Genomic DNA, 118,572 nt, shown 5'->3' with positions numbered 1-118,572 from the left:
TTTGTTAAAAAGTTATGATAGTAGTAATTTGTAGCCATGTTTTTGTGTTTAATGTGTTGTAACTTAATAAAATGTTTCATTTAGTTTAATATAAAAACCTCCCGAGAACTGATGGTCTGATTCCTGAATTTAAAGCTGCATCTCAAACATACCACTTAAAAATATAGGTTATGACAGTTGTTTAAAGTTTCCCTCTGGGATTTTTAAATAACTCAGCTTTATCAACTGCTGTGTCATAACAGGATGTACAACGCAGAAAACGGCTGTTAAGCCCGACTCTTCCATGCCAGTGTTTATGCTCCACTCAAGCCTCCTTCCATTTTTCCTCATCTAAATCTACCATTGTAACCCTTTATTCCCTTCTCCCACATATGCTTGTTTAGCTTGCCCTTAAATGCATCTATGCTATTCGCTGCAACTACTTCCTGTGGCAGTGAGTTCCACACTCTCACCCTCTCTGGGTGAAGTTTCTCCTGAATTCCCTATTAGATTGCTTAGTGACTATCTTATATTGATGGCCTCTAGTTAGTCTCTTCCCCACAACAGGAAACATTCTTTCTATATACACTCTATCAAAACCTTTCATAATTTTAAAGATCTCCCTTAGGTCACACCTCAGCCTTCTTTTGCCAAGAGAAAAGAGACCCAGCCTATCAATCTTTTCCTGTTAAGTATTTCCACACTTTTCTGGTATCATTCTTGCAAATCTTCTCTGTACCCTTTCCAGTGTCTCAATATCCTTTATATAATATAGTGACCAGAACTGTACTCCAGTTGTGGTCTAACCAAGGTTTAGCATTAATTCCATACTTTTCAATCTATACGATTTTATGTTTGAACTGGAAATGTTTACAATGGGAATGATGACTGCATTTATGGACTTTCTTCACATAAAGGGTAGTTGTAATCCAGAAATCTCTCCCCCAAAATGCTGTTGAGACTGTGGAGTGGTCAATTGAAAACTGAGATTAATAGATTTTTGCATTAAAGATTATGGACCCAAAGTGGGTAGATGGAGTTAACCATGATCTGGCTGTTGGACGAACAGGGGGCTGAATGATCTACTCATGGTGTTATTATGCAGTATTTCTCTCTTTTGATTTAATACCCAGCATATAATGTCCACAAAATGGGAAACAATGGAATAATTTTCTCACTCTATAGTGAGGAAGTCATCAGACACGAATAAGTCTTTGCCATGAAGAAATTTTCTATGACACCCCACTTTACATGCAAGCTATGTCATACCCCAAAACACAGACTAGGCTGTGGTGTGATCCACATTTAAATATCTAGATAATTAACAACATAATAAAATAACTCCAGTTAGACCTGGTTCTCCTTTAAAATTAATACTTATTTTAAGGATGTAATCAGAGTAAAATACATTCTTAACAGCTATTGCCAAAAATTTACACTAACAAGTCCTCTATAGCTTCATCCTAAATGAAACACTGAATGCTGCCCCACCATCTCTCAGGAGGTCAGGATGATGAGGCTGACCTCTCCGTCTCATTCCCCTCCATTACTTTCCCGATCCCTAGCACAAATAATGACTGCTACGTTATTAGAACTGGTACAGCTGCTGCTAAGTAACCCTGCGATTCCACACTGACGAGGCTATTTTGTATGCCCTAAAAAGCAATCTTTTAAGTACTTTGAGTGCTTCTTTTACTTACTTCTGTTGAAAACACTGCTTTGCACTCTAGACTGATTTCTCAATGGGGATGCCATTATTATATTGATGTTTGGGGGAGGAAATAACATGGAAGATACTAGGTTGAAGGCTCTTAAAGTCAGGGATCACTAAAGATGCACCTAGACATTTACTCACCAAGGTCTGCAGATCAAGAAGTTCTTAGTGTGGCACCCTACAGCACAAGGAGGAGAGAGAGTAGAACAGCAGAGCCAGCAGCCAGCACCATAGCAAGGAGGGCACACTTGTTTTTTTTAATTCATTCGTGGGATGTGGGTATCACTGGCGAGGCTAGGATTTATTGCCCATCCTTAATTGCCCTTGAGAAGGTGGTGGTAAGCTGTCTTCTTGACTGTTGCAGTCCACGTGGTGTACAGTGCTGTCAGGTAAGGAGTTCCAGGATTTTGACCCAGCCACAGTGAAGGAACGGCGATATAATTCCACGTGAAGATGGTGGGTGACTTGGAGGGGAACTTCCAGGTGGTGGTGTTCCCAAGTGTCTGCCGCCCTGGTTCTTCTAGATGGTAGTGGTTGTGGGTTTGGAAGGTGCTGTCAAAGGAGGCTTGGCGAGTTCCTGCAGTGCATCTCGTAGTTGGTACACACTGCTGCCACTGTGTGTCAGCGGTGGAGGGAGTGAATGTTTGTGGATGTGGTGCCAATCAAGCAGGCTGCTTTGTCCTGGATGGTGTCAAGCTTCTTGAGTGTTGTTGGAGCCGCACTCATTCAGGCAAGTGGAGAGTATTCCATCACACTCCTGACTTGTGCCTTGTAGATGGTGGACAGGCTTTGGAGAGTCAAGAGGTGAGTTACTCATCGCAGGATTCCCAGCCTCTGACCTGCTCTTTTAGCCACAGTATTTATATGGCTAGTCTAGTTCAGTTTCTGGTCAGTGGTAACCCCCAGGATGTTGATAATGGGGGCTTCAGCGATGGTAATGCCATTGAATGTCAAGGGGTGATGGTTAGCTCCTCTTCTGTTGGAAATGGTCATTGCCTGGCACTTGTGTGGCATGAATATTACTTGCCACATCAGCCCAAGCCTGGATATTGTCCAGGTCTTGTTGCATTTCGACATGAACTGCTTCAGTACCTGAGGAGTCGTGAATGGTGCTGAACATCCTGCAATCATCAGCGAACATCCCCACTTCTGACCTAATGATGGAAGGAAGGTCATTCATGAAGTAGCTGAAGATAGTTGAGCCTAGGACACTACCCTGAGGAACTCTTGCAGTGATGTCTTGGAACTGAGATGTTTGACTTCCAACAACCCTTTGTGCTAGGTATGACTCCAACCAGTGGAGAGTTTTCCCCCTGATTCCCATTGACTCCAGTTTTGCTAGGGCTCCTTGATGCCACACTCGGTCAAATGCTGCCTTGATATCAAGGGTAGTCACTGTCACCTCACCTCTGAAGTTCAGCTCTTTTGTTGATGTTTGAACCAAGGTTGTAATGAGATCAGAAGCTGAGTGACCCTGGCGGAACCCAAACTGAGCATCAGTGAGTAGGTTGTTGCTAAGCAAGTGCTGCTGACAACACTGTTGATCGAGAATAGACTGATGAGGCGGTAATTGACCAGGTTGGATTTGTCCTGCTTTTTGTGTACAGGACGTACCTGGGCAATTTTACACATTATCAGGTAGATGCTAGTGTTGTAGCTGTACAGGAACAGCTTGGCTAGGGGTGTGTCTAGTTCTGGAGCACAAGTCTGCAGTACTATTGCTGGTATATTGTCAGGTCCCATAGCCTTTGCACTATCCAGTGTCTTCAGCTATTTCTTGATATCACATGGAGTGAATTGAACTGGCTGAAGACTGGCATTTGTGATGCTGGAGACTTCCGGAGGAGGCCGAGATGGATCATCCACTCGGCACTTCTGGCTGAAGATTGTAGCAAATGCTTCAGCCTTATCTTTTGCACTGATGTACTGGGCTCCCCCATCATTGAGAATGGGGATATTTATGGAGCCTTCTTCTCCAGTGAGTTGTTTAATTGTCCACTACTATTCACAACTGGATGTGGCAGGACTGCAGAGCTTAGATCTGATCTGTTGGTTGTGGAATTGCTTAACTCTGTCTATCACTTGTTGCTTATGCTATTTAGTACGCAAGTACCTTCACCAGGTTGACATCTTGTGTTTAGGTACACCTGGTGCCGTTCCTGGCATGCCCTCCTGCACTCTTCATTGAACCAGGCTTGGTCCCCTGGCTTGATGGTAATGGTGGAGTGGGGTATATGTCAGGCCTTGAGGTTACAGATTGTGGTTGAGTACAATTCTGCTGTTGCTGATAGCCCACAGCACCTCATGGTTGCCAAGTCTTGAGCTGCTAGATCTGTTTGAAATCTATCCTATTTAGCATGGCGGTAGTGCCACACAACACGATAGAGGGTATCCGCAATGTGAAGGTGGAACTTTGTCTCCATAAGTATTGTGTAGTGGCATCCTAATGGTACTGTCATGGACAGATGCATCTATGGCAGGCAGCTTGGTGAGGATGAGGTCAAGCATGTTTTTCCCTCTTGTTGGTTCCCTCACCATAAGACCATAAGATGTAGGAGCAGAAGTAGGCCATTTGGCCCATCGAGTCTGCTCCGCCATTCAATGAGATCATGGCTGATCTGATAATCCTCATCTCCACTTTCCTGCTTTTCCCCCCTAACCCTTGATTCCCTTACTGATTAAAAATCTGTCTATCTCAGCCTTGAATATACTTAACAACCCAGCCTCTACACCCCTCTGCAGTAAAGAATTCCACAGATTGACTACCCTCTGAGAGAAGAAATTCCTCCTCATCACTGTGGGCACCCCCTTACTCTGAGATTATGCCCTCTGGTCCTAGACTCTACAAGGAGTAACAAACTCTCAGCATCTACCTTGTCAAGCCCCCTAAGAATCTTATATGTTTCAATAAGGTCGCCTCTCATTCTTCGAAACTCCAATGAGTACAGGCCCAACAGACTCAACCTCTCCTCATAAGAAAATCCCTTCATCTCCAGGATCAACCTAGTGAATCTTCTCTGGACTGCCTCCAATGCCAATCTTTCCTTAGATAAGGGGACCAAAACTGTTCACAGTATTCTAGGTGTGGCCTAACTAGTGCCTTGTATAGTTTTAGCAAGACATCCCAATGTTTATACTCCATTCCCTTTGGAATAAAGGCCAACATTCCATTGCCTTCCATATTATCTGCTGACCTTCCCTATTACCTCACCACCTGCCAAAGGCCCAGTCTAGCAGCTATGTCCTTTTAGGACGTGGCCAGCTTGGTCTGTAGTGGTGCTACTGAGCCACTCTTGGTGACGGACATCAAAGCCCCTCCCACCCAGAGTACATTCTGTGCCCTTGCCATCCTCAGTAGTGTTCAACGTGGAGGGGTACTGATTCAGCAGCTGCGGGGGTGATGGTATGTGGTAATCAGCAGCAGGTTTCCTTGCCCATGTTTGGCCTGATGCCATGAAACTTCATGGGGTCCAGAGTTGATGTTGAGGACTCCCAGGGCAACTCTCTCCTGACTATATACCACTGTGCCACCACCTTTGCTGGGTCTGTCCTGTCAGTGGGACATAACATACCCATTAATGGTGATGGTGGTGGTGTCTGGGATATTATGATTCCGTGTAGGCCAGACCAGGTAAGGATGGCAGATGGCAGTGAACCAGATGGGTTTTTACGACAATCGACAATGGTTTTGTGGTCAGCATTGGACTTTTAATTCCAGATATTTCTAGAATTCAAATTCCACCATCTGCTGTGGTGGGATTCAAACCCTAGTCCCCAAACCATTATCCTGGATCTCTAGCTAACTAGTCCAGTGACAATACCACTACTCCACTACCTTCCACTGGTAGCCCTGAACTTTTCATAAATATATGTTGGCTCACTAAGTAACATCCTTCACATTTCCCTTCCTCTGCAACCCAACTTGCACAAAGTTCCCTTTCTTTCCAAGAGTCTTCATAAGATAGAAGTCTTCATTTCCCATGCCAACATCCAACTTCCAACAGTGAACATAAACACAGGAATAAAGCTTTCTTTGAAAAAAAATCACCAGGGAGTGCCAGCAAAATCAATTTGCCCATTCTACCACAATTTCTTAACACTTTGCACCAGTTAGCTATTTCCTAATCTACTACTCCTACAAGGTGCTCCCTCACAGAGATGAGGTTGAACAGTGGATGGCTGGAATAGTTCCCCTGAAGCCATAGAGACTGAAGAGGCTCTTGTTTGCTATCTCAGAAAGAACAATTTATGTCAGCTTTGCACTTGCAGTATCAAGGGGTGCTGGGCCAATGTCTGAAGCACTGGTAAAAATAAACACTGAGAAGTGAAGGAGATGGAGTGCTATTCCTGCAGGGAGGGAGAAGAATCAACTGCCCTCAGCCAAAGAGCCTAGGATCACAGATCCCAGGCACAATCCTGACAATGCTGTGTATCTGAAAAGATGGGCAATCACTGAATTGGCTGGGCTCTTCCACCAAGCCACATGCTTTGATGTGAAAGACAGGAGAACTTGCTTAGCTAGCTGCATAGTGACCTCTTCACTTGAAACCAAAGCGGGCAGCTTTAAGGCATTGAAATACTTTGAGAAAACACACAAAGTTGGTGTATGATGATCCTTGCCCATTGTTTACCTGCCTTCTCTTAGCAGCTTGCCTCCAATCTCATCTTTTCCTACAGGTTATCATGTATAGCAGCTTTTACATCAAATGCCTTCTCTCCATGTGAACTCAACCCCAGTTTTCACTCTGTAGTGCTGGTTATAGGCCATAATTTCTTTTAGAGGGAGAGCAAATAATGGAGTTTTTTTTTACGCCCCTCCCCACCGCGCCAGCCTATCTGAAGATGGGGGGGAGGGGGCCCCACCACCTTTCTGCCTGCCCCCAAACTGTGCCCCATATTACAGTGGGTGCATAAGGCATCGAGCAGCCTGCCTGTCCTTAGACCTAGCAAGGTCCTTAACTGGTCAATTAATGGCCAACTAAGGGCCTCTTTCCACCTCTGCTACCATAATACGGAGGGCGGTGGAAGGCAGAAGGAAAATGTCCAACCTGCTACTTTTCTGACTTGGGGGTAAAGGCAAGAAGGGGTGGGGGGGTCACTGTGCCCTTTAAAGGGTGCAGGCTGATTCCTGTCAAAACCCCACATCTGGCACTCCCGACCTGGCCGGCTCCATTGCGGAGACAGGCATCTCCTACTCTTCCGCAATTTTCATGGAGTCGGCCAGGTTTTTAAAGAATCGTGGTTCACAGCCCTTCAGAGGAGTCTAGACCCTAGTCTGCATGAGGGGACCTTTTAAAAGCGAAGTTCAAAAGGTGGCTCCTATGCCAAGTTGCACTCCATTTCACTTGCCAAAACTATTCTAATTAATGACCGCCAAATATTCACCAAAGTCACTAGTAGATAAGTTCAGCAGGCAAAGCTTGCACTGCAAACTATTCGTCAAATACGAAAATCCCAATTCTCATGCAGTTGTAAACATGCTTCTTATAGCTAGTAAACAACTGGTCCCGTTGTTATTCAAAGCCAGTTCTTCAAAGGATTTATAAGTATTTTTAAAAATTGAATATTAAGTTTGATTAAACTTGCCTTGGTAAATGAGTAAGAATTCCTGTCTGAATTTTGTGTTTACATAATCCTTCTGAAGACTATATTATTTTCACTGAAGAATGAAATTGCACTTTTTGTTCTGCGATGTATTTTGCCACAAGTTATCCATAGGTTCTAACTTTTTGATTCTCTGTGGAATTATCTTAAACTGTTTAAATATCCAAATTAATGTCATAGAATGTGTTGTAAACTAGATACACAACAAGGCTCAATACTTTATGGAAAAACAATGTGTTCATCATGTCGGGTCAATGTAACTAAAAAAAAATACTCGTGTTCTTAAATGATACGACCAATATTCCTCAGTGGGGTTCCTCTTGGAATTGAGAGATATTTAAGATTTAACATGTGAGTTTTTTCTCCTTAGTGATTTCCTCTTCCCCATAAGTGAAACAATGTGTATTGTTATAATATAAATAAATGTATGCTGACTGTTCTCTTTTTTCAATTTTACAGATAGGGGCGATGGCAGCGTCCATGATAATGTTCTATTATATCAGAAGACCGGAAAAGACCGTATGAATATGGAGCACGAATGATATATTTGCTGTACCATTTTACTTTACAATTTATGTTTCTTTGAATTGCATTTGTTTATTATTAGGTAAAGGGTGTTTGTTGCTAATAAACTAGAAAGCTTCGCAATACCTGTCTATCAATATGCATCAAGTGCACAGGATGTCAGTGGAACAAAAATGTGATCTCTCCCAGCAATGATTCCAATTTAACTAGGTTTGTCAAATTACTGGTTTTGGACGGGACAGTCTCATTTTCTCAGTGTACTGTCTGGAATTGTGTAAACTATTATAATGCAGTGGCTTTCATTATTGAGATCACTAAGGTTTGCAATTAATCTTTATCAGTAGGAAAGCCAATCTCATATATCCGTTTCCCTGCCCTGCCCCCTTTCTGGTTTGAGCTAGAACTAAAATCTGCCTCCCTCCCGTAAGGAAAGGAATTAAAGATACAGCATAAAAAGACTGAAACATGCACTTGACAAACTGTTCATTACGGTAATTTTCTCATTTTCATTTAAAGAAATGGGGTAACTAAAAGGCATGGATTTTCCAGACGCGCCATGGGGGCTGCAGTAGACCAGCCAAAAGTCCATTGACCTACAGTGGGACCAGAAGATCCTGGCTGGATAATCCCAGCCATTATATCAGTAGTGTGCATTTTAGAGTAATTTTCAAGCCAATATAATTCCAATTGGTTTTGTAATAGAAGACAAAAAAAGCACAGAAATTCAGCTGTCCAGCACCCATTTTTCAGGTGCTGGACAACCTTCTAAATTTACAATACGGCAAACAGGAAGCATACACACATTTCCATCTGAAAGTGCACTGCCCGCCATATTAGAAAATGTGGTTGTGCTGGCATTAGGAACATACATTGGGAACATGAACATTCAAATTTATTTATTTAAATTAATAGTCCTTTACTTCTTATGGGACCGGTTCATAATTGTCAGCCACCCTAGCGTTTCACTTATCTCATGCTGAACTCACGCACAGATGGTGATAACTGGCAGAAATGCTCCTGTACGTACCTGACTGAAGATCTGGGAGGAACAATCCTATATTAAGACAACAAGAGAAGCCCTAATCACCCACTGCTGAACACATCCTCAGCTGCTCACTTCCCACTTCCTCATATACTTGAGTTTCACATCAGCCTGACATTCAGCAATGCTTCAGCTGGCTACCACTCTCTGCAGCAGAAATAAGTTCCGCAGCCCAATATCAGGAATTGTAGCCTATGCTTGAATTTCTAGGCCAAAGTCTTGTGAGAAAAGCATAAATATTCTTTAGCCTGTTGCAGATGATGACTCTTTTCCACATGTAGAGCAACACTGTATAATAATTCACACTTTCTACAATTTTTACTGGGGTTTCATGTGTGTTCGTTCAGTTCACCATTAAAAAAAATACTCTATATAATAGTCATTATGGCAATACCTTTGCCAATAAAATATTTTAGGCTGTTTTAGATTTAAAATATTCACATTCTTCTGTAAGAATAAGCCTCTCTCTCTGGCATTTTAAACATTCTGCCATCAATAAAAGGTCCCTATTTGCAAAAGTTACAGGGTGGGATGGGGTTGAGGGGGCGATGGTGGTGGAGAGAGAAATAATCAACTCTCTTTGCAAAAGTTACCACTCCAGAGAGTAATGAGTTCCACACCTCTGTACTGGGTGAGCTGGATGCCTTATGGAACCTACACCACAGCTATGCAGCTACTGCCTTCAGAGCCTAGCATTTGAGTCCAAAACCTTTTACGGAATGCAGAATGGAAATGAATGACAGCTGTGCCTTCTTAAGAAAGTTAGAAATATTGCCAATTTGTCTAGAAAGTTGCAGCTCAATGCTTTTCCCCAAACATGGCTTCTCATTTCTTAAAAGTTTGCAATAAGTTCAAATTGATACAGAGAAAGTTATTTCTACCTAAACGACTTGGAACCATCAACAGTTAACAAAGGAGTACTTTCATAGCACTGAAATGCATCTGTGGATGACTGAATAAAGTAGCAGAAAATGCAATTGTGAAAGTTAGAATATCATCATACCATGGCTCTCATGCAGCTAAGTAAACTGTGGAAAATAAAAATCTACCATCAATAATAACTTTAAAAACAGGAGCCCTTATTTTTGCTTGATGTATATACAGTAAAATTATAAACTAATTTACTTTTTGTTTAATCTATCCCAGAGTTTCATCCTGACTTTTTCTTTGATGTTAATAGTTTTATCAGGCTTTGTAGGTTTATTACAGGAAGCAAATGTTTGATGTTTGGAAAAGGCAGTGTATTGATACGCTAACACCAACCTGCTCAAAAATAGATTACGTTTTGTGGTTCCCAATTAAGAGTGCAACAGAAATGTTAAATGATAAAACAACAAAGCTTTTAAACTTAAATATTATTCAAGAAAAAACGAGAAATTCAAGTAAAGCCTTTTAGGAAGTGACAGATCTTTTTTTTAAAAGAACAAATCTTCTGATTGTATTTTTAATATTCACTTTTCTGTATTCACCTGCTATAATTTCCAAATTATATTTGACTAATAAATGATTATCTGAGTATATTTGTGGTTCCCTCATTTTTTTTCTTTTTCCAGTTAATCTTCTCTCAGGAAAGTCATCTATGTTGAGGTACAATTGTTCTGCCCTCCTCTAAATGACTGTTGTTCCAATATGAGCCTGTACAATATCAGGAGTCAGCTGTGGCTCAGTTCATAGCACCCTCGCCTTTGAATCAGAGGGTTGTGGGTTCATGTCCCACTCCCGGAAACCAAGAACTGTGATTGTACTCAAAAGAGTTGCAATCTGTGACTGTTGATAACTCGAAAAGAGTATCAGGAGTCTATGTGATTATTGCAGAAAATCACAGGTGAGCCCAATCTTGTCTTTACAGTAGGTGTTCAGGACTAAGCATTTTTCACCTCTAAGGAGGCAATTGTTCTGTTCTGTTTTGATTTCATTTACCACACCAGGGGGCCATGGTAAGGCGGCATGCCACACGTGGACATGGCTTTTCCCAGTTCTTACGAAATGTCATCAACCTGACATGTTAACTCTGTTTATCTCTCCACAAATGCTGAGTATTTCCAATCTTTTCTGTTTTTATTTATAAGCATAGCTGGAATGGGCACGGATGGCAGTGCTGTTCCTCAGTGTGCCAACACACCCTCCAACCAGCTCACTCCAATAATGCACAAGGGCCAGAAAACATACATGCCTAAGCTGTTCACACAATAGCTGCACAGGTTGCAGCTCATTTCAGGGTGCCTGCTAGAAGGCAATGACCACCACAATCCTAAGGCTAAAATGCACAAAGCACTAGCACACATGATTATCATTAAGATAGCACCGAGAGGAAGCATGAGACTTGGTCTAAAAGCATTGGATATTGTCGCTAAGGGAAAACAATGTGGTAGCAAATAATAGAAACTCATACAATTTAGTTAAAAATCTGGTAGCACTGAAACTGATGTACAGAATATTATTGCAAAGGTTTGCCAACATGTCTCATCAAGTGTCATGGAAGGGACATTTATAGTGTAATACAGTGGCTATGTTACTGGGCTCATAAACAGAGGCCTGGACTAATGATCCAGATACATGAGTTCAAATCATTCATGACAGCTGGGGAATTTAAATTCAACCAATTAAATACATTTGGAATAAAAAGCTAGCATCAGTAATTGTGAACATGCAACTACTGAATTGTCATTAAAACCGTATCTAGTTCACTAATACCATTTAGAAAATAAATCTGCCATCCTTATCCAATTTAGTTTATATGTGACTCCAGACCCACAGCAATGTGACTGATTTTTAACTGCCCTCTGAAATGGCTTAGCAAATCACTCAGTTGTATTCAAGAAGGTGGTCCACCACCGTCTTCTCCAGGGCAATCAGGAATGAGCATCAAATGCTGACATTACTGGTGACACCCACATCCCATGAATGAGATGAGAATAAGTGTGAGGCTGTAGCTTACGAAAAGGACAGAAAAAGACCTTCACACACATCAAGCCCAACTCGCTCGGTTAACATTGCAATTTTGAATACCATTCACCTGGCCCCAAGCCATGCTATTTTCAGTCAGAGAAGAAAAACGGTATCCAAATCAGGAAAACTTTTGGAAAAGTGCCTTAGACGCCAAGAGAAATCAAGCACATTCCAGGCAACACCAGTAGTCCACAACTCACTATAATGCCATCTGATTTGCAATTTAGCTGCTATAATTGGAAATGTTCCCTTTCAAAAACTCATCAAGTTCCCACTTGACTCCACATTTAACCCAATTTCAGTGGGTTTTTTTTCTAGAAGCTAATTATTTTTTGTGAAAAGAATTACTACTTATCATCCTTGAGCTCACGGAGATGGTGGCATAGTGGCAATGTCAGTAGACTGGTAATCCAGAAGCCTAGGCTAATGCTCTGGGTTCAAATCTCACCATGGTAGCTGGTGGAATTTAAATTCAATTAATAAAATCTGGAATTGAAAGCTAGTCTCAGTATTGGTAACTAGAAAACTATCATTGATTGCTACACTAGGAAATCTGCCATCCTTACCAGCTCTGGCCTACAAGTGGCTCCAGATCCACAGCTATGTGGTTGACTCTTGACTGTCCCCTTAGTTCAAGGATGACAATGCTGGCTTTGCCAGGAAATGGTTTTTTAAAAAAAAAATCTCTAGCCCTACTATCCCATTCATTTCAAATAACTCTGTCCAATCTATCATATAGTCTCCAAGTTTACATTTTCCCAAAGTAAAGAAATTCATACTTATGCAAGAAATGGGAAGGTGGAGGCAAGGCTGTTCATGTGGCTATATTTCCACGTTAAGAGAAGTGTCTAGTGTGAGAGCTTGCTGGGTGGCCACCCTTAGGCTTGTCAATGTAATTCACTGCAGGATGATAGACTGACTTAAAATGAAGACATGAGGCAACTGCCAGTGAAGTGAGCATTAACATGCAGCAGATTCTGATCTGGCTGTTCCTGCTCTTTGCAGTTTTTCCCTTAATTCACCTGATACTCGTCTTGTTACAGGACCTCCATAATAATGCCTCTTCAAAGGGCAAAGTTATGTGGTATGCAACAAACAACAATCCAATAAACCCTGGTTGGGCTATAATACAGAATCCCATAGATTTATCCAGGTACATGGAGTGCTGATTCGATGTACCAACGATCTGCTCAATGATTATACTGTCAGGATAAAAGCAAAAAACTGCGGATGCTGGAAATCCAAAACAAAAACAAAAAAACCTGGAAAAACTCAGCAGGTCTGGCAGCATCTGCAGAGAGGAACACAGTTAATGTTTCGAGTCCGTATGACTCTTCAACAAAACTAAGTAAAAATAGAAAATAGGTGAAAATATAAGCTGGTTTAAGGGAGGGTGGGACAAGCAGAGCTGGATAGAGGGCCAGTGATAGGTGGAGATAGCCAAAAGTTGTCATAGACAAAAGGGCAAAGAGGTGTTGAAGGTGGTGATATTATCTAAGGAATGTGCTAATTAAGGGTAGAAAGCAGGACAAGCAAGGTACAGATAGCCCTGGTGGGGGTGGGGTGGGGTGAAGGAATCGAAAAAGGCTAAAAGGTAGCGATAAAACAATGGATGGAAATACATTTAAAAATAATGGAAATGGGTGGGAAAAGAAAAATCTACATAAATTATTGGGAAAAAAAGTGGGGGGGAATCAGAAAGGGGGTGGGGATGGAGGAGAGAGTTCATGATCTAAAATTGTTGAACTCAATATTCAGTCCAGAAGGCTGTAAAGTGCCTAGTCGGAAGATGAGGTGCTGTTCCTCCAGTTTCCGTTGAGCTTCACTGGAACAATGCAGCAGGCCAAGGACGGACATGTGGGCATGAGAGCAGGGTGGAGTGTTGAAATGGCAAGTGACAGGGAGGTATGGGTCATGCTTGCAGACAGACCGAAGGTGCTCTGCAAAGCGGTCACCCAGTCTGCGTTTGGTCTCTCCAATGTAGAGGAAACTGCATTGGGAGCAACAAATGCAGTAGACTAAATTGAGGGAAGTGCAAGTGAAATGCTGCTTCACTCGAAAGGAGTGTTTGGGCCCTTGGACGGTGAGGAGAGGGGAAGTAAAGGGGCAGGTGTTGCACCTTCTGCGGTTGCATGGGAAGGTGCCGTGGGAGGGGGTTGAGGTGTAGGGGGTGATGGAGGAGTGGACCAGGATGTCACGGAGGGAACGATCCCTGTGGAATGCCGCCAGGGGGGGTGAAGGGAAGATGTGTTTGGTGGTGGCATCATGCTGGAGTTGGCGGAAATGGCGGAGGATGATCCTTTGAATGCAGAGGCTGGTGGGGTGATAAGTGAGGATAAGGGGGACCCTATCATGTTTCTGGGAGGGAGAGGAAGGTGTGAAGGCGGATGCGCGGGAGATGGGCCGGACACGGTTGAGGGCCCTGTCAACCACCGTGGGTGGAAAACCTCGGTTAAGGGAGAAGGAAGACATGTCAGAGGAACTGTTTTTGAAAGTGGCATCATCAGAACAGATGCGACGGAGGCGAAGGAACTGGGAGAATGGGATGGAGTCCTTACAGGAAGCGGGGTGTGAGGAGCTGTAGTCGAGGTAGCTGTGGGAGTCGGTAGGCTTGTAATGGATATTGGTGGACAGTCTATCACCAGAAATTGAGACAGAGAGGTCAAGGAAGGGAAGAGAAGTGTCAGAGATGGACCATGTGAAAATGATGGAGGGGTGGAAACTGGAAGCAAAGTTAATAAATTTTTCCAGGTCCAGACGAGAGCATAAAGCAGCACCGAAGTAATCATCGATGTACCGGAGAAAGAGTTGTGGGAGGGGGCCGGAGTAGGACTGGAACACAGAATGTTCCACATACTCCATAAAGAGACAGGCATAGCTGGGGCCCATGCGGGTACCCATAGCCACACCTTTTATTTGGAGGAAGTGAGAGGAGTTTAAGGAGAAATTGTTCAAGATTATACTGTCAGTGCTGACTTGGTGCCCCTCAGGCTTTATGATCCATGGTTTCAAAGTATAGTCTTGATTGCTGATGAGATATCATCAAATTTGCTTTTGTGGGACAAATATTTGTGAGGTGGTGGATTATTAAAGGGGAGGGGCATCCAGAAAGCTGCCCATAAAACAAGCATTGTTATTTGCAAATGAGCCTAGCTTTTGGCAGTAGGCAAGGACAAGGTCAAATGAATGTAATCTATGCTCTTCTAGACCATTCTAAAGAAAATTGCAAATGCTTCTTATGCCTCTGTCATGATAGCTTGCTTGCTGAAGCAAGCATGGCACTGATTATTTGCCTTAATGATATATGGAAAGCTGATTGACCTACCCAGAACAAAAAAAAACAGTAAAAACTGGGAATTTTTTTTATTCATTCAGGCGATGTGGGCATCACTGGCTAGTTATTTATTACCCATCTCTAAATGCCCTTGTTCAGAGGGCATTTAAGAGTCAACCACATTGCTGTGGGCCTGGAGTCACATATAGGCCAGATCAGGTAAGGATGGCAGATTTCCTTCCCTAAAGGACATTAGTGAGCGAGATGAGTTTTTAGAACAATTAACAATGGTTTTATGGTCATCATTAGACTTTTAATTCCAGATTTTTTATTGAATTCAAATTCCACCATCTGCCACAAACCCGGGTCCCCAGAGCGTTACCCTGGGGTCTCTGGATTACTAGACCAGCAACAATACCACTCCGCCATCACCTCCCCTTGTATAAGAATACAGGTCCGAACTGGTCTTGTATACCTTAAAATGGAACACCACTAAAACTGGGAAATAAGAGTACTGGTCCAAACTGTTTTTTTCCTTCTGGGTATGTTGCATATATCCCTACTGCTATTGTGAAATGATCTTGAAGCATAAAATGTGAAGGCCATTCTGACCGTACCACTCCTGTGAAGAATTCTGGCCACAGATCTGTTTACAGCATGTAACACAAATGCCTCATAGCTTTTTGTTATAAATCATAGCCTCTAGAGGAACTGCAATCCCACCAAACAGAGTTTCTTGCCTCCTCTGGTAGATTCTTATGTAACAGTATCAGTGAGAGGATGCACAGCGCTTCTGGTGTACCCTGTCCTAACTGGCATCTGTCCGTTGGATATTTTATTTTTGCTCAAATCACACAAAAATATTGGGATTCTCATGAGGAAGCCAATTTGGAAATAAACAGCAGAGCTATTGTCACAAAGGCTCCTCAAACCAAAGCGCAACAGAAAAATAGAAAACCCCCAAAAAAAAATGGAAATTTGGTCTAGAATTTGTTCGAAGGATCTTCTCACTGTGTTTCTTAAATGAACTTTCATATGCAGCTCAGTCCCTAGCCAGCCTGGACATTCATTTTATAAATAGGCAAATACTGAATTCAGTGCTATAAGGTTATGATTTTAATTTGGTTATGCATCAGTTCACAAACATGCAGGTCTTTCCTGGAGTTCTGGCTGGGCTGTGAAATTAGATGGGGCAAAAATGACTGGAGATCTACCGTAATGGATTCTTACCTTCTTGTCACACTTTCTGATCAGTAACATCCATTTTGTGCCCAAACATTGGACATTACTAATCCAAAAATTGACCCTTTTAGTGCACTGTAGCATTCATCAGCTGGTTTGACCAATACTGACTGAAGTGCAGTATTTATTTAAAAGAATCTTTTTTAAAAACTAAAATACCCCAAAAATTGGAAAAACAAACCACGAATAAATTTTTCTCGCACTACATTATTGACCCTTTTTCTGTTTCTTTTTTCCTTTTTGCATGACATTTCCATTGTTTCATTAGCAAAAGACTTCCATTCGATGTTAAATCAATTCTGTCTCAGTAATTATTCTAATTACCCTCAATCCTATTCCCAACCAGATATTCATCCAACTCTTTTAATTAACAAGGTCAACCACTTTGTTTAATGTGTATATCTACTAATAGGTGGTGGTGGGGGCAGGGAAATTTAATCTAATCTTGAATCTTACTTGACACTTATTAATTTTATAATACAAAGATTTGCTAAAAATCCAATAAAGTTATTTTAATAGTCATTTGGTAGTACAGAACTTGAGTACCGCTGAAAAAAGACTTTTTTGTCAAAGCTTTTCATCTTGCACTCATCAGGAAATATCACAAGAATACCAGATGTAAAGGGAACATCAATTTATACTGTATGAGAAGAGAGTGCTGATTAGTTGGCATGTGGATTCTGATTGGTAGAGGTGTTACCATGGAAAATGCACCAGTTAATGCCGACTGACAGTTAACTGCGAAGCATTGTTTGAAATTTAATCCAGGCAGCTTGACTCTGATTGGTCAAGGCATTGCCCTGAGGAATGAACCACCTAATGGCTGTCACTTATTTTGTTTAGCTGAAACAGGCGCAATGTGTGCACATGTTCTTTCTGTTTGCAAAGAATAGGGCCCTGCGTATTAATATATGTAGCTTTCAGTACACACTAATGTGCCACACTGCAAACCCGACTGACAATCTTAAATTGGTTGTCAGCGTAATTCTTAGCACACTGGGGATTATTTAGCAAATGCTGTCCAATCGCAGAACCACATCTAATGTTGGGCACTGTGTTTTGAGTTTTGCAAGCACGGGCTGGTTGGATATGGTCTGTACCTTGTCCATTGTGAACAGCGGAAGGGACACGCTGTTTGATACGATTCACCAGGCTTTGGAACGTACAGCCTACATACCTAGCATCACACTGGCACTGAAATTCATATACCACATTACTCATTTGTGTGATAGGCAGAACGCCATTTTGGCAGCATCCTGTTAGTGGCAAATATCATTTGTTTTGCTACTGCACAGTACCTGTGTACTTCACATGTTGCTCAATTTTTTTTTGATGAGTGGAAGACAAGAAGCTTCAATCTTTTTTATTTATTCGCTCGTGGGATGTGGGCATTGCTGGCTAGGCCGGCCCTTTATTGTCCATCCCTGATTGCCCTTGTTCAGAGGGCATTTTTAGGAGTCAACCACATTGCTGTGGGTCTGGAGTCACATGTAGGCCAGACCAGGTAAGGACAGTTAAGGATTTAAAAAAGTCTTGGATTTTCAAAGTTATTTTACCTCCATCCATTCATCACAGCTTTTGAAAAATCTATGATTCCTCTCAATCTCCATTTCCAAAATGAAATATGTTCATTTTATAAGTTGCTCCAGGTCCCAAAAAAATCCTATCATACTTCTCTCAACCCTCCAATGAACAAATGTAAAAGGTAGTGGCCATGTCTGGGGCAGCAAACCCAATTAATTCATTAGAATCATAGAAACTTACAGCACAGACAGAGGTCATTTGACCCAACTTGACTTTGCTATCCCAGTGAAAGAGCAGCCATGCTTAATCCCACATCCCTGCACATTCCTCATCTTCAAGTGCCTGTCCAACTCCCTTAAATTAGCTGCCACTGCTTTTTCGGTTAGACTGTTCCAAATCCTGACAAATCTGATTGAAAAAAACATTCTCCTCGTCCCTCCTCTAGATCTTTTTCCAATGATTTTGAATCTATAAATTTTATCGACCCAGGGGGGAACATTATTGTACCTGTTTACTCCGTGAAAACCTCTCATCATCTTTATCCTCTCTTAGGTCACCTCTTAACCTTCTCCCAAGGAGGACAGACCCCATTTTTACAACTGCAGTAACGAACAATTGGGTTTTTAATAACAAACTATTCTTCCCCTGCTGATTATCTGCAAAATTACAAGAACGATTGCATGAATTTAATGTCACAATTTGGCGAAGATGGGATTGTAAAGTCAACACTTCTAGATTGTGAATCTGTCACCATTACACCACTTGCCCCATTATATAACCCTCCAAGCCAGAGATCTCATGAAATTCATTTTCCTTTACGTTGACAGGATTGCTTGCATTGCAAATTCACCTTCTGGAAGGTTTTTTTCTAAAAAAAAACTGTTTATGAGTGTACAGCTAATATAGAGTCAGAATTGAGTGGATTTTTACTCTGGGCAGCCTGGAAGAAGATTGACGTGCACCCCTCCCCCCCCGCCTCCGATGAACAAAGCAAACGGACAAAAAAAATAATAAAACACGCTGGTAATAAGGTTGGTAAAATCTTCAGACCTTTTTTGGAAGCGTGTGGTGCAATTAACAGAGAGGAAGGAGGGTTTTTCACCCCGGCCTTTCCTAGCTTCGTCGCGCTTTGTCTCCAAGTGTCAAGAGGCGGACAACATGGCCTCCCGCGCGCGGCTTGACCGTTGGGCCTCGAGCTTTCAATTCAAACCGGCTCCGGGTTCGGTTCCAGTAACTCCAACACCAAGGAGCAAGCTCAACCTTGTAAGTCTTTATAATTCAATCCAAAAAAAATAATAATAATAACCTTAACTTTTCCCATATCTACCGTACGTTTTGCATTTTGATCAATTTGTGAAGGGTAGAAACCAACTCCTTTTCTTTATGGTTTATTGCACATGTCACCCTGTCCAGCATGTGTTTTGCACTTTTAACACGTTTCCATCCTCTATCCTGACAAGATTTCCAAACTGGACACACTTTTGCTGCAAGATAAGGTAATATTGAAAATGGGAGTTTATTATGTAGGATCGTATCCGCATCAAATTGGGATGAATTGTCCCTTTTTTTAATCCAATATTTTTGCAATAAGCAAAATCTGGAGGTCTTGTGGCGCAGTGGATAATGGCCCTGCCTCTGAGACAGTAGTTCCGAGTTCAAGTCCCACTCCAGGACTTGATGGCCAAGGAAGGTGCATTCTTAACACAACCCAGGTTGGGTATCAACTTGTATATCGCCAATGGCAGGCGGTGAGAGCAGGAGAGATTTCTGGTCAGCTGTATAATGGAAAGAAATTGGAGCCTCCACCATCACTATCCGTAGCTCCAAGACTACAACGTGCATGTAAAAGTGTATGTTGCCACAGCAACTCAAAATCCTTTGTCGGGGAGGTGGTGTGAGTGAGGGGAGTAAAGTTGGCTGGTTGGCCAGTGTAGATCAAATTGGTGCCAACAGCACGGGGTTTGATCCCTGTTCTGGCTGGGGCAAGTTTGGGACCTGCCTCCTTGCCTTAACTGTGGTGGAGGTTGTGATGCTGTGGGTTGGACCTGCCTTTGGGCAGAGAACTCAAGAGAAGAAGATATAAAATTTACTGAAAACTATCAAAAATGGACCACGAGATACCAGAAATACACTACAGGGCAATAAAGCAAAAGAATTGCCCTTAATGAAACATTTAACAATTAGAGCAGTACTTTTTTTTGTTCAAAGTACTTCATTTTATGGAAGAAAAATTGGAGAAAAATAGATTTATTTTGAAGTATAACCTTTTCTTTTATTGACCCAATGCCAAGATGGATGCCATCAATCTTAACTGTTCCAGTTACTGATGGGGAAAAGTTATCCCATAACAGAGCCATTGATTGAAATCAGGGTGATGATTTCAACTGCTTTGGGAACTGACCAATAGGCATCCATGGCCCAGCAGGAAATATCTTGGGGCATAATTTGCTGTAGCATGGTATCTAACAGCACTAGCCGTGAGCTAGACTTTCCCTTGTGCGTGTAGGTTTTTTAATTTTTTTGGTGCGGCAAAGTTGCTGTAAGTGCGAACTGATAACATCGGTGGTGAGAGCATCTGAGACCTCAGTGAACAACGGGGTATCTCCCTAACCAAAGAGGTTGAAGGATTGTGAAATTAACAGCTCAAGGGCTGAGGGGGAACTGTAATATAGAGTGGATGAATTCAATGCCAAATCAGATACAGAAAGAGAAATAAAGAATGGGAAAGGAAAAGGATTGAGAGAGAGAAAAAGTGACAGAAAGGGAAAGTAAGAAGAGGTTTTAGATTTGACATTTTTAAAATCTTCAGCAATTAAAATCAAATGAGACTACACCCTTATATTAGCTAATTTTCAGTGCCAGAGAAGTTGAGTGGTAATAATTAACACAACGCATTGTTAAAAGGTTACATAGACTGGATTGGACAAGACTTAATTTTCTGTGGTGAGTTTAGTTCATATCGACGATGCAAGTAGAAATGGTTTATTCCCCAACCATGTCTGTAGGTTGACGTCTAAATGGCATTCTATCTGCAAATACTTCCATGGAGCCTGTCCACCTGAACTTGCTTTAAAGATCCAAATTCCTGAAGAATGCTACAGGTCCAAGTGTATTGGACTGTAACTTTTCAATTAAATTAAGCCTATAATAGTTCTGTTGTCAAGCCCATTCAATGCTCAGGCAGCAACTTTTGGATTAGTCCCATTGATGCATAAATAAAGGCTAGCATTATTAGCCTCAGACTAGTTTGACAGGAAAATCTGAGCTGTTAGGCCCTTCAGCTATGCCCTGGAGGTGAGGAAATTCAGCGTGGCTGAAGGTGAAGCATTTTGGATCACTGACAATGCACTGAGCACTATATCTTTAAAGATTCTTAATTTAAACCTGGGGTAGGTGATTACAGTAGTAGATATAGTAGCATTAGTGTGTTCCAGTTCTTGTCTAGGATATCTTATGTTAAAGGTGGCCTTCAATAATTCATACTGTGCAGGAGAAGCTCACCATATAAATAAAGTTACATAAAGTACAGCTTCAAAATCAGATTACCCTCACAAACACAGTCGACTAAAATTGTATCCAAAGTTAGCCTAGTCGGAAAAACCTCAGAACAGTCTTTAATGAAAAAAAATTGGCTATTTTAGGAGAAGTGTGAATCCAAACAAGAAGAGGCAAAAATCAAACTGTTTATTATCCAAAAGATAGAAGAAGGATTTTAAACCTAAAATGGCAGTAATGAAAGTGAGGGAGGATTATCATAATGATTCCCAATAGGAGATCAGGTGGAAATATTTGCAGATAGAATGCAATTTAGGACATCAACCTACAGATACGGTTGAAGAATAAACCATCTCTGTTGAAACCCAGAGATGCTGCAGGAATGCAGCAGTTCAGTAGAACAATGATCTGTGTTGTAACAACTGGGAGCCTCCATTCAACAGGGCACTGGAATGTCTTAAATTAGATATAAGAGCATTTGTGGCTTCCAATAGATCATGACAAGTGATAATCAACAAACCGACAAGCACTAGGAATATTTGAAATAGGTAAAATAGGGCCTGAACTTCCTTGCAGTGGCAATCAGCACAGATTGCTACTCTGTGCCCCGTTTTTACCTGATTTTTTTATTACCCAGCTTGTCTCGCCCGACCTTCCAACTTAGGCCGGGCAAGATCCAGGCAGTGGAATGCGCCCCCGGGGTCTAGCGCCAAAGTGCAGCAGTGTTGAAGTAAAGGAGGTCATGCCTTTTTAATGGCACTGGCTGAAGAAGGCAAACCAGGCAAGTTTAAAGGTCCATTGAAATTGTCCATTGACAGGCCAGGGAGAAGGTAAGTGTCTAAGGTAAGTCGATAGGGTTTGAGGGGGTGAGGGTGATCAGGGGGATATTGGAGTTCAGGGAGCCAGAGATTGGGGTGTCAGGCCTCGGGGAGAGGTAGTCAGGCCTTGAGGGGGTGGGGGGGGGGGGGGGGCGTCGTGTTGGGCCTCGGTGGTGGAGGTGGCCCGTCAGAATGGGGAGGAGTTCTGTGTGGGTGGGGTATCCCATGGGGGAGGGGGGTGGGGGGGAGACTCCTGGGGGATGGGGGAGTCTCATGGGGTGTGGTAGTCAGAGAATGGAGGGAATCCCCTGGGGAGTCAGGGAGTTGGGGGAGTTCTGTAGGGGAGGTGTATATGGGGGATAGGGGAGACCCTTGGGGTGTTGGGAGGATGGGGGAGTTTCTTGGGGAGTGAGGGTAGTCGTGGGTGTGGGGGGAGTCCTATAGTGGGGTTAGTCTGGGTCTGTACAATAGTTATCCAGAAGTAGGAAGTGGTTTTAATCCTTCTAACTTTTTCTGGGTAACTATTGATGTAACCCAGTCGGAACCATCCAAAGTTTGCGATTTAAATTGCATTTTGGATGGTTCCAAGTGCAGGGCAATTGCCTAGGGGAAGTTTGCATTTCTGGGCAATTGCCTTGCCATCCTTACCTGGGAACCTCTGAGGGGGATTCTCCAGCACATCTTTTATGTACCCCACCCCCCCCCCACACACACACCCCCACACTCCCTGGACGCTGGAGAGCTTGGAAGTTAAAGTACAATGAATGCATCAAGAGAATTTGAAATAGACAAGGAAGCCTTGACAACGTTCCGAACTACAAAGCACCAGTCCTTCTCGATAGGAAGGTTGGAAATTGAGCACACCCATCTCATCACAGACGATCTTAAATGAGAAGTGAGAAAGTTGATGCAGCAGGCAATGTTTTTGTAATTGTACTATCTGCATTAATCACAATATTATTTGTATTATACATCTAAATAAAAACAGAAATTTCACACAAATAACTACGTTATCACTGGTGACAGTTTATTTGTGAATAGATAACGGTTATTAATCCAATTTCAGAACATGCTCATTGTACCATAAACTCTTTTACACAAAGATAAAATGTATTGGTTCCACTAAATTTCTTTTGAATACTTTCTCTTTAGATGGTGTAACTCAAATAATGGAAAGCCGAATAATGGAGCCACATGTCCAGAGTGTTTTCTTCTGTATAAAATTCCTAATGGTTGGGATTAATGCCATCATAACCGTAAGCACTTTCAAATATCTGTACCAGTGTATTGTAAATTACTTTTGCATTAAAATGCCCTCCAGCTGAAAACCAGGCTCTGCTGCAAGTTAAGAGACTGTCCTTTCATTTTGGCACCTCGGGTCAGATCGGCCTTATGATGTTGAGATTTCTCTGTCAATTCCACCCATTCCTGCCCACAACATGCTCCAGTTTATGACCAAAGAACCACAGTATTTCTATTTATCTGTGTGACTTCAGACCAGCCTGGCAGCCATATGATGAACTAGCCAAAAGCATTTCTTGTGTTTTAGAATATTTCCTTCAATTTTATTTGACCTGAGGGTCAGGTACATGCCAGTGGTACTTGGAGGATGTTACGGATACTGAACATACAGAAGACCCTGCCAGCTATGGAATTTCACTTTGATTAATTCCCTACAAAATCTATGGCCAGGATTTTACGGTCCCTCCCGCCCGGCAGGATATTACAGTCCTGCCGGACTGAATGGGGATTTAAATGGCTTGCCACATCCGCTGGGGGCAGATGCTGCGGCAGGGTCATAAAATCCTGGCCTATGTTCTGATGCATGAAAGTTATGTGTGATGTGAAGAAATTGGGTAAAAAAAAATCCTTTCTTTCACGGTTGTATTCTCAACCAGTAGTCACATCCCCTACCTCAGGCACTTCCCCAACTCCTGCCTCGATGTTAACCTGTGGGATTACTCCTGGGGTTTTCCCAATATCTAATATTGGTGCAACCAGTCTCTAATTGGAGGGAAATGTCCAGCCAGGTAGAAAATATTTACACAACTTTTTATGTGTTACATAGTTGAGGGAAAGGACTTTATTTCAAACTCTGGGTGATTAATGATGATTAAAAAGTAACATTTTTACATACTATATCACTATCTGCATGTTACTTGGATATATATTTTAAATTCTAACAAGTTTCATGATAGTTTCTTGAATACAGTGCAACTTGTGAAAGATTCTAACTTGAACATTTGTATACCCCTTATTAAATTGACAGTCTAGTTTTTAAATTAAAATGGCATTTTGCTTGTTCCATTTTGAAGGTAATAAATTAGCAGATTTGATATGAAATTAAATCTCACAAGTAGGGAATGGGGCAGGCGACCTGGTTGTCTCAATTGGTAATCACAGGTCGCAGGCAAGCCAGACTAATGGCATGGGATGAGAATGCCTGTTGGCTTTGAGGGTCCTGCCTGAAAATTTGGGCAGTCTTTGCCCAGTTCTTTGTGGGCAGAGATCTACAAATCTACCTTCAATTGAATTAGCAATCTCACTCAAAGGCCACAAGGAGAGCTGATGCAATAAACACAGATGTCACACAGGTACAGCTCACATGGCTATTTTGAGGCTTGGGCTATTGTCTACTGTTGGGGTCAATAAAGAGAGCTTCAGTCTTCCTCAATTTACTTTCTGCTGAACCTAGTGGTACTTGTTGTCAGCACTGGGTTTGTGAAACAGCAAAGCATTCCATTCTCCAACAACTTAACAAGCACCAAAAACTGTCCCCTCCAGTTAGATAGTCTACTGAAGCAATGTCTGTTTGAGAACAATGTGATGGACAGGACTGCAATATTGAAATGTTCTTTTCTAGGTTGCTGGTTTTGTGCTTCTTGGATTCGGAATATGGGTGAAGATTCATGGTGATTCTATCCTGCAAATCCTGGGATCACGTGCTGGACATTTTCTGAACGTTGGCTATTTCTGTATTGCTGCAGGATGCTTCCTTGCACTGCTAGGGTTCATAGGATGTTGTGGTGTTATCAAGGAGAGCAAGATACTTTTGATGTTGGTAGGTTTATGATATTGCTGTTAGCACAGATTTCCAAAGGATATTTGAAAACTGAACAGTTTTACAGGGCTGTATTTAATGCCGGCAACAGGAGTCTCACCCATCGGCAGGAGAGCTTCGCATCACCTCTTTTTGGGAAGGCCCACTGAATTAAGTGCCTTCAGGCAATTAAATGGCCTTTGCCTGTTGGCTTTGAGGGTCCTGCCTGAAAAATTGGGCAGTCTTTGCCCAGTTCTTTGTGGGCAGAGATCTACAAATCTACCTTCAATTGAATTAGCAATCTCACTCAGGAAGGCCACAAGGAGAGCTGGTGCAATAAAAGCAGATATCAAACAGGTACAGCTCACATGGCTGTACATTTTCCTGGATCAAGGACCCTGGAGGCAGAAATCCTACGCTCACCCCTCCCCGCCCCCCAAGAGCTGCTGGCCAATCAGAGGCAGACAGCTGTCCATTACAGGCAGCATCAGTGGGAGCAGTCCACCCAGGCGGAGGCCTTGGATGCTGAGGGACCCAGGCCACAGGTGAGTAAGATCAGGACGGGAGTCATGAGGTGGGGGTCAAGGGAGAGGGAGAAGGAGGTATGGGGGGATTGGCAGCAAGGGCAGGGGATGGCTCTCAGTGGGCCTCCCTCTCCTTCCCACCCCCATACCTTCCCAATGCTGGGTCCCTCAATCACTGAGTGTTTTTGAATTAGGAAGCCCACAAGCCCACAGGATTTGCTTTTTGGGCTTCCCAGATGGCAAATCCCCTGTCATCGCTGATTAGATACCAGCAGCAGTGGGATGAGGCCTTTGAGTGGACGTTAATTGCCCACTTAAGGGCCTCAATTAGAATCGGGGCAGGAAGGCCATCCACAAGCTTCCCTACCCCAGACTTAATCCAGGCAGAGGTGGGAACGTGGTCTGGTCCCCACCCAGCACCCTCCTGCCTGATTAAATGCCCCTGTTTCCAGGAGGGCATTAAATTCTGTCCTTTGTCTAGGCCATTCTGAAGGCATGTGATCCCATACAAAATAGTCCCCTGGAGACTATGTAATAGAGATAACCTTTTTTAAGTGGAATTGTGGCACATTGCATGACACATCCCTGCACCTCTGAGATGTGGGTGTAAGTCTATTAAAAAAAATCTTACAAAACTGTAATTATGTGTAAACAATTTAACGGTGGTGGGATTATTATTTCAATTGTTTCATTATTTTGTCAAAATCATCACTTCATATTTAACCTGTTAACTGCTGTGTCTTGTTACAATATGCTGCCTGGTTTATTGCAGTGTGTCAATGCCATGGCCCAGAAACCCCACACAAATTGCTAGGAGGCTTCCTCCCTAATCTTCAACATGTTGCAGCAGCTCACCAGCAGATAGTCCAATACATCCTGCAATTCACAGAAAACATCGTTATTTAAAGCTGAGCCTCTGAAGCTTGCACAACTGGTCTCTTCAACAGATTTAAGAAGCAATTGCCCTCTGCTGAGCCATTGCCTTGGCTGGCGTTTCCACCTCACCCTGCTCAATTGTGCTAATTTTCCAGGGAACGCCTGGAAGGAAAGAGAAATCAGCTGCCTTTTCCTGTCTTGCACCACATACAGCTCCACGGCTCCAACGAGATTGAGGGTCTCTGGACAACATTATGCCGCTCGAGCAATGTGCTCTCCACTCACTACCTCTGAAAAGTGAACATCCCCTTAAAGTGACAACAGGCCTGCTACATTTCCTATCCTCCCGTTCCCAATTAAAGTACTGCAGATATATTTATTTTAAAAATACCCTAAACTTTTTATACCTAAAAAATGGATGTTTCATGCACCATGGTGACTTAATGTGTTGGGTCTCCTTGACCCCAGGCAACTCTGGTGACATCCTGCTGAGGAGGAGTTATTTGTGTTGCAGGGTGACTCCAGTCATTGCAGTGGGGACTGTGAATTCAAATCTTGTGGGAATTACTTTGAAACCTTATGATCCTGGAAAAACATGCTGTGTACATTACATCTTCCCCGGAGACTACCCATTCCATATAACAACTAACAGCATTTCAAATGTGTTTTAAAGGATACCCAATTTTAATATTGTATTTTACCAATGCCAAGTGTTTACTATGCAGATCAGTTCAGCCAGGTTGAAAAGAATTCCACAACACTATCACTGCCTTGGCACTCTTGAAAAAATAATGACATTTCCCTCTTTTACTCCTTGTTCAATAGTATGAAATACTATAAAGACTTTATTGTATAAAATGTTAGAACAATAACTTATGAAAAACTCTTTTAATTGTTTAATGCTTAAGAGTAGTGAAATTACATTACAAAATTAATATTTCTCTTTTTAACTTGCAGTTCTTCATAGTCATGGCAACGATTTTCATTGGAGAAGTAACTTGTGCAATTGTCATTTTGGTCTTTCAATCAATTGTAAATATCACTCCTTTGGTCTTATTCCTGGTAATGCAGATGCTTTCTGTATTAAAGCTGTAGATATTTCTCTGTCCTAAAAATGGTTGCTAAAGTGTTTCCTTTACTTCTGCCCTTTGTAGCATTGTTGTTCCACCACTCCTCTCATTTAAAATCCTCGGTCTCTAACACCCACCCACATACTATAAAAACTTTCTCACCAAGGCATCTTCTCTGTTAGCCTCCCTAATTCTCTGCATGGACAACTTCTTTGCCTCAGTAATTTCAACCTTTATCTCATTTCATCATGCTCTTCCTCCTGAGCTCACTGCTGTCCTATTCTACCTTAATGACTCCCTCCATATAAACTCCCCAACCCATGTACATGGCCACCCCTTGGCCTTGCTATGTCAAGCATACAAAAGTCAGGAAATATGAATACTTTCATGGACTGATCTGATAGTTTGCAAGCAATGTGCTTGCAAGTGCAATGCCAAAAATGTGTGCGCTTTTCCTTCCTCCCAAGTAGCACTACTTATTTTCCACTAAGATAAAAGCAAAAAACTACGGATGCTGGAAATCCAAAACAAAAACAAAAATACCTGGAAAAACTCAACAGGTCTTGCAGCACCTGCGGAGAGGAACACAGTTAACGTTTCGAGTCCGAATGACCCTTCAACAGAACTAATTAAAAATAGAAGAGAGGTGAAATATAAGCTGGTTTAAGGGGGTGGGGGGAGGTGGGACTAGTAGAGCTGGATAGAGGGCCAGTGATCGTTATCCCAGACCATCACTTCCTGTCCAAAGCCCTGGAACACATTTTTGCCTTGAAAATATGATGTTAAATTTGCTTATTCAAATCTATGCAAACAGGTTTTCACTTTGTTCCAAACTTTAGCAATGATCAAAGTCACAAAGGCTGTGTTGTGACTGCCCTAGTCTCTGCCTTCAACACCATTAATCATTCCATCCTCCTCCAACACCCTTCCCCTGCATCCGCTTTCAAGGCAATACTCTTTCCTGGTTCTGCATAACACATATTACGTTGTCTTCAATATTTTTTTTCTCTTCTGCCCACATGTAACTTCTGGTACAACTCATGGGTACATTCTTGATCTCCTCTACTATCCCTTGACAATATTATGCAGGAGCTGTGAGTCAGCTTCCATATGTGTGCCAATGACACACAATTTTACTTTCCTGCCAACTCCATTCATCTAAAAGCTGTTTTTAGGCTCTCCAACTTCCTTCTGTCATCAACACTTCAAGGAGCTAATATTTCTTCTAGCTTAATGTTGCTAATACCAAAGCCATCATTTTTGGCTTGGAGTAACACCTCAATTTCCCCACCTGCTGCCTCATGCTGAATCAGGAGATGCAGAACCTCGATGTACTGTTCAACACAAACTCAATGCACATGCACTGCTTTCTTCTGCATCCATGACATTATCTGCTTCCACCTCTCTCACTATCACTTCGAAAACCTTAGTCCGTGGCTTTGTCACTTAAAGATTCAACTATCCTATCGTGTTACCCTGTAACCACTGTTCACAAGTTATGACTATTCCATCCCTCTCCATTTTTCCCTTTTACTCCACCTATTCAATGTCTGTTATTTTGCTCTGTTTATGTGATGTCTTCCTGCATGTGAGAGGAGTGCTATAGAAATGTAAGTTACTGTTCATGAACAAGTTCATGTATTTTTAAAACACAAATTATGGTTATTTTTACTTCTGCCTTTCACACACTGCACCCTGCATATTGCAACAATTACACTGTATTAGTTCAACTGTGTTAAAAGTCTATAATATATTTCCCGGAGTAGGCAACCATTGCAATTGGAATTCAGTGGGAAATGGGTTACAGGTTCAGTAGCACAGCGACTGCTGGACTAGTAATCCAGGCACCTGGATTAAATATAAATTCAAATCCCACCGTCACAGCTTCAAAATTTGAATTTAGTATTTAAAAAACCTGAAAATATTAAATAAAAAAATAGAATTAATAAAAATGACCTCAAAACCCTAATGTCCTTTTGGGGTTGGAAACCTGCCGTTCTTAACGTGTCTGGCCTATATCTGACTCTAATCACACACTAATGTGGTTGACTCCTAATTGCCCTGTGAAGTGGCCTAACATCCAGTCAGTTGTGTCAGGGCAACCAAGGATGGGCAACCATACCCACACATTGAAAGTGGATCACAAGACGGGTGGGTGCTGTGGAGGGTGTGGGTAATATACAGAAAGATGCACGCTCACTGAATAGTAATATTTGTATTCTCCTTAGGTTGCAACTGTATTTCAAGAAGAGGCACTTCAATTATTAAAAAAGAAGTACACTGGATATGGTGACAAAAATTTTGCAAGTTATGGATGGGATTCTGTTATGACAACTGTAAGTTCCACACGATTCCGCATTATTCTGTACTGATGTTATGATAGAAAATCAAATAACTACCTTGGCATGCTAATCCAGAGGCAAGGAGTTCACTAGACGCTACACAACTGCAAAAGGAAAAGCTAGATGAAAAAATAAGGATGGCTAAGGTAGAAAATTATAGCTCCCAAATGGATCAGCAATTTTATCCCATGAGCCGCTGAGATTTGTGGACCATGAAGACTTGAGATCGATCACTAGTTTGTTTTGTTAGCTTATCTTATTTGAGCTGTGAGCATGCATGTGTGGAATTTGGATGGCCAGCAAACTTCCTAACCTATTTGACATCCTGTGAACTTCTTTTTTCGGAAAAATAGGTTTGATTGGCAGCTATATTTGAGTTGAAGGCTTGAGTTAGATTTGTGCTTCTCGGGGCCATAATTCTTTTCAGCCTATTTGACGGACTGTCCTGGAACTAGAACATGCCACATGTGGTTTGATATTTGACAGCCTGCATGCTGCTCTCACTGCTCACTAGTCAGTCTGAAACCATCAGGATTGTAAGGCTGATCAGAGGCTCAGTGTTAGCAAGTAGCCGTATAAAATGAGAAACTATATTTCAAGGGTTGGTTTTATGTTGGGAGTTAGTGCAGGAGAAGTATCTTTGTTGTTTTGGCATTTCAAGAAGAGGCAAGTAATTACAAAAGCCTGCAATTACAAATATCATGTTTGTACTGAGCACAGTCCTTCTTTACTTGCTTAATGGTCAATATATGTCTAGTGGCTTATAGTTTGAGCCATGGACTGATAGTGTTTATTCTTTGTTTACCAAAGTCTGCAAGATCATGTGGTGGTACATGGTACTGGGACAAGGGTTGTCTGACAGTTAGGATTCACTACTTTTATGCAAGTTTTGGGCATTTTGATGGATAGGAAACATAAGGCCCACTTACATGGATACAAAAATCTAGCTCAAAAACCCAAAAGTGCACACTATTTCAAATCCAGGTCAGATGAATTAAGAGTGTTCTCTTTCAATCTACTTTAAGTAACTTAAATGTTTAAGGCACAAAGTAATTTGTCACTAAATCGGAAGCATAGTGGCACAAAATGAAATCATGAACATTGAGGCAGTTATTTCAAAATCATATGTAACAGTAAACTCTGGTACTAATGCAAAATACTGCTGATGCTGGAAATCTGAAATACAATCAGAAAATGCTGGAAATACTCAACAGGCACTTCCAAGGAAAGGTCTCCGACCTGAAACACAGATGCCACCTGTCCTGTTTTTTCTGTTGGTTTTAACAATAAACTTTTAGATTTAAAGAAGCATTGGGAGTGAAGTGGCCTTGAACAAGTCGCCAGGCTATCTTCTGATTGAAAAAGGTACACTACATAAGGACACCAAAGAAATAAATGGAGCGTAAAGTCACAACACAAATTAAAACAAAATGTCCAGAAGAGCTCTTTTGTATGATAGTATTTGTCAAATATGCATTTATCCTCGTGTTTTTCATTGTATTAGATGGTACATTTATAACGTGTTTGAAGAGTTTTCTGAAAGAGCATTCTTTTTGTCATTTCAGTTTCACTGCTGTGGGCTAAATAATTACACAGATTTTATAGGATCATTCTATCAGGAACGAAAAGGACGCTTTTATCCTAGGAGCTGTTGTCTTGACCCTACTTCTCCTGACTGTGATGGCATAGACATATCAGATACAGTTATATATTCAAAGGTATGAATTACTGCCTATGAATTGCTGATTGGTAAGAACGCCCAGAAAGATGGGATTTCATATTCAACTTTTGCTTTGCCAACTTTTATGGAAAAAAAGCAAGGATACCAATTTTATTCTTTTTTTAAGGGCTGTTTTGCTGCTGTAGTCTCAATGGTCAGAAGGAACAGTGCTGTTATTGGTGGCGTTGCTGTTGGGATTGCTATAATAGAGGTAAGGTCTAACAATAGCAATCAAAAGATAGAGCTGGATTGTCAATAAAATGACAGGGTGTGACTTCCGTCTGCCCATGTATTCCCACCAGCACCTGATTAGATTCCTCTGAAGGAGTGGATGGTTGGTGGAGTGGAGTGTGGGGTGGTGTGTGTGGAGAACTTGAAAGTTTCACTGCAACATTCAAAAGCAATGACATCAGAAAGGAGCACCATTTCTGTGTTCTGCAATCCCGCGATTCTCAGAAACTGTAGTGGTGCGAACACTGGCAGGATTATCGTCCAGAAGACGAAGGTTCTTTAGTAACTAACCAATGCATGAAGCTTGGAAGGAGATGGCACAAGCAACCAATGCCAACTCTACCATCCCACAAACAACTATTCAGTGCCAAGCTGGAAAAGGAAGTAAAGGCACAAGTGCTCAAGCAAAGGCTGCAGTATTGCTGAAATCATGATGTACTTTCATACTATCCAGGACCACAGTGTCTGTCTCTAGTAGACACAAGAAACCCCCACCATTACCCTCATGGGTGCACCGCATCTCCTACCATTCCGCTGCTAAAGATAACATTTCCCAAAATGTTTTGACTATAACATCTCCTGAAATGTTTGACTAAGGCAGGAGTGACATAATGGAATATCTTGCTAATTGTGAAACTGAGAAAATGCCTTATGACATTTTACAGTGAGGTCCGTTCTGTTCCACATAGTGCTTTAGCAAAACTACGGAATTTAAGGGAAATCTGAAAGGTAAAAGCACACAGGGCATGAGAAGGGCAAACTAACCTAAATATGAAAGAATTTTTCTTTAGCAGTTGATCTTAATTGGTGACAATCAACAGATTACTTTGAAACGAGAAATTAATAGGGCAACAGATGGGAATCTGAAATAAAACCATACCTTATTGGTGAGAAAGGCTATGCACCCAAAAGGTTAACCTGCCATTCCCATTTCACATGCTAATAAATTCTGGAAATAAACCACAGGTCCATCATTTTCATTTTCGTTCTAAAATAGATTTGCTTCTTATGATAATGATTGCCGTTTACACTGAGATTCTTAACATTTCCTCTTCTTTATTTTCTTTCTCAAGGTGATAGCTATGGCCATTTCACTGACATTATTCATCAACCTATACCGGATTGTATAGTTTGGACTCAGAAATCTTAGGTTTCTGTTGGGCTCTGTTTGATCTGTTAAATATGTATGTAAATAAAGGATAGAAAAAATGGGTGAATAGGAACAGTTACAAGAAAATCTCCTCAAAGGATTCCAATACTATCATAAACCACTCCAGCATCAAGCTAATTGTTTAATAGGATTCCCTCACTGTCATAATCCACTCCAGCATCAGCCTCGTTGTTTAATGCAAACTGTTTTCATTGTAACTCAATCTCAACCACCCATTCTTTTATTTTTTTAATATACAAATACTTGTCTTTGTGACATTTATATGTTATTCATGATGTCATTGAGGGAGTAATTTGTGGTATCAGTTCTGCAAGATTTGAAGAATTCAGTCTGCAGCGGCTTTATTGGAAACAACACTGCTCTATAGAGTAGATTTATTTCATTTAAATGGAACCATGCCCTGCCACATGTCCCTCATCAGCCATGTCCATTGGTTAGGGATCATCATAATTTATATCAGTGACTATGCAAGCAGTAGCCTGCTTTTCATGCAGAATGCCCTCTTCTAAATCTTGGGCAGTATGAGTTAAACAAAAAGAATTCTTACATGTCATTTCTGCCCTCGGGCAGTCCAAATGTAGAAAGTCATAATTACTCAGTTGAAACAACTGTAATACTCCCATTAAGCACAAGGATGCACAGAGTGCTATGGATGGATAGTGCACTTAATTTTGAGTGTTTTTTTTTCCAACCACATTTCTCTCAGTCTGCCTGTGTGAGTTAATCCATTCTAATTCAGAATGTATTTAAGGTTTATGCAGAAGATGTATTGGATTGTTGCTGTCAAACCTTGAATATGAATATTTCAGACTAAGAGAGAAATATTATTAAGGCCGGGGCATTAACTTAATACTGTTTGATTAAGGATGGTTAGTGGTTATAACGCTATAATATGATCAATAATATGATAAGATTTTAATGATATCACAAACAACATCGACCTTTGACTAATTTTTTTGTCATCATAAATCTATGATGAAATTATAGTCTTCTACCATCTATTATCTTTATTTTAAAAATAAATACATATTCTATCGTTTTAACAAAACATTAAGTTTGATTTAATACAGAAAGTATTTTCTAATAAAATGTAATTGTTTGATTTCAATCTTAAAATACAGCCCATTATTATTTTTCTTTAATAATTTAGATTTCTCTTAAATTGGAGGTTGGTACAATGGTAAGTTGTGAGTTCACAGTTACAATTTTCTAACTTTCGCAGGATTGAATGTCTGGGACTTTGATCAAAATAGTTATTTTGCTTCTAAATGTATTTTGATCATAGTTCAAGACATTAGACCCTGAAAAGTAAGATCATATTCAAGATTGTGCTCTATCTATGCACCCATAGAATTTGAGAAAAATATAAGAAAACATCAACAATGCAGGTTTTCCTTCCTCAGTTATTTGCAGCTGTGATACAGAAAGTTTCACAAGGAAATCCTCCTTGAAAGATATAACATTCTCCAGTGTTAAACTACATTAGATATTTACCACAGGTACAGAGAGGAAGGTGATCCTCTGTCTCGTTACTAAGTGTTTTCATGCATGACCAAAGGGATAGAGAATCACAGAAAATGGACATCTGTTACAGTTGAGACTGCTTTTCTGCAGCTGTGGTTATGACACCTTTGGTCACTCACCATAAGAGGATTAGATGCAAAAACAGAAAAAAAAACATTTATCCTTCTGCATCAGCTTCCTTTATTTACTACATGGAAGATTGCCACAGGTTGTCTACACAGACTGGTAGCCATTAGTCTGTATTCTGTTCACCACTCAGTGTTAAGGTGTGTGGAAGCACTAGCTCAGTCCTCAGAATCACAGAATCTCAGGATTGTTATGGCGCGGAAGGAGGCCATTTGGCCCATCATGTCTGCACCGGCTCTCCAAATAAACATTTTGACTCAGTACCATTCTCCTGCGTTTTCCCTGTACCTTTGCACATTGTTCCTATTTAAATAATCATCTAATACCCTCCTGAATGCCTCGATTGAACCTGCCTCTACCGCACTTCCAGGCAGTGCATTCCAGGCTTGAACCACTCGCCTTGTGAAAAAGTTTTTTCCTACATCACATTTGCTTCTTTTGCAAATCACTTTAAATCTGTGCCCTCTCGTTCTTGATCCTTTTATGAACAGGAACAGTTTTTCCCAATCTATCCAGCCCCCTCATGATTTTGAACACCTCTATCAAATCTCCTCTCCTCTCCAAGGAGAACAGTCCCAAAATCTCCAATCTATCTTCATAACTGAAGTTTCTCATCCCAGCAACCATTCTTGTAAACCTCTTCTGCACTCTCTCCAATGTGTTCACATCCTTCCTATTGTGTGGCACCCAGAACTGTACACAATACTGCAGCTGAGGTCTAACTCGTATCTTATATAAACTCAGCATAACCTCCCTGCTCTTGTACTCTATGCTCCTATTAATAAAGCCCAGGATACTGTATGCTTTATTAACTGCTCCCTCCACCTGTCCTGTCACCTTCAATGATCTGTGCACATATACATCCAGGTCCCTCTGCCCCTGCACACCCTTAAGAATTGTACCCCTTATTTTGTATTGCCTCTCCATGTTCTTCCTACTAAAATGCATCACCTCACACTTCTCCGCATTGAACTTCATCTGCCACCTATCTGCCCACTCCACCAACTTGTCTATGTCCTTTTGAAGTTCTACACTGTCCTCCTCACGGTTTATAATGCTTCCAAGTTTTGTATCATCTGCAAACTTTGAAATTGTCCCCTGCACACCAAGATCTTGATCATTAATATATATCAGGAAAAGCAAGGGTCCCAATACTGACCCCTGGGGAATTCCACTACAAACCTTCCTCCCCTGAGTCTAAGGAAGACTGAAAGATTATGGCCAGTGCCCCTGCAATTTCCACTCTTACTTCCTTCAATATCCCTGAATGCATTTCATCCAATCCCTGTGCCTTGTCAATTTTAAACACCGACAGTTTATCCAACACTTCCTCCTTGTTAATTTTGAACCCTTCTAGTGACAGTTTCCTCCTCTGTCACCGTGGCCTCAGGAGTATCTGCTTCCTTGGTAAAGACGGATGCAAAGTATTCATTTAACACCTCAGCCATGCCCCCTGTCTCCAAATAAGTAATAACCAAGTGGAATTGGAACTGACAAATAATTGGCCCTTGGTAAACTGTCCTCTATTAACAGATGTCAGAGTAGATTTCCTTATGTGATGCAGGGGTTGGGCAAAGAGATTAGGGGTATCCGCCTGTACTATCGGGAAGGGACTGTACATCATGATCACTGCGTCTTCCAGTGTCAAAATTGCATTGGGGTCCAATCCACTTCATTGGATGTTGGTCTCTCTGACAAGAAAGTGGACAGTCCTGAGATCAAAATCAGCGTCACTCTTTTCTGGCAAAGCACGTAGTGCCAGAGGCTTTTTATTCAGAACATTTAAGTACAGCCTAATAATAGACCTGGTGCCAACTTCCACCTTAACCTTTTAGCTGCTCTTGGGAGAAATGAGGCCTTTACTCCAGCAGGTACCCACTTCTTCCCAATTACAGAGTGAACTTGTTTCTCTATTTCTCAGTTAATATCACCTTCACTGCAAACTTAAACTTAGGACTGGAGAAATGCAGCTATGAGGAAAGATTGGATAGGCTGGGTTTGTTCTCCTTGGAACAGAGGAGGCTGAGGGGAGATTTTATTGAGACGTACAAAATTGTGAGGGGCCTGGATAGAGCGGTGGAAAGGACCTATTTACTTCAGCAGAGAGATCAGTGACTAGGGGGCATAGATTTAAAATGATTGGTAGAAAGATTAGAGGGGAGATGAAGAAAACTCTTTTCACCCAGAAGGGTGTAGGGGTCTGGAGCTTACTGCCGGAATAGGTAGTAAAGGCAGAAACCCTCAACTCATTTAAAAGGTGTCTGGATATGAACCTCAAATACTGTAACCAGCAGGGCTATAGTCAAATGCTGGCAAGTGTGATTAGGCTGAGTGTCTCTTTCCTCGGTTGGCGCGGACACGATGGGCCAAGTGGCCTCTTTCTGTGCCGTAAACTTACTATGATTCCAAATATAAAACTAGTTAAGGAAAAAGGACAGTATTTCTGCAAATTTGCCTGTACATGGTGAAACAGGTACAGTCTGATAGGAATCTCCCCAAACTTGACCCCAGTCCTGGCTTTGTTTATTTTCTGGAAAATACGAAGAGAATTCCCTGAACCATAAACAGCAGGAGGCACATCTGGCAGAGTAGAATCACTGCATCCTCTGGCCTCCTCACAACCAGCCATGAAGAAAGGTCCGAGGAGAGCCGGGGGCAGGACTTGCCTGCTCAGGTACGGGAATGGGTAGCACTTGGAGATCTCAGTCCCGTTCTCACAGTCAGGTAGAAAAGCAAAGACTAAAGAGTGGATGGCAAAAGCGATAATTTTTACAAATACAGGAAGAACAAAACTTGAAGCTTTGGAGAGAGAATCAAAATGATAATGAACTGCAGATGCTAACCATTAAAAGTGCTCACACTGCACAATGCATATGTACCCCAGCTAACAGACTCTTGCTGCACTCTACTGACAGGTTCAGAAACTGCAACATCTGCTCCATTCATGTACATTGAACTTCATTAGCTTCAGAGACTGGTACTTATATTACCAGTACAGAGAAGGTAAGTTTCTGGAGGAGTTCTGCTTCTTATCCGCCATCATTTTAGAAGAACGGTCAAGGAAATCCTAGGGAAAACCCACAAATACCTTATTTTCCTGGTATTTCAATGGCCCTTCAGTCACTGCAATAGTCAAGGATTGGGAGAACTCCTGTAGAGATTCCTCCCCTGTAGGCATTGGCGTCAGCTAAGTTAAGGTTTCAAATGACTGGCAGCCTGCACAAACCTAACTTAGGTGCCCATTTTGCAGTGCATCACCTCTGTACATATCAGCTTGTTTGACCGCAGAGGGCTAAGCTGATCCAGTTCAACGCTCGCTGAGTGCAAACGCGTACTCACCTTCCAGCAGGTGTTTGCAGGTCAGGAGGGAGAATGCTGCTGTTCCCTGCCTAGAAACTGGAATACTGAGACCAATTGGAGAACCCTTCGTCCACCACCTTATCTGAGATCAGTTTACTCATCAGGGACCAGGATTGAAGCTGATATCTCCCTGCTCTGTGTGACTCAGTGCCACATGAGTTAATACACCCACCTGCAGTACCTACTAGGAAGCCACCAGATGGAACACGTTTTGCTTTTCTTCAAAGCTTCAACCAAGCCTCAACCAACATGTTTCCAAGCACCCTTTACAAACTGCACACCTACGTAGAAAATAATAATTTTCTGATTTAAAAAATATTGGGTGGACATAGACCTTAAAGCAATCAACAAATTGAGGTATCGGACCAGTTAGAACAACTAACCAACCAGCGAGATGCTTCGAAATTATCCCTATGCCACCAACATATGCTTGACAGAAAGATGTTTTTATTAACTCATTCAGGCGATGTGGGTGTCGCTGGCTAGGCCAGCATTTATTGCCCATTCCTAATTGCCCTTGTTCAGAGGGCATTTAAGATTGCTGTGGGTCTGGAGTCACATGTAGGCCAGACCAGGTAAGGACGGCAGATTTCCTTCCCTAAAGGACATTAGTGAACCAGGTGGGTTTTTACATCAACCGACAATGGTCAACATTAGACTTTTAATTCCAGATTTTTATTGAATTCAAATTCCACTATCTGCTGCAGCGGGATTCAAATCTGGGTCCCCAGTGCATTACCCTGGGCCTCTGGATTACGAGACCAGCTACAATACCACTACAACAAAGCCTCCCCTAACTATAGTTTCATGAATTTACAATGTGGTATATCACATGAAGCCTCCATATATGTTCATTGCCAGAAGAACATATTGGTGTATTAAAGTTTCTGGGAATCCATCTGCCTGTGCAGGGGACAAATTGGATTGATGCAATTTGAGAAATCTGAAATATAAACAGAAAATGCTGGAAGTACGCAGCAAATCTGGCAGTATCTGAGCAGCGGAAACACAGTTAATGTTTCAGGTGAATGACCCTCCATCAGAGACCATTGTTGATCTTTGAGCTATCAGTTGGATGTTGGACGTGGCATTGGGGGTTGTTTTCTTGTTATAGGAAATGTTAGCGAAAGTATTTTCGAACAAACATAAGATCATAAGAAATAGGACCAAGAGAAGGCCATTCAAGCCTGCTCCGCCATTCAGTAAGATCACGGCTGATCTGGTTGTGGCCTTAACTCCATATTCCTGTCTGTCTCCCACAACACTTGACACCCTTGTCAAAAAAAATCTGTCTAACTCAGCATTGAACATATTCGATGACCCAGACTCCACTGCTCCCTGTGGAAGAGAAATCCAAAGAATAGCGACCCTCTGAGAGAAAGGATTCCTCCTCATCTCTGCCTTAAATGGGCAACCCCTTATTTTTAAACTGTACCCCCTAGTTCTAGATTCCACCACAAGAGGAAACATCCTCTCGGCATTTACCCTCTCAAGCCCCCTCAGAATCTTATATATTTCAATCAGATCACCTCTCATTCTTCTAAACTCCAATGAGTTTTGGCCCAAACCTGCTCAGCTTTTTCTCATAAGACAACCCTTACATCCCACGATCTTATCAAATGGCAAAGCAGAGACTCAAAGGGCCGAATGGCTTACTCCTTTGAAGGCTAAGAGGGTTTCCTCAGGGATAAGTTGACTCCCAGACAACACATCCGCATTAAAAACAAAGCCCTTGTGAAAACCTGGCCCAGAGACCTAAAGCAGAATAGATCAGCACAAAAGAAATAAAGATGCAAAAGGGACTGAGGTAAAACAAAGACAGGTTTGATGTCATCCTCCAACAGACTAAGAGTAACTACCCCATCTGAGGCAAAAAGATTTTCCACTTCTGTGGCTTCCTCAGGGGTTTTCTTGGAGGCAGCACAAACACAAGTTTTCCTGCACGCCAGATATTAGGCAGATCAGAAAAAATCAAATGTTTGACAAAATTGGTTTTATTTGCTCGAAATAAACCCTATTGATGAAATTTGTACCGAGAAAGTGTGACCATGGGTAGGGATGATGCAGGGTTAGCCAGGCCTGGGCCTTCACCCTGAGAACACACCAGTTTCACACGAGTATTTTATGTATTTGCACCTGTTGAGATAATATGACAGAGATCCAACTTTAGGATCAAGAAAATGCTGGATCAGGTCATGGGTTTACCACCAGATGGTGCTAAACTCCACGTTCTAGCTCCCAATTCTGAAGAAGAGCCAAGTTCAACTGAAAAAATTAACTCTCTGTCTCCCCATACAGGTGCTGCCAGGCCTGAGTCCTTCCAGCACTTTCTGTTTTTGTTTCTGATTTCCAGCATCCGCAGTATTTTGCTATTATTCCATCTCCAGACGTTGGATACTTGGTCATCTGATCATCTCCCCTTCCCTCCGAAAGGTGCTGACTCACACTGGAATCCAACTCTAATAGAACTGGTAGTCTGCCATTAACTCAATATTTGTATATGTCAGCAGGTAACTGGAAATGTACCAAGCTTGAAACCTTTATACTTTTCACAGTGTTATACCCAAGGAGAAGCTGTACTGTTACCAATGCTCCAGGATTGGCCTGGAGTCTCCAGGAATTGAAGATCAATCTCCAGGACACTGCTGTGTGCAACCCTGGAGAAAAATCACCGGGACATTCAAAAAGATTGTTTTATTTTCTCATTTTCTTTGAACATTTCTTTTTATCAGATAAAACTATCGAACGGAAAATGCTAGAAAAACTCAGCAGGCCTGACAGCATCGGTGAAGAGAGAAACAGAGCTAAGTTATATCGGAAGAGTTATGTTGGACTCGAAATATTAACTGTTTCTCTCTTCAGAGATGCTGCCAGGGCTGATGAGTTCTTCCAGTGTTATGTTTTTATTTCAGATTTCCAACGTTCGCAGTATTTTGCTTTTATAGAAAAATATTGTAAATGGGTAAAGAAAAGGCTATTTTGGCTGGCAGTCAAGCATCATCCAATTGGGGTAATGTGTCTTTTTATTTTCCTATTGGCTTGGAAAGCAGTGCGTCACAAGGATGAATGTGCTGGCTGACTAATGGTCAGAGCTAGGGAGTAGTAGGGGGAAATCATGTGATGAAACCTCCAGGAATACATTTAATCACAGTTGGCTACCCGAATACTGTTGGAAGAACATTGTTCGGATGAGACAGTAAAATGAGGGCCCATCTGTCATGTCAGGCAGATGTAGAAGATCCCCACTGCAGTTTTGAAGAAAATTTATCTTCCAGCCACTAACATGAAGATAGATATTCTGGTCATTACCGCATTGCTGTTTGTTGGAGCTTGCTGTGCGCAAATTGGCTGCCATGTTTCCCACCTTACACCGGTGACTACACTTCTTCATTGGCTTTAAAGCACTTGGGGGTGTCCTGAGGTCCATGAAAGGTGTTACACAAATGCAGGTCCTTGTTTTTATTATATTTTCCACACTCTCACTTTCCAGCAGAAGTCAAGAGTTTGAACTTTATCTGACCTTTCCCCTTCTCTGGACCCGGACGCCAACTACAAAACACCAACCCGCTCTCAGCCAATGCATCTGTAACTCTTACATGGTATTCACACATCTGCAACAGGCCATTTAGCAAATTGTTCTGTGCTGGTGGCTCTGCTCCATTCGAGCCTCTTCCTATCCTTCTTTTCCTAACCCCACCCAACTCCAGAATCAATTTTCCCCTCCTAGTTCCTTCACTGCCTCTCAAGTACCCATTTGTTTTGTGAGGGGACGGAGACCTCACCCTGTATATTTTTTTATAAAATAAATATAGATATCCTCATGGCTATTTCTAAAATTTTAAAAACAGGACAAAGACCTTTTAAAATGGCTGAAGCTATGTCTGCCTGTCACCCTCAAACAAAAGGTGCTACCATGGCAGTATCAAAGAAAATTGCCCCTCATTATCTCTGAAGACACTAACTAACCTCCTGTACGCTGCAAAGACCAAACTCAAAGAGAGACATACAAAGGCCTTTCATAACCCAGGCTGGCCAACCAGAGTCTACTCGTCTGTTAGGACAAAGGACCCCTCAACCTTCCTTTCAATTCTTAATGGCTTGGACATTTAATAATCTTGGCGATCCAGACAAGGAATACACATCCCTTGTCAAAGACAGTGTGGAGAAGTAGGAGTCATGTGACATGGACCTCTAATTTGTGAAACCAGTAATATTACTTTGTGGAACTGAAAAGTCTCAGTCTGCTATTTACCATCCGACAAGCAATCTCACAGAAAAGGGGCTCTGCCCAGGTTTGGACACCTGGCCATCATCTACACTGCTACTACTGGGAATTCGGTACCATCGCCTACAAGACTGATTCATCTCTGCATACCAATCTCGTCGTGTGAAGTCAACACCACCAGAAAAGTGAATTATACAGCATCAGTTTTCAGTCCGCCAACCTCAGTGAAGGAATACCTCATTGGACTTTGATTCTGGACCCATACGAAACAATATTCTTTTCTCTGTGGTCTCTTCAATGTAAATCCTTCTTTTCTCTATCCCTGTTTTACCGTATGAAGGCAAAGGAGGCAGTGTTGCTACCCTCCTCTCGTGTTGTGTGTGTGCAAATAAACTAACCTTTTGAGTCCATCCTATCTCGAGTTTGCTGTGGGGTTATTAATAGAAATTGGGTCACACCAAAGCTGAGGGGTTGAGAAATACGCTACCACTTATAAAGGGGGAAGCGAACCAAAAACACTTTTCTGTTTACAGACGGATGATGAAAGGGGAAATTACTGGTTTAAATTAACACCCCTCCTGTCCGTAACATTTTGGTTAGTTATCCAGATGGCATTACTGTGGCTGTTCATCCTTCCCCTGGCCAGAAAGGACAGCTGAGTGGCAATGAGTAAGATCTCTTCGGTCCCCTTGCTGAGACCAAGCTTGATTCTGCCTAGATAAACACATCACTTAAATTCACATCCTAAGTGAATGGTGAATCACGGACTATAGAATGATTCATTACAGAAACAGTGTCACTGTTATCAGTGCTATCATCAGTGCCAATGGAAACTCTTAGATTTAATCTTGAAAGTAGGTTGAGTCACTGTTACTCCCCCACTGTTGATTTACTTTCTCTTCCTGTGCCCCCTTTCCCCCCAACACCATTGAAAACATTGATTCTTACTAAGATAAAAGCAAAAAACTGCGGATGCTGGAAATCGAAAACAAAAACAAAAATACGCGGAAAAACTCAGCAGGTCTGGCAGCATCTGTGGAAGGGAGCACAGTTAACATTTCGAGTCCGCGTGACTCTTCAACAGAACTGAGGAAAAATAGAAAAGGGGTGAAATATAAGCTGGTTTAAGGAGGGGGGTGGGGTGTTGGGACAAGAGAGCTGGATAGAGGGCCAGTGATAGGTGGAGATAACCAAAAGATGTCACAGACAAAAGGACAAAGAGGTTTTGAAGATTGTGATATTATCTAAGGAATGTGCTAATTAAGGGTAGAAAGCAGAACAAGCAAGGTACAGATAGCCCTAGTGGGGGTGGGGTGGGATGAAGGAATCGAAAAAGGCTAAAAGAGAGAAAACAATGGATGGAAATACATTTAAAAATAATGGAAATAGGTGGGAAAAGAAAAATCTTTATAAATTATTGGAAAAAACAAAAAGGATGGGGAAAAATCAGAAAGGGGGTGGGGATGGAGGAGAGAGTTCAAGATCTAAAATTGTTGAACTCAATATTCAGTCCGGAAGGCTGTAAAGTGCCTCGTCGGAAGATGAGGTGCTGTTCCTCCAGTTTGCATTGAGCTTCACTGGAACAATGCAGCAAGCCAAGGACGGACATGTGGGCATGAGAGCAGGGTGGAGTGTTGAAATGGCAAGCGACAGGGAGGTCTGGGTAATGCTTGCGGACAGAACGAAGGTGTTCTGGAAAGCGGTCACACAGCATTTCACTTGCACTTCCCTCAATTTAGTCTACTGCATTCGTTGCTTCCAATGCGGTTTCCTCTACATTGGAGAGACCAAACACAGACTGGGTGACCGCTTTGCAGAACACCTTCGTTCTGTCCGCAAGCATTACCCAGACCTCCCTGTCGCTTGCCATTTCAACACTACACCCTGCTCTTATGCCCACATGTCCGTCCTTGGCTTGCTGCATTGTTCCAGTGAAGCTCAACGCAAACTGGAGGAACAGCACCTCATCTTCCGGCTAGGCACTTTACAGCCTTCCGGACTGAATATTGAGTTCAACAATTTTAGATCATGAACTCTCTCCTCCATCCCCACCCCCTTTCTGATTTTTCCCCCTCTTTGTTTTTTCCAATAATTTATATAGATTTTTCTTTTCCCACCTATTTCCATTATTTTTAAATGTATTCCCATCCATTGTTTTATCTCTACCTTTTAGCCTTTTTCGATTCCTTCACCCCACCCCACCCCCACTAGGGCTATCTGGACCTTGCTTGTCCTGCTTTCTACCCTTAATTAGCACATTCCTTTAGATAATGTCACCACCTTCAACACCTCTTTGCCCTTTTGACTGTGACATCTTTTGGTTATCTCCACCTATCACTGGCCCTCTATCCAGCTCTCTTATCTCAATCCCCCAACTTAAACCAGCTTATATTTCACCCCTTTTCTATTTTTCCTTAGTTCTGTTGAAGAGTCATGCGGACGCGAAACGTTAACTGTGTTCCTCTCTGCAGATGCTGCCAGACCTGCTGAGTTTTTCCGGGTATTTTTGTTTTTGTTTTTGATTCTTACTAAGGTTCAGCTCTGCAGACAGCATCAGTCTTCTGTCACTTCAACCAAATCAAGTGACTCTAGGCAGAACCTGTTTTTGCCCTAAACCACCACATTCAGACGTGGGCCCAGAAATTCATGCAAGCCCATTTTTGGGGGCAGCAAGGATCGATCACAGTGTAGATGGTGAGGCCTGAGGCCCAATATTGGGGAAAAGTGGGGCCGAAGATTGGATAGCCAGCAACAACCCTCGGGTATTTGAAGAATGGGGAAATGGTGGGACAAATCAGGTTTATATAGGGTAGCAGGTACAATCATGTCTGGAAGTAGCCATGGCCTGTCTTGGAGTGGGGAGAATCCTACACAGTCACATCTTTTATTAGAAATACAAGTGAACTAGAAGGACATTTTCCTCAGAGAGTTGTTAGGCAATGGAATGCTTTACCATGTGTCACTCTAAAAGCCAAGTCAATCAGGACTTATTTATCTGAAGAATTGGGACAAAGGTGCAGTGAAAGCACAAGGGCATAGGAAAACTAGCTCCAGTGGGGAGCCACCAACAGACTGACAGGGCTGCCTTTGATCTGCCAAATATTTATTCCCTCTTCCAACATGATTAACAACAGATATTCTGGTCATGATCACATTGCTGTTTGTGGGATCTTGCTGTGCACAAATTGGCTGTCGTATTTCCTGCATTACAGCAGTGACTACATTTCAAATGTGCCATTGAACACCTTGGAGTGTCCCAAGGGCTCTCTTTCCCTTTTCCCTTCTCACTCTTACTTATTGTAGAAGTGGGGTGAAGTTTGAACAAGAGACACAAAATGGATTCTTGCGGTTTGAATATTAATCTTTATTTTGACTTAATTTTTTCCAACATTAAACATACAGGAAATGTTCAACACAAACAAGATGGCTACTTCTATGGGCTCAACAAAAAAATACATGTACATAACAAGATGGAAAAGTTGACAATCCTAGTGCCTTTTTATCTTCCATTTGTAACCTTCTTCCCCTCCTCCTCCCAAAGCTTGCACAAAAAAATTCCCAAATCATTATTTGTAGGCAACATGGAAGTATTCTTGCGGAATTTGGTTCATTGGATATATAATTTATAGCTCTCATACATATAGTACAGGTCCATGCAAAGGAAATCTGCATTAAAGGTTTAACTCGCAACTATCATGAGTTTTAGGGTTGATTCCTGCTTTTACTAAGGTCTCCTGTGCCAGACGCCTCTTACAGATAAGGCAATATAAATATGAATGAGCTACTCCCCCCCCCCAAACACTGGTAACGTTGTGTAAATCCAACAGTCCTCAATACCCCAATTTTGTCACGGGTCCCATTTCGCCAACCCGGTTTTGCGCAAGGTCCTACATCATCCAACAGACTGCCCCTGTGGTCTTCAATACCTTGACAACAATGCAGCGACAAGTAGATCACTTTGTTTCCCACCTAGGTTCTAATTGGCTAAAAACACGGTCAATCAAGAGCCCTAACCCTTCCCTGCTGCAGCCATCACCCAATTTCAGGCACTGACTACATTATTGGCACGCTGTGCTGGAACAACGAAAGGATAGTTAATATGGAGGTGACAGTGAAAGGTGTCCACCACTGGCCCCACCTCAGTAACCATCCATCATTTGGATACAGAAGAATCAACAGGTCACTTCCCTCAAACGCATTTGGTTCCGATGTGAGGATTCCTAGCAGCTGAATCCAGGACCGGAATTTGAATTTTAAAAAAAATTAACACTTGAAGAAAGGTTTGCCATTACCTCAGAAAGCTTGTGTAGTTCATGAGGCAAAATGGTCTTTGGTTGCAGAACTGTAAACCAGACAGGAAAACAGCACAGCAAGGCAACAGGATGGTTCATTCTGGAACATTCCTCACTCCAGTTCTCCAGCGTCAGGTGAAAGTGAAGAGAAATTTCACCCAGGTGTGAATTTGGACAGAAAACCCCCTGTGGCAAGGGGAGTTTATTGTTATAGTACCTGCACCTAGAGTTAATTGAATCTCATTTGGTATTAATTATTCCACTTAATTTCCCAGTTGTATCTTCCTCCAAAAGTTTCCCTCTGGGTCAGTGAAAGTATAAGACACAGATGAAACAATACCAAATCTAGGGGTCATAATATAAGATAGTTACTGATCAATTCATTAGGGATTCATCAGGAGAAACGGCTTTAACCAGAAAATGGAGTGAGGTTGCAGAACAGCCATGATCTCATTGAATGGCAGCAGAACAAGGTAAATGGCCTCCTCCAGTTCCCATGAAAGATGCCAACTTTGTGTTAACCAGCCTCCCAGGCCGCAGCCACACAAGCCTCCTTCAACAGCACCTTCCAAACCATCTAGAAGGACAAGGGCAGCAGACGCATGGTGAACACCGCCACTGCAAGTTTCCCTCCAAGCCACACCCCATCCTGGAACTATATCACCATTCCTTCACTGTTGCTGGGTCAAAGACCAGGAGTTCCCTTCCTAACAGCACTGAGTGTACCTACACCAGATGGGTTGCAGCGGTTCAAGATGCTGGCTCACCACCACCTTCTCGAGCACAATTAGCGATGGGCAACAAATGCCGACCTAGCCGGAGATGCCCACATCCCAAGAAAAGTAAAATGTTGTACACTGTAATACTGACAGTCAGGCCTGCAAAAGCACCACCGATACATGAGAAGACAACAACCCTAGACCGGGTTATCTTCTAAAAGTTACTCCTGCGAACAGGTATCCATTGGCAGCAGGCCACAGACAAAGGGGATTACTGATATCTGCTGCTGTTTGGGTTCAAAGCCCGCCTCAGGGCCAAGGAACAAGCAACGGGACATCCTGCCAGGGTGAATCAACAAACAAATATCTTTAATACCAGCACCTTTGAAAAAGAGCAAATGAAAAGAATTTCCTCCCATTACAGCGCACCCAAGTTTTGAGCCAGTCTGAATTTTGGGTGAACAGTCTATAAATTCCCAAGTCTCCTGATGTGACAATGTCACCATCAGCAAATCAGAACTCAAACCATGATCCCACCTCTTCCCCAACCCTTGGACAAGGGTGAATGTCCACTTTCAACCTCTCAGTCTGAAGAAAGCTAGACCACAGAGACTTTGACAGTTACTGTCCTCAACGACACTTGGTGCCAGTGAACTGAATGTATGCCCCACTCTGTGGAATCAAGTCTCCTTGGTCAGTTTAGTCCTTCTGACAGAAATGCTTTAACAGCCCAGCAAAGAACTGAAGAAACACACCCATGGAGGAGTCATAGAATTTATGAAGCCTACTTGGCAATTCCAACCCCTATGGGTGGATTTCAAACACTCTTGCTACCAAATACTTGGCCTCTTCATTTAATTTAGAAACCGCAGACAAGACGATTTAGAAATGTTTCAAAACATTTCAAAAGAACATGCTAAACTCGTATTGAACCTTGGCTAGGCCACACCTGGAGTACTGTGCACAGTTCTGGTCTTCATATTATAGAAAGAATATAGAGGCACTGGGAGGCAAAAAAGGTAGATAAGCACATGAAGGAGGAAGAAATAGAAGGATCACACAGAGGGTGAGATAGATGAAGGGTGGGTGGAGGTTAATGTGGAGCATTAACACTGGCACAGGCCAGTTGGGCCAAATGGCCTCTTTCTGTGCTGCAAATTCTACGTAAATGTAATTTCACTCAATGGGACAGGTTCCTTTTGCTGGTTTTAAAATCAGAGACAATATACTGTGCCTGCTGACTTCATGCTGATCAGTCACTACACCTGCTGAGGCAACCTTCAATACAAGAACGACACACAGGAAGGATCTCCAGTGAAAGACAGGTATGGACATGTAGCAGCTCGGGGTCAAAGATTTGAAACACATTCACAGAGAGTCCTTCTAGTATGAGCTTCACTTCCTACAGGTGAGTCAACTTCTTGAATGGAAGTCAAAACCGCATTGCACAGACATAAGCAAATAAAACACTGGCTCACCAATTCTGAAAACAATTCATTTATACATATAGGGCAGAGAACTGGCAACATGCACATACAAATACCGCTCCAAATTTGGCATTAATGCTTCACATTAGTCACTGCGTTAATGCCAGGGCTGCAGTAATGGCAGAAGACTCAAAGTCCTAAAGCTTGCTTCCTTAGTGTAACATTCCTCCACATTATGGGGTAGGAATGAAGAAATGGGTGGTGGGGCATGGTTTCATTGAGCATTTACGCCATTGATCACCAATAACCCACGAAGACCCTAGGAAGTGGTACTATCATTTCCATCCCCACCCTCTCAGTGGTTAATGTCTGCGCCAGTCTTCACCTTACTTTCAAACAGAAAGATTAAAAAAAAAACTCCAAACTTGGGGGTCACTTCTTTTTAAATTACTCTTGATCCCAGTTTCCCGATTTGGAAACACCCCTCCCAACTATAGCAGGCGCAGGGCCCCACCTACCCACGCCAGTGCTGACATGTACTATTTTGTCCACCGATTCCTGCTTCCCTTGGTGGTTTAACAATAGCTGCCTTAGACCTGTATGAGTAAGTGTTGAAAGCAACACCTCAACTGGACGGGCAGGTGGAAACCGGCGCCCGTCTATCACACGTAGCAATGTTTGGCCAAGTTCCTAATTTTTTTTAAAACAAATGATACCCTTCTGACAAGTTTTAAATACGTTTTGAAGCCTAATTTCACTCCCTTCCCCAAAATCCATTCTTAGCGGATCCTCCCAGCTGTGGTTGATGATTTAGGAGACTTAAGAGGTCAGACGCGAGGGTTCCTAGCACGGACAGCTGCTTTGCTGTGGCTGGGGGTTCTCGGCAAGGGATGAATTCTTCTTGTTGTTGCCGATCAGCGTGGGGTCCACATCAAGGCTCTCGGACATCTTCACGCAGATGATGTCGACTAGGCGTTCGAAAACCTGCTTCACGTTAATATTTTCTTTGGCACTTGCTTCGAAAAAGTCAAAGCCTGAAAACGAGATTTATTTATTTTTATTAAAAAGAGGAACGCAGCGGTGAACACGAATTAATAAAGCCTTATTTCACCCTCAGCAATTTAGTTGGATGGCTCCCTAACTATTGACAAAAAGCATTAATAAGAGGCGAGCTGTGCTAATGCCGTTCTGGTCAATCTCCCACTCGCACACGGTTTCAACTTGAGCTCATCCAAAACTCTAATACCCGTACCTTAACTGGCACCAAGTTGCATGCACCCATCACCCTTGGCGCTACAATGGCTCCTGGTCTGGCAACGTCTTGAATTTAAAATCCTCATTTTCAAATCCCTCCATCGCTGTAACCTCCTCCAGGCCCTACAACCCTCCGAGACCTCCGTGCCCCTCCAATTACGGCCCCTCGTGCATCCTTCAATTTTTATTGCCCTCAGCTACCTAGTCCCAAATTCTGGAATTTCCTCCCCCAAACCTATCTGCCCCCTCCCTCCTCCTTTAAGATGCTCCTGAAAACTGACCAAGTTTTTGGTCACCTGTCATAATTATCTCAAGCAGCTGGGCGTCAAATTCTGTTTGGTAATCACTCCTGAAAAACGCCTTTGGACGTTTTGCTACATTAAAAGTGCTATATAAATGCACATTGTTGTTGTTGTGACAGCCTCCAGAGACAAATCACCTCTGCTTCTTCTTACTGAGCATTCTGGCTTTGTACTTGCTAAAACTGACAATAATGACCCAAATCCCAAGGCTAATTCCCAAATACCTGACTCTCCAAGAATTTGGCATGGGTTTCATCTCTGGCCATATTCTCCTTTGGCTTGTGATCATACAGTAGGCAGTGTATAAAACATGTAAAGAATAATAAGCCAGTTCAATTCGAAATGAACTTGGGAGAACAGCAACGAAAGCTGACCCTTCTGGTTAGATATTGGGGATGGGGATGATATTTTTTGGTCTCTCACTATTCAGTGTGTCAGATCACTTCCTTGGCCAAGCCTTCATCCCCTACGGCCTGGAGCATTCTTTCACCTGGCCGATAAAAGACAGATTTACATTTATATAGCACTTTTCACAATCACCGGATCACAACAATCTAAATTACAGGAGAAAAGGGTGCTGATTGGTCAGCAAGATGACTCTGATTGGCCGAGGCGTCTTTTCCTTTGAAATTTGGCATTCTTGTGTTTGTCCTGATGAGTACACAATGAAAAGATTTGGTAACATTGTCTTTCTTTTCAGCAATATTCATGTTCTGCCCTACCAAGGTTTGTAGAAATCAAGAACTAAATTAAGCAATGATTATGCTCCAGGACTCCGTACTCAGGTTGGAGTTTGGTTACATTCCTAGCACATCCCAGCACTCAAAACACAATGACAGACAAGCTCACCCACCTCTAGCCTACAGGACTATTGTTCACCCCATTCAAATAGCAAATACTGCAAACCGTATTTTGTATACCTAAATCGTCAGCCAGCCGCCTTCCGTCTTCTGTGGGGACTACACGGTCATCTTCCAGGTCAGATTTATTACCAACTAGGATGACCTGAGCATTGTCCCAGGAGTAGGTTTTGATCTGCGTAGCCCTGTTAGACAAAAGGACACCACAGGAATGAAGAGACGGTTGTTAAAGACCATAAGACATAGGAGCAGAAATTAGGCCATTCGGCCCATCGAGTCTGCTCCGCCATTCAATCATGGCTGATAAGTTTCTCAACCCCATTCTCCCGCCTTCTCCCCGTAACCTTTGATCCCTTTACCAATCAAGAACCTATCTATCTCGGTCTTAAATACACTCAATGACCTGGCCTCCACAGCCTTCTGTGGCAATGAATTCCATAGATTCACCACTCTCTGGTTAAAGAAGTTTCTCCTCATCTCTGTTCTAAAAGGTCTTCCCTTTACTCTGAGGCTGTGCCCTCGGGTCCTAGTCTCTCCTACTAATGGAAACATCTTCCCCACATCCACTCTATCCAGGCCTTTCAGTATTCTGTAAGTTTCAATCAGATCCCCCCTCATCCTTCTAAACTCCATCGAGTATAGACCCAGAGTCCTCAAACGTTCCTCATATGTTAAGCCTTTCATTCCTGGGATCATTCTCGTGAACCTCCTCTGGGCCCTCTCCAGGGCCAGCACATCCTTTCTGAGATACAGGGCCCAAAATTGCTCACAATATTATAAATGTGGTCTGACCAGAGCCTTATAAAGCCTCAGCAGCACATCCCTGCTTTTATATTCTAGTCCTCTCAAAATAAATGCCAACATTGCATTTGCCTTCCTAACTACCGACTCAACCTGCAAGTTAACCTTAAGAGAATCCTGGACTAGGACTCCCAAGTCCCTTTGCACTCCAGATTTCTGAATTCTTTCCCCATTTAGAAAATAGTCTATGCCTCTATTCTTCCTACCAAAGTGCATGACCTCACACTTCCCCACGTTGTATTCCATCTGCCACTTCTTTGCCCATTCTCCTAACCTGTCTAAATCCTTCTGCACCCTCCCCGCCTCTTCAATACTACCTGTCCCTCCACCTATCTTTGTATCATCTGCAAACTTAGCCAGAATGCCCTCAGTTCCTTCATCCAGATCATTAATGTATAAAGTGAAAAGTTGTGGTCCCAACACTGACCCCTGCAGAACTCCACTAGTCACCGGCCGCCATCCTGAGAAGGACCCCCTTATCCTCACTCTCTGCCTCCTGCCAGACAGCCAATCTTCTTTCCATGCTAGTACCTTGCCTCTAACTCCATGGGCTCTTATCTTACTGAGCAGCCTCCTGTGCGGCACCTTGTCAAAAGCCTTCTGGAAGTCCAAGTAGATAACATCCATTGGCTCTCCTTTGTCTAACCTGCTCGTTACCTCCTCAAAGAGTTCTAACAGATTTGTCAGGCACGACCTCCCCTTGATGAAACCATGCTGACTTTGCCCTATTTTACCATGCACTTCCAAGTAAAAAGTAAAGCTACCTTGACAACTCCATCCCAGGGTCTGCGTTGGCCAAGACTGGATTCAGTCATAGAATCTTACAACACGGAAGGAGAGCGTTCGGCCTATCATGTCTGTGCTCTTTGAAAGAGCTGTCTAATTTAGTCCCACATCCCACACTTTATCCCCCCAAAATCTGCAACTTATTTCTCTTCAAGCACATCTGCAATTACCTTTTAAAAGTTGATTATGAAATCTGCTTTCAGGTATTGCGTTCCACATCTTAACAATCCTCTGAGTGAAGGAATTTCTTCACATCTCCCCTCTAGTTCTTTTGCCAATTATTTCAACTCTGAGAGCTCTGGTCACTGTCCCATTTTTCAGAAGAAACAGTTTCTAACCACTCGCTTTAGCAAGATCCCTCATTCTTTTGAATATCTCCATTAGGTTGCTCCTCAACCTTCGCTGCTCTTGGGAGAACAATCCCAGCTTCTCCAATCTTTCCACATAAATGAACTCTCTAATCCCTGATAAAACTTCCTCTGCACCCTCTCAAGGGCTTTGACATCTTCCGAGGTTTGGTGCCCAGGAAGACTCCAGCTGAGGCCCAACTCCGATTTTAAAAGGTTTAGCGGGACTTCCGCATTTCCGTATTTACTGCCCTGATTTACAAAGCCATGCATCCCGTAGTCTTTCTTAATTGCTTTATCAACTTGCCCTGCCAAGATTTGAGAGCATGCACCACAGGTTCCTCTGCTCTCACAGTGATGTTATCGCCAAGTTACAAAGGCAACCATACAACATAACTGATAAGACCCTTTATTTCTATCAGTGAGGGAAAAAAGCACTTGCACATTTAAACGTTTTCTCTAGGGCTACTGGAGAGACAGAAATTGAAGCTAATTTTATATTTAGAATATAACTCACTTACTGAGGAACCTGAGTGCAACTAATCCACGGCCTACATCAAGCAATTAAAGTAGCCTTTTGATAGTGAACAATGGGTCTATGGAGTTTTATTTATTTATTCGTTCACAGGGTGTGGCATCACTGGTTAGGCCAACATTTATTGCCCACCCCTAATTGCCCTCGAGAAGGTAGTGGTGAGCTGCAGTCCATGTGGTGTAGGTACACCCAAAGTGCTGTTAGGGAGGGAGTTCCAGGATTTTGACCCAGCGACAGTGAAGGAACCTATTCCAAGTCAGGATGGTGAGTGGCTTGGAGAGGAACTTGCAGGTGCTGGTGTTCCCATGCATCTGCTGCCCTTGTCCTTCTAGGTAGAAGAGTTCACGGGTTTGGAAGGTGTAGTCGAAGGAGCTTTGGGGAGTTGCTGCAGTGCATCTTGTAGATGGTACACAATGCTGTTACTGTGCGTTGGTGGTGGATGGGATGCCATCAAGCGGGCTGCTTTGTCCTGGATCAGTATCAGTATTTAATTTAGCATCTTCAGATTTGGTGTCTAATTCCTAATGCCACAGAAAAGCAATCCCACCTAGAGTTTGAGACCTTCATTACATTATGTCCATCAGTACCAGCTGTTACACCACAAAAAAATGAATTTCTATTGTTTATATTAGATAACCTACTTTATCAGGTTTTAACTCCACTTGCTGGCTGACTTGAAGTTTGTGGCTAGTTACACAAATGTGTCCTGAACAGATCATGGTATATGGGCAGAGTAAACCAGTGTAAAGCAGGCTGCTCACATCCAGACTGAAAAGTGTTGCGGTTAAACATTCCAACCTGGCTGTTATTCACACTGACTTCAAACTCTCCGAGTTTAATCTCACAGCCACAGAGCAGGTGACGTGCAAAGTTCGCCGATCGCTACAGTGGGATGAAGGGATGACCTTTCATTTGTATAATGTCTTGAAGTGTCTTTGTACATGGGCAGTGTGAGCGATGAGAGTTGGTGGTGCAGTACCAAATACACCCATGCATGGCATGAGCCATGGAATGCCCATGGAACCTATTTGCCTTCGAGATTTATTGCACATGGCATCCGCACACCAAGGCCCAAATGTACCCAGGTGTGAATCACTGTCCACGACACCTGCATCCCAACACAGGTCAGCACCTGTAGAGCCTGTCGCTCCACACGAGACGCCACAAGAAACCAATAACCCATCATGCATCATTGCCAGGGCTGCCAAGCCTCCTGGATTACCCTGGAGTCTCCAAGAACCAAAAATTGATCTTCAGAACAATGTTGCGAGAAAAGTTCAGGAGAAAAATCATGGGGGCATTTAATAAAAATTGAGGTTTTAAAAAATTTTCGTGAAGCGCTTTTGTTTAGCGGCTATAAAAATATCAAAATTGAAAAAAATGATGTTTGAAGGACTCTGGTTATGAAATGTCTGGTCTCTTGGAAATTGGCATGAGAAGGTGGAGTGTCGTTCAGGTAGACGCACTGGGTGACCCACAGAGGGAGGGTGGGGACAGGATGATGGCAGGTAGGAGGGCACGTGATGAAACCTCCAGGAATATGCCCAGCCAGAATTGGCAACTCTAATCAGTGCCCGTACCCTCACAGAGTCAGCACCCATACCCCAGCATGAGTCAACAATTTTGGGAGAGGAGTTGGTGGCGGCTGGAGGCAGGGAGGGGTGTGCAATGGAAAGCACCAAGAGCGGAAACAACATCTTGTAGACATCAAGACCGGAATGACCACTGTGGATTTGACCCAGGGTTCATGTATACTCACCAATCATGCACAGCATTGAAGGAGTCCTGGTTGGCAATATCATACATTAGCAGGAATCCCATGGCACCCCTGTAATATGCTGTAGTGATGGTACGGTAGCGTTCCTGGCCTGCAGTGTCCTACCAAGAACAGGGGGAAAAAAAGGAATTTAGTGCTTTACAAGGGCCTGAGTCGGGAAAAGGCTTCTCCCAGCAGAAACCTATAAAACAAGGAAAGAAATCTCGCTCTCTTCCCTCCCCACCCTATGCCAATTGTCTCCACTGCTTTTGAATCTGTTCACACATATTAAGGTAAAGTTCCATGGCACTGTCAAAGAGGCCATTCTTTGGGCTGAGTTCAGCTGCAGAGCCATTACAGCTGAGACCAATGCTGTCCTCATTTCAATTTCCAATCATGTATTTTCCACCAAGAATCACTCAGTAAGTCATCAAGGGTAAGCTGGTTAATCAGGGGGCATCAGGCAATGGCACAACAACAACTTGCATTTATATAGCACCTCTAATGTCATAAAACGTCCTTCATAGAATGCAATCAAACAAAATACGACACCAACCACATAAGGAGATATTGGAGAGCTGACCAGAAGCTTCGTCAAAATGGTAAGTTTTAAGGAGTGTCTCCTTTTGAGGAATAGTAGGGTGGTGGATTGTAATGCCCTGGCTGAGATTACCTAACTTAACCTAGACCAGAGACTGGACCCAGGACCCTCAAGACTCTACAACTTGGCATCAAATGAGATCCCACTGGGGACTTATCCCCAAAACCATCAGGAAGCTATCATCTCCCACCCAAAACTCACCCAAAGCCAGAAAACCTGCCTCCGCCAATTAGCAGTCACTCGAATTGGAAGGCTATCCTTATCAGTGAGATGTCTCTTTTAATAAGATGATGATCAGATTCGGGTGACGCACCATTTACATTTTCTCTGTTGCTATCTATTACTCTACTTAATTTTATCCATTTTCAAACCATCGATCATTCATAAAAGGATGTTAGAAATTTTAACAGATAAACCTAGATGTAACCAAGTGCCCAGAGTGGTTGGCCGAGCCAGACAGCCAATGGGAAGCTTAGTGGTTTAAACAGATGAAACTCCTACAGCATCACTTATACACATTTGGGGGGCCCCAAGTCATCATTACTTATCTGTGACAATGATCATTGAATGCAAGTAAGCATATTGGAAGTACGGTAACATAGTTGTGTTACAGGAACCTAGAAGCCCAGGCTAATAATCCAGCGACAGGAGTTCAAATCCCACCACAGGAACTGGAAATTTAAATTCAATTCAGTAGATTATTATGGTATGGAAAGCCAGTCTCACTAATGGTGACCACAAAACTACTATTTTGCCATCTAAACCCATTTGATTCACTAATGTTCTTTTGGGTAGGAAATTTGCCATCCTGATCCTGTGATTCCAGACCCACAGCAATGTGGTTAATGTTTGATTTCTCACTAAGAGGTCTGGAGGCGCGTGAGATTGAACATAAACTACTCAGTGTTAACACACAACTACATACAGACCTCCAAGGTATTACCCTTCATGCTGATTTCTCTCAGACCCTCTCTACACAGAGTCTACCCTCATGTGACTCTTTACATCATAATGTGGTGGTGCTGTTTCCCCAGTCCCGCATTAACCCTTGCTATGCTGAACACCCTTATACTACAGTCGTTCTCTTAACAGCCCTCTGCAATGGCCTAGCAAGACACTCCGTTCTATTCAGGCTGGTTCACCACCACCTTTTCAAGGGCAATTAGGGATGGGCAATAAATGGTGGTCCTTTCCAGTGGGTCAATTAAAAAAAAGTCAGCTGTCTCCCTACAGAGACGGAGCTTGTATCCCACATAAGGCAGCAGAAACTACTCGTCATACTCAGTAGTTCAGCTTCCACACTCTTAAGCACGCAGAAGATAGAAGAAATGCAAGTTCTCAGTCAGCGCAAGTCCTGGGCGATGCAGCTGAATCTTCCCTCATTATTCAGCATTATAACAAGTCCCCAGGCTCTCAGTACATCAGCTCCCAGCTCCTGCTCCAATCCATCATGTCATAAATAGTCAATATATTCTTGAGGCAATTAGGATAACGCAGTTTGGCTCCGTTTCAAACTGTCTTCCCGCATCTTGACAGAGGTGCAGTTATTGTCGATTGCTATTCCCTTCTTCATCAGAACTCTGCTTTGATGCCATGAACATCAACAGCTCCAGATAACTGGGTCTCGTGCATTCTCCAAGGTCAGCGCGGAGACCCAGTTACAGAGGGAACAAATGGGTCTTTCCAACCTTCAGGTTCACATGCCTGACTTGTGCCTTGTAGATGGAGGTCAGGCTTTGGGGAGTCAGGAGGTGAGTTACTCGCTGCAGGATTCCTAGCCTCTGACCTGCTCTTATAGTCACAGTATTTATATGGCTAGTCGAGTTCAGTTTCTGGTCAATGCTTTATCTTCAGGCTGAAGCCAGTGACCTGGCAGAAGTTGATCCACAATAGTGGTGCAGGCACTGGCCATGCATGCTGGCTTGGTAGGACAAGCGCAAGACTTCCCACAGCCCTTTCCTCCAGTGCACGTTAACACTTCTTTGACAGCGCTTCCCAAACCCATACCCTCTGCCATCTAGAAGGACAAGGGCAGCAGGTGCACGGGAACACCACCACCTCCCAAGTCACACACCATCCTGACATGGGGCAGATATCGCCACTCCTTCATAGTCACAAACTCTCCATGTAACAGCATGAACCATAGAGGCTGCAGTGGTTGAAGGGCAGCCCACCAGCACCTTCTCAAAGGCACCTAGGGATGGGCAGAAAATGCCATTCCTTGCCAGTGACAACCACACCCCAAAAATTAATTTTAAAAAAAGACTCCTTCGTTTTGGAAATGCACCTTTATCTCTGGTCTCACCAGGCACCCCTCCACCCATGCGCATTTGGAACACAATTGCCTTAGATTGAATAACCTGCCACTGACAGCCTGGGCTCACAATGTTTCTCAAAAGGTTTAGTGTTCTCCTCTATCTCTTTGTAACTAAAGAGCCAAATACTGCAGGCGCTGGATATGCTCAGTAGGTCAAGCATCGCCTGTGGAGAGAACAGATAAGTTAACAGGTCAGATGTAGACAGCCTGGTCAGAACTACAAGGAGTCTACACCCAAAACATTACCTGTTATCCTCCCTCCACAGACACCGACTGACCTGCTGAGTGTTTCCAGCAATTTGAGATTTTATCTTAAGCAATGACTGTGCTGAGCAAAAGTTTGTTGAACAAATCCAAACAGAAACTTCAGTTCCGTGTTTCAAGCACTTAGGTTATTCAGTTTTAAGATGACGATGTTTCAACTGACAAATCCTGAAAACATCGTTCAACCTTTTAAATGATGGAAAGATGCCTCTTGCACCTGGAATGACGACAACACAAGAGCTTCAGTCCGAAGCCTGCTGCCAAGCATCTCCAATAGCCTAGCAACAGCAAGTGGCCTAGGTGCAGAAAATAGCACAGTAACATCGGGTCCATTGAAAATTGCTCAGTTGCTATAGGACTCACCGAGGGGGTGACGCACCAAGTGTCCGCTCCTGTGTCACGTTGCCTGAAGCCTGGCAGGAAACATCACTGTGGCTAAATTTGCTTTGAAACAAATTTTAAAATGGAGGCTGACTCACAGAGTAACTCGATCTTTGAAGTGCATAGATTGTGAGTGATGAGAATGAAAACTGCCAAGCCTCCCTTGACGACAACAACAGCTTGCCTTGATATAGCACCTTAGAACAGGAGCATTATCGGACAAAGTGAGACGCCGAGCCACATAAGGAGATATTAGAAGCAGCGATCAAAAGCTTGATGGAGAGGTGGGCTTTCAGGGAGAAAAAGAGGTAGAGAGGCAGAGAGGTTTAGGGAGGGAAGGCATGGCTGCCACTGATGGGCTGATAACCATCGGGGATACTAGGTCCCAGAGTTGGATGGGCGCAGGGAGTCTGAAAGGCTGTACGGTTGGAGGTGGCTAAAGACATAGGAAAGGTGAGGCCATGGGTGGATTTGATTACAAGAGTGAGAACAGGAGACATTGCCTGCAGTTCCATAACGCTCAGCAAGCAAACCAGCCTAAGTCTATCAAATGGATTGTGTACGTCAACAAGTATCTGAGCATCACACGTGACCGCAGACAAGCTCCTCTCCATTTGTACGAAGGGAGATGCACAGCTTCAGCAAGCTGGAGGGTCCTGATCTGCTGTATTCTGGGAATATGACTACCTCCGAGGAATGGTTGTCATTCCATGCATGAAGTGCATACTCTTCTCCCTGTGGAACCCAGCAAAACATGGCGAGTGGATGTGGCATTGTGTGAATGTCACAATGCAAGTAGTATGACTGCAGTGCTGGAGTCTCTCAACGCCCACCTTGTGTGAATCCATCATGCTTCTAGATGCTTCTCTGGTCCCACCAAAGCTAACCGACTGATCAAAAGATGAAACTCTGCTTCTAGGTACTGGGTGAATTGCCTACGACACGAGCATGATTTTCCTTTTGATTTCTCTCACAAATCACCCCAACCGCTATTCAACATTACGGGGAAAAAGCTGGGGAGTGGGTCTAAATTGGACAGCTCTTTCAAACAGCTGCCAGTAGCACAAATGGGTTGAATAGCCTTCCTCTGGACAGTTTGATTCTCGGGCTACAAATTCCACTTTAGTGCTCAGGTCCCTATGGCAGGAGCACATGCTGCACAACCATAGCCCAATGACTCTCCCTAGAACTACAGTGAAACCTGTAAATTGGCGTCCCATTAGGGGCTGGCACCAGCTTGCAGGTGCCCTTATTTTCAAAATGGTACAAATTTTTCTTCTTCTATCATAGGATGTGGGCATCGCTGGCAAGGCCAGCATTTGTTGCCCACCCCTAACGGCCCTTGAACCGAGCGGCTTACCACATCATTGCAGAGAGCAGCTAAGAGTCAACCACATTGCTGTGGGTCTGGAGTCATGTGTAGGCCAGACCAGGTAAGGATGGCAGATTTCCCTCCCCCATGGACATTAGTGAACCAGATGGTTTTTTACGACAGTCGCCAACGGTTTCATGGTCACCATTACTGAGACTTTTCAACTCAAGATTGTACCTTGAATTCAAATTCCATCAGCTGCCCTGGTGGGATTTGAACCCATGTCCCTAGAACATTAGCCTGGATTTCTAGATTACTACTCCAGTGACGTTAACACTATGTTACCATCTCCCCACAATTGTAAAGGAAGTTTCAGTAGAATGCAGCATTAATAGCCCAGCATCCATAGCAGCAGAGAAATCACTATCTCTGGAACAGAGCTGTGCAAACGTCCAATCCCAGAGATAGAGCTGTTTATCTACCAGGTGACGAGCTCTCCATTCTACTGCAGTGAGCATTTTGTGTGAGCAATCCTCTTTGTTTTTTTTAAATTTGAATTCTACAGGGTGCTTTTTCCAATTTCAGGATGTCCCTAAGCACTTTACAGAGAATGAAGTCCTTTTTTTTTTCAGTTTAAGTACAGTCAGTGTTGGAATGAAACACAGAAGCCAACTTGTGCAGAGCAAGCTTCCACAAACGATATCAAAGGGCACTGTGCAAAATGCAAGTTGTTGCAATAATGCAAGATGAAAATTTATAGCTGCTCCTACACTTCAGTAATTATCATTACCCACTCACTCTCATATGAGACAAGAGTTTGATCATTTCCTTAACAGCGCTAAGCCTGTGAGAGCTAAATCAGAGCAATGAAGGTGGACAGTACTGTCTGGTCTGCACTGGCCCCAGAATGACTGATACATTGTCCGTTCATCCAATTATTCCATAAGGGTCCCCTTTTCCCATAGAAGTGTGAATTCCATTTGTTAAACACAGGGAACACTTAAATATGGCAGCAGCATGCCATTTACAACACTCTGTGCACCAAAAAGGGCTATTAAGGCCTAAGCAAGGGATCAGCAAAGCACCTTTTTTTAAACCTAAGAGCCTTTTCAAAATAATTTACCTAAAAATAAGACTATTGGGAGCAACAAGACGCAAAATTCAGCATTCCTAAACCAAATATTTGGCAAATTGCCAGTTGTCTCTGGTAGAATGCATAATGTACGTATACAATAAATTCAATGCATTTTATTCATGTATCAATAGAACAAGAAATGAAAACAGATCATCCTCAAAATTATGACGTTTTTATTTTTAATTTTGAGAGTGAAACCATCTTTAAAGCAAACTTTAAATTACCATACACAGAACTAGGGCAACGTTTCAGCTATTGATTCATGTGTTTTCATGTTGATTCGAGGCCGATTGTCACCAGACTAGTAACCCAGAGGACCAGGCTCATGCTCTGGGGGCATGGGTTCAAATCCCAGCTGGTCGAATTTAAATTCAATGAATAAAATCTGGAATTGAAAGCTAGTTTTGGTGATGGTCACCACGGGCAGAATTTTCCTAATTTCTAACATGTCCCCGATCATGTGACAGTCATTTGAGGGGGACATGTTATAAATGTTTTTAAATTCATTATTTTCATTGTTCAAAATCTTCCCTCCCCCACCACAGGCAGTGTTGAGTGCTACAGCAAGGAATTTTGGCTGCCCAAAATTCTGCCCCATGAAACTATAATTGATTGTCGTAAATGCATCTCGTTCACTAATATCCTTTAGGGAAGGAAATCTGCCATCCTTACCTGGTCTGGCCTACATGTGGCTCCAGACATACAGCAAATGTGGTTGACTCTCAACTGCCCTCTGGAATGGCCGAGCAAGCCACTTACAAGGGCAATTAGGGATGGGCAACAAATGCTGGCCTTGCCAGCGATGCCCACATCCCATGAAAAAAATAAAGCTTCTAAGCACATTCAGAATAATTCGTCTCGTTGTTCGACTTAGGAACTCTCTGCCTCAGAAGGCTGTGGAAGGGGGGGCCCTTATTAAATTTATTAATAATAATAATATTAATTATTAATATTAAAAATATTTTAAAGGCGGAGGTAAATTGGTTCCCTTGCCCAACGAGAATTTAAGGCTATCGGAGGTCGATGAAATTGTGGGGATCGAAACACAAGCAGATCAGCCATGATCTTACTGAATGGCGGAATAGGCTCGAGGGGCTGAATGGCCTCCTCCTGCTCCTATTTCATATGTTTGTAGGTTCGTATGTCTCAGCTACATAGAAACAACAATGGTCGTAGCCATAAAACCTGTCCCTCAAACCGAAGATGGTCTTTAACTGTGGTATAGCTAGAACACTCAAAACAGGTTTATTTAGGGCACAATGATGTTTTTCATTAAAATAATAATTTGAATTTGCAAAGCGCAGCAAAATGATTAGCTTTTTAACCCCAGAATAAATTCACGGCTCTTAACTTTTCTTGACTTCATTTTTTTTTTAGGCCTTTTTCGTGCTAACGCAATCCAATTGCCACAAACACGATGTTGAAGAGCCCATTGTGGCTCTGGAGCCACAGGTTACAGACCCTTGTCCTTGGTCTTCTGATGTTCAAGGCTTGCCTTGGGCAAGGTTCTTTAAGCTGCTCATTCAGGTCTTTTGGGAATAAGTTATTTCCCTACTTCAAAGCTTTGCCTGGTGGCAAAACTGGTTTGCCTCTATTCAAAGCTGGTGCGGCAGAATAGTAACATGCCTGAGGTGAGCGACACACTCCCTTCAGCTTAGAGTATTAGCTGTCTCAACTGAAATCAGCAACAGAGCCAGTTTTCCTAATGAATGGGGCACCACCCAAGACAGACTCCTTTGAAAAAGACTCTGGTGAAAGGTGCTGCTGCTGTGGTACCGGGTCGCGCCAACCAGAAGGTGCTGGTTCAATCTCTAGTCCGTCCTAGTTCAAACCCCCACTCAGCCAAGGTAATTGGGGAGCTTCAATAGGGGATAGTTAGAGAGGTGGGCGTGGGGGAGGTGGCAGCCCAGTGAGACCCCCTGCAAACTGCATACATGGACATCAAGATCGGTCTAACCAATGGCGAAACCCCCATGGTTAAATAGCCTGTCCATACAGAGCACCTAGCCTCACACATGAAGACCAAACTAACTAGTCACAGGGTAGTTGGAGCTGTTTACCCCTTCAGCAAAAAAGGCAAGTTGCGCGGAACCAATTTCTAAAATGTCACAGCGAAGGTGATGGCACATTTCACTGTGTCAGGCCACACTTGGGCTAATAGATTTCTGAACAACACTGCACCTTTAAGAGAGGCTTGGATGACCTGAAAAACTGACACAAGCTGTTTACAACATAGAAACTGGAACAGAGAACACGGGTCAGGGCTGATGTGGCAACACCACTTTGTCTGTGGCAGTTTTTAATTTCCTTTATCCGCCCTTTCCTGATATCCTTATTTTTCTAAGCCTTTATCTGTCCCCCTTTGGAACACACCGACTGATTTGGTATCTGTGGAGTCTGGATTAGTGTGTTCCACATTCCAGAAACATTAGGGACAGGAGGAGGCCATTCTGGCCATCGAACTTGTTGCTGTGAAGATATTTTTCTTGATTTACATTCACGTTTTCTGGTCTCTCCAATTAGTTGGAAGGGTCATTCATCAGGCACTCCATTAATACCCATCATTATCTTTAAAACACCTCAATTAGCCTCCTGATCTACCAGGGGACTATAACCAAAGATTACCAAGTCTTCAGTCCCTACATTCCTGGTATCTTCCCGATTAAGCTGTTGTTGGACTCCTTCTAACTCTTAACATATCCTTCCCGAGATAATAAACACAACCGAGTTCCAGTTTTAAATCTAACCTGGCAGAGAGGAAGCGGTTGAGGCAGATCAGACCCACTAAGTCAACGGCATTATAATCGGGCCTAGTAAGGTAGGCTTTCAACGCGAACAATCGCCACTGCTGGTGAATGCTCCAGGGGTTGCCAATCTCCCCCTGGAGTCTCCAAGAATTAATCCCCAGGACGCCGCTGGGAGAAAACCCAGGAGAAAAATTACGAGGACATGCATTGAACATATGAATGTACATAGGAACATATGACTTGGGAGCAGGAGTAGGCCATTTGGCCCCTCAAGCCTGCTCCACCATTCAATAAGATCATGGCTGATCTGGTTGTGGTAACAATTCCATTTTCCGGTCTGCTCCCCCACCCCTCCCCCTCCATAATGCTCGAGTCACTCGTGTAATCAAAATCTGTCTAATTCTGCCTTGAATAAATTCAAATGACCCAGCCTACACTGCTCTCTGGGAAAGAAGCGTTTTTTTTTATAAACATTCTGCTATTGCTTTTTCCTTACTAATTACAAAAATACCAGGCATGGGGCAAAGAGCCATTTGACTGACAGTCAAGAACCATCCAATCGGATAATGAAGAGTATTCTCTTTCAATTGGACATGGGTGGGTGGGGCACCATGAGGGCAGGCCTGTTTGATAGCCAATAGCGGGAGTGTAGGGGAAAGGAGTGGGTCAGCTGGTCACGCAATGAAATCCTAATCCTGTGCAGGGTGGGTTAGGTTAACATCGGGGGCATTGTTGGTTAAAATACTCTTTTAATTACTAATGAAGATCATATTTAAGTATTAAAGCCATTCAAGTTTTGAAACCTCATATTATGGGTTTCTACAACATAAAGCTTAGATGCCCTTTTGAATATATGTGCTGAGTAGAAAGTCAGTGCTTGCTAAATGGTTTTATAACATCCCTTGACACAACATACCGAGTTTAGATAAATAGCTCTTATTCAGGCAGCAAGTGTGAGATCCTAAAGTCAATCCCACACTTTCAGCTCTGGCCTATCGACCAGTGAGACTGCAGCCGATGACTCAGAGGGAAGCTGCTCCATTAAAAGCAGGAAATTAGTAAACCTGATATCTCCTCTGTTACCAGGTAACGCCGGGGCCCTAGTTTCACACCAACACTGTGTTTGAAAGCAAACTGAAACCGGTTGTTTGGCAAGAGGGATACAGGAGAGCGAGGAATTGACAACGGTTTGTATTTCTCTCACGAACTCAAGATGTCCCAAAGCGCTTTACAGCCAATGAAGAGCATTAGTAGTCACTGTTATAGGGTTTCCAACCCACCAGGATTGGCCTGGAGTGTCCAGGAATGGAAGAACAATCTCCAGGAGACTGCAATGTGCAGCCCTGGAGAAAAATCATCGGGATATTAAAAAAAAGATTGTTTATTTTGTTATTTTCTTTGAACATTTCTCTCTTTACCAGAGATATTATGTTGAAAATGCGGGTAAAAAAGGCTGTCTGGCCGGCAGTGGAGCATCACCCAATTGGGTAAAGGGTGTTTTTGCTTTCCAGTTGAGTGCATCACAAGGACGGATGTGTTGGCCGACTAATGGCTGGAATGTGGGGCAAGTCATGTGATGAGATTCCAGGAATACATTTAATCACAGCTGGCAACCCTACTGTTGTAATGTAGGAAATGTGTTCAAGCAAAGCAAGATCCCGCAAACAACATGAGATACTCTGTTTTAGCGATGCTGTGCGAGAGCTGTGTGGTCATGCCACATGGGAGAGCTCCACCCAAGAGATCAGTTGGGGCCTGGGTTTAACATCTCATCCAAAAGGCTTCATTTTTGACAGTGCAGCACTCCCTCAGTACCGCACTGGTCGGTACAGATTTTGTGCTTAAGGCTCTGGAGTGGGATTGAAACCCACAACCTCCTGACTCAGAGGAGAGAGAGTGCTACCCAGCAAGTGGAGATGCAGCACACCAACACAGGAAGATGACATGAGTGAGTGGGAAGGTTGATCCAGGAGTGCAACAATAACCTGTAAAGATGGTCAGGATGAATTTGAAGGGAAGCTATCAGCATATAATATAGGATATTATGTGACGTGAGCCCAATACTGCCAAGTTCCTGGTCTCAGCTCCCCTCCCCACTCTTCACCCAGTCCACAACAGGTTGGAGAAAGGGAAATCAAGCCAGTGGGTGGGTTGTCCACAACTTTCTATCTATCTAGCTCTGCTCAAGGTTCAAGAACAGATCACCCACTGCCCTGCCAATCAGAATACTGGAGAAAGAATACTGGGAGTTTACTCATAAGGTAAAAAAACAAAGCCTCTCAATACATCAGGTGTTAAGTTCGCTCTTCATACATTGAGTAAAGAATGAATCTGGAGCCAGTCTTTTCCCTAAGACAGGTTTATTCACAAAACCACAGAGTACAGGCACAGACTCCCCTTTTCCCCCTACACCAGTGCAAACCAGTTCTTCTTTACCTCAGAATAATTCCCTATTCTTTCCCCCAGTTAGTAACAGTGACCCTCTTACAAACTAAAGCTCAAACTTCATTGTAACAGGATTCCAACATTATCGATACGGTTTTTATACATCTTACCCCATCTTATATGTTAGCTCCTTACCAAGTCTGGCCTCCATTGACCACACCTTTTAAGCATCAGCCATGGCTCAGTTGGTCGCATTCTCATCTCCGAGTTACAACGTTCCAGGTTCAGGTCCCACCCCAGAGGGCCGAGCACAAAAATCAAGGCTGACACTCCAGTGCAGAACTGAGGGAGTGCTGCACTGTCAGATGGACGCGCCATCTTCTGGATGAGACATTAAACCAAGGCCCCAACTGGCCTGCTCGGGTGGATGTAAAAGATCCCATGGCACTATTTTGAAGAGGAGCAGGGGAGCTATCCCCGGTGTCCTGGCCAACATTCATCCCTCAATTAACATCACAAAAAGGAAACACGTCACTTGGTCATTATCACGTTGTTGTTTGTGGGAGCTTTCCGTGTGCAAATTGGCTGCCGCGTTCCTATATCACAACAGTGACTGCACTTAAAAAGTACTCCATTGGCTGTAAAGTGCTTTGAGGCATCCTGTGCTCATGAGAAGCACTATATAAATGTAAGTCTTTTGTTCATACCCCAGCTACATGCATGGGCAAGGACCCTAATTGCCATCTTTCGAGATCAGGAACTTGGTGGAGCTCTAAAAAAAAGTGTCATTGGATGACTTATTCTCTGATGTTGGCCCCTCACTGTTTGCACTGGGGGGAGGGGGTTGGAAAATATTGCATCTCTTAGGGGAAACAGTCGAGCTCAAACCTTCCAGTGATATGCTTTACAATCTCAAAATGCTTTCAACGCTCCCTTCAATTGTGTTTATGCTTTGACAGTTACAACAATTTGGAGACCAGGAGACTATTTCGGTCTCCGTGCAGTATAATATTAATAACAAAAGCAAAGGAAAGCAAGTTTAAGAATTTCAAAAATACTGAACCGTCTCCACACAGAGTAATTTCAATCAATGAGAGGTAACTTGTGACTCTCTCAACTGTTCTATTTTTAAAACCTGATAAGATCAGTTTTAAGTCATTGAACGTCGGTGAACAGTGACAGCTGCACACCATTTAAGCCGTAACCAATGTTTTATTAATCAATTTAGTGAAATCAAAAGATAACACAAGTATGAAAGGGGAAGAGGTAATTCAGCCCTTCGGAGGTCCAAAGATCTGAAAATTCTCCCCAACTTTCAGATTAAACTCGGAGGTATAAGTTTAACCATACAACAGTGAACAAATAGAGCTCAGAGAGGGCATTTCCATGGGGCCAGGATGCAATATATATTTTTTTACTCATTCATGGGATGTAGGCATCATTGGCAAGGCCAGTATTTGTTGTGCAAATCTAATTGCCCTTGAGGGCAGTTAAGAGTCAACCACATTGCTGTGGGTCTGGAGTCACATGTAGGCCAGACCGGGTAAGGATGGTAGATTTCCTTCCCTAAAAGAACATTAGTGAACCAGATGGGTTTTTACAACAATCAATGATAGTTTCCATGGTCACTGTTACTGAGACTATGGGTGGAATTGTTCCAGATTTTGCACTAAGTGCGGTAGTGGGCAGGTAAAAACGATGTTTTACCCGCCGTCCGCAATGGCGGGTTTTCACGCTGTATCGTCCCAAATGCTCATCTGGCCTCATCTCCTCTGGAGACTGCCTCCTCAGCCCTCACCAGTTTAAGGCCACTTGTACAGATCAACATGTGCCCCCCCCGACACACACCCTGGGATACCCTCCTTCCCCAGTACAGTCCTCGTTCTGCAGCCTCTTCCCTTGCCTGATGCCACTTCTCCCCCATCCCCAAGCAAGCCCTAGCCCTGCGGCCACTGAAAATCCACCCCCACCTTACGGCTGGTCTGGTAGGTAAAGACATGCCCATGAGCCCCCCGCTAAAAGTGATGTGGTGCCGTGTGTGAAGCCTGGCGCTGATGACTGCGAGTGCTGCCCGAAGCAAGGTAGGCAGACAAACCTCAACATCCCGAGCAAGTGCAGCCCACTAGGTGCACATCGTTTATGAGCTGTTGTGAAACACATCAGTTTGTTTTCCTGCCAATGTGGGCGGACGATCCAGTGGCGGGGGAGGGGTGGGGGGGAGGGTGGGGGGTGGGGGGGAGGGTGGGGGTGGGGGGGAGGGTGGGGGGTGGGGGGAGGTGGGGGGATGAGTGGAGCAGGCTGGCCTTATAATGATATGAAGGTGTATTGCAATGAGGTTCCTGGCGTCCAATGGTGGGAAACATGACCCGCCATTGGCAGGCTGAGGGGATGATCGCAAACTGGCTTCACACCATTGTGAAACCGATTATGCCATATTGTCGCTCATGCCACCGAACACGCCCAACACCGTCGGGCACAGAAAATCTCAGCCTATCATTTTTAATTCCAGATTTTCTTTTTAATTGGATTAAATTTCCAACAACTGCCGTGGTGGCATTTGTGACCCCAGAGCAATAACCTGGGCCTCAGGATTGCCAGTCCAATGGCATTACCACTAGACCACCATCTCCTATCAATGCTCAATGTTGTTGCTAACAACATCTGATCATCTGGGTTCCAAAACTCCCTAGGCTCATCCCTGCGATCAAGGCCATTTACTTGCAGTTTTCAAAGAAAAGGAATATGTAGAGTTGAGGAGTTCAGTCACTACAACACAGGGAAATCTCAGAAATCACATGTTATCTTGAACTCATGTTTGAAACTCAGTCTTAACCAGATGTTTACCCATTGACTGTTTAAACCAGTTCACCAGCAGTGCCTCAGCATCTTTCAGTGGGAACCCATTTAGGGCCCTGTTAATTCCAGTAATTGTAAACTCGAGTCTCTCTTCCTTGATCTGTATTAATTTTGAACCCAGGGCATACAAGGCAATGGGCCTAGTGCTGGAAAATGGGATTAGAATAGTTGGGTACTTGTTTGGCCGGCGCAGACTCGATGGGCCGAAGGGTCTTTTTCTGTGCTGTAGACCCCTATGACTATGACCCCTCTTCTACAACCATGGTTTACATTGAACAAGCTGCTTAACACATCTACAATGCTAACCCTCTCAAGCCTATTCCCTCTCAGGCTTCTTTCCTCCAATCTCAACTAGTTCAAATCTGCAGGCCAACAGCAGTACAGGGCACTCTTTTAAAGATATCTTTGATCTTGTCCTCTTGCTGCATCAGCGCTGGCATTAGTGAGTGAACGAGCTACATCTTGCTAAGCTTCCTCTGCGTAAAGCACTATTGCCAATGACAACTGGGCACGGAGCCAAAGAAACTGCCTTATCGGCAGAGTCAGTGAGCAGGAGAGTCACGAATCAGGAAAAGCAGAGCTGCTCCATTTAAAATGTAATCTCACTCGCCCCTTGATCTAGCAGCACGATCCTGAGGGAACCGGGCACTATCCAGTCCCAAGCAGAAGGCAGCTCCCTCCTACACCCCTCTCTGCACACACTGGAAGCTTCGCGAGTGTTTAATAAGTGAGTCAGTCCCGGATTTCGCACACCCGCCCATCAGCAAGGACAATTGCAGGTTTATTTTTTGGGTGGATTGATGGGGCCTCCGCACATTCTGTTGTTACTTCCTGGATTCCAGCCATAACAGCCTGTCGACATCTGAAGCACTCGAATACTTCTTGCAGTCACATGGGCTGCAATGACTCTCCTGTGAACTGCAAGATCATAGCAACCACTAAACGTGACAGTGCAATGCTCGAGAAGCAAAATGATGCCAGCAGGGCAGTCAGACGGGGAAAACAGCCTAATACTGAAGTCAAATGGCTCCCTGCTTTATTCCTCCAGTCCAGCCAACAATCAAACTAGGATCATATCTCAGAAACAATTACAGTCGTATAGCTTCACTGAACTTGGAGAGTCTCTGGTAAATGTACCCAATTCTATAACATCTTGCCTCGTAAACGGGACTGAGGAGACCTTTGGCAATACCATCAAGGGTCAAATATCTTTTGACCACCATGACCCCATGGTCTGGAGCCATCTTGAAGCTCCACTACCTTACCCACATCCCCACTACTTTCAAAAGGTTCCCTAAAGCCTCTGAGACTATACCTTCTCCTCAACCTTGGTCCCCCTTCTCTCTCCGATTTGCACCCGAGTTCCTGCCAAATTTATTCATGGGATGTGGACGTCACTGCCAAAGCTAGGATTTATTTATTTTTTCTTCAGGTCTCTACCCGAAGGTGGGTCCGAGCCACAGTGCCACAAGCTCCACCACGGGGTAGGGCAAGGAGGCAGAGCCCAAATCCACCCCAGCCGGAACAGGGGCCCCGCGCTGTTGGCAGTAATCTGACACCAACCAGTCGTCCAGCCAGCAGAGTCACCAGCCCCCTCCAAGGAGTCCGAGTTGCTGTGGCAACATACTCATGCATGTTGCAGTTTGGAGTAATGAGTAGTGATGGTAGAGGCTCCAGTTTCTTTCCATCACATGGCTGACCAGGAATCTCTCTCGCTCTTACCACATGCCATTGGCGAGTGTTGGGAGGATTTACAAATTGATACTCAACCTCTTCGGCCGAGTTATGAATGCACCTTCCTTGGCCATCAAGTCCTAGAGTGGCAAACCAGGAACTTCTGATTCAGAGACAGGGGCGCAACCCACTGTGCCACAAGGGTTTATTGCCCATCCCCAATTGTCCTCGAGAAGGTGGTGGTGAGGTGCCTTCTTGAATATAGCTGAATGACTGCAGAGGGCAGTTAAGAGTCAATCATATGTAGGCCAGACCAGATAGGGACGGCAGATTTCCTTCCCTAATGGACATTAATTAGTGAACCAAATGGATTTTTACAACAATCTGGTTGTTTCGGAGGGACCACTCCCGATACAAGTATTTAACCCAGATTTATTTAATTAATTGAATTTAAGTTCCCCAGCTTCTGTGGTGGGATTTGAACTCGTGTCTCTGGATCATTAACCCAGGCCTCAGGGTTACTAGTTCAGTAACATGACTACTATAAAACGGACCCGAGGTTGGAGAGTCAGGGGTTGAAGCATCACTCCGAGATTTGAGCACAAAAATCCAGGCTGACACACCCAGTGCAATACTGAGGGAGTGCTGCACTGTCGGAGGTGCCCTCTTTCAGTTAAGACATTAAACTCAGGCTCCACCAGCCCTCAGGGATAACCGTAAAGCTTCCCGTGGATACTATTTGAAGAGGAGCAAGGGGAGTTCACCCAAATGCAAATCTCTCAGAAGCTACCAGAAAAAAAAGACCAAAAATAAGCCATGTAGCATTAAACCTTTAAAAAGGAAATAAATTTATAAAACACATACCCATATCTGCAGCTTCACCCTCTTCTCGTTCCTGTAGACGGTTTTCACTTTGAAGTCAATGCCCACTGTGCTGACAAAGGCAGATGTGAAGGAGTCATCCGCATATCGGAACAGGAACGAGGTCTTGCCAACGCTGCTGTTGCCAATGATCAGCAACTTGAACATATAGTCAAAGTTCTGGTCTGCAGCATCTTTCTGCACCTGTTTGGACTCATTCGCTGAGGCCATCTACCGAGTACAAAGATAAGAGACAAAGGGCTTTGATTAGTGTTTATGCCTTTCTTTTCAAATAGGGCTTCTTCTGTACTCTAAGCCTAGAGAAGATTCAACACTGAAATCATAACTCTCCACACTGCAATTTAGCTAATTACACAGAATTTACAGCATAGTAACAGGGAATTTAAGAACAAGAGGCGACATGAGGGAACTTTTGTTTAAAAACCACAGTGAACGGTTAGGATCTGGGATGCAGTGACTGAGAGTGTGGTGGAGGCAGATTTACTCGCGGCTTTCAAAAGAGAACCGGATAATCAACAAAGAGAAAAAAAATTGCAGTGCAAAGGAAAAAAGGTGAAGGAGTGGGACTAGCTGAGTTGCTCTTTCAGAGGGCTAGCACAGACACAATGGGCCAAATGGCCTCCTCCTGTGCTGTAACCACTCTATGACTCTATTCAGCCCTGGTCCATGCCAATGTTTATGCTCCACACAAACCCCTGCCCACCTTTCCGCATCTGTTAGTATCAGCATATCCTTCTATTCCTTTCTCCCTCAGTCAATTATCTATCTTCAATCCTATCTGGTTTTACCTGAGAACGTAGTGGAGCTCACTGAGCCTCAGTTCAGGATCGCCAGTCTCCGGGATTGCCCTTGAGCCTCCAGGAATGAATTTCCTGGGCACTCCAGGAAGAAAATTCACTGCCACGTTTAGAAAAATTGTGTTTTCTTCTATTCCTTTTGTTTGTTTCTCCGTCAAAAAAAATATCGACAACAGTTGAGATTTATCGAACGGACCAAAGAAGGGTCGGTTCCCTTTCTGACTGGTGCAGGGAGGCAGGGTGCCATTTTGATAGACATGTTGGGTGACCAATGATGGGAGAGCGGGCTGTGGTGGGGGTGGTATGGCAGGCGGGCAATAAGAGGTCATGTAATGAAACCTCCAGGGATATAACGAGATTGACAGCCATTTAACGGTTGCCATTTAAGAGGACGGGTCAGCACGGCATTGCTGTGACATCTACACCTGGCCTAACTCCACAGGGCGAGGTTACCTGTTCAAAACTACACAAAAGAACACACAGAATAATTCAACTCCAATATCAGGGCCTCAGTTTCAAGCCACACCTCAGCACAAACTAATGCTGAATTTGTTGAACTGATTCCATTAACTGGAAAATAAAGGTTAGAGCTTCAAGAATACTTCTGTCAATCCCTTAAATGGGGATAGTTCCCTTCAGTCACAAAGGATGATCTCCTACTCAAAGAGGAGAAGATAAGTCTTCAGCAGCAAACATCCGTGAGACACTCCGATTCCACTTTGCCTCCCCAATGCCTCCTGACCAGGGATACCCAGCATACATGCACCTACAGGGGTATTACGATGTCAGCTGCTGTCTCAGTGGGTAGCTCTCTGGTCTGAGTCCGAAGGCTGTGGGCTTCAAGACCCATTCCAGAGACTGGACAACAAAACCCAGAACAGCACTGAGGCAGAACTGCCATGTCACAGGTGCCAACTTTTTGGATGTGACATTAAACAAGGCCCTGTCTTCCCTCTCAAGCGGGTGTAAAAAACCCCGCAGATTTGAAGAAGAGTGAAGGGGTTCTCCCTTGGGTCCTTATCAATATTCATACCTCCACCAACATCACTAAAATAGGCAATCTGGTCATTTCCACGTTGCCATTTGTGGGAGCTTGCTGTGCACAAAATTGTCTGTCACGCTCCCTATGTGACTATAGTACAAGGGTCTGGCACATAGAGGGTTAATGTGGGACTGAGTACAGTACCCCCCCACAAGAGCGCACATGACCCATACCCAGGGTCAGTCTCATGTTGGACAGAGCCATGTGTACCGAGTATGGAGACAGTTCCTAGCTTGTACCCTTTACTGTATATTTGTAAATAGTTCTAAGAGTTAATGCGTATGAATCTCTTTGCGCTCTGCACAGGAATACCAGCACTGGGACTTACAGTTAACCTACGTATGACTACAAAGACTTCTTCACACCTACCGCACTGTAACCAACACCCCAGAACAATGACTACCCTTCAAAAGCATTTCACTGGCTGTAAAGGGATTTGGGATGTCTCGAAAGGTGCTATGGAAATGCAAGTTCTTTTCTCTTTATGAGCTCCAAGGCCAAACACGTTGCCCTTATTGTAGCCAAGGTCAGATAGCTTCAAGGCTAGTCTGTGTTGAGTTATGAGTCTTCCTGGTCTGCACAACTCTCTTCAACACCAGGAGAACAAAATGCAGCAACCAAGCTGGTGAAGGGCTAGTTTTTAAACATTTCATAATGAGGTAAACACCAGGGACTCTATTCGAATTGCGGATGTGCCAATCTTACCGTCGGCTTTCTGGATTTACTGCAGGTAAAGAAAAGGGAAAGCTTAAAGGTCAAGGCCATGGAGTTCCTGAACCCATGCACACGCCAATGAGCACCAGGAATCCTGCAATGCCTGGTATCTCAGAATTTCACAATGTTAACTTTTCCGTATTCAAGCCGTGAGCTGAGGAGCTGAACACCTTCAGTGCTTAGGCCACATACAACACCCAGTGCTGGCACTCCTGCACAGAGATCCATACACATTACATAACCCAGAAAGTATGAGTCTCCAAAATCAAATATTACGTCAGGGGCAGGTTGGGAGTCGTTTGTCTCTGGGATGCATAACTTACAAATAATTACATTGAATCGGCAGCACATCAACAACAATTTACATTTATATAGCACCTTTAATGTAATGAAACATCCCAGGGTGCTTCACAGGAGCATGAGAAAACAAAAGTACCAGGTTGAGCCACATGAGGAGATATTAGGTCAGATGCTCGGTCAGAGAGGTAGGTTTTAAGGGGCATCTTTAAGAAGGAAAGAGAGTTAGAGAGGTTTAGGGAGGAAATTCCAGAACTTGGGAGCTTAGGCAACCAGGGCCACCAGCGGTGGAGTGATTAAAATCGGGGATGCTCAGAAGACCAGATTTGGATGAGCACAAGTATTGGAGGGGGTGCAGGTTGGAGGAGATTACAGAGATAGGCAGGGGCAAGGCCATGGGAGGGGCAAGAATGAGAATGTTAAAATCAAGATGTTGCTGGAGTGGGAGCAGGTCATCGAGCACAAGTTAAGTGTTACAAGTTAAGGCACAGGCAGCAGACTTTTGGAGTGGCCTCAAGTTTACGGAGTGTAAGATGTGGGAGAAAAGCCAGCAGTGCGTTGGAATCGCTGGAGTCTAGAGGTGACAAAGGAATGGATTAGGGTTTCAGTAGCAGACGAGCTGAGATAGGAGCAAAATCCCGCAATGTTACAGAGGTGGAAATAGGCAGCCTTACTGATGGCACGAATGAAGCTGAATATGAAACAGACCATTCAGCCCAACTGGTCTCTGCTGGTGCTTATGCTCCACAGCAGCCTCCTCTAATTGGAGTATCGTGACTAATTCTAGACCCCACACTGGGGAAGGATATCAAGACTTCAGGGGAGGTACAGAGGAGATTTAGTAGAACGGTACCTGGAATGAAAGACTTCAGTTACTGGAAAGACTGGGTGATACTTGGGGTAGTTCTCCTTACAGCAAAGGAGGAGAAGGAGAGATTTAATAGGGATGTTCAAAATCTTGATGTAAATGAGGAGAAAAGGTTTGCACTGACAGGAGGGTCAGTAACTAGAGTACAAGTAATTGGCAAAGAGAGGCAACGTGAGGATACTTTTTTTTCCTTGCACAGCGAGTTGTTGTGACCTGGAAATCACTACCTGAAAGGGCGGTGGAAACAGGAATTGTAACTTTCAAAAGGGAATTGGATAAATACTTGAAAAGGAAAAAATGTGCAGGGCTATGGGCAGTGGGACTAATTGGACAGCCCTTGCGACGAGTTGGCACAGGCTTAATGGGCTGAACGGTCTCCTTTTTGCTATATCATTCTAATATTTGATGATTCTAATGACTTTTCCCACTCTGCACCTCTACCCCAATGCTACCCCACACCCATCGCCCCCCACCCCACTGCCCAATCCGTCTACCATTGGTGCGCTGAGCCTCCCCTTAAACGCACCAATATTCTTTCCACTTTAGCCACTCGAGTGAGCTCTACATTCTCATCACTCTCTGCAAGAAAGAATAACCTCCGAAATTCTTTACTGAATCTGGAAGCAACCATACCCCTCGCTCTCGAGTCACAAGTGGCAATAATTTCTCCACACCATCCTATCAAAACCCTTCATCGTTTTAGTGGCCTGTCTTCTTCCTATGAGAAAAGAGCCCCGAGCCTGAACCCTGGATGAAACATTGCTTTCTGAAGAGGAGGGGAATGGATTCCTGGTTTAAGCAACTCATCAGAACGTGAAACCCCGACTCAAGCCCATTCTGAAATTTCTCAGCAACTCGTGCCCCCACCTGCCGGACCCCCTTACATCAGAAATCAGCTTCACCCCCTTGAAATAACATATTGGCTTTTGTCAGACCAGATTACTGGAGGATTGATCGGGTGAGCTGCAGTAAATGAGGCTGGCCAGTTGGCTTGGTTCCTCCCTCTGCACTCCGTCAATATCCTGATTCAAGCAAAACATTCTCTGATAAAACGAGACGCAAAAACTCATCGCATCAGCACACAGGAGACGGAGGTGCCAAGTGAAAATTAGGGACCAATTTATCCCTGACCCCTCCAACACCGTTACAGACCCCGCAATAGCTCGTGTGCTGGTTGCTCAAGTTTCAAAAGGTTTTTTAGACCATAAGACATAGGAGCAGAAATTAGGCCATTCGGCCCATCGAGTCTGCTCCGCCATTCAATCATGGCTAATAAGTTTCTCAACCCCATTCTCCCGCCTTCTCCCCGTAACCTTTGATCCAAAGAGAATTTTCAAGAGAAGATATCCATCAAGCACTGAACGTGAACACTCTGGAAGCTTCACTATGAAGGCCAGTCCTTGGAATTATTCCTTCAGAATGGCTGCACTCTCCTTTTGCAACTTAAAGGAAATCGGAATAAGTTTTAGGCTTAACAATCCAGAAAATGCAATGCAGCGCACTCAGCACAGGAAAGTGAAACAATAGCTTCCTTCCCAGCTATGCCAAGGTGTCAATCTCAGCCAAAGTTGCTGTGGAGGCCCCAACAAACTGTGTGTTTCCCACTAGGGAAAATACAGACTTGCATTTCCAGTATTTCATGACCACAGGATGGCTCTTTGAAGTTATTGTAATGTAAGAAACATAGCAGCCAATCTGCGCACAGCGAGCTCCCACAAGCAGAAATGGGATAATGACCAAATATCTGCTTTTTTTTTTGGAATGACATAGATACAAGCCAGAACACCGGGGAGAATCTTTTAAAAATTCATTCATGGATGTGGTCATTGCCGGCAAGTCCAGCACTTGTTGTCCATTCCCAATTCCCCCCAGGAAGGTGAGCCAACTTCAGGAGCCGCTGCAGTCCATGTGGCATGGGTACAAACCGCTTCGTTAATGAGGGAGTTCTAGGATTTTGATCCAACAACAATGAATGAACGGCGGTATATTTCCAAGCCAGGGTGAGACACTTGGAAGGGAGCTTGCAGGTGGCGGTGATATGATCCCACGCACCTGCTACCCTTCTCCTTTGGCGGTCATGGTTTGGAAGGTGCTGTCGAAGAGGTTTGGCAAGTTGTTGCAGTGCATAATGTAAAGCGGTATATACTGCTGCCAATGTGCACCGGTGGGGTGGGGGGAGCGAATGTGGTGGATGAGGCACCAATCAAACGGGCTGCCTTGTGTTGTATGATGTAGACTAGAGCTTCTTGAGTGTTGTGGGAGCTGCACTCATCCAGGCAAGTGGGGAGTATTCCATCACACTCCTGACTTGTCGATGGTGGACAGGCTTTGGGGAGTCAGGAATTAAGACACTCGCCACAGAATATCCAGCCGCTGACCCGTTGCTGAAGCCGTGGGATCTTTTAAGTCCACCTGAGAGAGCACTTAACATCTCATAGGAAAGAAGGCACTCTTGACACTGCAGCACTCCCTCAGTGGAGGGGACTTGAACACCTGACCTCCTGACTCACAGGGGAGAGTGCTACTCACTGAGCCACGGCTGACGAGTCAATAGCTTCTGTGCCGAAAGGTTCTACGTTTGAGAAGTGCTCCTTTTAAACCCTGAAAAATCAGTGGCTATCAAACGTGAATCCTGCTATTTGAAAGCTGCAGTCGAATTGAATTGTTAAATCTAAGGCTTTGGTATGTTTGCTGTGTAGACATGGTATGTGTTCCACACAATACAAATTGTTTACTTTCACTTTGAACAGCCCAGTTAATGGCCTGGTCACTTGATTGTACTAAAAATAGTCACAAGATGAAAAACACAGCACAGTGGATTGTTGCAACAAGACATACCCTCAGAAAACCCACATCCCCACCCAGACCGAGCCAGGGGCAACGCCTCCAAACAAAGCCAAACTTGACACACAAATTCCATTCCGATTAGGTGGTCCAGTTAAATTACTCAACGCATCGCACCTTAATTCCCCCTCGTTTCATTGATTTCCACACCCGCCCAGCAAAGTTCGCCCTATCTCGAGAGGCTCCAACTCACCCAACAATCCTACAGGCCCTCACAGACCTTCACAGTGCCTCACGTAAACTGTCTTTCATGCGATGCCTAGACGGTTAACTTATTGTCCACATCTGCTCGCTTTCTCTGAAGTGTCACCAGGTAAGCAGCAGGAGCAGGTGCCCAGTGTCTTTTTCCATCACCTGTTCTAGGGTGATGGAGGGTATTTTATAGACACCATCTACATCCCACACTGTAACCAGCCATCAAAGAAGGCACCAACTGGTCTCCAAGTGTCACTGCCACAATGGACACTGTATTTGCCCATTGCTAATTTAGCGCAGTACAGAGGGAGGGCTGTACTGTCAGAGGTGCCTTCTTTTGGAGGAAATGTAAAAACAAGTCTGCCCCATTAGGTGAATGTAGCAGATCCCAGGGCACTACAGGAATCCTCCCCAGTGTTCCGGACAAATATTTTTGCCAACTACGATTAAATGGACGCCTGGGGGTCTCATCACATGACTTGCCCCCACACTCGAGCCATTAGTCAGCCAACACATCCATCCTAGTGACGTACTGCCTTCCTACACCAAATGGAAAGGAAAAGACTCATTATCCACTTGACCGAGAGGCAAACAGCCTTTTTGCCCCCCACTTTCAATATTTCTATCTGGTGAAGAGAAACGTTCAAAGAAAATTTTTAAAAAGTACTTTTTGAATGTCATGATTTTATCTCCAGGTTTGCAGATTGATTTGGAGATTGATCTTCGATTCCTGGAGACTCCAGGCCAATCCTGGAGGGTTGGCAACTCTAAAAGCAGATCATCTGCTCATTATCACATTGCTATTCGCATGCAAATTAGCTGCCACGTTTCCTCCTAACGCAACACTTCAGAAATAAAGTACATTCGCTGTAAAGCACTTTGGGGCATCCTGCGGTCACGAACAGGTGCTATCTAAATGCAAGTCTTCCTGATTTTTCGCCCAATGTCTTGGCCTGTTATCGGGCTGAGGGAAGCATTACTGGAACTTGATAGTGCGGCATTCCCTCAGTGGAGGGGACACCCCTCCCTGGAGGGGACTTGAACACCTGACCTTCTGACTCACAGGCGGGAGTGCTACTCACTGAGCCACGGCTGAGGAGTTGTGCCAAAAGGTTTTACGTTTGAGAAGTGCTCCTTTTAAACTCAGAAAACCAGTGGCTATCAAATATACTGCAACTGACAAACAGCCAGCAGGCAAGTTAGCCATCTTGACATTAGTCCAATCCTCCAAAATGAGCAGCCACATTAAACAGCTTCCCCCACAGCATGTCACGGCTTTATACTCGAGATCCAGTCCAATGACAGACAACTTGTAACACTCAGGATGCTATGGGGTTGCCAATTCCGGCTGGATATATTCCTGGAGGTTTTGTCACATGACCTCCTATCTGTAACAGCCCTGTCCCCACAGTCCCGCCATTGTTCACCCCACGCGTTCATCCTCAGGGAATTTTAAGCATAGGAGGAGGCCAGCATTCGGTCCAAGAGGTCAACACCAGCATTTGTTGACCACACAAGCCTCCTCCCATCCTACTTCAACTACTGGATCAACGTATCCTTCATGTACTAGCTTCCCCTTAAATCCTTCAACGCTATTCGCCTCAATCACCCCATGTGTCTATTGTTAGAACAAACCACCGTGAGTTGAAAAAGTAATCGCTTTGAGTATAAAAATAAGACGTGTTGGGCATCACCAAGGATGCATTTTGCATAACAGCATGTTGCTAACTTATTAATGCCCAAGGTTATCATGGTAAGTAGTTTTTTTTTGACAGTATCTATTGAAAAGAATCCATAATTATTTTAATTTATTCTAGATGGGTTTCCATTTTAAAAAAATAATTCTGATACTATTCATCTGAGAAATGTGCGCACCAAAGATGCATAATTGTTGAATATCATGATAGATGTTTTTGAACATAATTCACAATGAACGTGCTCAGTCAATACTGTTTGATTTATACATTTATGGTCCCGTGATTATGGCCCAATTTTTATTAATATACAAGCAGGAAAGAAGCATTACATTTTTGCTAAGTTTGAAGGACAGTGCACCACCTAACCTTGGCTAATTGAAAAATGAACAGATTTAATTACCTGACTGGATAATTTGTGACTGTCAGTCAAATAGCCTATCTGCCCCAACTTCAATATTCCATAATTAATTTGCAAATTTGTTCAAAGCAATTAAATTAAACATCCTGATGTTTTTTTTTCCCTTAGGTTAGACCGCTTCTGAAGTACTGTGTAAGAGTTTTGGTCTCCTTACTTAAGAAAGGATATAAATAGTCGTTTGGTAGTACAAAACTTGAGTATTGTCGAAAAAGACATTTTGCCGAAGCTTTTCACCTTGCATTCAACAGGACAAGCGCAAGAATACCAATGTCAGAGGAAGCAACAATTTTATACTGTACGAGAAGAGGGTACTGATTGGTTAGCAATTGGACTGTGATTGGTAGAGGCATTGCCATGGAGAATGCACCAATTAAAGGTGACAGTTAACTGCTAAGCATTGTTCAAAATTTAAACCAGGCAGCTTGACTCTGATTGGTCAAGCCATTGCCCTCTACCAATCAGAGTCCACCTACCAAACAATCAGCACTCTCTTATCATACAATATAAAGTTGTTGCTTCCCCTGACATTGGTATTCTTGCCATTGTCCTGATGAGTACAAGATGAAAAGGGTTTTGACAAAAATGTCTTTTCTCAGCAATACTCAAGAAAGGATATAATTGCATTAGAAACAGTTCAGAGAAGGTTTGCTCGAGTGATTCCTGGGTGGACGGGATTATTTTAGGAGGAAAGGTTGAGCAGGTTGGGCCTATACCCTTTGGCGTTTAGTAGAATGAGAGGTGATCTTATTGAAACATAAAAGATCCTGAGGGGATTTGATAGGGTGGACGCTGAGAGGATCACAGAATCACACAGTGCAGAAGAGGCCCTTCGGCCCATCGAGTCTGCACTGACACGTGAGAAACACCTGACCTACCTACCTAATCCCATTGACCAGCACTTGGTCCCATCGCCTTGAATGTTATGACGTGCCAAGTGCTCATCCAGGTACTTTTTAAAGGATGTGAGGCAACCCACCTCCACCACCCTCCCAGGCAGCGCATTCCAGACCGTTTTACCCTCTGGGTAAAAACGTTTTTCCTCACATCCCCCCCACCTTGAACTTATGTCCCCTCGTGACTGACCCTTCAACTAAGGGGAAAAGCTGCTCCCTATCCACCCTGTCCATGCCCCTCATAATCTTGTACACCTCGATCAGGTCGCCCCTCAGTCTTCTCTGCTCCAACGAAAACAACCCAAGTCTATCCAACCTCTCTTCATAACTTAAATGTTTCATCCCAGGCAACATCCTGGTGAATCTCCCCTGCACCCCCTCCAGTGCAATCACATCCTTCCTATAATAGTCTCTCCCATAAAGATGTTTCCCCTTATGGGAGAGACTAGAACTAGGGGACACAGTTTAAAAATAAGGGGGTCTCCCATTTAAGACAGAGATGCGGAGAAATTTTTTTCTCTCAGAGGGTCGTTAGACTGTGGAATTCTCTTCCCCAGGAAGCAGTGGAGGCTGGGTCATTGAATATTTTTAAAGCTGACTCCCTTGTCAGTCAAGAATCTAAGGGTATAGTGGGTGGGCAGGAAAGTCTAGTTGAGGCCACAATCAGATCAGCCATGGCAGAGCAGGCTCGAGGTGCTGAATTACCTACCCCCTGCTCCTAATCTGTACGTTCATATGTACACTGCCCCAAGCAGTATCCGGGAAATTAACCTAAAACTCCCAGAGACTCCAGGAACAATTCTGGACAGTCGGTAAGCCCATCCTTACTGGAACACATTTTCTTTGTGAGATTAGATTTGTGGTGTCACAGCATCCCATCCCCCTACATAATCGACAGGAAGAGTTACTGACACAGCTCGTTGGCACCAGAAGGGACCAAACCATCAGTTAATGAAGACTGTCACACACCCACACACACACACACACACAAACACAGACCTAGCAAAAGCAGAACTGCCGGCCAGCATTTTATCAGCAGTTGCTTGGCATTGCCGATCAATTCTAATGAACTTAAAACACTCACTCACTTTTAGAAAATTCTAGCTATCGACCAGCTGTGGTGCAGCAATGGCTAGAAGAGCAGACTTATAAAAACAGCAGGCCTTAAACGAGGTGATGGCTGTCAGTACTTAAAGGGGTGGCGTGATCCAAATGGAAGTCTCTCGGGCCAGTTTGCTTCTTAGAAGAGCATCTCTATTGACATCTGTGCTGGGGTCGAGCGAAAGGGCAATTAGCCTCAACCTCACCATTGAGAAAGGGCAGACAGTGAAAGGACAACAGAGCCAGAAGGTTGGGGATAATCAAGATTGACTTGTTACAATCCTGAGTGCGCTGCCTAAAAAGGTAGCGGAAGCAGATTCAGGAGTAACTTTCAAAAGGGAATCGGATAAACAATCGCACAGGGGAAATTTCCGGGGTGATGAGAAAGCAGGGGGAGTGAAACTAATTTGCCGGCTCTTTCAAAGAGCCAGTACAAGCACGATGGGCCGAATGGCCTCCATTTGTGCTGCAAGATTCTAGGATCGCTATAATGAGATGCTCTCAAGAGAGAGATCATGTCCTGTAGGAAGGCCTTATCCACTCTCATGGCTTATCTTACATTTGAAAAGGTCCACAGGGTGGGAGACACAACACACTGAATCTCTAACACTGTAGAAGCCAGTTTAAAAAGGAAAGATTAATTTCAGCATTCAGCAAAACAAATCTCTTCCCATTCTGGTTGAGAATCTGGTGTGAGTTAACCAGGATCATTGCTCGATGTGCTCCCACCACAAATGAACAGCTCAGGCCACATCGAGACAGACAGGGAGAGAGGCTGACACATCACAAGAAATGACGAGTAGATTAAATATGCTCCCATACACCAATTAAATGTAGAAATAGTAGAAATAACCCATCTCCCTAAAAAAGATTTCCTAAGCCACATCGCTGGATTCAGCCTGAGTCCTGCCGAAGTAGCACGGATCATTCCCCGAATCTGCCCTATTTACAACAACTTGCATCTTTAATTTAGGAAATCATCCCAAAACACATGAAAGGAGCATTAGCAAACAGAAATTTGAAAGGTACCGCACCAGATAAAGAGATTTCAGGGCAGCAGACCAAAACGTTGGTCATCGTTGTAAGTTTTAAGGGAAAATTTAAGAGGAGAAGATAAGGGTGGAGAGGCAGAGAGGGTTTAGGGAGGGAATTCCAGAGTTTAGGGCCCAGGCGACTGAAGGCACGGCCACCAATGCCAAAGCAAAGAAAATCAAGGACAGGCAAGAGCCGGAATCGGAGGAACGCAGAGACTTCAGGGGTTGTGGGGCTGGAAAGGGTCACAGGGAGGCCATTGAGGGGGGTCAAACACGTGGACAAGAATTTTGACATCAAGGCTTTAATGGAACAGGAACCAATGTGGTTGCACAGGGGTGATGGATAAATGGGACTTGTTAGGATAGGGGCAGAGTTTTTGATGAGCTCAAGTTCAGGGAGGCTTGAAAGTGAGAGATCGACCAGGATTTCTAAGAGATGCGTGTCAATAGCCTGATGAGGGCTCACCTGCTTCTACAGCACAGCGTTGGACTTCAAGAAGGATGGGGCTTCACTAGTTTATTGGATTGCCAACTCTCCTGGATTGTCCTGGTGTCTCCAGAAATTAAAAGTTAATCTCTAGGGCACTGTCACAGGCAAACCCAGAGCGGATCACCGCGGGGACCTTATTGTGGAATTATTGTTTTTGATTTTCTTTGAAAATTTATTTTTATTGGTTCTGAAAGGTGGGAAATGAGGCTGTTTGACTGGATGGTGTGGTTAAGAGTTGGAGATTACATCATAATAAACCCAACCAGAGTTGGAATCCTCCTACGCTGGCTATAAAGTGGGAGGGAGAGGAGCACAGATGTGGCATTAAGCAACCTCTCACACAGGCACTTACTTAGGTTCTCAGACTCCCTAATTTTAAAGGCATCCACTTCTTTTCCAGACCCAAGTCAAGCAAGAAAGCTGCCACCAAATCTTTTAAAAATTCCCTACTGGAGTAACTTAGGAGGGACTCAACCTCTAATTCAACCTTCCTATTGGGAAGTTCAATGCTTACACGTAGCAAGGTGTAAAGGATCAGCGAGCAATAATTAAGAGAAACTGCAAGTGGAAGACACACATCCCACAAGGCTGAGTATATTGGGCTCAGAGCCCTCCCACCGAATATGGCTGAAGCCCGATTAAAGCTCATTGCATTTGGGAACAATAGTCGAATAGTTTTAAAATAATGCTCCTTGTTCACCGGAGTTTAGAAGAACGAGAGGCAATTTCATTGAAACCTACAAAATTCCGAAGGGGCTTGTGTTACGAAACTACCACATTTTTCATAATATTAGTGCGGGGTATTGTAAAGCAGGCTTATATTTGTGCGTGTGTGGATGGTTCTGTCTGGGTGGCTGATTTAATTGGATTAGAGTCGGACAGACTGCAAGGTTGAAATGATCAAAAGAGTTAGGTGTAAAAAGTTAGGTATATTTGAAAGGCTAATGAGTGAGCTAGGGTAAAGTCAGTAGATAGGGTGTGAATGAAATTTGCATATTAAGGTAAGTGGAGAGGTGTTTGGTTTTCAAAGAAACATGATAAAGTTTTACAACTGACAGGATAAACAGGGCAAGGTTATTACATTTATTTTTCCCAAAAGGAAAAGTCCATATTGACAACATGAAAGCTTTGTATAGTATGAGAAAAGTGAATTCCAACAACATATGGAAACAATAGGATTTACAGATTAAAGAGGAAGGAATATATTTAAAGAAGGATGGAAGGTTGTATTTGGAGTGGCCGTGTAAGATCTAAAAGATACACTGTGTGAAACAGACTCGGGGAAACAGCCTCTAGCCACTGTGTAGAATTCTGCTGTTCCAGTAACCAAAGGTGTGTTAAAAAGCCTTTGGAATTACACTGTCAAGTGGGTGCTGTGGTAAACTTGCTGGATTACCTCCCTAAATTTAAAATCTATTTTGGACTGTTGCCTTAAAGGGTGTTTGTAGTTGTGAGTCAGGTTAATTAGGAATTTTGGGATGTGTTATAATACTAAGTAATGGGTAACTGTAATCTTGTGTATGTGTTTTAATTCTTTTCTTTTGCTAATAAACGTTTTAATTTAATTTTTAAATTCTCTAAATGGTGTTAGTGGACTCATAACAAAAACAGAATTACCTGGAAAAACTCAGCAGGTCTGGCAGCATCGGCGGAGAAGAAAAGAGTTGACGTTTAGTGGACTCATTACTTCTGAATTCAATGCGCAAACATTCTCGTAATAAATACAAATTTCAAAACCATTGTGATGGTGTGGCCAAATTTCCCTTGTGAATTTGGTCAGCCTGGCAAATTCCACCTGAGAGATTGTTTCCACGGGTCAGGGAATCCAAAACATCGTGGCACAATCCCAGGATAAGGAGCCGATCATTTAGGACTGAGGCGAGGAGAAATTACTTCACTCAAAAGGATTGTGAATTTTTGGCATTCTCTACCTCAGAGGGTTGTGGATGCTCCATCACTGAATACACTTAAGGGTGGGGTAGACAGATATCTGGTCTCTCAGGGAATCAAGGGATATGGGGTGGGAAAGTGCAGTTGATCAGCCATGATCGTATTGAATGGTGGAGCAGGCTCGACAGGCCGTGCGGTCTACTCTGCTATTTCTTATGCCCCACTTTATTCTTCGCAGTAAATGAATTTTCTGAAATTGAGCCTGTTTTTGTCCAGAGTTCTGTTAAACAGAGACTTGACCACCCTTTAGGAACAGCATGATATTATGGTATCCACTGAAGCTTAATGATTTTGTAAGGACATATGACATGACTCTACACAATGGGGCATTTTTATAACTGTGCCAACTCTTGGCATCCAAAAGAAAGACTTTCGTGAGCTCAGGTCTGGGGGGTGGGGGGTGGTCTCAAAGCACTTTACAGCCAATTAAGTACTTTTATTTGAAGTGTAGTCACTATCTTAATGTAGGGAAAAGTAACAGTTGCTTTGCTCACTCACCGAGTGCTCCACTGAGTATGGCTGACGCCTGATTACTCAAGGCTATAAAATTCACTGCATTTGGTAACAATAATCAAATAGTTTTAAGATAATGCTCCTCATTAAAAGCTGCATTCAAATTGCAGAATGGCATCTTTGCTTCTGACTCAGTAACAAAACACCTGAGGCAGCTGACTTAGCTGGTAGCACTCTCTCCTCGGAATCACAAGCTTCTGGGTTCACAAGAACTTGACGACAGAAATCTTGACTTGACACTCCAACGCAGTACTGAGGGAGTGTAGGAGGTGGCATCTGAAGCTGAGGCCCTGTCTGCTCTCTAATGTGCACGTAAAAGACCTGGTGGCACTGTTTCAAAGAAGGGCAGGGGAGTTATATCTGATGTCCTAGCCAATATTTATCCCTCAATCAACATCACATAAAACAGATTACCTGGTCATTATCACATTGCTGTTTGGGGAGCTTGCTGTGCGCAAATTGGTTGCCAAGTTTTCCACAACAGTGACCAGACTTCAGAAAGCACTTCATTGGCTGTAAAGTGCTTTGAGACATCCAGTGGTGGTAAAAAGTGCCTCAAGTCTTCCTTTTTAACTCAAGACGTTTTGAATTTATTCAGCCCTTGGTTGGTTCAACTGCATGAAGAATCTTTCACCATCAAATCAACAAACAGGTACAATAAGGTTTAGAAAGGTCAGGGTCAAGTCTGCAGCTGTTTATTGACAACCTATCTCCTTGTTTTAAGGACTTCATTTCCTATGGAGAGAGAGATTAAAAGGGAATCTCTCATGTAATAAATGCACTTGGGGAGATATTTTAGAATAAAACTCCTAGTTAAGTGGCATCTTTCGCACATTAAAAGTCCCCAAAGCGTGTTAACAAAATTTGACAGAGCCACACAAGGTGATACTGGGACATGTGACCCAAACCTTGGTCAAAGAGGCAGATCTTAAGGACCATCTTTAAGAAGAGAGAAGCGGCGAGGTTTAAAGTGGGAACAATGGAAGTACATTTAAAAATAATGGAAATAGGTTGTTTTTTTCCAATAATTTATATAGATTTTTCTTTTCCCACCTATTTCCATTATTTTTAAATGTATTTCCATCCATTGTTTTATCTCTACCTTTTAGCCTTTTTCAATTCCTTCACCCCACCCCATCCCCACTAGGGCTATCTGTACCTTGCTCGTCCTGCTTTCTATCCTTAATTAGCACATTCCTTAGATAATATCACCACCTTCAACACCTCTTTGTCCTTTTGTCTGTGACATCTTTTGGTTATCTCCACCTATCACTGGCCCTCTATCCAGCTCTACTTGTCCCACCCTCCCTTAAACAAGCTTATATTTCACCCCTTTTCTATCTTTCCTTAGTTCTGTTGAAGAGTCATGCGGACTCGAAACGTTAACTGTGTTCCTCTCCGCAGATGCTGTCAGACCTGCTGGGGTGTTTTCCTTAGTGCTCAACTCTTCATTTTTAATGTTCGAATTCTTCAGCTCCCCGAGGTGGCTCTGTGCCTGCAGGGAGCTCTCTGTCAGCACACCCCCCCCCGTACGCGCACACTTCAGCGCTCGCCCTCCTCCCACACCAACCCTGGCAGCGCTGAGACTCTGAGCGCGCCTTTCACATCGGCTGGCCGATATTTGGCCAGCCAGTGTGAAATCACGGTCGAGGTCCGATCGCAGGCGGAGGACCGTTGCTCAGCTGCTCCCGGGCCCACCTGCGTGCCTGCCACGGGGAAAATCCTCCCCCAGGTCATTATAGAGCATTGTAACAATCCTTCTCTCCATATTGAACTGAACGCATGGAGCATGTGTCTTGGTTTATGTTGGTCCCAAGGAGATGGTTTAGTGTAAGAACATAAGAAATAGGAACCATTCAGCCCCTCAAGCCTGTTCCATCATCGGTCATCTACCTCAGTTCCACTTTCCAACCATATCACTTGATTTGCTTATTGGAGAGAAGCCTGTTGACCTCAGTCTTGAATATATTCAATAACTGAGCATCCTCTGGCATAGAGAATCCCTAAAATTCACGTGAAGAAATTTCTCATCTCAGTGGTAAATTCTGACCCTTTATCCCCAAGACTATGACTCCTGGTTCTGGGTTCTCCTTTCAGGGAAACAGTTCCTCAGTATTTACCCTCATTGCAATGAGATCACCACTATAAAGGCTTCCTCCACAGATGCTGCCAGACCTGTTGAATGTTTCCAGCATTTTCTTCGTGTCAGATTTCCAGAATCTGCAGTATTTTGCTTTTGTAGTTTAAGGCTTCACAAATTCATCCCTCAATTTTATTCTGAGCAGTACTTCCCGCTACACCACCCCCCACCCCCCCCACCCCACTCCCACCCCACAACCCCAGGGAACCCAATGGCAGTCCAGGCTCCTCCATTGTGATAGGGTCAAGGGCGGTGTCCTCAACCTTGCCCCACGAGACAAGGTTATGAAGCACAGATGTCGCCTCAATAAAACCCATCGGGTTGACTTGGCACCCGGAGCGGCCTAGTCGACACAAATAGACCCTTGGGGTTCCCATCCAATCCGGAGGCACCTCTTAAGATTTACTAAGTGCCTCCCCCGGTGGCTCAATTGATAATTGCATCATTCGGTACAGATTCACACAGACCTGGAAAGGACCCTGTTTCACTCCTTACTTTGTGCCGAGTTGGCTTACGCCAGTCAGGGCTGATGACACGGAGCTCCATTTAGCTTGGCTATCCCCAGGCTAGGGAGTGGGTCCAGATTCCTGCCCCCTGCCACCTATCCCGTTTTCTCTATGAGGTTAAAAAAAACTGTGTTGCTGCCTTTAAAACACAATAGGTCTAATTTATTGGCAAAATTTAGAAGCAAAACACTTCAGAGCCACTTTATAGTAGTACAATTTACTCGTGGCATAAGATTAGCGTGCAGGTACATAGTAAATTACATGCAATTGACACACCATTTCAAACGGTTGGACACATGAGATGTGGAGGGAGGGAGGGAGGGAGGGAGGGAGGGAGGGAGGGAGGGAAGGGGATCCAATCTCAGGTCAACTCCTCTGGGGAGCTGCATTGCATTTACTTATAGGAAGGGGGCCAGTGTAGAGGGGAGAAAAATATTGAAGGATAACAATGTGCAAATGTTCTCTGCCTTTAATCCACTTTACATACTATTCAAATCCAGGATTGCTGCTCTCACCTCCACACCCAGGCTCGGGGAGGTGGGGGTAGCAGGCTCCCCTCAGAGTCAGAAGTTTTAGTTCCCACTCGAGGGCCGAACACAAAATCCAGGCTGACGCTCCTAGTGCAGGACTGAAGAAGCACTGCGGTGTCAGAGGAGAGAGAGAGAGAGAGATTTGCATTTCTATAGCACATATCATGACCGCCGGATATCTCCAAGTGCTTTACAGCTTGAAAAATAATTGGCGGTAATGTGGAAAACACGGCAGCTAATTTGCACACAGCAAACTCCCAGAGACAGCAACATGCTAATGGACAGATAACCCATTTTTTTTTTTTTTGGAGACGCTGACTGAGGAATAAATATTGGTCAGGACACCAGGGATAACTGCCCCTGCACTTCTTCGCAGCAGTGCCATGGGACCACTTGCAATCCACCTGAGAGGCCCTGGTTTAATAATCACATCAGAAAGATGTGCCTCAAACAATACAGCGCTCCCCCAGTGCTGCACTGGACCATCAGCCTTGATTTCTGTGCTCAAGCCCTGGAGTGGAACTCGAATCGGGAACCTGGTTTTTCCAGAGGTGAGTACACTACCAGCTGAGCCTCAGCTCTCTATCCAAATGAGACTTTAAACCAAGATAAAGTCCTCCCTGCCATGGTCTTAAAAGATCACACGTCAGTACTGTGAAGAAGAGCAGGAGAGATCTCCCTGGCTCTCTGGCCGATATTTATCCCTCAGCCGACATCACCAACAAAATCTGGTCATCGTCGTTTGTGGGATCATGCTGTGTGCCAATTGGCTGCCATGTTTCTGTAGATTTCTAACAGTGACCACGCCTCAAGAAGCACTTTTTGATGTCCGAAAGTTGTGAAAGGCACATTAGAAACACAAGATTTTCCTTATTCTCCTTCCTTCCCTCACCGTGCTCTGCTCTGCTCAGCAGCTCAGCCCCTCTCAGTGAGCTTTCCCTAACACTACCTTTACCAGACTGACAGTCTGGCATTCCTGCGGCACACGACAGGGCTTAAAGGTTTGGTGGGGGTGAGGAGCCAGTTCAGAGCAGCAGAAAAGGTAAAGAAACCACACCCAATAATTACCACCATGGTAGCTCATCAATTATCCATTGATGAGAGAGTAAAGAGCCCAATGCATGACACGGTGCTTTCAATGGAGCAAAGTTCCCAAGGCAAAGGGACAAGAGAGTAGGAGTTAGTTAATTGAGTGTTGAAAGGCAGGAGGGAGGCTTGAAGATCCCAATCCTGGAGGGTGGAACCAGATGGAGCAAGATAGTGGGGGAGGGATGCACAATAGGCCCAGCGTCCAAGGGCAGACTGAGAGCTGACATACAGGAACACGGGAGGTGGGGAAAGGGTGGGGGCGAGGGTGGGGGTGGGGGCGAGGGTGGGGGCGAGGGCGAGGGTCCCCCTCACTTCGCCCCCAATCCTTCCTGCCCCCTCCCTCTCCCTGCTTCTATCCTCCGGCTCTTTGTCTCCCTCCCCCCTCCATCCTCCTGTCCCCTCTCTGCCTCCCTCTCAAATAGTCAGGAACCCCGTGCCGCACCTCCCCCCCAGCTCCCCGTCTCCCCCACACAACTCCCCCTCCCCCCAGCCCCCCCGTCTCCCCCATCCTCCCCCTCTCCCTCTGTCTCCCCCTCTCTCCCCCCCAGCTCCCCGTCTCCCCCACACAACTCCCCCTCCCCCCAGCCCCCCCGTCTCCCCCATCCTCCCCCTCTCCCTCTGTCTCCCCCTCTCTCCCCCCCAACTCCCCCCCCCATCTCCCCACCTCGTCTCCCCCCATCTCCCCCACCGTCTTCCCCTCCCGTCTCACCCTCACCCCCTCTTCCCCCTCTCCCTCTGTCTCCCCCCCCTCGTCTCACCCTCACCCCCCCCAGTCTCCCCCTCGTCTCCCCCCCTCTCCCCCCCGTCTCCCCCCGTCTCCCCCCTCACCCGCCCGTCTCCCCCCGTCTCCCCCCGTCTCCCCCCCTCACCCCCTCTCACCCCCCAGTCTCCCTCTCTCACCCCCCCCAGTCTCCCTCTCTCACCCCCCCCAGTCTCCCTCTCTCACCCCCCCCAGTCTCCCTCTCTCACCCCCCCCAGTCTCCCTCTCTCACCCCCCCCAGTCTCCCTCTCTCACCCCCCCCAGTCTCCCTCTCTCACCCCCCCCAGTCTCCCTCTCTCACCCCCCCAGTCTCCCCCTCTCACCCCCCCCCAGTCTCCCCCTCTCACCCACCCCAGTCTCCCCCTCTCACCCACCCCAGTCTCCCCCTCTCACCCACCCCAGTCTCCCCCTCTCACCCACCCCAGTCTCCCCCTCTCACCCACCCCAGTCTCCCCCTCTCACCCCCCCCGTCTCCCCCTCTCACCCCCCCGTCTCCCCCACTCTCCCCCTCTCTCCCCCTCTCACCCCCCCGTCTCCCCCACTCTCCCCCTCTCTCCCCCTCTCACCCTCACCCCCCCAGTCTCCCCCACTCTCCCCCCCCAGTCTCCTCCACCCCCCCAGTCTCCCCCCCACCCTGCCTCCTTATCCTTCCTACCCCCTACCTCTCACCCTGCTTCATTACTCCCCCTCCCTCCCTCCCTCCCTCCTGCCCCCCTCTCTCAGTCCCTTCCCCAGTCCTCACTATTCGGGTATCACCCAGCCCCCGGTGAGGGGGGGGTCCATGCTGCTTCTTGACACACACACACTGACCAGTTTACTACCAATTTCCCGACGTCCAGATGCTTTTATTTTGAGAACATCTTAATTTTAAACTCTGGGTTTTAGAAACGAGTGTCAAAAAAAAAACCAAACTCCCCCAGTTTGACCATGTGTTCGTGTCCCCTCCCGGGATGGAGACAGAAGCTGGGGAGAGCCCCCAGTCTGCTTCTCAGAGGGGTGAAACAGTGCATTTTATTCTTAAATAAACACTGGGGCTTCTCCTGCTGCATTAAAGACAAAGGTGTGACTTCTGCTCAGTCTAACAGCTGCTCAGCACAGCGCTGTCGCTTTTTTTTATTTTTAAAAAACACCACCCTGAAATATTTTAGCTTTGGAAAACCAACAGCCCCGAAGGAGGGTTCCCCCCAAAACCAGTCAGGCAGCTCAGAAAAGCATCTCTCAGATTAAAAGGTACGAAATGTTAAAAGGACTGGACAAGAGTTAAATGAAACTAAGCCACTTGTATAAACGCAGCATTCACACGCCCCAAGATGGATATTGTAGGACAAGAAAATAGATTAAGCCAAAAAAAAATTGAAACTTTTGGGTATTTCCAAAGTATTGCGTCTTGTGATATTGCATCGAGCAGAAACACATCTTAATTTGCATCGAGTCTTAACCTGTTAAACATTTTGCCATCCTCCAATCCTCTTGCCAAATGCTGTAATTTAGCTTAAAAAGAAATAATTTTTCTGCATTAAAATTGTTCCCACTGTTTGCAGGAGGTAGCCCAACTTTTATAAAGGAGGTTGTTACAGACTTAAAGGGCCCCAGTGCTATTAAACTCGGAGTTATCTTACCTCTCTCTCTCTGCTCTGCTCACTGTAAACTGGTAAATTGTTGTGTGTCTCTGTCTGTTCTCCTCTCCAACCCGGATCTACACACAGAGGGAAGGTGTGACTGACTTAAGAGCAGACCTCAGCAATCAACTCCCCACATCATCCACCCAAATAAAAAAAAAATCACACACACACACACACACACACCAGACCAATCGATGAAGGAACACAGGGTTTCACCACTGGAAGGTGGGAGAGAGCATTTCCTGACCAAATGGGATCAGAAATGTCTGCCTGGCTTCAACCCCTTTCAGCTTTGGAATCCCCACCCACCCCTCACCTCGTTATAAGACAGTCCTGAAAACTCACCTGGCTTTTTTGGGGGGGGGTCACCACTCCTCAACCTGTGGCTCGGTGTCAAACGCTAAGGCACCCGTGAGAAACAAAAAACCCTTGTCCAAGGCGCTACATAAATGCAAGTAGGCGTTATACAGCTGTTGTTATACAGGTTTCTTGTGAAACTTGGTCCAGTAACTCCCCTCGGTGATGCCATGTCTACTCTCACCATTGAAACAAATAGACATCCTTAGTGAAAATGAATAGGGAGAAATACCTATTTCTCTCTCTGCAGTTTTAAGGGGAGCCTCTCTCCCCCCCGGGCTGGGTTGGGATCTTGCCTAGTTCTGCAGGCACTTGGGAAAGGTTACCTGGGGACCAGGCGTAAGGTAAGGTAAGGTAAGCTATTTGCAATGGAAAGCAGACCTCAGCACTGTGCAGAAAGGACATCATTTCTGCTCAGGTCCAGGGAGTGTCTCTGCAAGGCTCCTCCCTCTGGTTGCATTGCAGAGCTACAAGGGAGGGTGCCAACGCCCAGCTGATGTTAAAGATGATTTTTACAAAGTTTTTTTTCCACTGTCCTTTCATCACCGTCAGTCAGAGCACGCTGGAACTCTTTCTTTGTGTTTGCTCCAGGCTTAAGTTCTCGTGGGGGGGTTTAAGTTCATGTGGATTTTCCCATGTCACACTCCCAAACAAGGTGGCCTGTTCCCTCTGAATCTTATCAGGGACTCTGCCCCAATGGAGACGTGGACCGGCTCCCACACTGGGTCCATCACTTAGAGTCCCGAGGAACAGTCATCTCTCTTCCTCTCTCTCCTCTCTGGCCCCTCAGGAACAGCAGCAGCATTCAAAAGTTGAACTCAGTAGGCATACCAGCAGCAGGAACACCTCCTCTCTCCTCTGCATCCAGCTCCAAACTGAGCAACAACGAGCTCAACGAGATCGTTAAGATGTAACTCTTTTCGAGTCAAAACAATAAACTAAATTCGAAATGTCCACCCTGTTTCCCTCGCCACAGATGTGGCCAAACCTAACATCCAAACAAGGGGCGGGAGGAGGCCATTCAGCCCCTCGAGTCTGCTCCGCCATTTAATAAGGTCGTGGCTGGTCTGTTACAGTGACCTGAAATCTACATCCCCCCCCCATCCACTCCCCCCCCCCCCCCCGATAACCTATCACCCCCTTGCTTACCAAGAATCTATCCACCTCCTGCCTTAAAAAATATTCAAAGTCTCTGCTTCCACCAACCCTTAAGGAAGAGAGTTCCAAACACTGCTGAGTTTTTCCAGCATTTTCTGTTTTTATTTCAGGTTTCCAGCACCTGCAGTATTTTGCTTTAATGACATTCATCACCAGGGGTGGGTGAGGTACAGAGGCCCTGACATACAATTCCCCCTCCCTCCTAATGTTAACCTCAGTTCAGCTTGATTTTACATCTTTTGCGCTATCTGGGTTGCCCTCTTTCGGGTGAGATGTTAAACCGATGCCTCGTCTGCCCCCTCGGGCGGACGTATAAAGATCCCATGGCCACTATTTCGAAGAAGTTCATGGGAGTTCTCCCCGCTGTCCGGAGCCAATATTTATCCCTCAGCCAGAAGCCAGTCACTCTCATAGTGAGAATTGGGGAGCTTGCTGTGTGCAAATTGGCTCCTGTGTTTCCTGCATTACAACGCTGACTACAATTTAGAAATATTTTAAGTGTTTTTTTTAGAAGGCCTGAGATCACGAAAGCCCCTTTCTAAATACAAGTTACAAAAAGAAGCAGGCTGTGCACTAGAAAAGGAATAATTTGGGAAAGAGCAGGGGAGTCCAGACTAATTGGATAACTCTCCAAAAGCTGCCACAGGCACAATGGGCTGAATGGCCTCCTACACTATAAAATTCTAAGTTCTGAAGAAGAGTCATATTAGACTTGAAACGTTAACTCTGTTTCCCTCTCCACAGATGCTGCCAGACCTGCTGAGTTATTCCAGCACTTTCCCGCTTTTATCTCAGGTTTCCAACATCCGCAGTATTTTGCTTTTTATAAAATTCCAAGATGGGGTTTAAAAACTCTTTCAAAAACAAGATTTTTTTTCTCTGCAGAAATGGGAAGGATACAATGCCCCTAAACATGACATGTAAGTAAACTATTACCTCCCTGAGTGACTGCTGCTCAGAGTCCCTGCATTGGGTCATCGAAAGTTAATGTGGGAAGGGAGCTGCCCTGTAAGAGCAATGGCACCACCTGCTGTCTGAAATGTGAAATACTGTGCCAACTAGCTGGAGATTGGCCTCTTTTGTCCTGTGCCATTGCTTTAGAGCTGAGAATGACACTGGACTGTGACGACTATACCAACTTCTCACGTACGCCAACAAGGACCAGTTAAACCAAACAGCCTGTTCTTGTGCTGAGAACTCAATGTTGAGCACAGACTGGGTACGGTTGAGGACATGGAAAACAAGAAGTGGGATGGTGTTGTATAGCAAAGTGAGTGTTTAACCCACTCCCTCCCTGGTCTGATCTGGCCAACTGCAATCTGCAAATTACAGGTACCGAGGACACCCACCCGAACCAGTGGGGTCCTCTTTAAATGCCCTGGTTGGGAAGTTAATCCATTTAATAATCGCTCCTGTGAAGTGCCTTTTGGGTGTTAAAGCAGCTTTCAAAATGAAAGTTTTGCTGTTGATGATGTGATTGGGGCCTGATCTGCCATTTTGACCTGAGCTCTGAGTAGACGGCAGATCCCCCCCCATGAGGTGACATTGGCTGAGAACAGGAGCCAGGCCCAGGAAGTTTAAACCCATTTTTTTTCCTTCAACTGTCAATTCACAATAAACATTGAGCTGCATTTTGTTTTTAATTTCCACCCTTGTACTCCTCTTCCCAACCAAAGGTGGTCCAAAAATGGACTCCGCTTGGCTGATACTTGTATCACTCAGAGAATGGCCAATAGATGTTCTCCAGGCCACACAAGGTAACTTTGGGTTTCCTCTTCCCTTCCAGCAAAGCCCTGGATCAGTTTGCCTTCTCTAGCAAACGGGCAGCATCTACCTGCTAACACTTGCCAGCAGACACTCATTGGATGGGTATAGCACAGGAGGCCATTTTTAACATTCATTCACGGGATGTGGGCTTCGCTGGCTGTAGTCAGCATTTATTGCCCGTCCCTAGTTGCCCTTGAGAAGGTGGTGGTGAGCCACCTTCTTGAACCGCTGCAGTCCATGTGGTGTAGGTACACCCACTGTGCTGTTAGGGAGGGAGTTCCAGGATTTTGACCCAGCGACAGTGAAGGAACGGCCGATATATTTCCAAGTCAGGATGGTGAGTGGCTTGGAGGGGAACTTCCAGGTGGTGATGTTCCCATGTATCTGCTGCCCTTGCCCTTCTTGATGGTAGTGGTCGAGGGTTTGGAAGGTGCTGTCTAAGGAGGCTTGATGAGTTCCTGCCCATTCAGCCCATCGAGCCTGTGCTGGCTGTCCGAAAGGGAAATTTAGCTAGTCCCACTCCCTGGCCAATATTTTTTCTCCAAGTGCTTATCCAATTTTTTCTTGAATACCTCGGTTGACGCTACCACACTTGCCAGGCAGTGTATTCCAGATCTAACCACCTGCAGTGTAAAAGTGTTTTTCCTCTCGTCATTGTTGGTTCTTTTCCCAATCATCTTCAATCAGTGTCCCCCAAGTCTGCCAGTGGGAACAATTTGTCTCTGTCTGCTCTGTCTTCATGATTTTGAACCCCTCCATCAAATCTCCTCTCAACTTTCCCTTCTCCAAGGAGAACAGCCTCAGCTTCCCCAATCTATCCACGTAACTGAAAGTCCCTCAATCGTGGAGCCATTCTCACCCTCAGGCACTCGTTCACTCACCCACAGACACCAGGACCGACATTTCATCATCAATTTCAGCGGTTCAAGAAGGCAGCTCACCACCGCCTTCTCAAGGGGAATTAGGGATGGGCAATAAATGCTGGCCCAGCCAGCGACGCCCACATCCCATGAATGAATTAAAAAAACTGGCTTGAAACCCAGAGCCAAAGTCTTCACCTTCAGATTGGAAAGGAAAGCAGACGGACAACAAAGAGATTCAAGGACACAAGCTTTAATGTAAAAAAAAAATACACAGCCTTTCCTTCAGGGCAAACAAAGGTAAAACAATTCAACACTTTACCCAAACCATAGACTCAATGCAATAATTATTCTTTTTATTTTATGCATCAGTTTAGATGACTCTGATGTTACATCTACAGTCCTTCATAAAAGTGTCAGACTGCAGTTTGTATCACACAGTGTACATTCACAGGGCGGGAGTAGAGCAAAGGCTTTCCTGCATAGAAACAGCCCTCAAAAATAAATTGCACCTCGTGCCCACTTGTTAAAGTGACAGAATCATACTCTCACCCTGCAGCGCAGGGCTACGAGCCCTAACTCTACTGTCTGAGACACACACACACCAACACGGATAATCTGGAAAACTCTAATCATCTCCCTCCTTCCCTGAAAGGTTGAAATTTCACAAAGGTTTCACGGCTATCAGTAATTTTAGAAACCATGAAGTCTCTAACGCAAAACAGCTGAATCACCCTTTGGTGGAGAACAGGGAAAAAGTTGGAAGAACACATTTAATAGGATGGTGTAGATAGGAACAGGAGAATCAATCCCATCCCTTCAAATCTTTTTCATTTTCACTGGTTTGGATTTATGCTGCACTTTTAGTGTAGAAATAGTTTCTTTTACCCTTACTGCATGCAACATGGCACCAATCCTTTAAAGCTCAACTTTGACTTTGCTGCTCCACATGTTGTTGCAAAGGACAACTCCTTGGAGACTGAGTAAAGCCTCACCCGCCCCCTTTCATGACTTGGGAATCATTCCACCTGAGAGAGGGCACATTTCAGAGGTGAGGGGGGGAAGGAAGGGCAGAGCGACAGGTCAAAGCGATCCCTGAGAGCAAGACTTTCAGTTTGCAGAGAAAAAAACTGAAGGTTAGCATCTTGCAGTGTGAGACTGCAGCCACCAGGCAGTGCTGTTGCCACACTTTCTGCGGTCGGCGATGAGACACAGGATATGTGCCTCTGTAATCAATGACAGAGTGAACCAGTTCACAGTTCTGACAGTGACATAACAAACAGAACTAAACCGAACCTCAACAACAATCTAATTGAGGCTGCGGGATCTTTTGCAACCACAGTTTAATGCTTCATCTGAACGTGGTGGCACCTCCAACAGCGCTGCACTCCCTCAGTAGTGCACTGGATTTTGCACTCTGGTCTTTTAGAGTGGGGCTTGAAACCACATCCATTCAACTCGGAGGCAGGAGTGCTATCCACTGAGCACATAAGCACCGCCCGACACATCACTCACTCAGAGAGGTGTGCAAGCACAGTGCTCCCAAAATGTGGACGGACGAAGAATAAACCAGCTACGTTTTCTGGTCACCGTCCTCCTGAAAGCCCAGTGTTCAGGAATGCCCTATCCCGTGGGCGAAGGGATAATTCATCGTGCGGCAAGTTCCTGATTTCAACCAAACAACCAGGGGCAAGTTCAGAACGGTGCTCAGGCAGTCTGAGGACTGAATACTGTTGTCCACTCGTGCAGAGTGACTTAGAATTAGCAGGCAAAACGGCAAAAAAAGCTATTTCCAGTGGTCAAAGTGAGTGACGAAAGGAAACGAATTCAACAACAACAACAACAACTTGCATTTACATAGCACCTTTAATGTCAGGAGCATGTCCCAAGGTGCTTCACAGCAGCATTATGAAATAATAATTTGACAGTGAGGTAAAGAAGATTAGGATAGGGGACCAAAAGGCCTGGTCAAAGAGGTAGACTGTAAGGAGTGCCCTGAAGAGAGAGAGAGAGAGAGAGGTGGAGACGAGAAGCATCTTAAAAGGAGGCGAGGCGGCAAGATCGAGAGGTTTATGGAGGGAATTCCAGAGCTTAGGACTGAACCACCAAGGCAGCCAATGGTGAAGTGATTAAAATCGGGTTGGGGAGCGGTGGGGGTGCAGTGGATGTGCGAGAGGTCCAGAATCGGAGATCCCAAAGGATTGTAGGGTTGGAGGAGGTTACAGAGATAGGGGTGTCCAAGGCCATGGAGGGATTTGAGCACGAAGATAGGGACGTTTATCTGCAGGCATTGGTTAAGCAAGAGCCAGTGTAGGTCAGTGAGCACAGGGACGATGAGTGAGTTAGGACATGGGCAGCACAGTTTTCAGGATCATCAAAAGGACAAAGCAGAAATAACTTCAGAAGCAAGTTCATGAGAATATGAAACACCCTCGCAGTAACAATGGTGGAAGTGGAATTCATAAAAGCTGTTAAAAAATAAAGGTTCCGGGGAAAGGAATTATTTGGCTAGCTCTTTCAGAAGGCTGTTACAGGCATGATGGGCCAAATGGCTTCTTTCTATGCTGTAAAAATGCAATAGTTCTATTTAATAGCTGCTCTTTCACCCGTTGCCTCGAAGCTGAAAGTGAAACATAGAAACTAGGAGCAGGAGGAGGCCATTCGGCCCTTCCAGCCTGCTCCGCCATTCATTATGATCATGGCCGATCATCCAACTCAATAGCCTGCCCCCGCTTTCTCCAGGAGGATTCGGCACCCGAGGAGAGAGACCCGCAGGAGACAGAGGGAAGGGACAGATGTCGCACACAAGACCCCTGCCTGCTCTTTGGAGAAGGCGCTGGCCTTAAGCCTATTTAAGATGGGCCAGTTATTCTGATTCACAGCCTTGACTATCTCCTTAATGCAGTCACAACTGAAGAACGAATGACCCTTTTCGCACGACACACGCACACATAGAAATCATATTGTGGGGGCGCGGGGTGGCCCTCGAGGCAGTGACGCCACCCATTGTTGATCAGCTCAAGGCACCGACCCAGGAGTAAAACCCAAATCTATTTTCTTTCATTTTAAATTACACAGAATGAAAGCAAAAAAATTTATTTCTCATTTTTCAAATGGGCGAATTCAAAAGGAGCAACTTTAGAAAGGAATATTTTTAAATTCCAAGTTGTACAAATTCCTCTCCCCCACCCTCCACCCCCACAACCCCCACAACCTTCTCCCTAACCCAGGGGAGCCCTGAGAGCGGAGGGGACACACAATGGGTCATGGTGACAGATAGTGCACAGCGAAAGGCTAACATTCATACGTATTCAGCTCGGGAACGTTTCACCATCATTTAGTCGCCATTATTGCCGTTCCCATCATCCGACTTTTCTGTTGAGTCCTCATCTTCCTCCGTAGTGTCATCCCCCTCCTCCTCCTCTTCCAGGATGTCCTCTTCAATGATGTCATTCACATGGCACTCCATCAGGCTCCCCTGACTCAGGCAGGTTGCGATGGTGGATCCTGTGCTGTCGTGTTCCGGACTCGGGAACAGAACTTTCGGGAGCCCCTTACGAAGCCGGCTGCGTGGGTGAACGCAGTGGGTCCCGGGGATGTGGGGTTCTGAGGAGGAAAGGGATTGGTTAGGGTGGTGGTGGGATGAGGGAGTGGAAAAGACAATTTGTTCCCTGAGTATCACACAAAAACTTGCATTTATATAGTGCCTTTTCGCCACCTCAGGGTATCCCCAAAGCGCTTCACGCCCAGTGACGTGTAGTTGTTGTTGTAATGTAGAAAATATGGCCGCCAATTTGTGCCCAGCAAAATCCCACCAACGGCGATGTGATGATGGCCAGATAATCTGATGGTTTAACTGTGTTCATCCAGGAATAAATATTGACCAGGACACCAGGGAGAACTCAAAACAATGCCTTGGGGGTCTTTCACGCCCACCTGAGAGGGCAGACGGGACCTTGGTTTTAATGACTCGTTCCCCACTGGAGCCTCACAGCCTAGGCTTGGCATGACCTTGGAGGTCAGTAGGCCGATCAAAAAAAGCACCGGCATCTTGACCACTTGAAGCGGCCACCCCTGACACAGGAAGACTGCGGGGCAGACTCCCTTACAAATGGGTGGGGGCAGAAGTGAGGGGGGTGGGGGTCTAAGGAAGGGAGGTAAAGAAGAGGATAAGCGGGCAAGGGGAGACCGGGGGAAGGGGGAGGCAGTAACCTCTGGCTCCCACAGGTGACCACAGCGGGTACCAACTGGCACCAGTGTTGGCTTAAGATGGAGGAATTGCAGGTTTGCTGTGGGAGGCGGTGGCACAGTGATTTTGTCACAGGGCTGGTTACCCAGAGACCCAGGATAATGCTCGGAGGGCCCAGGTTCAAATCCCACCACAGCAGATGGTGAAATTTGAATTCAATAAAAATCTGGAATCAAAAGTCTGATGGGTAAAAACCCACCTGGTTCACAAAAGGAAGGAAGGAAACCTGGTCTGGCCTACATGGGACTCCAGAGCCACAGCAATGTGGTTGACTCATAATTCCCTCTAAATGACAGCAATTAGGGATGGGCAATAAGTCCTGGCCTGTTGGTGAGATCAGTCCTGCCAACAAGGGTCACAATCATCGTGTGTCTTGAGCAGCTCAGCAAGTGGATAGATCACGCTGACTGGTTCCAATCTCCAGTCCCTGGACCACTGGCCCCCAGCACTCTTTAGATAAGGGAGGGTGGGAAATTAGCCAATGGACCCCATTGCTGAGGATTATTCAGCGGGTTCACTCGTCCCTTTTGAGGATTGGGCTGAAGTGTGGTCTCCATCCTACCCTCGCTCAAGATGAACGACCTTCTGACACTCGCTGTCAAGACATGATTGTCCACTTACATGAGACACGGAGCCGGGGGGGGGGAAGGGTTGGAGCCTGACAGAACCAGACTCCAGTGAGGAAGGAAGACACCAGGCAGAGAACAAAAAAAAAAAGGCACAAAAAGAGACTGAAGGAACCATCTCACGCGGCTGGGGGGACAAGAGCTGACCTTTGCGGTTGTAGCAGTCCTCCGCGAAGCAACTGTGGGGTCTCGGAGTGCGAGGGCCCACCCCCTTCTTGGGCGGAAGGATCTGAGTTGGGGTCACCCGGCTGCAGCAGATGTAGCAGGGAGCGGGTAGGCCCATCTGCCCAAAGCCCCTGTAGGCGAGAAGAAAAGTGCAGTGAAAAACATTGCAGTCAGGTAGAAATATTGACAGTGTCTTCCCTGGGTCAGTCAGAAAAGGAGAGACTTTGTGGCTCAGTGTCTGTCAGTAATGATGCGGGAGCTCCCTATGTACGAGTGATGGGGCAGGAGCTGCACACCTCCCCATGATGTCTCCATTCGAATGACCTTCCCTTTAGAATTATACCCCGAACGGTTCTAACTGCTGACGCTCCCCCTCCATCCACATTACCCGAAGATGTTGCCACAATGCTGGCAGTGAAATTCGGCGTAGCCCCACATTTTGTCACGCGGCACCGGGTCATACTTCATCTTGCACCTCCGACACCTCGAGACCTGAAGAGAGACGAAACAAGAGGTCCCGGGTCAGCGCCTTCAACAAACTACTGACGTCGTGCTGGGCGTAACAGGTTGCGCAGTCGGGGAGTCTCTGGTCTAGAAACTCCGCCACCTTTTCCCACACTGTGACAGTGATGCCAGTGGTGGGCGATTCAAGAGCACGAGAACTAGGAGCGGGAGTAGACCACTCAGCCCATCGACCAATTCAATACGATCATGGCTGATCTTGGGCTTCAACCCCACTTTCCCGCTCACCCCCCAACATCCCTTAATTCCCTGACACATCAAAAATCTGTCCGTCCCAGCCTTAAATATATCCAACGACGGAGTATCCACAATCCTCTGGGGTAGAGAATTCCAAAGATTCACAACCCTTTGGGTGAAGACATTTCTCCTCATTTATGGTTGGGGGCTCACACTTTTAATGTCCAGCAACATTTACTGTCCATTTACTGCTACCCACCACCCCCACTCCCATCATTTCCCCACTTATTGCTGCTCTTCCCCCATATACTGGTGCCCAATTCTCCCACGTACTGATGCCCTCCCCTAATTTTGCCTGACAGAGTTGGCTAACAGGGAGAAACGGCCAATCAGGAATAACTGAGCAACCCCAGGCGCTATTGAATTGGATGTTCTCAACAACCCTCCCCATCCTCCCCCCCCCCGCCACCAATTTCCCCTCCTCCCCCAGATGAAGGCTTTTAAGGAGACACAGACACTGTCCATCGTGCTAGAACCCAGGCCGTATGGGCAGGTTGACCAACTACGAGGTGGGATATCACGCTCCTGATCACTCCCATCGATCAATGTACAGGGGGCCTAACCGGACGGTGATCAGAAGCAGGAAGGCCGGGTAATTTCACCGTCCCCATCCAAAATCAGGGATGCACAGAATCCCCAATCGCCATTCCTGTCTAAAGGTCAAAAGTCAAACCTGGGACCACCCTAGTCTGCACCAGCCAGTTTTTGTTTCGTGGCGCATAGTTCGTTTAACGTTTGGTAGCGGGGGGAAACCATCAACTGAAGCGTTACTCAGAACTTCCCAGGAGATAGAAAGCCACCACCCTCTCCCCTACCTGTTTTCTTTCAGGTACTCTCCTCCACCAGTAGCTGTCGCACTGTCTACAAGCGAACAGTTTCTCCTCCCACGGAATCAGTTTGGCATTTGTCTGATTAAACAGTTTCAGATTCTTCTGTGTTAACTTTGATGCTAGTTTCTGGGGATAAAGGTGGGGAGAGGAGATTAAAGATTTTTTTTTAAAAGAAGTCCCATTTCACAGCGGGTCCTCAGTCGACCCTCGCCTTTCTTGATTCCTTTCGCCTTCCTGGTGGACTCTGGCTGTGAAAATTACACGGCCGCTGTTCTCAGTTCCAGCAGGAGGAGTACGATTGACAATGTTTTATATTTACTCTTTCGTGGGATGTGGGGCGTCGCTGGCGAGGCCAGCATTTTGTTGCCCATCCCTAATTGCCCCTTGCACCCGAGCGACTTGCTTGGCCACTTCAGAGGGGCACTTAAGAGTCGACCCCATTGCTGTGGGTCTGGAGTCACGTGTAGGCCCAGACCAGGTAAGGATGGGAGATTTCCTTCCCCTAAAAGGACCAGATTGGTCCTGAGAATTACTTTTTGAAATCTGTGGGCTGGTCAGTGAAGGTTCCCCACCCCACGAGAAAGAAGAAATCATATCTCCATGCTGCAGTGTGACCGTTTGGAGACCACCAAGCGAGAGAGGATACGCAGAAGTTTCCTGGCAGTCCAGGTGGGTGTGCGCCAAGAGAGTTGGCCGAACACCTTCTGTAATGTTTGTGTTTAACCTTTATGCTTCTTCCAGGTAACCTTTAAAACCACACTGTTCCGTTAAATCTTCTCAACTCAGCCAGGAACTGGGGGAACTCACTCACTTTCAAGCCCTTTGGTGAAACCTGAATCTCTCGTCAATAGTGGCTGGTCTGGGATCGAAGTGCTCTTCGAAACGTCCACAAGCTCTTGATCTGCCGGCTTGTCGGGAGCAATGAGATTTCTCAGTAAAGTGAAACCTTTCACTCCGATGACTGGAAGAAACACTGAGGCCGGCTTTTCCTCTTCAATCTCGCTCGCAATGAAAAACTGTTCCATTTGCTCGACATAAATTACAAAGCCCATAGTAACTGGATCAAAAGCCTCTAAAAGCCCCTAATAATGATAATCCCACCCTCGTTCCCCACTGGAAGTGCTTTGTCACTTTTTAAACAATTAATAATACACACACACGCACAGCAAAATAAGCGTAAACGTTAAACACAAACATCCCATCTTCCACAGGGCACATTGCCACGAATCCTCTGAACAGCTTTATTCAGAACTGACCGGCTGCTCTACCACAAAATCTGCCTGTGAACTCAAGCTCCAGTCATCTTTGGGACCCCAACCGCGTACGAACACATGAATTGGGAGCAGGAGTAGGCCACTCGGCCCCTCGAGCCTGCTCCACCATTCAGTAAGATCGTGGCTAATCTGATTGCAACCTTCCGCCTACCCCTGATAACCTTTCACCCCACTGTTTATCAAGAATCTATCGACCTCTGCATTAACAATGTTCAAAGACTCTGCTCCCACTGCCTTTTGAGGAAGAGAGTTCCACAGACTCACGACCCTCGGAGAGAGAATAAATTTCTCCTCATCTCCGTCTTAAATGGGCGATCCCTTATTTTCAAACTGTGATCCCTAGTTCTAGATTCTCCCACGAGAGGAAACATCCTCTCCACACCCACCCCGTCAAGACCCCTCAGGATCTTATATGTTTCAATCAAGTCGCCTCTCACTCTTCTAAACTCCAGTGGACACAAGCCCAGTCTGTCCAACCTTTCCTCATAAGCCAACCCGCCCAATCCCAGTGAACCACTGGAAGCAAGTGCTCAGTAAACAACCACTACATCAGCTATAACATGCGCCATCCCCAGGGAGTCAGAATAGCTCCTACCTTCACGTCGGGATCCTCTTTAATTTTCACTTTCGGGCTCTGGAACAAAAGGAGATTTGATTAACAATCGGTAACTAGGGGTACAGACTGGCACAAGACAGCGTTCTGCAGCCCCTGCCACCACCTGTACTTAATAGGCCTTGACCTGCAGGTTGCCAACTCTAACTGGACGTATTCCTGGAGGTTGTCATCACATGACTTCCTACCTCCGACTTGCCTAGCCCCTGCACTCCCGCCATTGGCTTGCTAATACATGAGGACCCATGGCCATATGGCAAGCAAATTGGCTCCGTTCCCTGATTGGATGATTCCTGTCCGCCCGACCAACATTTTTTTTCTCTTTCCCGCACCAATGGTTTTTGGTTAGCAAAAGAAAATTGAAAAAAAAAAGTTTTTTTACAAAAATAAAACACCCGAGTTTTTCCCTTGGGGGTTTTTTTTTACTCATAACTGTGCCCTGGAGACTAGTCTTTGATTCCTGGAGACTCCAGGGTAATTCTGGATAGCTGGCAAGCCTACTTCTGCCAACCATTATGAGATTCAGCTGACTGACTGGCTTTTTTTTTTGAAGAATCAAGATTGGGTTCATGACCCATCCCACGTGGAGCACCCCAGTAAATTGCTGGGTACGTAACTTCCGTTCAAGTCTTTTCATGCCATCAGCAGGGACATCAGGTGCTCCGAGGATCAGCTTCTGTCTCCAAAGCAACCGCGCGAGAGATGGCTTCACTCTGAGCAAACGTGGTCGAGATCCAGTGTCCAGTGGGTCTCAGTCACTGGGCGTAGTCGCAGCAGGAAAAGCCTTTCGAAATCCACTGTAGTTACTCCAACCCTCGACTGCCCTGCTGGATCCACCACCTTTCACACGATAAGAGCCTTTCGGCTTTCCGCCTGTTTTTAATACGAGAATGCGTTAGTGACGCTGGAGGCCGCAACCATTTCCTTGGGAAGAACCCCCACAGCTGTTCTGACAAGCAAGGACCTGCTTCAAAGGCAATTTTCTTCATTCTTTCGTGGGATGTAAGCATCCCAGGCCAGGCCAGCATTTGTCACCCGTCCCTAATTGCCCTGTCTGGCTCGGCCATTTCAGAGTCCACCACCGTGGCCGTGGGTCTGGAGTCACGTGTAGGCCCAGACCAGGTAAGGACAGCAGATTTCCTTCCCTAAAGGACATTAGATTTTTTTTTAAACAACAATCAGTGATAGTTTCGTGGTCGACATCACTGAGACTAGCTTTCAATTCCTGATTTTTATTAATTGAATTTAAATTCTGCCAGCGGCCCAGATTTAAACCCGTGTCCCCAGAGCATTAGCCTAGGCCTCTGGATTACTAGTCCGGTGACATTAAAACTACGCCACCATCCTCCTCCTTATGATTACTTCGATTGTGTTAAAGTATTGGAAAATATGAAACTCAGCCAGGTACGGAGATATCCCTGGGCTCCCAATTGTCTATACTTAACAGTTACCCCAGACTTCGGACAGGTTGTGGTTACCACTTAGCTGGAGTCTCTTAGGGCTGAGGGGTCAAGAGAGAAGGCAACTGGATGAGCTCGAACTGTCAGACAGGAGCTCAGGTCTCATGGTCATTTTCAGCTCCCAAGTAATCACATTCTGGACCCACCTCATTCTTTGCTTCCCTTTCTTCAGCTTGAAGAGTCTCGATAACGCTCTGCAGAAAAATGCGGGAATTAGTGACGACTTCACATCACCGACCATTGTAATTAAAAACCACATCACACAAAGTGAGACATCGGCCATGTTGGGAGAGTAACCCGGGCTGTGTCGCTCACGCACGCCTTCCCCTGACTGGTTACAGGCGCTCAACTGGACTCCCTGGCCGGAATTTTACAGCCCCATCGCGGTGGGGAAAGGGCCTTAAAATGCAGCGACACGCTCTAAACTCCACTGACTTTGGCGTAAGATTCCTCCCTTTGTCTGTTCCTGATCAATAGCCTCCTCACCCCTGAGCTCCTGGGCACACCTTCAATCTTACTGCTATCATTCAAGCTGGAATGTGGAGCTCGCTACCCCGGGGAACATAGATGCATTTAAGGGGAAGCTGGGTAAACAAGAGGGGGAAAGGAATAAACAGGTTGATGGTGCCAGGCTGGGAGGAGACTCGTGTGGAGGAGCATAAACACTGGCACAGACCGGCTGGGCCTGTTGTATCACGTAAATACAAGATAATTCTGCATCTAATTAAGATGAATGTTGTAGTTTGTATAATGGCTGCCCAACACCTGTGTAGTCCCCTGTGATTTTACGTTCATCCTAATTCCTGCCCGTGTCTGGGCTGTTGGTGCCCGGGAATAAACCATTTTCTGCTCTATAAGCAGAGGATCAAACCCATCTGAGCCGCTTGTTAGATTCCTGTGTGTGTGTGTGTGTGTGTGTAGCTCCCTCTATTCAAACACAGAAAGACAAGCGAACGTACGAGGAAGGTCAGAGACAAATCCAGGGCCAATAATGGAAGAGGTGGGACACACACAAACACAGACACACGCCACACGCATACCACCACACACACAGGTAAATGCACACTGACACACACAGGTAAATACGCACTGACACACACAGGTAAATACGCACCGACACACACAGGTAAATACACACCGACACACACAGGTAAATACACACCGACACACACAGGTAAATACACACCGACGCACACAGGTAAATACGCACCGACGCACACAGGTAAATACGCACCGACGCACACAGGTAAATACGCACCGACGCACACAGGTAAATACGCACCGACCCACACAGGTAAATACGCACCGACCCACACAGGTAAATACGCACCGACCCACACAGGTAAATACGCACCGACCCACACAGGTAAATACGCACCGACCCACACAGGTAAGTACATACCGTCACACACAGGTAAGTACGCACCAACACACACACACAGGTAAGTACGCACCGATACACACAGGTAAGTACGCATCGACACACACAGGTAAGTACGCACCGACACACACAGGTAAGTACGCACCGACACACACAGGTAAATACGCACCGACACACACAGGTAAATACGCACCGACACACACAGGTAAATACACACCGACACACACAGGTAAATACGCACCGACACACACAGGTAAATACGCACCGACACACACAGGTAAATACGCACCGACACACACAGGTAAGTACACACCAACACACACACACAGGTAAATACACACCGACACACACACACAGGTAAATACACACCGACACACACACACAGGTAAATACACACCGACACACACACGTAAATACACACCGACACACACACGTATATACGCACACAAACACACACGTATATACGCACACAAACACACTCACACACACACACACACACAGAGTTGGGCTGTGCACATCAGTGACACGTGGGTCGACGCATTTACCGACCTGGCTATTCTGTTCCTTCTATGAAAAGTGCCGATCCCCCCGTTGGCACAACACACGTTCATGCCCGCGGGTCTCAACAATAGTGAGCCCTGGGTCTCAAGTTTCCCTGAGGCAGGCAGTCAGTTCAGGTCAGGCACTTTCTCAAGAGCAACAAGGAATGGATCTGCTGTTAGCCTGTACCACAATGCCATCTGCTCAACCACTCACTCAACCATGACCGAGGGTGGTCACCATGAATTGACGATGAAGAGAGCAAGGATGAGACATCTCCTAATGCCGGAATTTCACAGTGGACAGTCAGGCCAGGCACAGGGCCATCCTGGTCTGGTGTGTCTCAGGGTCGGCCTCTCTTTACCATTGTCCTCGATGGTGTCTCAGGTAAAGAACTCACCTTCACAGCTCCTGATAGACCGATCGACAGACAAACGCACGGTTCCCATTTACCTTGATATCCGGGCTGTTCTCTATCTCCCTCCGGTCGTCAGCATCTAGACCTTGAAAGGATTAAAAGTGAAAACCTTCTTTAAGTTGCTGTTCTGCCGTCTTTCTAATCCCTGCTCCCCGGGGTCTGGGTCTCTCTCCAGTGGGTCGCACTCGGTGCCACGAAATCAGGAGGCCATGGGTTTAAGTGTCAATCGAGAGCGGGGGTGGGGAACCCCCTGTTCAAGGGGAGGGTGAGGTTGTGGCCCGTTGTGCTTTTTCATCCAACCCGCTGCGAGATTTCAAGAATATATCAGAGAAAACAATTCCTAAATAAATATTCATAAAACAAAGAAAACACAAATCATTAGGGACCAACAAAAGATTGCTTAAAAACTCCCAAGTTGTGTTTAAATAAAAGATCTGTTTAATATTTCAGTCCTTGCCAACATCATGGGAAATGAAATGAGAGTGTAAATCAGACACCAACCCTCCACTTCAGGAAGCTACTGTATAGGACAAGGACAGGATCAGAACCATAAAGAAAGGGATTGATTCACTCGAAGCCGCTTAAGTTTCCCTTAACAGATCTTTCCTGTCCCATTTTTAAAACATTTCAAATGCTGTCTCCGAACACTTTGGGGTGAGGGCTCAACGGCAGCCGGACTGACCAGGGTCAGTGGTCAGCGGGGATGGGTCGGGGAAAAGCTTTTGAGTATCCTGGGAGAATTGCTGGAATCTTGACAGGACCACGGTGTTAAAATCTCCACTTGCATCAGGACGCGTTACACCTCCCTGCGCTATCCCAGTGTTATCGACAATGCCTACGTCGGGTTTCTGAATATCTCTGTGCACTAACGGTTAACTCAGAGTAACACATCTGTGAGAAGGACATTTCTTTGTGGAGTTCAGGGAAGAAGCTATTGCAGTTAGAGTTCTGTTCAAGGGTCGTGAGGACTCGAAACGCCGACTCTTTTCTTCTCCGCCGATGCTGCCAGACCTGCTGAGTTTTTCCAGGTAATTCTGTTTTTGTTTTGGATTTCCAGCATCCGCAGTAGTTTTTTGGTTTTAATCTTAAAGCAAACCTGCTCCCGTCAGAGACAAAGACTCTTATAAGGTGACCTCCACGGATGGGTAGAGGTTCCCTCACAGTGATTATGTATTGTTTGGGATGGCTGAAGATTAGCTTCTCTGCTCACCCTCGCCCCCTAGGGTAGAATGAGATTGTACCTTCACTCCCTCCCCCTCTCCCTGTGTTAACATGGCCTCTTAAGTGGTTAATATTTAATTATTATTTAATGTGGTGAAGAGAACGCCTCTGTCTATCAAGCTATTAACACTCTCAGCGTTTCTGGTTCTGAGTTGGAAATCCAGAACTCAATGACGCCTGAGCTGTTTACCTGACTGACAGAGTTTTTTTTTAAAACCAGTTCAAGGGTACACATTGCCTGATGGAGGGGGGGGCGCATATCCTGTGATATTCCCGCCCTTTTTTTTGTTACCGTTTCAGTTGGCAGTTCAATGCAGACCCGGTTTTGCCCTTTCAAAGCCAACCCCTGTCGGTTTCTGAATGCTGCCACTCTCCTGTAACACCGTGGGGATTGGCCTCGGGACCTTACTATCCCCGGAGGATGAGACAAGGAGGATGGCCAGGGCATGTCGGAGGACCACCCCCATAACGAAATCTAGTCCCGGAACCTTACCGAGTTTAGCAAGGGAGGCAAGTGCAGTCTGTGCCATCTTTTTATTATTCATTCATGGGGTGTGGGCATCACTGGCCAGGCCAGCACTTACTGCCCATCTCTAATTGCCCTTGGGAAGGTGGTGGCAAGTCAAACTCCACCACTACAATATCGACGCCCATTAAGGCAAAGCAAACTCAGCCATCGCGTTAAAGCAGTGGGTGAGTTGAACGTTTCTGTATTCTCTCTGAAAACAAATTAAGTTGGTTTTTTATGTGCGTGTGGCCTGCAGCCGATTTTGTCCAATGTGTGAGTAGCCCTTGATTAGAAAAAGGTTCACCAGCCCTGCTCTGGAGAAGTGTAGCTAGCATGTCAAATGCAGTACTGAGGGAGTGCTGCCCTCTCAGAGGTGCTATCTCTTTGATGAGATATTAATTCGAGGCCCCATCTGCCCTCTCAGGTGCATGTAAAAGATCCCAGGACGTTATTTCGAAGAAGGGCAGGGGGGAGTTCTCCCAGCGTCCTGGCCAATATTTATCCCTCAATCAACATCGAGAAAGCAGATTATCTGATCATTGTCACATTGCTGTTTGTGGGATCTTGCTGTGCGCAACTTGGCTGCTGCATTTCCCACATTACAACAGTGACTACACACTTCAAACGGTACTCCCCATTATTACAGACCTTTCAATCACCAGAAAGAGTCACTTTCCGCCCCCCACCCAACTCTATCCCACCCCTTCATAATTTCCAGGTAATAACAATCCACACTTCAGCCAACAATCGAGTGCATAACGTACAGCGCTTCTACACGGGAATGTTCAGACCCTTAGTTGCAAAACCACCAAATCTAATTACCAAGGCCCCACCTCCCTTAAATCTATGCGTCATTATCATTACCTACACACAGAGATCGCCAGCTGTTCACTGGGTAACTCATTTATAACACACAACCACCTGACAGATCCCAGGAGGGCGCATCTAGTTTCCTTTTGACACTTCACTTCATCCTATCTGTATATTTGATATACAATCATACATTTATCTAGTTTCCCCTTAAATACGTCTATGCTACACTGAGCTCAAGTACCCGCTAAGGTAGTATGTTCCACATCCTCACCACTTCCCGGGTAAAGAAGTTTCTCCTGAATTCCTTATTGCATTTATTAGTCACTCTTTCAGCTGTGGCTCAGTGGGTAGCACCCTGACTCACACGGTTCTGAGTTTAGTCCCACTCCAGGACTGGACTGTAAAACTCCACGTCAGTTCAACACTGAGGGAGTGCTGCACTGTCAGGGGCACCATTTTTTCAGCTGAGATGTTCAACTGAGGGCTTGTATTCTCTCAGTCGGACGTAAGAGACTCATGGCACTATTTTGAAGAAGAACAAGGGAGTTATCCTCGGTGTTCTGGCCAATATTTATCCCTCAATCAACATGACAAAAACAGATTATCTGGTTATTATCAAATTGCTGTTTGGGGGAGCTTGCTGTGTGCAAATTGGCTGCCATGTTTCCTCCAAGTCAACAATGGTGACACTTCAATAGTACTTAATTGGTTGTGAAACACTTTGTAACTTTTGGCGGTCAGGTAAAGTGATATATAAATTCAAGATCAACATCCTAGGGTTACCATTGACCGGAAACTGAACTGGACTAGCCATATAAATACTGTGGCTACAAGAGCAGGTCAGAGGCTAGGAATCCTGTGGCAAGTAACACACCTCCTGACTCCCCAAAGCCTGTCCACCATCTACAAGGGACAAGTCAGGAGCGTGATGGAACACTCTCCACTTGCCTGGATGAGTGCAGCTCCAACAACACTCATGGAGTTCGACACCATCCAGGACAAAGCAGCCCGCTTGATTGGCTCCCCCCACACAAACGTCCACTCCCTCCATCACTGACGCACAGTGACTGCAGTGTGTACCATCTACAAGGTGCACTGCAACTCCTCACCAAGGCTCCTTTGACAGCACCTTCCAAACTCATGACCACTACCGCCTAAAAGGACAAGGGCAGCAGATGCATGGGAACACCACCACCTGCAAGTTCCCCTCCAAGCCACACACCATCCCGAGTTGGGGAGGCGGTGGAGCAGTGGTATCGTCACTGGACTAGTTATCCAGAGACACAGGGTAATGCTCTGGGGACCCGGGTTTGAATCTCACCACAGCAGATGGTGGAATTTAGATCCAATAGAAGTCTGGAACTAAAAGTCTAGTGATGACTAAGAAACCATTGATGACTGTCATAAAAACCCATCTGATTCACCAATGTCCCTTAGGGAAGGAAATCTGCTGTCCTTACCCAGTTTGGCCTGGTGTGATTCCAGAACCACAGCAATGTGGTTGACTCTTAAATGCCCCCCGAAATGGCCTAGCAAGCCGGTAAGCTTCTCAAAGGCAATTAGGGATGGGCAATAAATGCTGGCCTAGCCAGCGACACCCACATTCCGTGAAAGAACAAAAAAAATAGTCATTTCTTTCTTCCTATTGTATAAAGTGTTAAGAAAGACACAGTACGATGAAGATGGCCAGCTGGACAGAGTACAGGGTAACACTGGGAGGGATGGTGATCAGAATGTATGACATGCAGCCTGAACTCGCCATGTTGGAAGAGCAGTGTGTTCAAACAGTTAGATGCAGAGGCAGATTCAGATTTTATTCAGGGCAAGAAGAGAGAGCAAGGGCTAGGGGGTATTATGCCTCATGCTGCTGCTGCAGATGAGTGGAGGATTCAAACTAATATAATCTTAAAGTAATTGCGAAAACGTTGAATGCCAACCTACCATTTTATAGCAGGGGTCTAACTGTCCAGTTAAATCACTGGCTGCTATCCCAATTAGGGACACTACTGGACCTTGTGCGTGGAACTGAGTTTAGTTATTAGCCAATTGTTTATTTGGTACACATACAGCCAATGATACAGAGAAATACAATCATACACAGTGCTATAAGTGAGTATTACTAGCTGTCTGCAGAACATGTACCGGAACTTTCATTAGGGGCAAAAATTAAGAGATAAAGTAAAAAAGACAAAAGACACACGCTGCTACTCGTGGGTATTACTCTCGGTGTGCTGAATGTGAACATGAGTAGTCACTAAGGGAGAAGCAGGTGAGAGAGACACACACACACACACATTCGGTGCTATAAGAGTTAAGTAGCAACTGTCATCCTTCAGTAAGATTTATTAAGGGAGAGGAAACTGAGAAACACAGATTGCTGCAAGTGTGGAAGTTACCAGATTTTAGCCTGTATGTTTCAAGTTAAGCATAATTAATTAAAGAGTAAGCACTCACTTAATTGTTGCTTTATAATGACTTCTTTCAAAGGCTGGAACCTAACCATTACCAGACACACCCACCCACAGCAATCCCCAGATAATATTCCACTGCCTCATGCACCAAATGATAATGAGACCTTCCGGAAACAGTGAATAAATTGCCCTGTGTTTGCACGTTAAACTTTTACATGTTTTACATGGCGACCGCAAGATCCCAGGGCCAAAACCGCTCGAGCAGCTGTTAAAGGCTTTGCTTAATGTGGGACTGAGCTTTCTTGATCAGGACAAACCCAGGTTTGACCATAGGCCTAAGTTAACTGGTCTGAGCTGAGACAACATCAGGGCTCTCTGGTCTAATGTGGAGGGGAATGGGGGGTGGGAATAGGAATCAACCGGGGTTCCCTCTGCTGCAAACTCATCCCATGGGTGGAAATGTGGTGAAGATGGGGATAGCTTTGAGGTACAGAGGGATCTGGGTGTTCTGGTTTTTGAATCACAAAAAGTCGGAACACAAGCACAACAAGAGAATAGGAAGGCAAATGGCATGTTGTCGTTTATTGTAAGAGTAATGGAACATAAAAGTAGGGATGCTTTACTACAGTTGTATTGAGACCACATCTAGTCTACAGTGTACAATTTTCTCGTTATTTAAGGATATAATTGCTTAGAATCAGTTCAGAGAAGATTCAGTCGACTGATTCCTGGGATGGCGAGGTGGGGGAGTTATCCTACGAGGAAAGGTTAGACAGGCTGGGCCTGTATCCATTGGTGTTTAGAAGAATGAGAGGTGATCCCATAAGATCCTGAGGGGACTTGACAGGGTGCATACCAAAAGCACGTTTCCCCTTGTGGGAGAGACTAGAACTAGGGGGACACAGTTTTAAAATATGGGGTCTCCCGTTTAATACGGAGATGAGGAGAAATTTTTCTCTCAGAGGGTCGGGAGTCAGTGGAACTCTTTTCTCCAGACAGCGATGGCCATTGAATATTTTTAAGGCTGATTTAGATAGATTCTTGACTGACAAGGGAGACAAGGGTGGTAGGAAGGAAAGTGGAGTTGGGACCAGATCAGCCACAATCTTATTGCATAGCGGAGCAGGCTAGAGGGGCCAAATGGCCTCCTCCTATTGCTCATTCGTATGCTCATATGTCAGTCGTAGTACCAGGAGTAGATTACCCCACTGGGTGCTAATGTGGCGAAGTTCATCCACTTAATTCCTGCCCAATTCAAATTCAATTGAAATTATCATCTGTGTCCTTTTCCTTAGCCTGTGGAGGTGCTTAATAACCGTAAGCGAGGTCATGCTTATGAGGCGACATCTTCACAAGAGCAAGCCTAGAAAATTTAATGCACGTTTTCAACATCAGGCCTGACAATTGTTTCATTAAACAAAGCTGACAGAAACATTCACGCTGCTATATTTTATCTCTTTGGCAAAACAGCAAATTCGCGAAAAGAAAGAGTTGCATTCATATAGCACCTTTCATGACCTCAAGCCATCCCAACCCGCATCACAGCCCATGAAATACTTTTTGAAGTGTAGTCACTGTTAAGACATAGGAAATGCAGCAGTCAATTAGCACATTGTAAACTCCCATAAACACCATTAATGACTCTGACAAATCTGTTTCAGTGATGTTGACTCAGAGATAAGTATTGGCCGGGACACCAGGGAGAATTCGCCTGCTCTTTCTTAAAATACCGTCATGGGGTCTTCCGACAGAAATAACCAACCAAACCCCCAGACAAAATAGCCGCAAATTTACTAAACAAATGAGGAAATCAATCATGCAGGATATTCAAAACCCTCTGATGTCACACAAACACAGGACACACTTTCTTAAAGCAAAAGCTAAGCCTGAGTTGCAGATGCAGACAAAGTCCAAATTAACTGCCATTTTGTATGAGGTGATGAGTTTGAGGGCGTGTCCTTGAAGGCAAAGGTAGCCTCGAAGCCTCTCATCCAGGTATCATCTATTCTGATTGTCCAGCAACAACTTACATTTATGTAGAATCTGGTAAAAGGTCAGTGACCTTAAGTGTCAACTCTTCCCCCCCGCCCAGTTGCTGCCTGACCTGCTGAGTGACGTTTACCATTTATATTTCAATTTTCCAGCACCCAGAAGCATTTGGCTTCTCCTTTCGACTTACAGAGTGCCTTTAACCTAGTAGGACATCCCAAGGTGTTTCACAGCAGCTTAATCAACCAAAACTTGACAGTGGGCCAGCAGGGGAGCAACGAGGGCAGGTGGCCAAGGAGGTAGAGGTTAAAGAGCATCTTAAAGGGCTAGAGAGAGTGAGGCCAAGAGGGTTGGGAAAGAGCGGAGGGCCAAGAGCAGAAGGTATGGCTACCGGTTGGGGGGCAAAAGGATTTAGAGGAACTCGATGGATATCGAATGGTTGCAAGGTGACACAGGGATGGATGGGGGGGGCGGGGGGATAATGGAGGGGTTGGAGCAACAGGTTGAGAATCTTAAAGTTAGAAATGTGCAAATGGGAGAAAGTGGGCAAATTTTTTGGCCACAATTTTGGGAGCCAATCTGACACAGATGAGGCACTTACCATCAGACTCCTGGTCTGTGACCATCAGGATTATGTGCTTGGTTACCAGCTGGTAGTTACTGTGGTACCTCTTCATGAGCAGCACCGCCAGTTCTAAGGCCACCTTGCCCTGGAACGTTTCTCGAAACCTCCTGACACTCTTCTCCAGCTGATAGCGAATTGTTTGAAGAGGTCCGGAGACCAGAGGCCAAGGGTGGGGTGGTGGTGGTGGTGGAAGAACAACAAACAAAGAGAGAGGAGAGGGGGGGAAAAGGAAAGAAAAATGCAGAATTAGGACAAAGACGCTGGAGTTGCTCAACCCGAGAAAGTGTAAAAATCACCCCAGCCACAAACCCACCCCCGGACTATTATCTAAATAATCACCTCGACTTTTTCTCTCAACTCTCGTTGGTCCATGTTAGGATTAAAAGGCAAACAAATTCAGAATATCCGAAGCAGCCTCAGAGGTTTAACCTACACTGTTCCTTTCCCCCTTTCCATCAAACGCAATTTCCTGACTGTGTATTTGTTTTTTTTTACTTTCAGTTTCACCTCCGGAGGGTAGAACCCGAATTTAAAGAAGCAGCTGGACTTAATCCGCGGTGTTAAGAGTCAGGAGAACTTCTGCCTCTTGAAATAATTCTACCAAAAAAAATAATAATAATTAGGATTAAATATTTAACTTCAGAATTCTCATGGCAAAAATTTTACAAATGTAAAAAAAATCAACAATGACTAATTGTCATGGAACGTGGATCATGAGCAATAGTTGGACTGTAAATGATTTCAAATGTTTTTTTTTTAAATCCTGGGGGTTACCATTAACCAGAAACTGAACTGGACTATCCATATAAATACAACGGCAACAAGTGCAGGTCAGAGGCTACCAATCCTGCCACCTTCTGACTCCCCAAAGCCTGTCCACCATCTACAAGGCACAAGTCAGGAGTGTGATGGAATACTCTCCACTTGTCTGGATGAGTGCAGCTCCCACAACACTCAAGAAGCTTGACACTATCCAAGGCAAAGCAGCCCGCTTGATTGGCACCCCATCCACAAACATTCACTCCCTCCACCACCGCTGC

At 44.8% G+C, this 118,572-nt stretch overlaps 2 protein-coding genes across 2 annotated transcripts; both read right to left on the bottom strand.

Annotated features, from left to right (window-relative positions):
• Positions 1–48,869: 48,869 nt before the first annotated feature.
• On the bottom strand, positions 48,870–72,218 carry rab3da (RAB3D, member RAS oncogene family, a). The gene is made up of 4 exons (XM_078531404.1): positions 71,991–72,218; positions 55,458–55,576; positions 51,290–51,414; positions 48,870–49,847 (listed from the first exon to the last, which is right to left on the bottom strand). Exons 1-4 carry the CDS (start codon positions 72,216–72,218, stop codon positions 49,657–49,659), a joined length of 663 nt encoding a protein of 220 aa, XP_078387530.1. The 3' UTR covers positions 48,870–49,656.
• A 27,287-nt stretch (positions 72,219–99,505) lies between these two features.
• shfl (shiftless antiviral inhibitor of ribosomal frameshifting) lies at positions 99,506–118,012 on the bottom strand. The gene is made up of 9 exons (XM_078531403.1): positions 117,872–118,012; positions 117,509–117,656; positions 110,001–110,050; positions 107,773–107,820; positions 106,149–106,187; positions 104,265–104,405; positions 103,079–103,182; positions 102,673–102,821; positions 99,506–101,256 (listed from the first exon to the last, which is right to left on the bottom strand). The coding sequence occupies exons 1-9, from the start codon at positions 117,902–117,904 to the stop codon at positions 100,988–100,990; spliced, it is 981 nt and encodes a 326-aa protein (XP_078387529.1). The 5' UTR covers positions 117,905–118,012; the 3' UTR covers positions 99,506–100,987.
• Between the last annotated feature and the right edge of the window lie 560 nt (positions 118,013–118,572).

The sequence above is a fragment of the Cetorhinus maximus genome, chromosome 28 (assembly GCF_964194155.1).
Source record: "Cetorhinus maximus chromosome 28, sCetMax3.hap1.1, whole genome shotgun sequence".
Classification (NCBI taxonomy): domain Eukaryota; kingdom Metazoa; phylum Chordata; class Chondrichthyes; order Lamniformes; family Cetorhinidae; genus Cetorhinus; species Cetorhinus maximus.
This window is presented reverse-complemented; position numbering and strand designations above follow the sequence as displayed.

What these genes read in the sequence shown, in the direction of transcription:
- rab3da (XM_078531404.1), bottom strand. Translation starts at nt 72,218, where the DNA reads ATGGCCTCAGCGAATGAGTCCAAACAGGTGCAGAAAGATGCTGCAGAC. An exon ending in GGGTGAAGCTGCAGATATGG is followed by an intron (nt 55,577 to 71,990) that starts GTATGTGTTTTA and finishes TGTTCTTGGTAG; the next exon opens with GACACTGCAGGCCAGGAACG. An exon ending in TTCAATGCTGTGCATGATTG is followed by an intron (nt 51,415 to 55,457) that starts GTGAGTATACAT and finishes TTTGTCTAACAG; the next exon opens with GGCTACGCAGATCAAAACCT.
- shfl (XM_078531403.1), bottom strand. Translation starts at nt 117,904, where the DNA reads ATGGACCAACGAGAGTTGAGAGAAAAAGTCGAG. An exon ending in CACAGACCAGGAGTCTGATG is followed by an intron (nt 110,051 to 117,508) that starts GTAAGTGCCTCA and finishes AATCCTTTCAAG; the next exon opens with GTCTAGATGCTGACGACCGG. An exon ending in GAGTACCTGAAAGAAAACAG is followed by an intron (nt 103,183 to 104,264) that starts GTAGGGGAGAGG and finishes GTCTCTCTTCAG; the next exon opens with GTCTCGAGGTGTCGGAGGTG.